A 144179-nucleotide genomic window follows, 5' to 3' on the forward strand; every position below is an offset into this window, starting at 1 on the left:
TTTTTCTCCAAAGTAGTGTCAGATCTGAGATAAGTCTGCCCTCTAGTGGTTGCTTACTCATGGAAAGCTAAAAGCCATAATAATGGTGCCAATGAATTTCCCATCAGGCTAGTGGAGAGGTCAAAGGTTGAGATTATTTTCTCAGTTGTTCTGGGGAATTGTACATCAGATTCAAAAGAGTAATTCATTGTTTTACATGATTATTAGAAATGTGCCAGAGGGAGAGATCATGGATTTTAAAAGTTTGCCTGGAAGGAAGGAAGGAAGGAAGGAAGGAAGGAAGGAAGGAAGGAAGGAAGGAAGGAAGGGAATTTTTTATAAGATTCTGTTTGGCTCTATATTAAATTTAAAATTTTAAGTGAGATTTGGTTTTTAAGTAAATAATTATTTTGACCTTTATGGTAATCCTTTTTTATTTTTTAGAGTTTCAACTTTAGCTCTATTCCACTACCCCTAAATATGTTTTTATTTTTTGGTGATGGGGGTTTTGTTTGTTTGTTTTAATGCTCACCCGAGGATATTTTTCCATTGATTTTTTTTTTTATAGAGAGTGGAAGGGAGGGCAGGAGTGGGAGAAAGAGAAACATTGATGTGAGAGAGACACATCAATTGATTGCCTCCTGCATGCACCCCAACCGGGCTGGGGAGCGAACCCAAAACCCAGGTACGTGCCCTTGACCAAACTTGCAACCCATGGGTCTTCAGGTCGACACTCTAATCATTGAGCAATACCAGCCAGGACTCAAATATGTGTGTGTGTGTTTAAACTGTCATTTTTTGATCAGAGAAATCTAGCATTTCCCCTTTTTAAACCAAAAGCATTTTTCTTCCAAAAAGATAAACAGCTCCAAAGAAGTAAACTGCTGTAGCTATTTTTGGCAATAAAACAATTTTAAACTTGAGTGCAAAACTATTAATCCCTTGGGTTCTGAAAACTTACAATTAAATCATTTGGTTCATGTAAATATATACAATTTGCCAAAGACATAACATCGATATTTCAGAGGTTTTTAGGACGTTTCATGGTTTATATTTTAAAACACTGCACAAAGTAGTGATATGCATCCATTTGTGTAATTTTTAGGAGAAATGGGTAATGCAAATGAATTGTGGAATTTTGATGATGTGAAACAGTCACAAAACAATCTGATTTCTGTATTGGAATCAAAGAAATAAGTCTTCCTATTTCCTTCAGCACCGTTTGTCCTGATGCTACCCAGAGGCATGAGCTCGCAGGTCTCCGTGGCGTTTGCACTGCTCGAATAGGCGAGGCTTCGGAGTTGAGCAAGAACAGCCAGGGTAATGATAATGACGGGCGGTCACCGGGCTCGCAAAGGCTGACAGGACCCACTTGCTCCCACTGGAAAATGAAATTGCCTCTTTACGTGAAAAACACGTAAGGGCAAGGGGAGCGTGAGGAAAACCTGCTGTTCAAGCCTTTCCCTCATAGAAATAGGTAGTGGTTCAGAAGTGAGGATTTGTGGTTAGGTTTCAGGTCAGTTCTTGAAGCAAACTGTTTTCCAAGCTGCGCCACCCAGAAGTGTGATTCTTTCACCACGTGAGAACAGTCTCTTGTTCACAGACTGTTATGTTATTTTCATTTTTCAGTTGTCAGGGTTTTGGGGGGGTTTTTTTCTCCTTTTTTCTTTTATTTGTTTATCTCATGTCTCATCTTCTGGACATAAGTAATAAAATAAGTTTGAGCAAATATTTATTAAGTGCCTACTGCATGCTAGGTTATTCAGGTGCCACTTGCAAGGTTTTATAATAGGATCGAGACAACTTCCTCCTAGTCATGTCTCTTAAACCATGAATCAGCATTTAAAAAATACCCTGAGAAATTGGCAGCCATGCTTAACCAGAGAAGGCTGCTTTATTAAGACTATTGGGCTTATAGGTTTGCAGTTTCTATGAGCCACATGCCATGTAAAACAACAGAGAGCTTGTGACAGGCAATGAAATGTTAACGTAATTGGATAAAGCCAATGCTTATACTCATGTGTGAACATGATTTCCTTCCAAATAAGTCCTAGGTAGGATCTCAAATCCTGTCTAAAGCAGTGGTTCTGAAACTTTACTGTAGTAGAACCCATAACCCGAGAGTTCCAAAGGCAGGTTCCTGAGCCCCACCCAGAGAGAGCCGGATGCTTCTGTCTCTTCTGTCCTCTGGTCTTCCTGACCCAGGGGCCGTGGATCTGAAAAGCGTCTCAGCGTTGGGTGGTCCTCAGGGTTCCCTCTGTGAAACCTTGTCCTTGCCTGTCGGAGCTGGATGGGCACTGAGTCCTCCAGCCGTTCAGTGGTTTCCAAATATCATTGATCTTCACAGTCAACTAGGGAGCATTTAAAAAATAAATGCCTGTTCTCCATCACTTGCAGGGCCCCTGCTTACAGTGGGCTGCTGGTCCGGGTGAGGCCAAGGAATTTGAATTTGTAAAAGCTCCTCTGGTGGCTGAAGATCAGCAGGTTAGGGAACCACTGCTCTGCTCTCACCCGCTTCTCTTCCTAGCGAGGAAAGTGGAGCTTGGAAAGGTAGTAATATTAGGGGGAGCATAAGCTTCCCTTTAGCCCACTTAAATCTCCTTCAGCGTGAAAGAGGTGTCCACTGGGAACCATTTCTGCCATTATTTGGATGTTGTTATTAACATACTTGAGATATTCTTCTGGCTATTTTTTTGTCTTGCCATCAACCAGCTAGTAGGAGGGTGGACAGACTTTAAATCTGTCCGCTGTGGCTCAGTTGGTTGGGTGTTGTCTAGTGCACCAAAAGGTTGCAGGTTCAGTTCCTGCTTGGGATTTCAGCTCAATCCCCAGTGGGGACATGCAGGAGGCAGCCAATGCATGTTTCACTCTCACATCAATGTTTCTCCCTCTCTTTCCCTCTCCCTTACTCTCTCTCTAAAAAAACAATTTAAAATATTTTTTTAAAGAAACAACACTCTACAAAGAGTATAATTTCTGCTCAAAAAACAAATAAACAAACAAAACAACAACAACAAAAAACTGTTACTCCAAATGGTCCAAACAGGAGAGGACCTGAGGTTACCTTGGTGCTGGAGGTGTCTGTGGCACTTTGCAAACACTATTCCTTTTCTGCATAAGTCCTGCCAGGAGCTCGGGCCTCACAGCCCTCAGTGAGCTCTGGGCTGGGTTTTGCCACCACTGTGATCACTAGGTGGGCGTAGGCTGGGGATCATGCTGGCGTCAAGGCCGACTCCAGTGGAAACAGTGATGTCTTTTTTATGTTGCTTTTTTTTTTCAGCATCAAAGTAAAGGTTTCAGTGCCCTGCAAGCTGTCAGTGCTTCTTACTTATAAGATGGCGTTTCCCAGGCCCTGAGCACATGGCGTGCATCTGCCCGCATCTAGGCACTGACGGTGGCGAAGTCTGAACAAGACAGATACAGCGCAGCCTTCCTGCAGCTTAGCTTCTAGTCCAGTGAGAGAGGAAAAGTAGAACAGCTTTTGTTGTGGAGGAGGGCAGCTTCCACATGGCAACTCCAGGCGCCTCTTTCTTTGGAAAGTGTTGTGCGATGTCCCATTATCCTGGCAGATGTGATGCTGCCGGGCAGGGCAGCAGAGAAGGCAGCGGCCTTAGTCTCTGGTGTCTGTGAGTGTAAATTCTGGTGGAGGAGGGAGACAATAGACCTAAGTACACGCATAAATGAACTAGATCAGCGATTTTCAAACTTTTTCATCTCAGGACTTATGGCTCACATAAACTAATTACTAATTAAATGAAAATTCTGTGGCACACCAAAAATATGATTTTTGCCGATCTGACAAAAAATAGTTATTATTTTGATTCATTCACATCTAATGGCTATTGTTGTGTTGGCTATTGTCTTATTTTTTCACAATCTAAGGCAGCGGTTCTCAACCTGTGGGTCGAGACCCCTTTGGGGGTCGAACGACTCTTTCACAGGGGTCGCCTAAGACCATCGGAAAACACATGTATAATTACATATTGTTTTTGTGATTAATCACTATGCTTTAATTATGTTCAATTTGTAACAATGAAAATACACCCTGCATATCAGATATTTACATTACAATTCATAACAGTAGCAAAATAACAGTTATGAAGTAGCAACAAAAATAATTTTATGGTTGGGGGTCACCACAACATGAGGAACTGTATTAAAGGGTCGCAGCATTAGGAAGGTTGAGAACCACTGGGTTAGAGTATTATCCTGATATGCCAAGGTTGCGGGTTCAATCCCCAGTTAGGGCACATAAAAGAATCAAAAAATGAATGCATACATAAGTGGAACAACAAATCAAAGTCTCTCTCTTCCTGTCTCTCTAAAATCAATCAATAATTTTTTAAAAAAATTGCTGTCCTAGCCGGTTTGGCTCATTGGATAGAGCTTCGGCCTGTGGACTGAAGGGTCCCAGGTTCGATTCCTGTCAAGGGCACATGCCTGGGTTGCAGGCTTGAGCCCCAGTTGGGGGTGTGCAGGAAGCAGCTGATCAATGGTTCTCTCTCATCATTGAGGTTTCTATCTCTCTCTCCCTCTCCCTTCCTCTCTGAAATCAAAAACATTTTTAAAAATTGCTGAACTAGATAAATACAGATAGTGACAACAGCTAGGCCAACATAAAAACAGTGTAATGCCTTAGAAATGCTTATGGCCTCATGGATGGACATCGGAGAACAGAATCCAAGATTTTTTCCAGCCAGTGGTGAATGTTAGGCAATAGTCCCAGGTGGGAACTCAGAGGTCATCTGGTCTCTTAGTTCTCAACCTTGTCTGCACAATAGACTGTCTAGAGAACTTTTTAAAAATATGCAAGACCAGGCTGTGCTCCTAGAGGCTCTGATTTTATTGGTCTGAGATAGGGCTCAAGTATTGGTAATTTTTAAAAGCTCCCCAGGTGATTCTGGTTGAAACCCCCTAAAGTCCAACACTCACTTTACACATGAGTCATAGTCCCTGGTGCATTGGATGGTGGAAACCCCCTCATGTAGGGTGGGAAAGGTATGGGTTCTCCTCCAAAATCTGCTATCCAGTCATTGTCAGGTTACCTCAATTGTTCAATTTCCCCACTTGTCAAATTAGAAGGTTGGGTATGATAGCCATCAAACACTTTCCCAGTTCCTTTATTCTATGAAAATGTTTCTGTTAGAAGAGAAAAAGGCTCTGGTCTCTTGTTCAAGACTTGGAAGGCCTCTGGTTTCCTTCTGCCCTGTCGCAGCCCCCAGTTGCTATAAGTGCTTCAGTCAACTAATCAGTTCCTTTTGGAGGTGAAAATGTAACGTAAAAAGAGATTATTTCTTTTTGCCAACTATTTAAATAAATTAAAGAACAAGCAAGCTCTCATTAATATTAATAACCAATATGCCCAGACTTAGTTCTTGTAAATTACAGTCATACCTTATTTATCAAATTCTAGCCCAAAGCCTTTTTTCCCATTTTTGATGGTTGACTGAAAACCCAGGCGGTTGGGGGTAGGGAGGTTGTTTAAAAATGGAGAACCTGGAATAGTCTTAACAATGGCACACCACAGTAATTTTATCCCTTATGGAATATTCCAGGCCAGAAACCTAGAGAAATTGAGGCTTTCCTAATACATATTGTTTGGCGTTTACTAGCAAGCAGAAACAGTGTCTCCTGTGTTGCCATCTTATAAAAAGAAAATAACAACACTAAGCTCTATCATGAAAAATATCATTGTGCTTCCTCCGTTGAGACCCGTATCTCTAAGAACTTGGGTTTCATTGAAACATTTACTCAGAAAGATAACAGTTCATTATACACCAGCATGGCGTGATGTAAGCACCTTAGCGTTATTTCCTTTTTGTGCAGAATCTCCCAGTGGGTTTTGATAATTCAGCAGTCCCAGAAGTGATAAAGTAGTTTGAAAAGTAAATCTGATGGGAGCTGGTCAAAGAAATTAGAGCCTTGTCTTTTTCAGTGGAGATTTCTAAAGAGGAGCCCATTTTGCACATACGTATTTAAGAAACTGTACACACGTTGTCCGCACATCCACATGTTTACCTCAGACGTAAAATTGTGAACAACCATCTTCCTCTAACTTAAGTTGCATCCATAATAGCAAGCACCTTCTGAAAATGATACTGTTTAACAAAATAATCGGTTTGGCAGAAATCTATTTCAAGAGCAATGTTTTCATCACAAGCGAAAAGGTCTAGAACAGAAGTGTTCTATTTCCACCCATGCAGAGAAACAAAGTTGTTTAAGAGTGAAGATGTCTCAAAAGTTCTGGCAGGCTTTCTAAGCCCCCTGCTGCTGTTTCATTCCGAATCCCTTTCAAAGCTGGCGTGGAAGTTTCTATGTGATTTCAATGGCTGCTTTGGGGAAATATTGACTAAACTACTCCTTCTGACTGTTAAGTTGGCTTAAGCATTTTTAGAATGTTTTCATTTGCTAGAAATATGTTTTGCGCTCAGGCTTCTCTCGTCGAAGAAGGTTGGTTACCAGCCATCTGATGACGCCTCGGGGTGTTTACAGAAAACGTGGGTGCTGTCGTTATATTTGAGCACAGCCCGCCCCCAACGAAGATAGTGTGGTAATCGGCAGGAATGTGAAAACATGTATTTAAGGATTGATGCTCGTAAAAGAGGTACCGTAAAGAAACATCGTTGTTCAGATGTAAGAAATGACTGACAGCTCTCCTTGTAGGCATGCTAGTAACAATAAAATCTAGAAGTTCAACATCAAAGCGATCACAGCTTACTCCACCAGTGACTTGCACATCAAAGAGGGAGCGCAAGACAAAGGAAGTGCACGGAGGTATATTTCTGCCTCATAGCCAGATGCTCAGGGGGAGCTCCCAGAGCTCCTTTCATGAATGCAAAGTGATTTTTGCAGATCAGCGTCTTCATTTCATAAATGACCACGAATATAAAAGCGGGCAAACGAGTGCTGTAATTGCTCCCCATCACTTTAAGTTTGGTTAGGAGAGAGTCATCGCAGGAGAGACGGGTCTCTCTGGTTTCCTTGAGTAGCGAATTCCGTACCAGTGTGGGCAGCTCTAACTTCACCTAATGTAATACAGGGAATTATCCACAAAATAAGAGAGTACATCTTGGATACATTTCAAGTTCAAGTTGGTTGTTTTGAATTATGCTTGAGAATATAATACTGGTTCTAAGTTTGTGGGCTTACTCTTCTCTCTCTCTCTCATGCTTGCTTGTTTTTTAATTCTTTAACCTTGTGGGTGGATTTTTGCTGATTCAGGTGTACATTACTTAACAGGTGTGTGTGATAATAAAATTTAGACCTGTTAAACTGGCTCTTAATTAATCACCAGATCTGTGCCTCAGTTCTCAAAATCAAATGGCCTGTACTCCAAAATGCCAAAAGTAGAACAGGAAGAAAAGTCAAACAGGATTTGACTTTTTCCTCCCTTCTCTTGATATTAAATTGGAAATAAAATTAACCATGCAAGTATTATGAGTGGTTTGAAATGATGTGCTTTTTTGTTTTGCTTGCCTTTGAAATTTGAAGTTCTTTTATAGTTCATCTTCAGTAATTTACTCATTTTTAAATGCTATTGAAAAATAGTAGTGCTCTGTGTAGTCATTAATAAATACAAAGCAGCTTTCTCAAGGCTCTAGGGAGACCTCATAAACACAACTGTGTTACTAATTGATGCTATACTGAGCTGACAAAAGTAGTGCATCGGTAAACAGAAGTTAGAAAGCAAGAAGTTAAAGAACTATAGGGGATTATGTAGACATCAAGGGTTGGAAATTATAATAAGGCCTCTTTAGGGGAGCATTAATTTGCATGTGGCTGAATTAGGACACCCAATTATTTCTGAGGACACTACTAAGAACTTTCAAAATACCCCCGAAGTGAAAGGTTTGGGGAGGATTGGGATTTAGATGGGTAGACGGGGAACTAAGCATGTAGTATTTCCTATAACGTATGATAGTTTTCCCAATAGCTTGTTAGAGTAGCTTTCTTTGTTAGGGAGAAAAATGCTGATGAAGTCAAGAGTACTGCAATTTCTTTGTTCTGTACACACAATTTATGTTGCATTGCCACAATGGAATTTTTTTTTTTTTTAAGCCGGGAGGGCAGGAGGGTGGAGACAGAACTAAACCTTGTAAATCTTCTTTACGTGAACTCCACAAGGACTTGAGCATGGAGCAGATTAGAGAGTGGATTTATACTGTCACTGCCCTCTGCAGCAGTGGTCCTCAGCCTTGATCCGGGCACCCCTGGGGGTTCCCCAAGGCCCCTTCAGGGGTTCCAAAAGATAAAAATGATTTGCATAACAACACTAAGATATTATTTGCCTTTTTTTTTTTTACTGTGCTGACCATTTGCATTAATAGTGCCAAAAGCATTGGTGGGTGAAATTCCTTCACCTCCGGAATCAAGGCAGTGACACCAACTTGTACTGGTAGTGGTTTGTGTTCCTTATTACTGTGGACTTGCTGTTCACAAAACATCGCCAGGTTCATTGGAGAATGTCCTTGATGAAGCAGTAAAAATTATTAAGTTGATTAAATTTTGACCCTTGAGTACAAGTCTTTTTAATATTCTTTATGACAAAATGGGAAGTACTCATAAGGCACAGAAAGCACTTCAGCTCCGCACCAGAGTAGGATCTCTGTCTCCAGGGAACAGTGCTTGGACCATTGTATGAGCGAAGAGCTGAACTAGCTGCTTTTTGAATGGAGTGCCATTTTACTTACTAGAACGGCTGACTGCGGTTATTCAGACTTAGGTATATCTGTCATACATTTTCTCAAAAATGAACCAAGTGAGCCTGTCATTTCAAGAAAAATAGTTGGCAGTATTTATTGCCAATAAATTCCGGCTTGCAGGCAAATATTGGAATTTTGAAGCACTTGTATCCAACTCCATGAACTTGACAGCTTCCCAGCACTTAAAGACTTTTCTGATGATGTTTGTGGTGATATTAATAAATGTGGTTACTTGATATAATCACATTCGTTAACAACATATGTGACCATCTGGGAGAGCTACATAACTCAGTGAACTAATGGCTTCCAAGTGACCAGTGCATGCTATTATAAAAATACAAGTAGCCCTGCCCTGGCTGGTTTGGCTCACTGGATAGAGTGTCGGCCTGGGGACTGAAGGGTCCCAGGTTCGATTCCAGTCAAGGGCATGTACCTTGGTTGCGGGCACATCCCCAGTAGGGGGTGTGCAGGAGGCAGCTGATCTATGCTTCTCTCTCATCGATGTTTCTAACTCTCTATCCCTCTCCCTTCCTCTCTGTAAAAAAAATCAATAAAATATATTCTAAAAAAATACAAGTAGCCCAGCTGGCATGGCTCAGTGGTTGGGCATTGACCTATGAACCTGAAGGTCACAGTTCGATTCCCAGTCATGCCCAGGTTGCAGGCTTGTTCCCTAGTGTGGTGCGTGCAGGAGGCAGCCAATCAGTGATTCTCTCTCATTATTGATGTGTCTATATCTCTCTCCCTCTCCCTTCCTCTCTGAAATAAATAAAAAATACATTAAAAATATGGGCAAAAGATTCATTCAAGATACAGAATATACCAACATGCTTAAATATTAGAGTACAAAAAGTTACTGATTCAGTTTCAGATTTTATATCCCAGCTAACCTTTAAGAATCTTGTTTAACTTGTTAAATTTTGGTGAAGTATCAAAAAAGAATATCCAGAACTATCTGAAAAGACTATTGAAATGTTCCTCTCTTTCCAGCTACATCTCTGTGTGAGGCCAGATTTTCTTTATAACCTTCAACCAAAAAACCCTCACAGCGATTGAATGCAGAAGCATATGTGAGAATTCACCTCTTGTTCAAGAGATTTGTAAAAATGTAAAATAATGCCATTGTCTTTATTTTTATCAAAAATATACTTATTTTTCATAAAAGTAATTTATGTTAATATGTAATGAGTTATTGCTATTATTTTAAAATTAATTCTATATAAATATTTTTAAATGTTCCCAGTTATATTTCACAGTAATTATTGATATAGAACCCATATAAATAAAAGTTCCTTGGGGCTTATAATAGCATAAAAGGATCTGGACATCAAAACATTTGAGAATCATTGCTCTACAATTTACTCTATGAGACATGGAAGATTTTGTGACAGAGCACAAGGTAGCAATAGAAGGGGCTTTCAGTTTAGACAAATTTATCAAGTAAGCCATGAATTATATACTAAACAGATCGCTTTCAAACATGAATTCAAGACCAAATTTTCTAATCCCCATTTTCTTTATGAGGTCTTCACTGTTAACGGCCCTGGGAGACAGAACCATTGCTGATTTTATGTTTTCAGAGTTTTTGTTGCTTTTCTTTTCTTTTCTTTTTTAATGCACAGAGATTTAGCATAAAATGGTGGTTTACAGAGGCTTTACGATGTAACTTGAATCATCTGTAACCTACATTAGCAAAAATAGTGGTTCTTGTGACTAAGAGAGGAGTCGGTGCCCCTGAAGTCGGATCAGTGTCAGAGTATCCGGACAGCCCCCTCCAGGGTGGTGTTACTAGTCAGTTAAAGGTGCCGGCTGAAACATACTCACTGTGTAAACAGAGGTTGTGTAGTGGCCCACAGCTAGCCTGGCCCTGAGAGAAAGCACCTCATTTCCTCTTGGATCTGCCCAAAATCAGGAGAGCGAGGGGGAGTGAGATGGCCTAGTTTCAGAACAACTCAGGATGACAATGTGGGGAAGGAATGGGAGTGGAGAGGAAGGAAACAGAGATAGATAGCATCCTCTCTCCTCAGAAAGGCTGTTGGGAAGGTGAAGTGCTAACCTTTGTGTAAAGGGTTAGAGAAATAACTATGTGCCTATTCATGGTCAAAAACAAAACAAAACTTCCTTCAAATTTCCAGGATAATGATCCCCTGTGAAGTCAAGTGGATCTTTTCAGGCACTGTGTTTTATTAACTTTCTAGCATGTTTCTGCTAACTGTACTTAAAATAATACATTTTATGCATGAAGTTTTGCATTATTCTGTAGTTTGGACCCAGGTATAGAAAACTATTAAAAAACTGAAAGGCTTTTTTTTTCCTTGATCTGAGATTGTTCACTCTGAAAATTCATCAAGCTTACAGTTATTACTTGGGCCTGTTCCTGAGTGTATGTTGCACTTCAATATAAAGCTTACTATTCTACTTTTTTGGTAAACAATGCACTCCCGGTACTGAAAGTATTCTCTAGACTCACGGCTTTGGAATTTTTCACTGTCGTTTAACACACATTTTGTTTATTCTCAATGTCTTTTATTGCCACTTCGAAAACATAAAATTGAATCTACGACCTTGCAGAAGGGAGCCTAAAGGCTTTGTATACTCCACGTGTGTGTATAGAACGGTAACTGTATCATGGAGGCCTGATCACAGCCTCATGCTTTCCTTTTCCTGTTTGTTTGTTTCTTTCACGTTGGCTTTGGAATGACCTGTAAGGAAGGTAGGGGGAGAAAATGGATCAGAGGCTGTGGCGATATTATACTCGGAATAGGAAGTTCTAAGACTTCATGCTCTCTGTGCACTTTTTAGCTCTCTCTACAGGTTCTGGCCCTGGGTACGGATGGCCTCAGGCAAACAGGCTGTGATTTCAAAGTCCATCATCTCCTTCCGCAGTGTTCTCAGAGTTCCTGGGTTAGCAGCCGAGGGCAGAGTTGCCCCCCTACCACGTAAAGATGGAGCAGCACATCTGCCCAGACCGCTTCCTCTTCCTTCTCCCCTAACTGAGGGTTTCATCTGGTGTCCCGTTTCTTCTCGTTCTTCCAGGTGACCTGAGAGAAATGAATAGGAAGGAGACTGAGAAATTTGACATAGGTGTAAGAGCATGTATGGGTTTGGAAATTTTTCCAACTATAAGGTTTAAGTCCAGAAATGCTACGTTCTAGCTGAAGGATCTTGGGCAAGTCATATAACCTCTCTCATCCTCGTTTTTTTCCAACTGTAAAATGAAAGTCATAATAATATTGAGGGGGTTTGGAAAGTAGGATGTAACACAGAGAAGGCACTTCCTACGATGTCTCGCCTGTCACAGGTATTTAGCACATAGTAGTCACTGAGTAGGTGTGATTAATCTCATCATCATCGTGTTCCCATGGGGAGTGGTACACATCAGGTACATGAGTTGGAAGTCAGGGTAATGACTTCATCCAGTCTTATCTCAGCTGGTGCACATTGGCGATTTTACAGGAGCACTGGCCGGTGCCCAAAGACATGACTTGTGTGATCTGAACAGATGGGGGCTGATGGAAGGGGCACTTTTTGATATTTCTCATCACATGATGTAAGAGGCTTCTAATTCTGCAAGATCCAAGCCCTGCCACTGTCAGTAGTGATACATGTTGGAAGCCTGTCATTTCTAAAGTGTTTCCTCTGTGCCAAGCACTGTGAAATGGACTCCCACGTTTATTAACACGCCTGGGAGCCTTTCATCCCCGTTTTTACAGAGGAGGAAGCTGAGTCTCAGGGTGGCAGCACAACCTGTCGGGATCTCGGAGCCAGCACGCAGCTGCCATGGCAGGCCAGGCCTTTCTGCCTCCAAGGCTGTTTCTAACCTCCTTGCTATGCTGACCCAGTCGGGGTTGGGGCTCTTTCAGAACACTGTGGTGGAGTGGAGGGAGGCAAAAGAAAAACAGGTATTTATTGAGCATTCACTGTGTGCCAGGCACTGTACAAAGTGCTAGAACCACAGAGGTGCCTTCAAGTAGCTCACAGGCCAGTGAGGGAGGACCCGAGGTGGGACTGAAAGCACGACACAATGTAAGTGCCGGACAAGCAAAGTACAAAATATGAGGGGAGCACACAGGAGGAGCCCTGGTCGGACTGAAGGGTTAGGAACTGCTTTCTGGGGGAGGTGAAGGCCTGGCTGAGCTCTGAAGCGAAGAAAGGCATTCCCAACAAAGGGTAGAGCTTGTGACAGTTCTCAAAGCCTAGACAGCGAGTGAGGGGACTTTGGGGATGGCATGAAGTTCAGTGTGGCCTGTAGGGACCACAGGAGATGAGGCAGCTGGAGGAGGCCCATGGGGTTTAGACCATGAAAGGCCCTGGCTGCCATTGGAAGGGGTTGTTCTTTCATCAGAAGGTGATAGGGAGCCACTGAGGATGTTGCCAAACATTTTTAAGTTTGTGACTTGTGGAATCATTAGGAGCAATCACTTGGAGGGGGCGGGGGCAACTTTTTGGATATAGCAAAAGACCCTTCTATGGTATGATTTGGGTTTCTGTGCAGACACTGCAGCTCGGGTGCAGTTGAGAGAGATCTGAAAGGCATCCACCGCAAGACTCCTTCAATGGGTTTTTGTACTTTGCTTGTTATAAATTGATTCCGGGACTTCATTAGTATGTCACTGAGATGAAGGGGGCAGTGGTGTTTTGGCTTGCGCTGCCAGGAGGAGGGAAAACAAGATTCCGTGGTGCTGCAGTTCAATCACGCTGCTTACAGAAGCGGGGCCATGAAAGGGTGGAGGAGTGCGTCTTTGATACTGGCAACCCTGTGGCCCTGTTGGTGCTACAAGCGAATGCTTAAATTAAAGGTTGGAGCCTGCTTTCAAGTATTGACTATCGAGCAGAAAGCTCAGCCCACACTCATGCACTTACTCAAGCTTGTTAAAATAAAAATGCACTCTCGGCTAAGCTCATGTCACAGCCAGTGTAATTATTACATTGGCGAGGGTTGTTTGAATTGGAGTTGCTGTAGCACACGTTTATTTTAAGATATGCTTGGTAATTTATGTATGTTAGTCGAGACTCATGCCCAAACCGTGAAGAAGGAAGGATTCCTGCCAGCTGCCTCTCAGGTCGTTTCTCCTTCATGTAGTCAAAACAGACCCTTGGCACTGGGCAGACTTATCCAGAATAGAGTTGATTTGACTTCTTTACCAAAGGATCAGCTGCTTAACTCACTGAGCCCTCACTGGCTAGCGAGGATAACCATGGCATTGATTGTTTTTTTTTAATTGAATTTATTGGGGTGACATTGATTAATAAAACCATACAGATTTCAAGTGTACAACTCTAAAACACAGCAATTTTCAACCTTTCTCATCTTATGGCACACTCAAACTAATTACTGAAATTCTGCAGCACACCAATATATATATATTTTTTGCCAATCCACCAAAAAAATGATATAATTTTTATTGATTTACCAAAAAAAAAATAGTAATTACCTGCCCTTTTTGCTCCAAAGTGACTTTTTAAAAAAAAATCAAGTGCCTATACTTGTATGTAAGGATTTTGGGTACCAAGAATTAACCCATCAGACACAACCTTATTATGTGATGTGACCAATAAGATGCAACTCTATTTTATGACCTATACATTTATGGTTCAAAACAGGGCATTCACACTGGATAGCTATTGTCGTATTGGCTGTTGTCATATTTTTATTTGACAACCTAAGGGAAAAGAGGTCAGTGTTCCTTGACTAAATAGTCAGCTATTGCATGTTTTAAAAATTCTTCCGGCACACGGATTGAAATTGCTGGTAACGCACCATCTGCATACTGCATCCTGCGCTCACCACCCAAAGCCAAGTCTTTTTCCGCCACCATTTACACAGTGGATTGTTTTGAGAATTCAGTGAGATAATATTTTTAAGGTGCCTGGCCCATCAGCAAGAGCTTCATTATGTATTTTGATTATTGATATCTATAGATAGATTTAAAATGGTGGGGAGGGGTATGACTTAAATGCCACTCTTTTTGTCTGGCTACCAATGATAAAGGCAGGACAGTCCAGCTCTCTGTAATAGCTGCAAGCTTATTAAACATTTTGGGTTGTACTCCCCGCACTTCTTGTGGTAGAATATGCCCAAATTACTCAAGTTTTGGGAAAAGCTGCGAAAGACTACGCAACCATGAGATATCATATTCATTTTTGTGATTGGTTTCTTACGGGATTCTTCCTGCTCCTGGACATACACATTTCTAAGTCATCCCCCTTCTTGCCCTGGATTGGCCATGAGAAATGCGGACGGCCTCTTTGCAACAAATGCATCCACTTTATACCCAATAGCTGCGCTTCTTTCTACATTTAAAGCTACTCAACTTTAGGATCCTGAAATTCGAATCACGGGTATTGAGGAACAGAGGAGAGTACACCTAGTGTCTTTTCTGCAGACCTGTGGAAGCTCATGGAGGGCACATAGAGGTTGGACCTCCCTCCCCGCCTCTCCGAGTGCTAGAATTTCTGACGGCTGTGGATTCTCTGGTATGTTTAAGTCGGGATATGGTTCTATTTATATCAGTTACCCTCACACCCTATACTTTTGCAAGGATTGTTACTTTTTAACAAGGTAACAGAAAAACGGTGAGGACCGTTTATGTGTTGGCACAGTGTTCTGATGAGTGAGTTTCGATAACTTCCCCAGTTGGGAGCAGAATGTTGATCATGGGAGGTGACATCGCTAAAAACAGCAGCCCCTTAGCTCCTCAGGCACAAGCAACTTCAGAAGCCACCTACTCCAATCCGTTTCCTTTACAGATCTGGTGGTTGGGAGAATAAATCCCAGGGCCAGGATAAGTTGTGGCTGGTTAAGGACCAGGATCCGTTCCCCTGCTCCCCTGCCACAGTGTTCCCCCTGCTTTATCTAAGAGTGAGGCGAGGAGTATACATGTAGTGTTAGCAGATTAAGAAGTGCTGCCAGTGATGTGTTAGGCCCGTTTAGCTCTTTAGTAACTAGGCCAGACATTTTTATCAAAAGATCCACTTATATAATTATTTGTATTTACATAGAAAAGGGGGGAAATTCCAGCTAAGAGTAAGCACAGAGACCCAAATGCACCTGACGCTGGTCCTGTCATAGATTCAATTAGGGGGTCACGTTACAGTATTCTTTAAGCGCACAGGAAAACGCAGGAAACCGCTTCAAATGTGCCGTCACGATGAATTCAGTTCAGACTCTGAGAGCAGCCGACAGAGCAGGGTCCCTTCGTGCTGAGTATTGTGAAAATCTATCCCTGTTGTTTGCTGGGGTCTCCCTGCAAGAGGCACATCGGAGTTCCTCTCCTTCCTCCTGCCCCTCCTCCTCCCTCCTGAAAAGAGGAGCGAGGGTCCTTTTATATGCCATTCAACCCTGGGCACGAGGCAGGATGGAGACAGAGCGGGAATACGTGATTAACATGGTAATGTACTTCATCGCATGCGTAAGATCTTAAGAGGGTCCTGAGAGTTATCTGGCCCAGGCCACTCCCGTTTCTCCAGAGGAAAGGGAAACTCAGAAAGGTTAAGTGGCTGGCCCAGCGTCGCACACTTCACAGCAAAGCCAATTTCGGAACCCTGGTCTCTTGACTCTCGCTCCAGTGCTCCAGCTACTGTAACGTGACCCCCTAATTGAATCTATGACAGGACCAGCGTCAGGGGTACAAGATGAGGCTCATGGAAATTTCTCTAAATAGCTGTTGAAGAATCGTCATTAAAGCTTTCCATGCCTTTTAGCATCTCCAAAGGGCGACAACTTGTTAATACGGTATCGTATAAAAAGCTTGTTATCGTCATGTCCAAAAAGGAAAGAACTTTTCCTCTATGTTTAGTTCGTCGGCAAATATTTACGACGTGCTTGTGCTGTATTCGTGTGACCTGTGGTCCATGATCAGGTATCCTCTCTCTTTCCTCTGAGTCTACCAAGCAGGGGATCCTTGGATCTGTCCCCTTCCCTCCCTGCTGCCTGAGGATGTCATGCTCACATCGTCTTACTTTTCTCTGGTTTTCCTATCCTTTTAATCTGGTCTTTAAATGTCAGTCTCTGTTCTCTTCTCTGTGGTTGGATTTTTTTTTTTTTTTTTTTGCCAGTGTGGGTTTCTCCTGTTTATCTTGCTCTCCTTTCGCTGACGTATTTGCATCTCTTTAGCTGCAGTTAATATCTGCTAAATCAAACCATAGTGGTCTGAATGGCTTCCATTGATTGGTGAATAAAAGGATGCTTCAGCTGCCCAGCCCTGCTCTCTGCCCGTTCTTTGTCACCAGTAGGTTTAACTTACTCAAAACCCTCCTTGTCCTTGTCCCTCTTTTACCCCTGTATTGTTCATCCTCCCCCTGTCCAAGCCGGCTCACCCTTTTGAGCTGCCCTTACTGTAAACAGGATCTCTGTTTTGGTGGGTGACTGCTATTTCATTTACTCATTAGTTAGTGAATAAGGAGACCAATTGTCGTTTCTCTTTGCTGTTGTCCTGTTTTCACTCTTAACCATCCACCCCTGTCCCCAAAGTGTCCTGAGGACCAGACTCACTGTTGACATAGGCTAAACCAGCGGTTGCCAACCTTTCGGACTTCACAGACCACCAGTGGTCCGCAGACCACCGGTTGGCAACCGCTAGGCTAAACCATTGAGCATCTACTGTGTATTTGCTGAGCATCCTTCAGAAGACTTGGATTTTGTAAAAAGGAAGGAAGGAAGGAAGGGAGGGAGGGAGGGAGGGAGGGAGGGAGGGAAAATGAAGCCTTTGGTTTCTTTTGAGAAGGGTTGCAAAAAGCCACTTTCATTGATTAATTTAATTCGACCAATTTCCTATATATGATATCTCTCACCACAGAGAAATAGATTCTATATGCCAGAAGGAAAAGGTGTGAAAAGACACTAACCACAAAAAATATAACTTTGTAAGTCATATCATCAGCCTATCTATTTTACACTCCAGGAAATGCCATAATCTTGATAGCTTTTTCTTAGCTCAAAACCAATCCAACCTGAAATCCATCTGAAAAAAATATCAAAACTCTGCAGTCAACTTTTACCTACTTCTTGGCTTTGTCATTCAACAACTGCCCACTCCTCCCCCACAAAAAAAAGAAGCTTTTCATTTTACTTATTCTAGGAAAACATACAAAATCTCATGCTGACAGTTTGCTACTAGAACAGTCATGCTTAGATTCTAGGTAAATGTGTATTACAGGAAAAGTGAAAGAGGCTCTCAGATGCGTGAACTTAGATGGCAGACGCCTTAGAGTTGGAGGCCGGGAAGCCCTGGAAGGTGGTCGGATGTGTTCGAGACCTTGGCTGGCCTGCTTCCAACCTCCCAGGTGTTAGCAAGTCCTGCCATCCCTGGCGACACCCAGACTGGACCTCGCACTGCCTTGTTGTGCAGAAGAGGCTTCTTCTGTCCTCAGAGGCATCCTGACACCGCACTTGGCCAGGGTCTGTGAATGGGCAGGTTGGAATCTTGAGTGTAAATCAGGCAAGTCCCTGCTTCTTTCCCTCAATTACATCAGTCAGAGAGCGCGTGGAGACAAAAGCCTTGACTGCTGTTCCATCGATGGGGGTATTCGGAGGTTCTCGCAAACCAGAGAGGCCTTTGGCATTTATTTTGGCATCCCACTGAGGCCGCCTGGCTATTCCACCTCCTGTGGTTGGGGCAGCCGTTGCCTCTGGCAGGATGGAGAGGTGCATAGGGCAGAAGTGAGAGCGGGAGGCATGAGGCATCATCCTGTCCATTTCCCAGCAGAACACCACTCTCCCACCCAGAGCTTATTTTCCTGCAAACCCTCATCCCCATAGAACTGTGGTTCTCAACTGGAGGCGAATTTGACCCCCAGAAGACATTTGTCAATGTCCAAGACTTTTTAGATCAGTGGTTCTCAACCTTCCTAATGCCGCGACCCTTTAATACAGTTCCTCATGTTGTGGTGACCCCCAATTTCATTGCTACAAATTGAACATAATTAAAGCATAGTGATTAATCACAAAAACAATAGGTAATTATATATGTGTTTTCCGATGGTCTTAGGCGACCCCTGTGAAAGGGTCGTTTGACCCCCAAAGGGGTCGCCACCCACAGGTTGAGAACCGCTGTTTTAGATGATCACAGCTGGGAGTGCTACTAGCACACAGTAGGGAGAGTTCAGGGATGCTGCTAAACATTCTACAGTGGCCACGACAGCTCCCTTGCCACCACTACCCCCTCCCACACACACATAATAAAAATTTATCCAGACCAAACGTCAATAGTGTTGAGGTTGAGAAATCTTGCCATAGGGAATGTTCTTTACCTCATGTTCATCCTGGGCTTCTCACAGACGATACCTGCATTTTCAACTCAAATACATTTTACTTGAGAGTACTTATCTTCACTCTTAAATAAAGGAATAAATGGGAAATTTATTGACATGAGTACAAAAAAAGGGGGAGAGTAATGCATTAGCAAAAGAGGCCACAGATAATCAATATGAATTAACTCATTTAAGTGAATTCATGCTATCTGCGATGGTAGAAAGATTCTTGCTGGTGAGAAAAGACCTGTCTTTAAAACAGAAGGCAGAAACCCAAATACATAGTGTCCCTAGGCAGATCAGAGGAGTGTGGCAGATAGAAGAGGCACCTGGACCACACATGCCATATGGAGGGAGCCACCTCTCTTGGTTCTGTTGCCAACTGTTGCCATTTAGAATAACTGGTCTACCATTGCCAAGTCTTTTGATTTTTCAAGAGAATCTGGAAATCTGAACTTTATTATGAAATTCCCTGGTTATTAATTGTGAGAAACAAATTTAAATGCTCATCAGCTTTGTGTGGTTGAACATTGGAGAGATGAGACAAAAATTTTTAGTATATGGATCTGAATAATTAAGTTAATAAAAACTGTATTTAAAGCTTTAAGTTAATAAAACCTTTAGAAAATAAGTTCAAACTCCTTAGAGTATTCAAGACCCTTACCAACCTAGCTTCCTACTTTACAACAATTTGCTCCTCTCCACTCCTTCCTTTGAGACACAATGAGTCCGTCTTAGAACACACAATGCATGCTCATGCTGGGACATCTGCCTTGCTTTCCCTCATTCTCATCTCAACTTTTGCCACCTGTTGAACTGTGATATTCATTCTTCATGGCCCATCTTAACTTTGCTGTCTATTGATCTATTGAACTGTGATATTTTATCTCCATGATCTTCCTGAATGCCCTCAAGAAATCTGGACTGTTATATTACATTATTTTGATCTTTACAACTTACCACATATTTATGTAGTCATCCATCTCTCCTATCTCAGGTAATATATACAACTGGGAGGCTAGGAATCCAGCCTTATTCATTGTTCTTTCCTCCATGTAAACTTGGCTTTTGATAAATTTAAATCACCTGTTCCTTAACCACCCACTAGTGTGCACTGTGGTTAATGTGACACTTTCTGCATGTTATACTCAAATTTTTCCTCTTCCCTTTCTACGACCAAATTTTTTTTAAAAAATAAAAACATTAAAGTAATGGAATTATGATTTTTTGCATCATTTAAGACCTTTTAAGAGAAAAAGTAAAACTTGAGAGATGAGTGATACTTATTAAACATTTGAAATAGCATTAAAAAATATTTTTACACAGTTAAATATTTGCGTCTATACTTAGATGTATAAATGACTACTCTTTGAACTTGAAGTGGAATTTGAACTGTGCTCTCCATAATTATAATAATCATACATTTATTTATATACAGTTGGGCTATATAGACATTAACCAATTAATTCTTGATCACATGGCCTAATAAGAAGACTTTCCTTGGTAACCTATTTTTAGAGTGTCCATGTGAGTGTGTGTTAATTATAGACCTCTCTTATTAACTTTGCATCATGTTACCCAAGTGCTTATTGAACAATTTACCAACATCAAGGGGGTAGGTGGTCAAGATACTTGTATTAGAATTAACTTCTGTTTTTTAAGCCAGGAGATGAGTGACATTTATAAACCCTTTCAAATACCTGGCCTGAGTCCAAGGACAATTCATTTTCTTTAAGTGTTTGAATGGTTGTTCAAAGGGGGGTGTTGACTTTCTCAGCAACAATAATAACACAAGCTGACATTCAGTGAATCTTCTTTACATGCCAGGCACTTGGCTAAACAGTCAAAGTGCATGGTCACATTTAACTTTTAGCAACTCTGTAAGTAGAACTGTTGTTATCTCCCTTTTACAGGTGAGGGGAACCAAGAATCAGGGAGGTTAAAGTGACTTCAAGATCACACAGCAGTGGCAATCATGATTGAGCCCCTCAACCATGTCTCCACAGCTGTGCGGTATACCACTTGTAAGCATGTGTATTTCTCAGATGTTCGATTCATTGTTTGGACATTAATTCACAGGCTAAAGGAAAGTGTGTGGTGACACGCATGCTCAGGTTAGGAGGCCCACATGTGAGAGGACAAAGTGAGAGTTGGATCCAGGCCCAAGGCATACTATGAGAATGCTTCATCCAATACTGAGTGCCATGTTTCTGTTCAGGTCACACGTAGGCCGTTGTTACCTGTGTGTGTACTTGTATTGGCACAAATTTTCCAGTGACCACTAAGAATGAACCGCAGTGAACTAGAGCCTGTATCCTCTGATAAACAATGTCCATGATGTAGCCACACAGGAAAAGCCATGTTTTGAACCTCATTCTCATCTCATCCCATAGTTCAATGAGGGAGTCGGTTTCTGAGTAGTCTCTTTTGGGTGTACAATAAGAGCTGTCATTTACTGAGAGTCCCCTATCCCCTGTACTATCTCATTTTGTTTTAGAATACCATGAGGTGAGGTTATTGGTAATATCTCTGTGCTACCCATGAAGAAACTGAGGTTCAAGGAAATTTTTTCTAAGATCTACATAAGTGGCAGACAGGAATCCTAAGTGGTTTTGACCACTGCAGTAGTTGATAATATATACATATGGGTTAAAATATCCTAAGTTTCCCTAATCAATCTCACAAGATAGACTTCATGTTGAAGTCAAGTGAGATATCTTCCAGTTAAGAGCCTGTTTAATATCCTCTTTCCATCAATATAAATGCACACTTCAGCCAAAACCAAAAAGTGGAATCCCACGTGGAAAACTGCAGGTGTATCTAGTTAGACAAAGAAGCATACTAGTAAAAGGCTAGGCAGTTGTCTGGCACTCCTAATATTTGCATAATCAGGATCTTGGACATGGTAGATGCTAAGCAAATATTTGTGGTTTGCTTTAGTAACAGGCATTTTTGTCTGAATACTTGAATATTCACCTCATTTTGGTTTTGCTTTGGTAGACTGACTCTGCTCACTTTGGGAGCATTTCAACTTCTACAGATATCGTTTTGGGTTGACATTTATTTTCCTCCTGTTTTGTCTGACCCTTTTATAAGTGCATTGGCCCTAGCCAGGTAGCTGAGTTGATTAAAGTATCATCTCGATATGCCAAGGTTGTGGTTCAATCCCCAGTCAGGGCACATATAAGATCAACCAATGAATGCATAAATAAGTGGAACAACAAAGCCATGTCTGTTTCTCTCCCTCTCTCTCTCTCTCTCTCTCTCTCTCTCTCTCTCTCTTCCCCCCCCCCTTCTTCCTCCTTTCCTTCCTCCGTCCCTTTGTGTGTGTGTACGTGTGTCTCCCTCCCTCTCTCTCTCTCAAATCAATAAAATTTTTAATTGCATTGGTATTTTACAATTTGGAATCTATTACATTATGGAAGGGCATCCAAAACCTTGGGAACAATCTTGTGTTTAAAACATCTTCTTCAAGTTTTCCTGGATCTACAACACTGGGTAAAATTCTTGCATTCATTTCAAAGCAAAGAGTTTAACTTTTTCTTATCATAACAACTATAATTATGTCTCAATTATTTATAATTAGTGTGTATTTTCTAATACTAAAAAACAACATAAAACTCACCATGTATAGAAAGACAGTTTAAAACATCATGTGTGTGCTCATGTGTGTATGTGTGTGTATACAGAGGTGTACTTTGCTAAAGCCTTGATTATCTTCTGGAGTAAAGGCTGTGAATACTTTTTTTCCTTTATACTTTTCTATATTGTTTAAATTTTGTTCAGTAAGCCTGTGTAACTTTTAAATAGAAAACAATTTTTAGCCTAAAATTACAGCTAAATATTAGCAGCTGCTGCTAAGGGCAGATTGACAGATTGCCCAAGCAGCCACATTAGAGGGAGGATCACCACTTGAATATAGTTGTTAAGCATAAACATAACAAAAATGGAATGGCAGCTCAGTTCTGTGTTAATAAACTGTCAAGGGTGTGACAGGGGCAAGCTGACCCTGGTTATATCACATGAATTTGACTATTTCAGAAAGCACTCTTGAAAACAAAAATAAACAAAACAAAAAGAAGCAATTAAAAAAGAAAAAAAAATAGAAAGCCACCCTTGTTACTCCCTGTTTTTTTCAAATCATTTTTTATTTTTCAATTACAACTGATATACAATATTATATTAGTTTCAAGTAACACCCCAGTGATTAGACATTACATAACTTACTAAATGATCATCCCAATAAATCTTGTACCCGTATGACACCATACATTGTTATTTGAATATTATTGACTATATTCCTATGCTGTACTTTACATTCCTGTGACTATTCTGTAACTACTAATTTGTATTTTTCAATCCTTTCACCTTTTTCACCCATCTCCCAAACTCCCCTCCCATTTGGCAATCATCAAAATGTTCTCTGTGTTTATAAGTATGTTTCTGATCTGCTTGTTTGTTCATTTGGTTTTTTAGATTCAATTGTTGATAGATATGTATTTACTGCCATTTTATTGTTTACATTTTTATCTTTTTTTCTTCTTCTTAAGGAAAACCCTTTAACATTGCATGTAATGCTAGTTTGGTGGTAATTAACTCCTTCAGCTTTTTCTTGTCTGGGAAGCTCTTTATATGTCCTTCAATTCTAAATGATAGCTTTGCTGGGTAGAGTAAACTTGGTTGTAGGTCCTTGTTTTTCATCATTTTGAATATTTCTTGCCACTCCCTTCTGGCCTGCAAAGTTTCTGTTGAGAAATCAGCTGACAATCTTATGGGAGCTCCCTTGTAGGTGACTAACTGCTTTTCTCTTGCTGCTTTTAAGATTCTCTCTTTGTCTTTAACCTTTGGCATTTTAATTATGATGAGTCTTGGTATGGGTCCCTTTGGGTTCATCTTGTTTGGGATTCTGCATTTTCTAGACTTATATGTCTATTTCCTTCACCAGGTTAGGTAAGTTTTGTGTCATTATTTTTTCAAATAAGTTTGCAAGTTCTTGCTCTCTTCTCTTTCTGGCACACCCAGGATGTAAATGTTGGTACACTTGAAGTTATCCCAGAAATAACTATCCTCATTTTTAAAATTATTTGTTCTATTTTTTTTTTGTTCTGATTGGGTATTTTTTGCTTCCTTACATTCCAAATTACTGACTTGATTCTCGACTTCATTTTCTCTACTGTTGATTCCCTGTAAATTATTCTTCATTTCAGTCAGTGTATCTTTCGTTTCTGACTGCTTCTTTTTTATGGTTTCCATGTCCTTTTTTATGCTGTAGAAGTGCTCACTAAGTTCCTTGAGCATCTTTATAATTATTGTTTTGAACTCTGTATCTGTTAGAGTGCTTGCCTCTAATTCATTTATTTCTTGTTCTTTCACTTTGAAATTGTTTCTTTGTCTCCTCATTTTGGCTGCTCCCCTATGTTTGTTTCTGTGTACTAGGTAAAGCTGCTATGTCTCCTGGGTTTGATAGAGTGGCATAATATAATAGGTGTCCTATAGGGACAATGGCTCAGCCTCCCCATTCACCTGAATTGGGCACTCCAGGTATGTTCTCCTCCCACCCCCATCATGTGGACAGTGTACACCTTCCTATTGTAGTTGAGCCTTGATTGCTATTGACAAGCCAATAGGAGGGATTTATCCCCAGGCTGATTGGTTGTGAGGACTGGCTGTGACCACCATGGAAGACCAGCTGTGCAGGGGCCCATCCCACAAAGTAGGACTTAATTTCAGTGGGCTCTGGTGCCAGCTGAGTTCACCCCTTGAGTATGTCACTTATGGAGATTGTTAGGTGGTACTTGGACATGGTCTGAAACTGTCCACTGGGTGTGCTGGCTCTTGAGCCTCCCAGGAGGTGAAGGACAAGGTCAGCCACCACCTATGTTCTGCCCAGGGATATCAGCATGAGCTACAAAGCTATCTGCAGATGGCTGATACTTTTGCTGGGCTTTGAAGCACCCAGGAGAGGCCAAACTACAAACGATGGCTAACTGCTGCTAATGCCAGGTCTGTGGCCACTTAGTGAGAGGTACAGGGCATGCTAAGACCAGATGCTGCTTTTTTAAAGAGATTTTAGGAAAATCTGAAGCATGAGCCACTGGAAACAGCTGGGTAGGATGGGGTCTCAGGAAATCACCAGGGTGGGATGAACAGTGTGAGCCTGGTTGATAGAGACTCAAATATGGTGCCCACCTGCTGGTTCTGTAGGGGAGGTCTCAGAAAAGGAACAGTGACCTCTTCCAGCACTTTTGTCTTGGAGAAAGCTGCCCCTCCAGCTCTCGTGTTGATGCCAGACAATTCAGTTCCTCCCCATATATCGCTGGTATCTTTGTGGCTGCTGCCCCAGCACTGGATCTCAGAGGGAGTGAGTCCAAGTAAGTTGGTGCATGGGCCCTTCAAGAGGAACTGCCTGGGACTCCAGAAGCCCTCCATCTAACTCAGCCACAATCCCTACTGGATTTTACAACCAGAATTTAAGGGGAATTATCTCTCTGGCACTGGAACCCTGGACTGGTGGGCCTGGTGTGGGGCTGAGACTCCTCACTCCTCAGGGGACCTCCGCAGCCAAGATATCCCTCCTGACTTTTATCTGCCACATGTGGGTGTGGGAACAGACTGTTCCATGTCTCCAGCCCTCCTGCCAATCTTCATGTGGCTTCTTCTTTATATCCTTAGTTGTAGGACTTCTGTTCAGCTAGATTTCAGGTGGTTCTTGATGGTTGTGCTGTAGTTTAGTTGTAATCTTGATGTCCTCAGTGTTTTTCAAAGTGACATACATTTTAACATATAACCAGACTACATTCTGTGGCTGGATGATAATTTTCAACCTAAACTGCCTGAAGAAGTCAGTCAAATTCTCTAGAGTGATTGAAATTTAATGCAGCCTCATAGGGAACAGAATAAATACTTGTTCTGATAAATCTTTTTGCTTTGCCCAATATAGAATACAAATGGTTAGTTGACATGGTCCAAAAATGAACTAAAACTACAAATTCAAATTATTCACAAACTGCTTGTTATAACTCAAGTAGCTTCCTTCAGAAAAAGCAACTATAGTAATTTTTGACTATGTATAATAAAGAAAACAAAAAGTAGCCAGAATTTAGAAAGGATACATATTTGGCTTGGAATATTTGGGGGGGGGGAGGAGCATAAAATTTGTTTAAGTCATATTAAATCAATTTGCCATTCCTTACAACATATGTACGTGATGACATTGAGAAAAGATCAAGAAACTTTCTCCAACTGAACACGCTTTGGACAATTACCAAAGACCATAATGCAAATAACAGAAAGGTGATTGTCTTACTCTCTGGATGATTAGTCACCATTTGCACCTTCCTAATCCAGCACTACTTTACCTAGGATGAATCTATCTGCTTGTAACCTCTTCTATCAGGGAATATCTGAGAACTTGGGAAGTAAGCAGATAGGCCTTTGGCTGCCAAAACAGAGTCCCAAAGTTCAAGCTTGTGCCCTTGACTCAGAGGAAATCCCTGTAGACCCAATGTATCCTACTTAAAATGGTTTTTACACAGGTCCTCTGACAAATTTGGTTATCTGGTTAGGTTCCAAGCACATGGCTAATTCTAAGATGAAATATTAGTTATAAATAAGAGGCCCTCATTAGATCGGGCATATGACTACAGATGGAACTCATAAAAGGGAACAAAACTATTTAAAAAATCAACATAATGGACATTTAGTTTGGGGGCAAAATGTCATCTAAATCTTAGAAGGCCCTCAGAGTATTACAGCATATATAATAATCTTGTGCTTTTGGGGTAAATTTCTGATAAATTTTGAAATATTTTATAATAACACTTCATCATCAGGAAAGTCAATTACGTTCAAAATGCTCTCAGAGAAAAAATAAATGTCATGATTTTAGAAATATTTCATAAAACATACTTACAATACTACCTCCTTTGTTTTGATGTGCTTGCTTGGATAAAACTTGAGCTATTTGAAAATTCAGCTATCCCAAATTACTTACTAAGGCTCTAATCGGCTCAGATTCCTGCTCTTTGCTCTGGTGATACTCTAAAAACATAATGCTCACAAAGGTTTCTGAAGTTAGGAGAATTTACTTCATCGAATTTGTTGAGAGAACTATCTAGAAAATAACTTATATTTGTTTCCAATTTGCAGGATGTTTCTTTTGTAGCCCTAGGCAATGGTGCTCCTGATGAACCTCAGGCCTGACAGACTAGAGGAGGGAGGACAGAATTTCCTGTTTATCCTCCCATCCCAGAATTTGTAACAGTTGACTCTGGAAATTTAAACTCAAGCAAGGCTGAGCTTATATCTCATTACATAACAGTACAAAGTAACTTAGCCAAAACACACTGTTCACTACCCTGGCCCCTCCGGTCACGTAATCATGACCTCTGTGGTTCCTGCTCCTTCCAAGTGAAGGCCAAACCATATGTCATCTTACACATCCTCTTCTAGGCCAGAAAGCCCCTGCTCTCTAGTTCCGAGGTAACTGTAACAGTTGAGGTCTTAAGAAAGTGAGTTAATTTTACAGAGCATTAATGCAGATTCTTCCAAAGCAACTTGAAGTTCAACCTTCACAGAATCTGAGTACTAGGCAAAAAGAATACAGGTAGTAGAAAATTGTTGCTGCCAGCAAGAGTAGGAGAACTTTCTTTAGAGTAATAGAGAATAACACATATCCAGTGACAGTGGGATAAATCAGAGAGTAAGAGTTCGCTATTTAAAGAATATTTATTGGGTACATATTGCAGTTCAAGCATTTGGAGAGATTCAAACATTTGGGGAGATTCAAACATTTGGGGATGATGCAGAAATATATGCTCCAATAAATCTCTCCCTTGTCATTTATCATTGAATTGGGGAGAACAAACAAATGTTCCTGGAGGGAAAGGGGGTAGGCAATATATTAACAAAAGGAAGATAAGGAAGTTCAAACTGGATACATGAATGGTGAAGGGCAGCATCTATTGTCATTTGCAAGGTTTCTTCATTTTAGAAGGCTCTGAGGAGGAAGTGGGGTTTGACTTAAAGATGGGGTATCCAGTGGAACCTGAAATGATGAGAAAGGGGAAGCCATGAACTTTCAGCTTAGAGGACCCCATTTGTGCCCAGTGGATTCATGGGATGCTGACTTTGGCTGCTGACACACATTCATGTTCGCCTATCACACCTTCCCAGAAGTGTGGGGAGCAGTCAATGGCAACATCGTCACCTGCAGAGCAAGCAGACCTGAGAAGATAGCCTGGACACTCAAAGCAGGAAAAACATTCCCCTAAAATATTTAGATGAGTAATATAAAACTTATTTTCAGACAACGGCCTTCTCTACTTTTTCATGATCTGCTCATAAAAGAGAGGGGGCATGGGAGGAGAGAAACGATTTAAATTCAGAAGTTGTCGCTTAGGCCAGATTTTCCTCCTCCCTGTTTCTATTTATGGAACTATCCACAGCACCTTCAGTTTTGAGAGTAGATTTCATTTGGGGGTGGATAGGGAGCAGCAAGCCCCTCATCCACAATTGAGTGGGTCTATATGGAAAGAGAGCTTGACATCAAGATGAGAGAGACTCACACACATAGGGTGCATCCTGTTTTTTTCCTAAGCACAGACTTGAAATGCCAGGCACCCCCAAAGCTTTCATTACAGATACATGAACTCCCTCTGCTGTCTGTTCTTCATTAGGAAGTAGAGGGCCACGGTTTCAAGTAGAAGAGATTCGTGTAACAGAAAGAAGTAGCAGAAAATAGGTCAACAAAGTTGTGACTTCCACAGATGGCTGTTTCGAGATGTGTAAGCTGTGGTTCCACAATCACAGATTCACTTATGAGTATCAGGAGTAAAGGCCGGAAGTGGAAAGATATTTTCTGGGCAGGTGGGAGTGGGGAAGAGGGAGAAGTCGCTTATCATTCTTCTTTCAAATAACTACCACTTAAAGCATCTGTTAAAAGTTTCCTTAAAGTCATTGTGCTCAAAATATGACAGTATTTCTTAGAAAGGAAGTAGAAAAAAATTTCAAGCAATATGAGTGTCCTCCCTACCATCACTGTCCTTCTCTTTCCACCTGTGACTATAATTTCTTTTTCCCTTATTGACCCCATTTCTGCTTCACTATCGCAACATGGTGCAATCACTTCGTGTTTCAAACAGTAACCTAACACCAAACAGAATTTTAACATAGCCACGGAGTCTTTTGAACAAGGCTGTGTTGGCAATTATGACACAGGGTAGACGTTGGCAAGCGCTTTCGGAATAATTACAGGGTTCCTCCAGTAGTACAGTATAAATAATTGCTGGTTTAAAAGCATTATTGTGAGCAGCCATTTATACTCAAATTTATATTTGCTCCTTGAAACCAATATACGTCAAGAGTGCCTCGCTCCCGCCCCCACATCCCCACATTGAGATCTCAGGGGCTTTGGAACCTTTTGATGCTATTACACTTTTCACTTAGCAAAGCAACTGCAAGGCACGTCTGGCTATATAGTCAATAAGGGTAAGAGTAATGCATTTAATAAATGGGCATGAAGGAAGTAATGAAACTATTCCAGCTCTGGCCACCCGGTGTGCTCCCAGGGTACTGGTGTCCAGAAAGGCCATCTTGGTACAGAGAGAAGCTGAGAACTGCAGTGGTATCACTTTTGCCTGGCAAGTAGGGCATGCCGAAGAAGCTTATCACCTCCGCTTTGGCTTGTGATGGTGTGGCTGTGGGGCACAGAGGACCGAGACACAGGAAACGCGTGGAGATAATGCAGCTCTAAAATAGCCACAGAGACTTATTGAAACATAGATTTTCCTCTCTGTGGAGATTTTCATGTTAGCCTATGGCACATTAAAAATGGACAGGTGTGTCCGAAAAACAGGGTGGGAGGGGCGAAGAAAGACTAGTGATGGGGGCAGCTGATTGGGAAGGGCTCCCCTCTCCCGTGAATGCTGAATAGAGGCCCTTCTTTTCCAAGCAGGTGACTGTGACCGTGTGTGTCATCTCCTTGTCTTTCTGTCGATCCTGGTGGCTTCTCTTACCCGGTATGAGAACTCCCCCGGGGATTTTCACATCCTGAATGTTTCTCACCAAAGTAGCTAGTGTTCTAGGATAATGTGTTTTTTTGTTTCAACTGCTGTTCCTGGTTTCTGCTCTCGAAACCCCTCTTAAGCCATATTTTCCATGATTGTTCAGTGCTGGCTTTGGTATTTAAATAAGCCTTTCAATGGGTCATTAGCTCTGTAATTAATTCCAGCTATTTTTAAATGGTGCCTTGGTTATTAAAGAGCTGCCATATTCTCAACAGCCTTGTCTTTCTTGGAGCATCCCTAAGCATTAGCTGATTTTTTTTTTTTAGTGCCAAAAATATTGTAATCTTTTTTCTCCTTTCAAAAATATTCCTCATTGATCGGAAGAGTCAAACTTTTGAATGAGGGCAGGAAATGTTTAACTATTACACTTCCGTATGATAGTCTTGGGCTTTTATTCTTCTTTCAGATAATCTCAACAAATAACCATCAAGGATGTCCTGTAGGCCAAGTGCCCTGCCCTATATGTATTTACTTACATTTTCAAAATCAATATTGGCAAATCAACATGAGCTCCAGAGCTAGAATTAGAGCCCAGACCACTTGACTCAGCCCATTCTTTCCATTTCTTTGTGCTTTTTTATATAATATTAACTTAGCTGTCAGGCTCTGTGACACTAGCAGAGGCTTACCAATTCTACTATTAGAACCAGCAAGCCTGGCCCCACACCCTTGGCAGATGTCAAAATCAATTTCAGCACAGTGCATCTCAACCAGCATCCCACACATCCACTAGCAACCCATCTGAATTAGGAAATGAGCTGACACCCACTTGCTACCTTGACCTTATAAATAATCCCAGGATAAAGCAGTAATTTCTGGTTCAGAAAAGCAGATGGAGATTAACTTTGATTGTTGAGTATTATCTGAGATCAAGTCAAAATACCAATAGCTCATATAATAATAGCAATAGCGGCTACCATTGTGTGCCAGGCACTGAGCTAGTTGCTTAGATGTACTCTTGCATTTGAGCCTCATAACACCCTGTGGAATAGTTACTCTTATCTCCATGGTACAGATTAGAAAATCATAGACTGAAGAGGTTAAATAACTTGCCCATGATCTCTGAGCTAATAAGTGGCCTACTTAACATTTAGGCTCCCATCTGTCTATCTCTAAAGCTACTCCTGACATCTAACAGCACACACAGGGCGCCCATGTGAGGACTACTTTTGGGCTAGCCCTTGATGTCAGAAGAGTAGTTACCATTTTTCTCTCCATGAGCGTGTCCCTTCCCCCTCCCCCAGCTCCCATGGCCATTTTTTCCTAATCCTGTGAATTTCTTTGGCATCTTTGGGTTGTAGGTTCTCATAAAAGTAGTTCAAAAAAGAATGCTTGCCCCCACTGATTTTATTATTTGTTTGTTTCATTTTATGATAAATTAGGAGTCCTTTAAGTTATTTTGGTTCTTGCCGCAGAGTTTCCATACTAGAAGAAAAACTTGTTTAGGGCTGTCTAGGATAGCTTTAACAACCCTTTCATTCCCTCTAGGGCAGTGGTTCTCAACCTTCCTAATGCCGTAACCCTTTAATACAGTTCCTCATGTTGTGGTGACCCCCAACCATAAAATTATTTTCGTTGCTACTTCATAACTGTAATTTTGCTACTGTTATGAATCGTAATGTAAATATCTGATATGCAGGATGTATTTAGGCGACCCCTGTGAAAGGGTCATTCGACCCCCAAAGGGGTCGAGACCCACAGGTTGAGAACCGCTGCTCTAGGGTGATAGGGATTAACTAGTACATGCTAGAAGCAGGTGATAGGATCCTCTAACCCACTTCTTTGGAGCACCTGCTGTATGTCAGTCACTGATCTAGGCACTGGGGATAGAGATTGAGAAAGACAGGCCCCTGCTCCATAGATGTTCCATTCTAAACATGTGGAGAGGGCTGATAGTTACGTAGCATTCCAGCAAGTTAAGCTTCTGTAGCTCTAGATATGTCTGAAGTGCACGTGGCTAGGACTGAGACTGGGGGAAATGTCAAGTGAACACAGGTTCATTCTAGGGTAATCTTCCTCCGTGGCTCTCCCATCATTTTTCTGATCTGCTGGGACCTCTCTTCGCCCTTAGTTGCCCAGCATTTTGTCTGTGATGCCAAAGTGTACTGCCTCTCCTAATGTGAACCATGAACTATACCACTTCCTGTCCTCAAGATCAGCCCGCCCCCCCTGCAGCTGCCAAGGCGTCAGCCAGCCACCCTAATAAACTAATCTCTGCCCACTCCTCTCAAGTGAGTGATTTCTGTTGACCCTGGTTCTACTGTTCCATCTGTGAAATGGGAGAGTTGGTATGTTGGGAAGATGGCAGGAGAATGAGCGGATGTGGATGGTGGCCGCTCCTGGGTTTCACCCCAGCTAGGGAATCTCAAAACAATCACTTTACCTCCCAGAGCCTCAGTTACTTTAAAAAAAAAAAAAGGAGGGGTCTGATTGGGTCATCTCAGAGGTCCTTAAGGGTCAGAAATCTGTGATTTGAAAGGGTCATTTAGCTCTTTAGAGCATCCTAAACCAAACAAAAGCTATGATTGTCTAAAGCTAAGGAGCTTCGGAGGAAGAAGTCCAGCAAGGCTCATTGCAAGGCAATAGATCTTTCAACTTCCCTTCCTGGGGAGAACTAGTGTGGGCAATGGACTCGCATTGCGATTGCTTATGAAATGAAAAAATGACTCTTCCTACGCCCAAATTGTGTTTAATATCTTAAGCCTTCAAAATAGCAGGTTTTAACTGTCAGCCACATCTGCTGACAAGGATGTGGGTAACTCAGCAGAGACCAGAATGAGCCAAAGCATCCAAATCATTTTCTTGTGTAAGTGACCAGCTTCTACTTCTTGTTATCTGTCATTTTACTCCACATTGAGGTCAGAGTGGTAAAGCCATTATGCAGTATACATTTCCTTTTGCTTAAAAGACATGAGATGATCAAGACAACAGGCTAGGGCACTGAATCACTCTCACCAGCCATTTCCAAATGCTGAAAGTAAATATGCATAGATCTCTTCTGCCTGGGTATATTAATGTGTTGCATATTCCCTGCAGAGCTCTAGTTATTGCTTAAGTTATTTCACTTATGGAATCATGTGAAATCTCCTTGCAGAAATCTAAAAGATGAAAAGGGACTGCTTACTGCATAGCTGTCTTGTCTGCCTCTAAAGGTGTTGCCTGAGTGTGACAAAGAGCAAGTGGTCCACACAATGAATCTTTTGCACAATCTAAATTAGCAGAAAGAGCAGCAAAGCCAGCATAGTTCTGCAAAACGCTTCTTTTGTTTTCTCTAAGTGTGGTCATGATTTCACACAAACGAAAACTTATTTTTATAAGCCTGTATTTGGTGTAATTTGAGGTGTGAATTCAGCCATTCATTGCTTGAAGTTTTATTATTTCAGAATTAAGGTAGCATTATTTAGACTTCTTCATCTCCTTTGAGTCACATTTTCATTTTTTTCCGACTGCCCTTGAAGAAAACAAACAACATTAAGAAAGATTAATTTTTTCCCAATGAAAGCTTATTGTATGGTGACAATAGTTTTCATCTCTTTAATGTATAAGGGGACGGATTGATCATTGATAACATTTCTGTTGATATTTTCCAGATATCATTCTGTAGCAAAGTTTCTTAATGCATTTTTGTTGAATACTGTAGGGGGAAATCATTGATACCTAGATTATAAGTTTTATGACTTTAAGCATTATTTTTTTGAATGAATATATTTGGGGTTGGGTGTGAACAACTTAAAACATTAAAATTCCCATCAAGATTTCAAGTCTTAGGTGTTCCTCTCCTATATTTTTTCTGGGTCAAAAGCAGCTCAAATATAAGCAAGTATGTCCTTTGGCCATTTAGTTTCAAAAATCACTTATATTTTGTTTTATGAAATGAGCTGCATTGTCTTTGTGATTTAATTGATGGCTGTGGAAAAAATAGACACTTATGAAGAAACCCTGGAGTCTTACATGTGGCTACTTCACAAACAAATAATAAAATAGAATTTTATTTTTTTGTTTTTTTATATTAAAAATAAGGTAGGAGAGAATGGAAAATGACATTGCATTTTCAGTTTATAATTTGAAAGCATAGAACATAAGTGAAATAAAAAGATCACCATAAGTGTATCACCAGATGTCCCACCCTCCCCAACTCAGGCAATCTCTTTGTGAGAACTCAACTTGGAGATTTAAAAATCATTGCAATAAAAATGTAATATTAAAAATGCCATACTACCACTACAGCAAGTATGACAAATATGTGACATCCTGGGAAATTACAAAATATTTTCTTATCCAAAATTTGGTATTTCCCTGGTTGAGTGGCTCAGTTGGTTGGAGCATCCTCCTGTATATCAAAAGGTTGCATGCAGGTTCAATTCCCAATCAGGGCACTTACCTAGGTTGCAGGTTTGGTCCCCGGTCAGGGCACATATGGGGGGCAACAAATTGATGTTTCTCTCTCTTTAAAAAAATCAATAAAAACATATCCTTGAGTGAGATTTTAAAAAAATATATGTTATCTTTCTCTTAGAGTGTTTGAAACCAAAGAGTAGAGCAAATACTGTTTTATATTTAGCCTATTCCCGAATGCCTTGTTTGTTTCTTAAATTAATTCATGGACCATGAATGGGGGGAGGAAAATAACAGGAACAACAAAGTACCCTGGTGATATGATAGCAAATACCACTTCCTAATGCTTACTCCCTACCTCAGAAAATAGCTTTATTTTCTTCTCTCTTGTGCACCAGTTGATTGCAGAGTGAGAAAATACAGGGCAACTCTGTTGTTTAATGTTGTACCATTAACTCCACCCACACAGCGCGCTTCATTCTACAACCCTCATAACTTTGGGATGAAGCATGGTGTTTTGTTGCTTGTTTACAACATAATCAGGCAACAGACACAGTACGTAAAAGGTGTTACACAGCATCACACATATCAAGAATACCAGAAATTTGTCTACTTTGTCAATAAGACTATGCTAAACTGTACATATCAAGAAGTTCAAGGGAAGTAATATAAAGCTACTCCGATAGTTGTATACTTTTATCCACCACATTATTTTGAACCAACATTTTGTACCTTTAAATGTAGTATTTATACTTGTCTTCCGAAGTTTGAGGATTTCATCCTTCACTCTCAATATTTCTCAGAAAGGAACACATCTTCCCGTCAAAATTATTGGATGACTTTGGCAACCTTGGGCCACCTATGAACTGAAAAGTGTTCTATGTGTTGGAGTACCCAGAATGGATCGCCCAAAGGTTCTCTTTTGGGAAAGTACCAGCCCAGTGCCCGAAATGCCGGAGAGTGGAAAGTCCTGGTCTTGGCAGGGAAATGACGGTAGTGTTCTTGGAGACAGTGTTTTCGCATGGCTGACATTAATGACAGCCCGATGCTCTGCACTCACTGAATGTTTTCATTCCAGAAGAGCATCAAAACCACTGAGTCCTTTCAAGTCATCTTCTTTTACTGCAAAACCAGAAACCATGCCGACAACGACTTTCGGTAATAACCTGTGTCCCAGCTGCAGGCTGTATTAAACGCCTTGTCATATAATTTTCTAATTTGTGTGTAGGTAGTTGTAGCAAACAACTTCGTTTATTTCAGAGCATGACATCAGAAAGCATACTTGAGTGCAGCAGCGATGGCAATGGAATCAGAATTTCCACGAAGCCCACTCTAATTGAACGGTATGGTGAGGAGAAATAAAATATGAGGCTCCGAGTTTCCTCCCAAAGTCATATACATTATTAGGTAATGAAGCTGATTTTATTTTAACAAAAGTACTGGGAGGTATGCTCCCACATGAACATTGCCCCTTCAAGGCACTCCACTGGGGAGGCTAATAAATACTTGTGCCAAAAATGCTCACGGTCACTGCCAAAAACCCATATGCAATTCCTCTTCTGGATCTACTTTAAGCTCCTTTAGCAGTGTTTTAATATTTTCCATCGTGGCCATTGTTCTCCTGGAAAACTGAATTCGATTTTTGAAAACAACCAATAGCTAATAGTAAGAGAAGAAATCAGCCCAGGCCATTTTCCTTAAAAAAAAAAAAAGACTATAAAGTGACAAACTTGTCTTTCTCATCTCATTGGTACGGAGAACAGTTGCCAAAGAAGTGGTTCAAAGTAGTTTGTGGCAATGACATCACTACTTTGAAGGTCAAGCCTCATTTTGGGGTAAAGACTGATGCCAGTGATTTTATTGGAAGAAAATATTGGCCGCTAATTTTCTTCTTCCAGAAAATTAACGTGATAGATGACAGCAATAACAAAAACAAAGGACATTCGTCCTAGCCAGTTTGGTTCAGTGGATAGAGCATCGGCTGGCCCACAGACTGAAGGGTCTCGGGTCCAATTCTGATCAAGGGCACGTACCTGGGTTGCGGGTTCAATCCTCAGCCCTGGTCCAGACGCGTGTGGGAGGCAACCAGTCGATGTGTCTGTCTCACATCGATGTTTCTCTCTCTGTTTCTCCACCTCCCTTCCACTGTCTCTAAAAATCAATGGAAAAAAATATCCTGAGGTGATGATTAACAAAAACAAAAAAACAAAAAAAAGAAGGACATTCAAAGGCAACACAGGAGCACCTCCACCCAAGCAGTAGGCGTCCATTGTCTATACCCCACTCCTGATCATACAGGCTTCTGGTTGGATCAGAATTACTACTCCCTGACTAACAAAATTGTATAGCACACAGTGAGTGAGGGAAGCTGAATGGAGGGAGAACCAAAGGGAGACTCCTGCCCAAAAGGACCCCAGAATGGTGACTTCCGTTGTCATAATCTCTGGTAATCACAGGAGAATTCTGACTTCAGCCACCAGTTCAGAAGTCACTCAGAGGCAGCAGAGTTTGGTCCTGGGGCAGCTCGGTGCTTGAACAGCAGTCAGCACAGACTTCGCTGTTTCTGGGCTGGGCAGACCTCACTCAGCCATGGGGGTCAAGACAAGGGCACACTGGGAATTCAATGGAAATGGTAGTTGTGACACAGAAGCTTTCCCCATGAAATGTCATGTGGAACTATCAATATTTCATCCCATTTCACAGTTCGGTGGTTTGGAGATACAAAAATGAGCTTTCTTCAAGTTTCACTTTTTAAGGTTTGGGAGATGTTACTGAAGAATGTAGGAACTGCTGCTTATTTTCTGGTCCCCGTGCCTTTCTCCCAGGGCTTGTCTGGGCTTTGCTGTAGGCGGGGAAGAGCAGCACCGGAGTGAAATGCGTGGCAGCCTTCCTGGAGAAACCTCGGAGATCTTAGATCTGCTCCTCGGGACCTCACACCCCTTGGCCCACTGGCCATTTATACCCATTGCTGAAGTCTTTGTAACTCACTTCCCCCAGTTCAGCAATTACTCTCTCAATACACACACCAGACATTAATTCAAATAACAGTTAATACAAATTTAAATTCCTAGAATATTAAAATACATCATTAGGCTCTAACCGGTTTGGCTCAGTGGATAGAGCATAGGCCTGCAGACTCAAGGGTCCCAGGTTCGATTCCAGTCAAGGGCATGTACCTTGGTTTCGGGCACATCCCCAGTAGGGGGTGTGCAGGAGGCAGCTGATCGATGTTTCTCTCTCATTGATGCTTCTAATTCTCTATCCCTCTCCCTTCTTCTCTGTAAAAAAATCAATAAAATATATTTAAAAAAATAAAATAAAATACATCATTAGTTTAAGATATTCATTATAGTTGGCTCTTAGGGTTTTCAATTTTCTCCTACATCATCCTTTTTGCTCCCCATTTTTTTGGTTATAGTTGAATAAAATGCGGGGCCTGGCGAAGTCCACAGGGATGAGGAGTAGGAAACTGTGGTATCAGGTGGGACTGAGGTCTCCTCGGCCCCATGCCTCCCTCACAGGTTAGACTGAAGGCAGCCTGAGTGCCACTTTCAAAGGCTGGTTTTCTCCATGTTAATCTCTTCCTTAAAGCCTCATTCAGGAAGGTCCCTGGAATGACACAATATAAAAATCACACGGATCTTTTAAAACCATTGCTATCACTATACCTAAGATCTCCCGGCTTCATTGATGATGTTGTGTTTACAAAGCGACTTGAACTTTGATATAGGTTCTCAAAGACTATTTGTAAAATTATGTCCAAAGAAAACATACTTTGAACTTTATTGGGAATGTCCAAAAATCAAGAAAGAAAGGAAAGGAGGAAAGAAAGGAAAAGAGTAGATTCACTCTAAAATGGACTGTGCTATCTAATTGGCAAATGAAATGTCCTGCTTGCGTACCATTCACTTCAACAGACCCAGAAAAGGAGAAAGACTTGCAGTGTCATAGATGGATGAATTCACCCTCAAGAAACATTTTGAAATATTTCTTTGGTAAGAGTTACCTGACTTGCTATTGACAATGGTAAATTTCATGGTCAGGTTATCAGTTCATCTTGCCTAACTGACAATTCAAAAAGCTGATTCCAAGAACAAGAAATTGGCTTCAATAGAAAGACTATTTGTTTATGTTAGAGGGTGGGGATGGGTGAGGACCAGTCAAGCTTATTCTTGTGACATATTTTAAAGGATATTTTAAATGAATAATTCCTGTCAGGTGTTAGCTATCTTTCTGATTATTGGTGGATGTGTTTGAGGTGTGACTAATTTCTTTTTAAACAAACATGCCAAGATTATGCACCCCTCCTCCCCCTGCAAAAAAAAAAAAAAAATCCTGTCCCATTCAGAATTTCAGTTTGGAAGTCTGCACACTTCTTCAAATGATTTTTTCTGAGCCTTTAAAAAATTTTCTTTTAGCTCCATTTCTTGGAATTGCTTTCAGTGACTGCTTTGGGTCCCTTTGAATAGCAGTGAAGGCAAAATAAGGGCAGTTCACGGTGAGTAGTTGGGTTGATTTCCTGGAGCATTGGCCTCACTCCAGCCTCCCCTCGGGACACTGGCTTCCCGACATCTCACAAGGATGGCGCTTGTCTGCTGAGTACGCTTCGGTGTTACCGCCAGACCCTGCTTCAGAAGTTACTTCTCTGTGCCTGATGTCCTTGGGATGGCCTTGGACTTGGTCCTTGACATATAATGCCTTAGACAGTGTAGCTGCGGACCATGTAGCTTGAGGTCCTAAAATGCTTTACTGATGGAGAATGTTTTCTTTTGAGAAATAAACAAATAATGAGAGAAAGAGAGATGGAAAGGGAGAGGGAGGGAGAGAAAGAGAAAGAAACAGCTTATATCTGTCCTAGCACTTTCCATTGACATTGTTTACCTTGAAGGTAAAAAAGTACTTTCTTCTCCATCAATACCATATTAGCATTGTGTTGCCCTGTCTCTTCTATACTGGCAGGGTATGGTATTAAAAAGAATTCTCTTTGATTGACAGTAGTAAACATTGTGGTGTGTTTGTTTGTTTGTTTGTTTTGTGTGTTTTTGTAAGAAGACAAAAAAAGGAGGGAGCAGGTGTATTGGAACAGAGTGCTCTACTCCAGTGAGTACTCTGCCTGACCTTTCACTCTGGACATGATGAGAACACTTCAGGGTGCTCCCCTTTCTAAACCAAAATGTGAGAAAATAGACAAATTGGTTGCCAGGTGAGCTTCTCTTCCACTTTTTTCCACCACTTCTCCCTGAGTAGATGGCACCTGGTGGATTTTGCTGTAAAAAGATGTGTCTACTGTTGGGGAGATGACAATTTGACTCACACTTACTCATCAAATGGCAGTGTGAGATAGCAGGCCCAGGTCTGCAGCACTTACCCGAGAGCAGATGAGGGAGCTGAGCCCTGAAGGAAGGTGGTCACAAAGTGTGACAGGTGTTTTGTAAAAGTTGCTCATTACACAGGTAGAAGCCTCCTAACCTTAGTCCAGTCTTTTCCCCACTTCACCACACAGCTCTTAGAGGTCTCTCTCTCTCACTTCCTCCACTTACCACCTCTCCAAGAGGCCAGGCTGTGGGCTTTCCCACAAAGTGGGCAGCTGACATAGTGTGCACTGTTTCTTCCAGTCATGCTTTGTACCTGCTGTCACTTCTGTTAGGCCTCTGCATTAGAAATAAAGCTGCTAAACTCCAAGTCTTCAACTAAAAGAAACATCATGACCTATCCCTCTTCATTCTTCTAATAATTCCCTCAACTCCAGTTGCAACTCTTACCAAATACCACCATCCTTAAAAGATAAGTGTTGGTTGCTTTGGCCAGTGTGGCTCAGTTGATTGAGTGTTGTGCCATGCACTGAAAGAAAGATTGCTAGTTCAATTCCCAGTCAGGGCACATGCCCAGGTTGTGGGCTCATTCAGAAGGCAGCAATCTATATTTCACTCTCACATGGTTGTTTCTCTCTCTCTCTCTTTCTCTCTCTCTCTCCCTCCCTCCCACCCTCCCTCTCCCTCTCCCTCTCCCTTCCTCTACCTCTAAAAATCAATTTTTAAACATTAAAAAAAAGATAAGTGATGGTGATGATAGCTAACATTATTGAGCACTTACTATGAGCTAGGCATTGATTCAACAGGCACTGTATTTGGGTACCATATAATAATGAGGTAATGAGGTAGGGATCTTTTTCAAGGTGAGGAAGATCAGGCACAGGTTAAGAAATCTCCTCAAGTTCTCATGACTAGCACGTGATAGGCAGGGATTCAACCCCAGGCTCTAGAGCTTACAAACTCAATCTTGACACTTTACCTTCAAGATTGTACTCAACTCCTTTCAAAAAAGTTTTCTCTTCCATCCCTAATTCATACACAGTGAAGCTAATGCAACAAGATGAGGGGTGCTGGCAGGCTCTATGTAAATTCTGCATCCCTGATGCTAGCCATGCAGGTTCTCAGCAAGTGGTGGTGGGACTGGCAGCTGGATGGAGCTGGGTGTGAGTGTGTGGAATGTGTGATGTGTGTGTGTGTGTGGATGATGATGATGATTTAAGATGGTAGCAGCCATTGGCATTAAAAGGGACCTGCTATTCTGAGCTCCTGCTGGGACAGTAAGATGTGCCTATAGCCACTGCCGCTGCTAGCCATCAGACCGTGTTTCCTTCTGATGTGAAACGTGCCACTGTCACTTGTGAAACGCACTTCAAAACCTCGTTTTACTGAAATATCAAAATGTGTGAATGGTGCACTTTTACTGCAAATTAGGAAGATGCACTTATTCCAATGATAATGTCACACTCACTCACTCACGAGGCAGACACATTGCCGAATGCCGGAAGGCTGATAGCAGGACTTTCAGGATGGGTCGTGAAATGTTTGCAGGCAAGGGAAGCTCCTTGGACTCCAGGAGTAGAAACTGAAAAATGGGATGATGTTGCAAACCTTATTTTGCTATCTTCACATGGCTATGGCATTCTTACCTCACCTCCAGGGCATGACTTACATAAAAATAGGTAGCGTCAAGATAAACACCCAAGATATACATTTCCTTTTGTTTGGGGGCGGGGGGCGGGGGGATGACATTTCTTAGGTGTTGTAGTCTGTGAATTGATGCTTAGATGTCAGACCTTCTTAAAATAAATCTGTCAATCTCTTACCTTGGTCCAGAGCATTCCTTCTCCTCATATCTCACAGCTGCTTAATGTCCCCAAGGCGCTGCTGCCTTTTTCTATCTTTCCCTTCCCTCTGAAGACACAGCCTCCTGCTCTGCTTTCTCCCCTTTGGCATGGGCCATAGCAATACATGTGCATCAGATTTCAGCAAGCATTGTTATCTGTTTTCTGATTGATCGTATATATTTTAATTAAGAATGGAAATGTTTCTCTAATAAGCAAGTTTAAAGAGCATGTGTTTAGAGAGAGTGTCAGAGCACACTCTTCAGGCCATTTGTCTGGTTATTCCTCGGCCTGGCTGCACTGCCTGTCTTAGAAAAGCATTATGAAAGAGAATTTTCAAAAAATCAACAACATTGAACTGCATTCCTGAGGTGCATCTTTGATGTATTTATTTGAAAGCTTAGAACTCGCCATGTCTATTGTTTTTACGTCATTGGCTACGTCCTGGAAATTGTAGGTTGAGAACCTAGAAGAACTTTTCTTCCAGGGGGAGTTGATCACTGATCTTTCAAGATCCTACAGCCTTAAAATGATTAATATGGCAACACCTACCTGGTACACTTCTCTTTCTGTCAAGTCTAAGTAATTTGCTTGTGATTTTTAATAAGACCAGACCCTTCCCTGGTCTCTTGCCCAAAGTTCTGTTCTCCCAGTTAATTGTAGGGAGAATTTGTGAAGTGGGAGAAAGCATAAAGTGGGGATCTGGGCTGTGGGGTTATCCTCTTAACCATCCTCACCCACTAAAATGGCCTAAGAAGGTTTTGGTTTCACCAGTCTATGGCTGTGACTATGGATCTGTTGTCATTTTAGTCTTCTATGGCTTAATACAGAGAAGTGTGAATGTATTTTCAAGATTTAAAGTTATAATTATTTCCAATCTTTTGCCGTGAATTCAAACTTAATTTGGTTGGGGAATATTTCTTAAGTGATCTATTCAATGAACAGTAACTGATCTTCAAAAAAAACATCCAAGTAAGTGGAAAGAAGCAATGGGTTCCTTTACCTTGTAAGCTTTGGTGACTTAACCTAGATTCCTGTTATTTTGACCCACTTCTGCATCTCTGCATCCAGCTGACTTTTGTGATGGCACTGTAAGTGGTCATAGAAATTGTGCAATTGGAATTAGCAATCAGTGGCTGACTTTTGAGGTAGAAGACTTTGGCTCTTTAAGGAGTATTCTGAGGCAAACAGAATGTTTTGAATGATTTATTCAGTGAACTGTAATGTTGTATGCTAAGCTGTATGCTGTATGCCATACTCATAGAAGTCATAGAACTGATATAGATTTTAATAAATGTCCTATTTGTTATAAGACTCATTTCTGTGTCAATACATTTCCTGTCTTTGGACTTGTAATTGAAGCACCAGGTTTGTTTATTTTTATATTATATGTACCCATTTAAAAAAAGCAAAAGCATCTAAATAGAAGTACCAAGATTGTACAATGGGTATAGCTTGAGGTATGCATAGGCAGATGCAAAGATAAGAGAGCTATAACATGGAGTGGTTATCTTCTTGGGCTTGGATATGAGAACTTAGGGGGAATTGTGTAAAGGAAGGTTATTTCATAAAATGCAGTAAAAGTAATTCTGATGTTTTTGGCTACGCAGAAATGAGATAAGATCTCCAGATTTGGTTTGGTTTTAAAGATGTTCTTTTCTGTTGTTGTGAAAAACAGACTCTGAATGATGAAAGCAAAGAGCTGACTGACCCCGTTGCTCTCAACTGTGAGCAAAGGAAGACTTAACCTAAATGTGGCAAAATTGTTCTTGTTAAGGGGAAAAAGGTATTGGTATCTAGAGTGAGGTTGATTGCTAGATAAGATTAGAGGCAGTTCTGTGACTTTTTTTGTCTAGTACGATCCAGAATTATATAAGGGACACACACCCATAGTTGGAAAAGAAGTTACTGGGAATTTCCCTTCAGCAGAGTCTAACCACTTAGTACTATAAAATGGATTCTCTTTCCTGCTGATATGAAATGACAGTTAACCCACACTGAGAGGTTCAAGAGGAAGATTTTTATTAGATGCTTCTGATCTCAAGGTCCTAGAAGATTTTCCAGAATTATATATGGAAAAAAAATATGCAGTTAATTCTAAAATCTTAGAGGGACCTTATTCCAACTGGGAGTAATTTGGCCAAATGGCCAGATACCTCTGTCTTGGTCCCTGATTTCTCAAAACCCCACAAATTCTCAGCAACAAATATGTTTCATTGTTTACAAAGGCAATAGAGAGGTTAAATTTAAAAAGCAAAAAAGAAGAAACTACTCGTATTGCTGATCTTAATGGCATCACCTTCTATTGGATGATAATTTATTCAGGATTTGACGCACTGGATAAGCGAAGTGAAGTATTGAGAAGCTGCTTCTCTTGATATTCAATTAATTTATTCAAGGCTTTAGTTGGTTACTACCTAGTTACCCAAACAGGTAAAGAGTCAATTGACTCAAATTTAGGTATTTTTGTGTATAACTGTGTAGTAGGAGAATTCTAGAGAGAAATGATTCTAAAAATCAAAGTTATCCATTGTTCCTCTATATAAAAAGTCTTCTTTCTCTCTGATTTGACAGAATTTCCCTGTCTAGGGACAAAGAACTCATTTGGTTTTGGCTTTTAGCAGAGATACATATGCATCAGGGAATGTGAGTCAGTTTCTCTGGAAAGCTTAATCTAGTAGGGATAGAAGCATATTACAAAGGATTAATATTCTGTTCCCATTGTCAGAACTAGCTGCATATTCTCAGAAAGCCACATGAGAAGATGTGCCTGTTGTCCTTATGCTTCAGAGATTTCCTGCAAACACAGCTCCGCTTTCTTTGAATTTCGATGGGGCATTCTGGCCCTGTGTTTTAACTCTTATGCACCTTTACCTGTATAAAGACTGAAGGGAATAGTCGAAGTTCCAAAACTCCAATTTTGTCTTTTATTTTAGATCTATTTTATTTGCAAATGCTTGACCTCTCAGTTGTTTAAGGCATGCTTATGTGTCTGTATCAATGATTTTTTAAAAGCTGTTGCGTTTTCAGCAGAAACCACAGTCAAGTTAAAGCCTTTAAGAAGTGGTTTTAAACAGTAGGTAAGGGATAGGACTTGGGAGGGGGCCAAGTAAGGCACGGGATTTTTTTCTTTAATGTTTACAGTTTGGCAGGGCCCTTTGAGTCAGATATCAACTTAATACTAAGGCTCAAGATGTCAGGGGATGACACATATGTTTATTGTATTTATACATGGGGATCTTGCCATTTCCACGACGCTCCTGCGAAACCATACCAGCCCGGGTGAGAGTTTAGTTGAGTGACTTTGCTGGTGACAGCTGGTATAGAGAGGTGACTTCTCCTTCGATGTGCTCTTTTTCTCTCAAGTAGAGACTAAAATACTAACATCTGGATGCATTGGTCTCTCAGGAAGGCATTTTAGGAACCAACAATTAAAAAAAAAAAAACTAAGTCTAGCTAGCAGATGAAAATTACAGTTCCGTATATTCAGTATTCTCTTTGTGGCAGAGCCTGTTGTGGGTAGTGAGGGCGCGGCGTCCTGGTCCTTGCCAAGAATGATATGCCAAGCTTCCTGAAGCTTCCCTCCCATTTATGTAGGTCTTTTCATCTTCAAAGAGCTTTGCGAGCATTCATTTACCACCACCTGCCTGGGAGGTAAGAATTATTCCCATTTTATAGATGGAGGAAGTGGAGATGTAAGTGACTTGCTTGAGGCCATCCAAGGAGTGGAGGGTCTGATGGAGCCTTGGAAGGATTGCCGACTCCACTTCTTAGCTGGATAGACCTCCATTTCTTACTCTCATATCCTTTCCCCTTGAGTTCCCCAGGGAGATAATAACATAAATTTAAAGGCACCAAATAATCTTTAAAAGGAAAGAAGCACCAAGTCTTTCTGCTTCGTGGCTGACTGCCTTTACAATTATGTAGATACTGGGAAATCTAGACATAAGTCATTGAATCCTCCTGAGGTTCATTTTCCACATCTGTAGAATGGGCATAAGGATACCCACCCGCTATTCAGGGTTGTTGTGAGCACCAAAATCTAAGCAAGCTAATGAGGACAAAAACTTACAGAACCCTGCAAATATCAGGCATTATTGTTGCTGCCAGAAATGACCACGAGTCTATACCAAAGGGGTAAGGCTTTTCCAATTAGGGGGCTAATTGCTTAGGTGATGTTTAGTGAGGATCAAGTGCTGTCATGAAAGAATCCAAAATCAGTGGAAGAAAAGACTCGACTAAGGAAACATATGAATATCATATTTAGTATATATTTAGTGGACAAAATGGCAGAATAAGTTGATTATCCGTTTGCATAGTATGCGATTGAAACTCAGCCCTTCCCTCCCCGAAGGACCATGGAACAAGCCTGGGCTGGGTCATGGGAGACATTCATGCTGCACTCCAAGCCAGGGTCCAGGATGACAAAATGAGCCAAGCCGTTCGAAGCCACCATGAGATGTAATGAGAGCTCTCTGCAAACCCATGTATGGGGTGGCCAGGGCTTTCAGGGGCAGCAGCAGCAAGAGTACCCACCGCCACCACACACAGCACCTTTGCACACTACAGAGGAGGGCACCACCTCTAGAAGGATGGTTTGAAAAAGGCTCCCATCTGGGCAGACAAATTAGGAAAAGGCTCCCTTAGCCAGGCTGTTCCAGCCTCTGTGGCAGGACTCACAACCAGATGAATGTCAGCCCCTACGTGTGCCCCCTGGCCTGGGCTCCACTGGGCAGGGCACAATGTCCTTGGAGCTAGGAGGTGGCTAGACCAGAGGGGCCACAAGACTCTAGAAGCCAGGAATTCCCAGCATTGCTTCAGGGAAGCAGGCAAAGGCTACGCCACTCCACCATCCGGCCTTGACATGCACGCCGGGCTGTCGTCGGGCCATGCAGAGCCTTTAATACCCAGCAGTTTTGAACTGGGGATAAAATAAAGTGACTAATCCATGAAGGACTCAAGCCATTTTACCGAAAATAAAATCAAATGCCTTGGGGTTTTTCTTTTTAATCTTTATTGGTTTTCCTGCTTACAAAAGCAATACATGCTGGTTGTAAAAAATTCAAACATCAGAAGTATGTAACATAGCAAGTAAAAAGTCCTCAATATTTTCCCTCCAGAAAAGCAGAAAACAAACAAACAAACAAAAAACACTGTCAACAAATTGACGTAAAAGATATTTTTTAAAGCAGTAGCTCTTGACCATTTTTGCAAGACACACGAAATTACTTGCCATTCTTATGTGACATATTCTCATGGGTGTATCCAGGGTTTAGCCATTTCCTGGCAAGCCAGCAGGAACCCCACCCTGTGCAGTCTAATGCAAGAAAATATGTGATTGTGCAAGTGAGCTAGATGAAAGGTATTATTGGGGTAACCTGGGTCCATATAAGTTTACTTTTATATGAAGTAAATGTTTAGTCTTTTTGCCATTATTAATAGCAAATTCTATAGGACATATCCACACCTGATCGCCACCTAGCACTGTGTGCAGCAGACAGTTAAGTGCCAGTGCTGCAAAGGATTGCTGTGGTGGCTGGTATGAACTGCCTGTCATATTATTTGGAGGCTAAGCAGCTTTTCTCTATCCCCACTTTGGAAAGAGCTTACGGACTGCAGAAAATAATTTCATTTCGCTATAAGGCAGGATTTCTTATCAACAATAACAATAATAATAATGACTGTGTGTTGAGTGCCAACAATTTCTAAGAACTGCGTGATGTGCATATATATAGAATATATATACTATATATATATGCATATATAATAATCGTTTATGTGCTGTGTCATTTATATATCATATCATTGAATCTCCACAAATGAAACTGAGGTTCAGAGAGGTTAAGTAACTTTCCCAGCCTTAAAAATTGTTAAAACTTGGTATCAGTCACCTTAAGTTCAAAAACTACTTGGAATTTTGTAAAATGGAGAAGAATGACTTAGAAGGTTGATGATTACTTCCAGTTTTAAACTAGTCAGGTAACTCCCAGAAAGACATCTTGATATCAGTTCGAAATAGTATGTAAGTTTAACCAAATTACTTAGAACATGTCTTTTGATCCTTGGTAATGGTTGCATGCCAAGCGCAGTAATCTCCTGATGTTTGTTACTGGAGAGATTGGATCTTGGCAGTGCAGAATGGTGAGAAGGGGGAACCCTACATTTTTTTTAAATAAAATACTTTCTAAAAATATATTTTTATTGATTTCAGAGGAGAAGGGAGAGGGAGAGAAAGAGAAAAATACCAAAGATGAGAGAGAATCATTGATTGGGCTGGGGATCGAACCTGCAACCCAGGCTTGTGCCCTGACTGGAAATCAAACCATGACCTCTTGGTTCATAAGTCAAAGCTCAACCACACTGAACTGCACTGGCCGGGTGGGAGCCCTAAATTTTTAGTTAGACAGAAGGACAAAATGTGCCCAAATTTCAGTCTTAGCTCTTCCTAGCATTCTGACTTTGGACAAGTTATTTAGCCTCTCTGAATTTGTCTTCTCACTTAAAAAATGTAGATGGTCATGATGATGATAATGATACCACCAACCTCATAGGATTGTTGAAGTAAATGCAACAATGCCTTGCATTATAAACACAAATACATGTTCACTATTTATCGAGAGTGAAGTGATGGGTATAACTCATACTATTGTATTTTTTTTTAATTCTTTGGGAAAACAGACATTTTTCTCAAGACCAAGATATATCCCACAATAGGTCCTGAGAAATAAATGAGGTGTTAAGAATGCCAGTACCCGTGTTCTTGTCCCTTTTATAATTAAAAGTAAAAAAGCAGACTGTGTGGAAGTACATCCAAGGCTCAATGACAGCCCAGCCCAAGGACCACTTGGCTAATTAGCACACGTGCATTGTCGGATTTCCTGACGCCCCGCTGCCGCTTGTTGTCAGGTCCTTGAAACTGCAGAAATTTGCCTCTGCAGGTGTGGAGCGCCTGCTTGAATTACTCAGGGCGCATGAGAGAGCAAATTATTTAGGCAATAGAGCTGAAAATATAGGCAAATGAGAATTTTTCATAGCAAGATTGTTCATTGTTAAGCCAATTCATGATTATCTGTGTGCTTCTTGCTTCAGATATTCCCCTACACAATAAACCTCTTTGCTGAGATGAATATGTATGTGGGCTAATTTAATCAATATACTTGTGACAGGAGTGGTGTCTGACAGAACTCATCCTTTGAAATGCTGGCTGAGTTAATGCGTGCAGTATATCTATGGGCCAAGACTCATAATTTGTGTTAAAAGAAGATTATTTTGAAAAGACACAAGACTGCCTGTTGGAAAATGGAAAAGCCTGAGGGATGGACAGCAAAGGGCAAGGGGTTTTTTGCCTTTTCCCTCTTATTGGACTGAAAACTAAAATTTATGAAACTGAACTGCCTTCCTTTTGAAAAATGTGCAAGTCAATGACTACATTTTTTTTTTTTATTCTCAGTGTTACTGTTGAATTCTGTAAATTGACTAAAAGGCGGAGGGGGCGGCTTTTGTGCATTGTTAGATTAAATGGGAGGCTGAGTGCCCTGCTCCAATCTGCAAATGTTTGCTTTCTGGAAATATCAACATGTGTGATCAGATCACATTCAGCGAGTTTACTCTTCGGAGCAGGTGTATTTCAGTCATTTCTTAAAGAGCACTTGTAACTGAAATTGTCTTCTGAGATAAGATTGCTCCCCAGGAGGTAGGCTAGTGGAATAGTTTGGTTGGACCAGCCAGAACCCCTGAACCTTGCTTTGGAGAACCTTCCCATTACCGTAATTACCACGAGCTTCCTAGTGAAGCCTGTTCTAACAAATTCTGATTCTTTGGCCCACATTGCCCACTGGAAATAAGCACAAACAAAGTGGCTGACAGATGGCCTCCTGCTTGAAAATACAAGTCATCTACAGTGAGTATAGATGACTCACTGGCCTCCATAAATCTTGTGAAATATATCTTAGCTTGAATGTCCTCCAGATCTGGAAGACCCTAGGCCAGTGATGGCGAACCTATGACACGTGTGTCACCTATGTCACCTCATTTTTTTGGTTGATTTATCTTTGCTAAATGGCATTTAAATATATAAAATAAATATCAAAAATATAAGTCTTTGTTTTACTATGGTTGCAAATATCAAAAAATTTCTATATGTGACATGGCACCAGAGTTAAGTTGGGGTTTTTCAAAATGCTGACACGCCGAGCTCAAAAGGGCCTAGGGCAGTGGTTCTCAACCTTGGCTGCACATTAGAATCACCTGGGAATCTTTTTAAAATCCTGATTTCTGGGCCCCAGGCCCAGGCACTGAAACAAGACTGAAGACCAAGAGTTTGAGAGCCTGACTCAAGCTAACAAGGACCCACCCTCCCCCTAGCTAGACCATGAGCCATTCCAATGGTGAGAGTGCTGGGCCAGAGTGGCACTCCTATCCCGAGCAGACCCCTCTGTATCACTGGCAGGATCACAGCAGCCATTAGCAGGCATTTTGATCATTGGCTTAAAGGTCATCATTTCACTTCTGATGAGTAATCCACTAAGAATCCAGGCCCACTCAACAGAAATATGCCATTTTCCATTTGATCCAGGCACAGTTTTACTCAGTGTTCCCAATAGGGCCTGCCCAGGGCCTTCATCCTATATAATAAAGAGGTAATATGCAAATGGTTGTTACGCCGTGACGTGTAATGACGGATCATCAGGAGGGCAGGGCAGCGAGCTACAAGTAGGGAGAGCTATGAGCAGCGGTGGGGCAAGCGGCGGCGAGCACCTCGCACACGGGCCACTAGTAGCTTATAAAGGACTAACTAGATGTGTTGATCTCTCCATTGTTAAGATGGAATCAGGATAACGCTTGAAAAGCCTGTTTAGCACTAGTGCTGCTTTAATTGCATCAGATAATTTTGATGCTGACTTGAACCCACAGGGCCTAACCAGGTTTGCCTATGTCTAATTTCTGTGAGTATAGATTGAGGTGAGACATTCACAGAAGCAGCTTGGTGCCAGTCTTCTTTATTCCACGTATAAATTTTGTTTAATAGATGATCCAAGTATTTTGTGTTGCCTAATTATTCGATTCCTTAGGGGTCAGGGTCGGGGAGGCAGGTTCTCATTATAGACGAGTTAATTCAGATGGGAAAACCCAAGCAATAACTCTCACCTGATATCACCTTTCAGCTACCCCTTGGCTTTTGTGAGTCCCTGAAAAACGTTGGCCGTTAGCTACCTCGTCTCCAGTTGCAGACAATCTGTAGCACAAAACTTTGCCTCGACTGTATTAGAATATTGGAGGGACCACAAATGTGAAACATTATTAGGTTTCAGATTTCATAGAGAATTTTCCTAGGTGCTAAGGATAAGGAGGCAGACTTGGAGGTGATCATTTTTGTTAAATGAAACCTTATAACGTATTAAGTTGTATAACTCACAAATAGACATATTTGACAGTGTACAAAGACAGCGTTATTGGGTTTTAGAAAGCTTCAGGATTATGGAAAATATATTGGACATGATATTTTGAACCATCTCTAACTCTGGACAATAAAACTCAGTATCTCAACACTAAAAGCGACTCATAGGAAAAGGACTCTCTGATTAGCTTGCACTCCCTGGTCAGTACTTGTACTAGTTCCCTTGAAAGGAAGTTAGCAGGCACACGTGCTTTATAATGAGGTTAAATCCAAGAATTTCATGTGTGCTGTCATTGTTGAATACAACATCACATGAAATTCAAAGTAAGTGTTGTGGAAATTATCCCAGGATATGGGATTACATTGGGAGAAAAAGTGGGCTGTGTGTAAATATGTTACTTATATCGCGTAACTTACATCATTGCTTTGTGTAAGGCATGGGGCCAGATAGGAGCTATATGAAAATGAAATACTCTTGGGCACTTGGCCTTTGTGTTTGTGTGTGTGACTTGTAGATAATCTGATATGATATCCAGTCATGAAAACCATGGAAAATAAACCTACCTTAATGGAACATTCCAGGTAGACTGGTGAACACTGCCATCCTGTATAAACACCTCAGTGTGGGTCTCTTTTTTTTCATATACAAATTTTATTTCATAATTGATCCAAGTACTTTGTCTTGCCTAATTATTTTATCCATAGGTTATTTTTTAATCCTTAATTATGCTATGTCCAGCTCTGCTCAAGATATAATGTGTTTGCTTAGAAATGTATGTTGTCATATTTGAGAACTTTGGTGTTTTATATATATATATATATATATATGTTTTAAAGCATGAGGCATCTTTAAGTAATCAGTTGGATAGAAACACAAGAGTGCTGTACCAGGAAATCAATTTCCAAAGTAAAGAACTTAGAGGCTACTTATTCTATTTGTCAGGACTCACCATTATTAAAACCAGATAGGATATTATCTTTATGGTTGAAAGGTTTTGATCGTACACAAATGGACTCATTTTTAACACATGGCAACTGTGTTAATTAAAAAAGGATGAGTAAGGAATTCTTAACTTGCCATCATAAGTAACATGAATATTTGGAATTGAATCATTTTCCTAAGTAGTCTTGACTTTTTGGAGCATATTTTTCTCGACCAGTCGAGCTACAGTGCTCAGCCAAGACAGATTTATGACCTTTTAAAAATAATGATGGAAAATGAGATCGGAGGAAACATTCTAGTATCTGCTTTGCTCTGAGGCCTAAACTGCGAACTCTCGGGTTCTGGAAGGCTTTGAAATGCTGATTCCAGCCTTCTTGTGGGTCCTTAAACACCTTCTCAAATGACCCATTTTAATAACCCGAAAGCTATTATATAACGAGCAGCCATAATTTAGTCCAGGGCTCTAGGGGGACCCTCACAGTTCAGCAATGAATAGTTAATGCAGTATAATGTTTAGCAGGTTATTAGTTTTCACTATACAAATGCTGATCTGGGAACGCTTTTATAAGGTGTTTAAAAGAAAATGTAATTAACTGGTTGCGTGCTTCTATTGCAGCTCAAATTGAAATTATTCCATGCAAGATCTGTGGAGACAAATCATCAGGAATCCATTATGGTGTCATTACATGTGAAGGCTGCAAGGTAAGCCTTTTTAATTGTTGTTGTTGTGTCTATTAATGTTAGACTGTATCTTTGAAATTCTTGGTTTTTATTTCTACTGTGTCTAACAATTCAACTCCTGGGAATTTTGAGTGATGAGAAATGACAGGACAGAATATTTTGGTGTTAAATTACATGTAAAAAAAGTTACATGTTTTTTATGGCTTCCATCAAGTTAAGAGGAGGCTAGAGAAAGGTATTTGAGCATTGCTTTCTTGTCACTTCCAATCCCAGAATTGATTGATCTGATGAATAATCGCTTTGGTTATCTTTTTAAAAAAGAGATAACATTAGACTTCTATAATGTCCCTGTTATTAGCTTTATAAGAAGACATTTGCAATAAATTCAATCAAAATATGATTGAAAGTCTTATTGTTGGCACACAGATGTTGACACAGCTGGCCAAATTATGGCAAGGCTGTTGGAAAGAACTGAGTTCTGGCCCTGTTGCCACCACTTGTCCATATAGTTTTGTGCATGTTTTAATATTTTAGTGACTCAGTTTCTTCATCTATAAAGTGGGCATAACACCTATTCTTCCTGTCTTTTAAAACTATTCTAAGAACAGAATGAAAAACTGTAAATAAAAGTCCTTATAAACTGAAAAGCGCAATTTAAATCTAAACATTATCATTCTTATTGCTGTTGTTAATATTTTAATTTTGACTGATGCTGATTTCAGGGTAATATGTACAGAACGTGCACAATATGGCAATGGGAAATAGAGATGGTTATCCTAATCTTCCAAGACCCCCAAACCCAGATTGCCTCTGTTATTCAAATTTCAATTTATTGAGATCTAAATCCTCCTGCTTATATTGGAAGAGCCTTGAGACAGCTTACAGGATAAAACAGTGCAAAATAAACAGAAGAGCAGCTATTTAAACATGCTGAAGGCTCTGAGACCTTCGATTGCCACTGAACCAAGCCTGATTTAGCCCTAAGGCATTTTGAAGCTGAGGCAAAAAATAAAATCCACGAATTTGGTTAGCTCTCCTTTAGAGAAATTAGAAAAATACAGTGTCATAAAATTCAAAATCACCTGCAGACACAAATAACTACTGAAAGACAGCAGGAAAATTTGCCTTGTAATTTCCTTAAGTCTTTGTTTTACTGTTAATCATCGTAACATTTGCCACTTTGTACGCATACAAATGCTTCATATTGAGCCCATCTTGATGAAGCTTGAGATTTCTGCACACCGCCGAACACAATAATCTTTTTAAAAATTGCCAGCCTTTTAAGAATAGGGGTCCTGCTACTTAAAGGGGAGTTTGAATTATTCATCTCTGTGGTAACACTCAAAGCCTCAGGGTTCTGGATTATCAACAAAAAAAGTTATGCCCTTTTACTCCCTCCATCTTCCCTCCCTCAAAATGAATTAATGAGTTGAAATAAAACAAAATGAAACCGACTGCCTGGCCTCTGCCATCTCAGAGAGGGATCTGCCTGTGACAGTAGCCGCCTGATTGACTTTCAGAGTTAATCTGGCTGACATGGCTGGGCAGGTGTAACAACTCACCCTCATCCACTCTGTGCTCACACCTTCCCGGCTAAAGATGACATGGCCTTTCTGGATGAAGGATATGGAGACAGTAGTCCTCCCACACCTGGAGTTCCACCCAATGGCGACTTTTGTGTACTGCCTGCCACATGGGTGTTTTCTTAAGTGGACAGGTTCCTAGGTATTAACCACTCTGAGTATCTTCATTCTGCCCAGGAACCTGATCCCCCCCCCCCCCCGAGTCTGTCAGTAATACCACATGTGGTTTTATGTAGCAAACTGAAGTGAGTGTCTAAGAATGGAGTCTGGGGGTGGGGGCTACTTCCTGTGAATGGAGTCTGGGGGTGGGGGCTACTTCCTATGATTCTGTAAAAGTGAATTGACTCTCTGAGGACCACTGTGTTTACATAGGCATCGACACTGTGTGTTTTCTTTTTACCCCAATGTTTATGACAGAAATAAAAGCAATAGAAAAACAACAGGCAGCTATTATGTCACGGTTGTCACTTTTCTAGATGACCCTTTCAGATCTTGTCCATACCAATATACGGACTCAATGCCAAAGTGGTTTTTGGTTATCTGTGTTCTTCTGTTCAAAGTCACAGAAACAAACAATTAGAACTTAACTTTATTAACAGATTGGGCCTGTGCCCAGCCTGGGACCCATACAATTGTACGTGTTTATATCAGATGCACATACTGTTTACTCTGCAGAATAGTTTCTCTCTGCTATAACTAATGTTTTTATTTCTAGTTGTGGTGAAGTCAGGAGCCTCTGCTTTTGCCATTGAGGTTAATGATTTACCATGTTCTAACCAGGTGGAGGTGGTTACTTTATGACAAATTGTAAATAATTTATCTCTGTGCTAGTGTCATTAGACATAAGGAAAAATTATAATTAGATATATAAATATATAAATAGATATTAGGTATCTAGATATCTAATGAGAGGGGAAAAATGACTCAGTCATTTTCAGAGCTAATCATTTAAATGCAATTTAATGTATTTTAAATTGCATTTAAAATTGAAACCACAAGAAACCAGAGAACCTGGTTAATTGCTGAAATGATTTATCATATATTGGCCCAGGTAAGCATTGCCCACGAACAGCGAAAACAGTGGACGTTTTGGTAGCTCTTTCCCTAGTTCCCGGTTATTCCCTGCTCACTCTCTCCTGGTCCCTGGCCTACCTGCAGAGAGACAGTTTTGAGTCATGCTTGTGCTCTGACTCAGGAACCAGACTGCCTAGGTTTGAATCTCAGCTCTGCTTTTTCCCAGTTTGAGCAGCTACCCAACCTCTCTGTGCCTGTTTCCCCATCTGTGAAATGAGGATAGCAATTATAGTTAACTTCATAGAGTTATCACGTGCATTTTGGTAAAGCACTTCAAAAAGTGCCCAGCACATAACAAGCACTCAGTAGGGGCTGGCTGTTGTTATCATTCCTGGCCACACTCCTTATGCCTGCATAATGCTGTTCTGGATAGTCAGATGCTCTTTCAGGTTATCTATGGGTCCAGTCCCGATTTTTATGACCATTTGTGATTTGTTATGTAGACTCTGCCAATAAAAACAGCAAACATATGAGCACCCATCTTGGGACCAGGCGCTTTATAAGTGTTGTAAGGGATCCAGAGACACAGAAGGCCTAATCCTTCCATCAAGCAGTTTACAGTCTAGTTCAGTGATGGCGAACCTTTTGAGCTCGGCGTGTCAGCATTTTGAAAAACCCTAACTTAACTCTGGTGCCGTGTCACATATAGAAATTTTTTGATATTTGCAACCATAGTAAAACAAAGACTTATATTTTTGATATTTATTTCATATATTTAAATGGCATTTAACAAAGAAAAATCAACCAAAAAAATGAGTTCGCATGTCACCTCTGACACGCGTGTCATAGGTTCGCCATCACTGGTCTAGTTGTTAGAGAGGAGGCCAGCATAGGAAAAGCTAAATAGCAAAGCAAGAACTAAATACCAGAGTAAGACCACAGTCTGTAATATAACTCGAGGAGACATATCCATGAGGCAGCAAGAGCCTACCGATGGAGATGTCTTGGTTGTATTTTAGGGACAATATATAACCCAGTTTGACTAGAGTGAGGGGTCACTTTCTGTGTGTAGTGTAAGCTAAGGATGGGCAGGTACACCATTCCAAAAATTTTAAGGGCTCCATTATGCTAAGGTTTTTATTTTAAAAGTATTTTAGTTGTTCTTTTGAAATAATGAGGAAACGGTGTGCTAGCCCCGCTCAAGCCCTGCATGTTTCATTTCAGAAGAATGTAGAATCCAGGCCTGCAAACTTAGTTCTGTCGGTAAAGACATTTCTGAGCTCTTGGAACAGAATTTAGTCCCGGCCCTGGGTGAACACTAGGAGGGGTGTAAGGTAAGTTGGGGTAGACCTGCCAGGGAGCTGGGGCCAGACCATGGAACATGCAGGCAGAGGAAAAGGCCAGAAAGAAAATGAGAGGCTGTCGATGTGAGGGTTAAAGTTCACAAAGTGAATAAAAATGCAGAAGTGTTTATAGAAAAATGACCATTAGTTGAGGTTTTCTTTTGAAAAATTGTCCTATTTATCATTCAACTTCAGTTCCTAGCTTCATTACATACAGTGGCTGCTCGGATGATGATGATAAAATATTTATTTCAAGATAAAAAAACAAAAACAAAAACAACACAATTTTTTAATCTGTTTTCTTACAGACTTTTTGGCTCTACAGTTTCTATTTTTTAAGGTATATTTTTGTTGATTTCAGAGAGGAAGGGAAGGGGAAAGAGAGACATAGAAATAACAATGATCAGAGAGAATCATCAATCAGCTGCTTCCTGCACATCTCATACTGGGGATCAAGCCCGCAACCTGGGCATGTGCCCTGACCAGGAATTGAACCATGACCTCCTGGTTCAAGCACTGAGCCACACCAGCCAGGCTCTACAGTTTCCACTGGAACATTTCAGATGCTAATGTACAATTGAGTATTGGAATTAGTGAATTGATTTCTGATTACATTTAAGACCCTTTGCTCTTGATAAGTCTTAGACTAGCATTTGTTTATCATAATACATTTAAGATGTCATGCTAAAACTCCTCTTTTACCCAGTAACAGGAGAATTCGGAATACTTTCTTAGCATTAACAAATATATGACTTGAAATTAACAATAGAAAGATATCTAGATTGTATAATTATACATTATTTATTCCTGAAAGAGCTAAAGCAATTTCTGGAGCTTTTTATGTATTAGGTTAAAAACCAATGTCCATAAATGTTCCTTTTAGGCCCCAATTGTTTTTAACAGGATTCTAATATTTTTATTTCAGTTGTGAAATGTCACTAGTCTTCAGCCAGTTTTGTCCACTTTCCAGCATTGATGCATTCATGTTCAAACATTTTATTGTACTGTTTTATAACAGCTGGGCTGCACTATTAGAGCTAGCCATTTAAAATGAAAATTGGACTTGGCTATTATTGCATACTGTGACATCAGAGTTTCAGTTCTGCTATATACAGGTGATAATAAAAAAATTTTGGCCCTGACTGGTTTGGCTCAGTGGATAGAGCATCGGCCTGCGGACTCCAGCGTCCCAGGTTCGATTCCAGTCAAGGGCATGTACCTTGATTGTGGGCACATACCCAGTGGGAGTGTGCAGGAGGCAGCTGATCGATGTTTCTAACTCTCTATCCCTCTCCCTTCCTCTCTGTAAAAATCAATAAAATACATTTAAAAAATTTTTTGCTTAGCTCAATCTTCCAGTCCTATGATGAAATGCACAAGTGGTAGGATGTGTTAAAACCCCGAATTACATAAAAATGATTTGGATTTTTTTTCTTTGTTTAGGTCTTAATCATGTATCAGTAGTTGAGTCCTTTCCTCAACTTATAAAAAACGCTGGATTTGTGGCCTTGTTATAGGTAGGGCTCTAACTTAGTGTCTGGCTCAGACTACAGCCCCTCATGCCTGCTTATGAATCACTGTTGTTGAATGTGTTCGCTTGGACTGGATCTGAGTATAGAAGATCACCATATGGCAAAGCAGACATCTACACTTACCAAATATGACACATGAGGTCAGCTTTAATCAGAGATCATTTGTACATACAATTCTACAAGGAGGCTAGTCATTATTGAATGAGAAATAGTTCAAGAGATCTGTGTTTCTGTGATTTATTGCTGTCAGATGTATGAGTGTAGGACTCACACATGATTGGAGGAAATAACCACAATCTCCCTGTCCCTTCCCCGTGATTGGAGGAATTGAACACACCCTCCTGGCCTGCCTTGTGATTGAAGGAATTGAACACGCCCTCCTGTCCCTGCCCCAGTGATTAGAGGAAATGAACACTCCCTCACTGGCCCTACCCTGTGATTGGAGGGAACTACCACAATGAAAGTGTTTTGCTAATGAAGTTGCCTGTTCTTTTCTAAAGAACAAATTTCCTTCTTTATTTACTTTCTTGGAGACTGTTATTCCTGCCCGCCCCCCCCCCTTTTAATTTTTTTCCTTTCTTCTGTTTCTCTTCCTAATTTTAATCAATGCATGTCCTCTCTTTACCCCTCAATAAAGTTGACAAGAATAGTCTTTTTTCCTTTATCCAGATAATTAGCTTTCTGCCCTGTTTATCCAAAGATATTTCTTCTTTCTCATCCCCACACTTCTGAACATTCTCAACAGAAAGTTTCCAAGATAAATAAAATCTTAACATAGTGCATGCCTTTACATACAGGCTTCTCCATTCTTCTCAGCCTCAGAAATCCATGAGAGGGAAACATACACCCACTTCAACATTCCCCAAATTCTGGATTTTTACTTGTATTGGAAAATACAATAATTCAGGCAGGCATGCAAGCATTCATAATAAATCATAAAGTTATGAATAAATCTTGGTTGTCAAAAGCAAATGTGTAGCCGCTCCAAAGCGTCTGCCATTAGAATTCAGCAAGGCAGCTGTCAGCTGTTTTCTTGTAATTAAACAGCCAATGAGCAGCTAATTAAGACATATGTGTATACAGAGTGGAAGTGGGTATGTTAATGAACTGTAGGAATCAATTCATTAAGTGAAAATTGTCAAAAGACCAAACATCAGATCAGCATTTCAGCCTGTGCCTCACTGAGAAGGAGCCCCAGGCAGGAGGGGAGCCCTCTAGGGCAAGACCCCGGAGGACCTCCTTAACCACACTCCCCATTCTGTGTCCAGCCAACCCACAGTATGGGGCAAAACTATTAGTCACCGCAATAGGAAATGCCATGTATGTTTCAAAGCTTTTTATTAAGTAGATCTTGCAAATAAAAGTGTTTTACTAGCTATATATATATATGTAATCAATAACCTGTTGAACTTCATACATCTTCCTCACCTTGTGTCTGAGCCATTATATGAACTTTAATTACAGAACTGAAAAGCATTTTTTGTTGGTTTGTTTTGTTTTGTTGTTTATCTGTTTTTGTTAGGTCTGGCCTACATGTTTGCCTCAAGGCTTTTTTTGCCTCGAGGTGGTGTAGTAAGAAGTGTATAGCCTTTGGAATAAAATGCCCAGGGTTCAGGAATTCAAATCCTGGCTCCTCCCCTTAGCAGCTGTGTGATTTTGGACACATGTCTTAACCTCTCTGCACTTTAATTTTCTTAATTGTAAAACAGGTATAAAAATACTTACTTTGCAGAGTTGTTGTGACTTGCAAATTAACAGTGTTTGCCAAGAATCCCACATGGTGCCTGATACGTAATAGGTGCTCAGCATCTGATTGTCACTGCTGTTTTTATTCCTACCATCATTTTTTTCCTCTAGATGTGTATTCAGCAAGTATTTGTTGATTTCTCTAAGTCCCAGGTTAGCTGTTGGAAACAAACAAACAACAAGGCAGTCAGTGAGGGTGGCAGATTAGGAATACAGTGAATTAAGGGATATGAGGGGGATACCTACAGCGCTATAAGGATACATATGGGAGGGGCTCTTCCAACAGCCTTGGGAGAGGCAAGGTCAGAGAAAGTGAATCCAGAGAGAAAAGAGCTTTCCAGGAAGTATGCACTCGTGTGTGCGTGTGGGTGTGCGTGTGGGTGTGCGTGTGCGTGTGCGTGTGCGTGTGTGTGTGTGTGTGTGTGTGTGTGTTGGGGTTGAGGGGGGGTTGTCCTTTGAGGAACTGTGAACACAGTAGTTTAGGCTTGGCCAAAGTGTGGTTTTTGAGAAGAGGATTGACTATAGGAGATAGTTGCCTGGACAGGTGGTCATAGCCTGGTCATCAGTAGGGAGCCATGGAGGGCTAATAAGCAGGGAAGTGACTTGATCAGGTTCACAGTTTTTAGAAAGAGATCTTAAGTGACTGTGCAAAAATGAATTGGAAGGCGTGAACAGAGAGACCAGTTGGGAGGCTGTATAATAACCAATTAAGGGGAAAATAGGTAAGGAAACTTGAGAAAATTGCAATAACGACAGATAGAAATAGATAAATTTGAGAAATATGAAGGTGGCAAGAAATAGCCTAATTTGGTGACTGTGTGGACGTGAGTGTGGAGGAAGCAGGGATGAAATGATGACTATTTTCTGCCATGAGTAACTGGGGTGAAGGTGGTGCCCTTCACTGAACAAGCAAGAAAACACGGGAAGAGACAAGGCTGGGAAAGGGGGAGTGGATCGGGATATATTCTGTCCTGGAAGGAAGATAAAACTATTCACCTAGAGATTCTGGAAAGGGAGGAGGCTGGAGCTATGAAAGCCAGCCCACCACTTTGGGTAAATTCCTATCCAGAGTAGGGAGGACCATTCAGACAGCCTGATGGGAAGCTGGGGACCAGCAAGGGCTGGGCTCAATCCAGTCATGAGCTGGTCAGTTTTTAACAGCCAGCTCTCTGTAAAACAGTGTCTGTATGTCTGTACATAACTGTAGTATATTTCACAGATATAATTTCACATGATTTACAAAGAGTAAAATCTACACTACTCTTTATTTATGAACTTCATACAAATGATTCCCACTGAATGGTCTCACTTATTTTTGCTGAACTCTTACATCCACACCGGTAGTTGCAGTTGGCGAAAGACTGGAGTGCCAACACGAATGTTGGTTGATTTATTTTATTTACGTTAATGAATAAGAGGAAAGTGAAACAAGGATGACATTTTGGAACTTCATTCATTCATCCGTGATGACGTGAGCAACTTCTTCACTGAATCAGATAATAGCTTTTAAGTACTTGAAACTTGTTTCCTCAATTTTTGTGCACTATTTAAAATGTGATGGCTGCAGATATGACAGACTTTTACATTTAACCCACACTGTTATCATATTATTTGTCATGTTTCAAAACTAGCTAGTAAGCAAAACAATACATCAAGCCAGATTTGAGCATTTGCCAATTGCTGTGGTATAAATATTACCACCATGAGGTCAATGTTAAGCCTCCCAACATGTAATCTCACTGACTACAGAGCAGGGAAGCGATGCACAGTAACACACCATTATGTAGTATTGCCACCATTCAAATAGCATTGATGTAAATAGCCTCCAGAACATGGATAATAGCAAAATAATAATTTTTAAAAAGTTGATTTATAATAATGATTATGTTTAACAACCGGCTCATAAAATTTTAACATTATGCTCTTGCAACCTGGTATGAGCCTTTTCCCACACACCCTTGCCTCTGCCCTGGTCCTGGAGAGCTCCACTGTAGTGGGATTGCTGAATAGTGCCATATCGTTAAAAAAAAATAGAATTCTCCAGAGAATGAAATAAAGGGCCAAAATCGGAAATAAAACTCAATGAGAAGCACTTAGAAAGCTAGGTGAAATGAATGAGGAATCACTGGAGAGTTCTCCTTGACACAGTGGAAATGGAGACAAAAAGTTGGTGTGCAGGGAGGCTGTGCGTGAGCAAATCAAGGCTGTGTGACATTAATTTTATTAGCCCAACACATGGAGACACACTGACGTGAGTGGGCACTGCACTAAGATTTAGGACACTAGAGTCTGATCCCAGTACTGACTATTACCTGTTGTGGGACAACCTTGAACAAGTCACTTACCATTCTGGGCCTCATTTTTGTTACCTGCAAAATCAGAAAACTAGAGTAGATCTGTGTTCTGCAAAAAGTAATACAGCAGATCTTCTAGGAAGCTTGTTAAAATATTTACCATTCAAAATTGACATTTCTGGGTCATAAGGCAGTTCCATTTTTAATTTTTGAGGAAACTCCATACTGCTTTCCACAGTGGCTGCACCAGTCTGCATTTCCACCAACAGTGCAGAGTTCCCTTTTCTCCACATCCTTGCCAGCATTTTTTTTTGTAGACTTATCGATGACAGCCATTCTGACAGGCGTGAGATGATATCTCAGTGTGGTCTTACTTTGCATTTTTCTGATGATTAGTGATATTGAGCATTTTTGCATGTCTCTTGGCCATCTGGATGTCTTCTTTGGAGAAGTGTCTATTCAAGTCCTTTGTACATTTTTAATTGGATTGCTTGGGGGGTTATTTGGTGTTAAGTTTTATAAGTTCTTTATAAATTTTGGATATTAACCCCTTATCAGATGTATCATTAGCAAATATATTCTCCCATTTAGTGGGCTATCTTTTCATCTTGTTTATGGTTACCTTTGCTGTACAAAATCTTTCTAGTTTGATGTAGTCCAATTTTTTTATATTTTTATTTATTGATTTGAGAGAGAGAAACATCGATTTGTTGTTCCACTTATTTATGCATTCATTGGTTGATTCTTTTATGTGCCTGACCAGAGGATTGAACTTGCAGCCTTGGCATATCAGGACAACGCTCTAACCAACTGAGCTACCCAGCCAGGCCATTTGTTTATTTTTTTTTTCATATGATTTCACTTATATGTTTCATCTAATGTACAGAATAAACTAACAAACAAAATAGAAACAGACTTATAAATACAGAAAACAGACTGACAGCTGTCAGCAGAGAGTGGGGTGAGGGGCTGGGTGAAAACAGTGAAGGGATGAAGCAAAAAGAAAAGGATACTTAATAGGCAGATAATAGTATGGTGATTACCAGAGGGATAGGGGTTGGGGAGGTAGGAGAGGGCAAAGAGGGGGTAAATAGTGATGGAGGGAGACTTGACTTGGGATGGTGAACACACAATACATTATATAGATGATGTACCTCTGAAACCTATATAATTTTATTAACTAGTGTCACCCCAGTACATTCAATTTTAAAAGTTTTAAATTGACATTTCTGCTCTTTTGACCTACAAAAATGACAATTTCATATTGTTTAAAGTAATATGTATGCCTGGACTACATCTCCAAAAGTTCTGGTTCAGTAGAGCTATAGAGTATTTGTTTAGAAGCTCCATGGTGATTCCATGGCTTTTTGAGAACTACTAAACTGACCATTTCTCAACTCCCTCTAAAAGCCTGTTTTCTAATTTACTCTTTGCAATAAATGCATGTTAGTTTGCTGCCACTAGGTGGGAGTAGTGTGCCACCGTCACACCAAGGAGCTGTGTTACCTTGAAATTCATCATGGTGGCTCTCTGCTCAAGCTCAATATGTTTATAATGGAACATCTCCATGTATTTTGACATCTGTAAAGAATGAACTTTTAAGAAAAGGCTAATGAAATAATTCATAGCTCATCTTTTAGAAATAAAACTCCAAAATCATGTGCTTAATATCTTTCCCAACTAACTCACAGCTTCAGCACTTTTTCTGCTCTTTCTACATACTTCCTCCATTCCACCCAAAACTCCATGCACTGGCTTGTATTGTCCCTGTTCTCTGTGTGGCCTCAAACTCCCCAAACCCTAGAACTAATGTCTCAGCTCACTCATTTCTCAGTGAAACCCTCTCCAGAATTGCCCCCCCAGTCAGTCAAGATCCTGCTTCTACATTTATGAGCATACATCTACGTTTAGGTAGAAAGATACCTACCATCTTTCCACCCTTCTCACTCTTCTAATCTTTCTCCCTCTTACATGTTCATTAGCTTTACATATTTTATTAGTTTAACTTCTTAAATCCTTAAACCTCTGAGAAACCCCAAAGAATGCTGAAAAGAAGAGTTGAAGGTGGGGGAAAAAGAAGGAAGACCAAGTCCTCATTCTGTCTGACATGCAAAGTTGGGTGTTTATCTGTGTCACAGAGGTTAACCTTTTTCTTCTCTCCCTTCAGGGCTCATACTTTATAATCCCACTTGACCCTTCCTATCTAGTATTTTATAGCTCTCCTGTGACCATGACTGTTGACTTAGTCCAAAAGAAAGATCTCTTCTCTAGTTCTTAGTTCTGCTACTCTAGGCACTTGCTCAACTGGCTTAGTGAACAAAAATGGTGCTGTGAAGAGCAGGGTGTCTATTTGCTCACTTGCTGTCCCTAGCCCCTCCTCCTCCTCCTCCTCTTCCTCCTTCTCCTCCTCCTCCTCCTCCTCCTCCTCCTTCTTCATCATGCCCTCTCAGAGTTGCCTTATAGCAGAGCAAACTGGTGGTTATATATGGCTTCTGTGCTAACATTCTGGAACTTTATTAGTGGTGGTCGATGTTAACTTGAGTTTAATACATGAAAACGAAAAAGTAGCATCCGTTTTGTTAATGACTCAGTCATTATTCAAGAGCTGTATCTAATTCTAGGTTTCAGGTTTTTGAAGAAAGCAGAGAAATTGTATATGATCCTGAGAAGAAATACTAAAGGTAGAAAAGACCCTAGAAAGAAAGGTGGCAGATGCTATGATTTGGTGTACAGACTAAATATTGATTGTTAGCTTGGCAACCCACAACTAATGCTTCCATTTGAAGAAAACAAAGAGATCACTTAGACATTCTCCATATTTAGTGATCATAGAATAAAATGGATCATAGGATAAAATGGAACATTGTCAAGCAAGCAAAATTCAGCCTCAACTAAAGGAAAAGCAAATAATTCCTGACCCTAGACATTTGCAGTGATAGATTCAGACACAGAGGGTCTGCATGGTGGTACAATCTCCAAAAAAAAATACCTTTTAGCTTTGACAGAGATTGCATCTCAGACTAAACTGAATACCTAGACAGCTGGCCTCTTGGTATCTCTTTCTAAGGATTATCTGCTTCTGTTACCATTTATATTTTCTTGAATTCTCACCATTAAGCCCCAAAGAAAGCTTTCCTTCTTCTCACTTCCTCTTCACAGAGGAAATAAAAAACAACCCACAGCTTTAGATATTTTGAGAAAAGAGAAATTGCTTCACAGAAGAGGCCAGACTTGATATAAGGAAGGTTTAAAGTACAACAGAGAGACAAGCCTTGCCCACGTTGAGGTTAGTGAGCAGCTTGGCAGAGAGGAGATGAGCTGTCAGCACCCTGCTCCCTCCCTCTCATCCCAAGTTGGCTTCCAAAAGGAAGGAATTGAGTTCATATCACCATATCCATTGACTTAAGCCACATAGTCCCCCAGCCATCACAAAAGGAAGCAGGTGTACTAGACTATTTTTCCCGAGTGCCTCACATACCTTCCACCTGCACATTATAGAAAAATCAGAAAGCACAGATAAGCAGAAAGAAAATGAAAATCACCTGTGGCCTCACCACCCGGTGCCAAATCTTTTCATTTGGGGGCATAATTTCCCAGTTTCTTCTATGTTAAATATATGGATTCTTTTTTTAAAAATTGGATTATATTGTCTTTAATCTTTAGCTGTTCTTTTAAATTTAGCAGTATATTTTGATACCTTTTTGTGTCGATAATTATATTTCTGAAATTCCATTTTTAATGGTTGCTGAATGTGTGGATATCCAATATGATTCTTCCAATTCATTAATGTTGGACATTTAGCATCCTTGTAAATTTTTTATATTACAGATAGTGCTGTGATGGACATCCTTGCAGATAAATATTTGTACTGTTCTTAACATCCTTTTAGAATATACTCCCTAGCCCTAACTGGTTTGGTTCAGTGGATACAGCATTGGCCTGCGGACTAAGGGTCCCAGGTTCGATTCTGGTCAAGGGCATGTACCTTGATTGCAGGAGGCAGCTGATCGATTTTTCTAACTCTCTATCCCTCTCCCTTCCTCTCTGTAAAAAAAATCAATAAAATACATATTTTTTAAAAAAAGAATATACTCCCTAAAAAAGCAATTATTGGTTCAAGAGAGAGGTCATTTTTAAGGATTTTGATACAACTGCTAAGTTGCCGTCCAGAAAAATCTTTAGGTGAGAGAGTATATCCTTTCCAACCTGCCCGCCACTCTGCCAGTTCTTCAGGATTTATTTCTCCCCTCCAGTGGCACTCACCCCACTGGTGTCCCCTTGGTTGGCATCATCTATCTTAACCCTTAAAGATCTGAGGATGATAATACTCTTGTACACTTCATGGCTCTGCTTCATAGAATTGACTCTGGTTCCTGCTCTTTCTTCAGAGCACTTCAAACCCACTGAGAGATAACTCAACAATAAAAAGATAACCCCAAACCACCCATATCATTGGATATTAAGAACTGTGCTTCTAAATAACATATGGATTAAAGAACTCTATTTAAAATTAAGGCATGTTTTCAATGGAATGATAATGAAAATACTACAGGGCAAAACTTGTGGGTTGCTACTAAAACATAACTAAAAGGAAACCTTGCAGCTTTTAAGAATAAATACTGAAAATTAATGAGCTATTAAGGATCCAACTCAAGAAGTTAGCAAAAATTCGTGAGTGAATGAATGAAATCCTTGAAGTCAGCAGTTCCCTACGCGTTTTTGTATACCCTCTCATCTCCAACACAGTGCTTAACAAATAAGTGGAACTTGATGAACATCAGATTGGATTTGTTAAATCGTAAAGGTTATGTGGTATTTTCAAATTGTCAGTGTTGAGTATTCCCAATCTGATTGATCTGCCAAAATAATTTGTCCAAGCATCTTTAACTTCTTGGGCCAGTAGATTCTGACTTGGGGAATGCAAGACACCTAAAGCGTGGTGAATTTCAGTGGGTTAGTAGAGATTACCAACCTGCAGGAGGATTGCAGCTTCCCTGGGTTACAGTAAGGATGCATTTTTCCCTGTCTCTGGACATCCAGAGAAGTGTTTTGTGTTTACTCTACTAAAACATATATAGGAGATAAAGGTTAAATAAAAGTGTCTTTGTGCTGTTACATCAACACATTGCTTTGGCCATCAGAAGCCAGGAACAGTGCCTGGCAACCGTCTGCTGGAGTTCAAGAAAGTTTTGCCTGTGTAAGGGATGGAGGATTGGACTCCGGGGATCAATTTTACTCAAGGAAAAAGAAGTGACTTTAATTTCATTAATGGCCTCCTGGATGATTCCGCTACAAGTTTAATTCTCATTAAATATTAATGCCGCTCAGTTCTTAGTATACTGCCTTTAGTATCAGACAGCTCAAACTGACACTAACCTGTTTTATATTTTATAACCGAATCACAGGGCTTTTTCAGGAGAAGTCAGCAAAGCAATGCCACCTACTCCTGTCCTCGTCAGAAGAACTGTTTGATTGATCGAACCAGTAGAAACCGCTGCCAACACTGTCGATTACAGAAATGCCTTGCTGTAGGGATGTCTCGAGATGGTGAGCACTCAGCTTGAATTGTAGGGTGGTGACATGGGGTTATGAAAGTGCCTTCCAAAACCCGGACCCAGATCTGCCAAAATATGCCCTCCCACTCCTGGCGGTTTTGTGGGTTTCACGGCAGTTATTTCCTCTCCCATAATCCATCCAGTCAGCTGGCTGGCTGATGGCATGGTGCTTGGAAAGTGTGGTCAGAACACCTTCGGATTTTTTTATGCTGAAGATATTACAGGTGGATGAATTGATCAAAGGTTATTGTCATCTGAGGGCCTTAATAAATATACCTCCTACAGGCATTTTCCCCAGAAGGAAACACAGAGGTGAGAGCTAATTGTTACATGCTTTACACTAGTGAATTTATTGGGTTGAATTGGCTTTTATGCTAACTGCATATTTTGAATCACATGCCAAAGTCAAATATTTGTACATGCAGAATGTGTGAAAATAGTGCAAAATGTGGCTCGATGACAAATGTTCTTTTCATTAAAAGAAGCTATTTTAAGAAATAGAGACCATCTACCACTCAGTTGCAGAACATTTCAAGATCTTCCTGGAAAACTATCTTAAGTGCACTGAATAATCAACACCAGATTTCAAGGCAGTTATTCTTATATAAGGAAACTGGGCAGAAAGTACAGCGGGTACATTTTTCAGGACTTTTCCGAGTATACTGGCTGGCTCTCTTAAGAGATCCCTTTGAAGGAAACATCTCTTCCAGCCTGTGGAAAAGTACTTCAGGATGCTGGGCAGGCCTTCTGAAAGCCTGTCTTCCCATAATCAGATGTTCTTGGGGTCTGTGGACCTGCCCAGGCACAAGTGGTGATAACCTCCCATAGAGGGGCACAGGGTGGCCTCTTAGAATATATAAAAACAAAAACAAAGTTGTTGCCATCAGAATATGCAAGTCCCAGAACTTACACCGTATTCTCAGAAACTCCTGTGGTATGCAGCTCTGCAGATTTCATCCTCAAAGTTGGGCTCATCTTTTAGGAACTTGTAAGTTAAAATCACAAGCTGTGTGTGCATTTTCTCAATAGCTGATCTTTTCATTTCACCTACAGGATGGTGTGATTACTGTTGTTAATATCCAAGCAGACGTTAAAACACCATTCAGAGTACACAGAACAAGTTTCACCTATGGTATCAATCCCCTTGGGTGTTCTAGAACACAGATTCTGCCACACAGAAATACTAGTAAAATGCCTTCAGTATGCCTCCCGGAGGTTTTATAGAAGTGAGAGTGCACGTTGTTGTGGGCTTAGAGTGAATTTGAGTGAGAGCTTATGCAAATTTAGGTCTGACATTCAGAGCCCACATCAGCCTACATGCTATCTAACCAGCCCCACCCAAGTTCGTTCCTTCAGTCCTAGAACCCAGAAATTGACCAGTATCAAGCTCACTCGTTCCCTCTCTGCAAAAGGACAGTGAGTGTTCTCCTTGGTGGAAAAAGAATCCAACAGATGGTGGCCCTGGTTCCCAACTTCATATCCATTTATCCTGCCTCTTTCCCACAGACTCACCGAATTATGATGATGGTTAAGTAGTTGAATTCACCCACCCCATCAGGTATCAATTTAACCACAATTAGGACATTTTAATCCCTCTAGCAGAGGCTTAATCCACATAGGCAGGGTTGAGCTGAAAAATAAATGGGTTAGTGGGAGAGCTCAGACCAGGAAATCGTAGGGTGTTTCCCTCAGATATATCGGTGTTTCAGGAGAAATCATTTGGGATTCCAAATGAACTGGAGAGTTATTTCAATCATTGCTCCACTTTAAATACGGAACCTCCCAAGTAGAAGTGTCGAGAACACAAATTTGTCTGACGGGGAGGGATCTTACACAGGGTTTGCCCTTTCCAGAATTCTGATACTCCTTTTACTTGAGGCAAAATAAGAACAGTAGAAAGTGTCATTTAAATGTGGGTCCAAGCATTTTACAAGGGCCACCATGACCCAGTGTAGGGGAGGGGCTTCTTCGGTAGACTCAGAGATGTGATTCAGGGAATCGCAAAGGCCTCCTCCAGTCTGTTTAGGTCTCTCAGTGAAGCTGCAGGTTCAGCTGTTTGATCGGGAAGGAACTCATTTGAGTGTTCAGAATAGTGGAATGAATGAAAATGGAGGTATGACTGCTTGTGCCTCGATGTACCTCTGAGTCTGTACATTAATCTGAACACCGTGAAGAGAGAGAGGTGGTCCAGCCCAGCCACATGAGTGGGGAGTGAACAAATCCACTCAGTCACATACCAGTGGCTCCCACTGAGCATAGGGTCTTATGACAGCAGGAAACCATGAGTGGTCATTGCCCCAGGTCTCTCCTACCTACTCGTCCTTCGTTCCTCTGGGATGTGTCTTTGCTGTTGTGGGTGTGGGGTGGGACTGTTGGATCATATCCTTATTTTGCGGTTATGTGGGTTTTGATTGAGATTGTCTGAGACTTCAAAGGAACCCCTAAAGCGTGCCGGAGATGAGAGTGAAGAAAAGCACATTGTATATGGTGTGGTTTGGCTTGTGTCTTCCAGCTGTAAAATTTGGCCGAATGTCGAAGAAGCAGAGAGACAGCTTATACGCAGAAGTGCAGAAACACCGGATGCAGCAGCAGCAGCGAGACCACCAGCAGCAGCCCGGAGAGGCCGAGCCGCTGACTCCAACCTACAACATCTCGGCCAACGGGCTGACGGAACTACACGACGACCTCAGCAACTACATCGACGGGCACACCCCTGAGGGGAGCAAGGCAGACTCTGCCGTCAGCAGCTTCTACCTGGACATACAGCCTTCCCCAGACCAGTCAGGTCTTGATATCAATGGAATCAAACCAGAACCAATATGTGACTACACACCAGCATCAGGCTTCTTTCCCTACTGTTCCTTCACCAATGGAGAGACTTCTCCAACTGTGTCCATGGCAGAACTAGGTAATGGCTTCCATGTTTCTATTGAGATGTGCTATTTATGCCCTATGAAGTAAATAGGATGTGCCTGGCTTTCCTCTAATGAGTTATGATGTTATTAAAATGATGGAGCTAGAAGGGAAATAGACCTTTACCCTTTGGACCACTTCATAATCCCACCTGCCCCCTTGCTTTTGACTGTCCACTGTTTCATTGTATATGCAAGGGAAACCTTGACCTCTCAGCTTCAGAGATGGGTCAACATGAACTTAAAGCAGTCTTAAAATGCCACAGAAAACTGGTAAGTTCAGGGAAGGGCCCCATTAACTTCATTAGTTATTTACTTATTTATATTCCAGGTATTGCTTTATACCTGAAGTCATAAAAATGGCAGTCCACAAACTGCATCTGGCCCATAATATATTCTTGGATTAGTACAGAGTTTTAAATTTTTGAATCAGTTGCCAAAATTTAAAAACTGGTCCACATAAAAATTCAGATAGCCAGCTTCTTATGGGAGGGAACAAATAATCGAGGTATAAGGTACCAGCAACAATCAAGTGGCATCAGTTAGGGGCTAACACCTTGAGATGGGCTCACCCCACTTCCCCCATCTGTGTGATTGCCCATGCCTGCAAGTGTTGCAATCCTGGTGTATGCTATAAATATTAAAGGGAAATGGGCTTCTTTATTTGCCAGAATGTTTTGATGATGGATATTGGTGACAAAACTGATGTTTTTCATAGAAGACTCACCATACAAAAAAACAAAAACAAAAACACACACAACAAGAAAGAAACACACAACAACAACAAAAGAAAGAAAGAAAAATATCCTGTCAATTTCTTACTCCTGTGACATTTTTGCTTCTTGGGTGATGTGACCTAGAAATGTTAATAACACAGACAATGAAAAACTTTCCATTTCAAGGAGGCTGTGTTAGCATCCTCTGATATATTTAATTGATTTTTAAGGACAGCACTGTTGTCAGAGGAACTTTGATAAGAACCTTTACGGTTTTAGAATTTGATCTGTCCCTCCCCATGACTCCTCACACAAGGTTATAATCCTTTGGGATATTTCAATTAGTTGCTGTGGCGATGGCTCAGTTAATACGAGGAGAGAATAAAGACTTCAGATGGAAAGGCACGGGCGGGTGCTGACTTGAGCACCGAAATCCTCAGTTCACAGGAAAAGCGGTTGTGCTCTTTAGATGGTTTCTCCACCTCTGTACCCCATAAAACATTTCTAAGTGAAATTTATATTTCCAGTAAAATATCTCTCCAAATAGAACAAATTGAATGTTCTTTACGGTTTTTGCACAAGCGCTTCTTTATGGGTCTAAATTTAAATCCTCAAGAGCAGGGCCATTTTAAGCCTGGTCTGTAACCACTGAGCAGCGTTAAAGGTGGATCGCAGCTCTTTTGATTAACAGAGAAACCTCTGAACTAGAAGCCAAGCTGAGCAGAGGTAGGTTTGATTTTATTTTTCTTGAACTAGAACAAAAACCTTACATTTTTGTCATGAAATCTTGGTTGGCTGAGCCTTAAGCAGAACGGTAATGAAAGTAAAATTTTCAGAAATGAATAAGGATTTGATTGAAAGCTGACATGATATCATGAAAAATGACCTGGCTCACTTTACCTTGGGTCTGCTTCCACCTTCCCATAAATACTAGTGAGTCTATCCAGTTTGCTTATCAAATGTTCAACCGTGAAATAAATCCACAGGACTTAGCAGAAGTGTTTCCCGTGAAGGTGGCACTTAGGCTAAATGTGTACTTGTTAGTACCTGAGTGGGGCCAGAAATGCTAAGCAGATTCCCCCACCTTCCTCTTCCCCCACAAACCAGTTTCCTCTTCCACTCGTGTCATCTCCCAGTGTAGTCTGGGAGCTCAATGCCCTCATACATTCTCCAGGTTCTCCTAAATGAGGGAGTTTTTACATGTGTTGTGGCATTTTCCAGGATGAATAAACTTGTCACTAAGTCCAACACCCAAAACTTGAACAAGAATTTATCTGAAAAGGATATTTTCTATCCCACTTACTTGTACAAAATAGTTTGAAGAGTTAAGAGTAGCCTAGAAGTGACCAAAGACTTTGCTGTTCCTTCTTCACAGCTGTATTTCCTTTTGGGCTTAAGTCCTGCTAGCTCGTTAACGAAGACTCTTGACTCCATTTTAGGCTAAATTTTGTCATCAGATTTTAAACAAATGAAAACATTATTCAATTGGAAAATAAATTATAAATTAACATATTGGAAGCCCAATTCTTTCAATAATAGTATCCACAATCCATTACTTTTAATGGGAATATGTCTGCATTCATGGCCAGGAAGTGCTGCCCTTGATGTATAATTAGTACCTGAATTACATACTCTGGATAAGCCATCTAGGTTCATTAAAAAAAAACTAACTGCAATTGTACTGTAATAAAAAAACTAAAGCCCATGCAAGAGAGACAGTGACACGCTGGGCAAAGCGTGAGACAAGAAGTCAGTTTATATGGGTTGTGGTCCTGGCTTTGCGAAAGGTTCTACAAACCAGTATAAATCATGTAAACTCTGCAAGCTATAGTCTCTCTACCTATTGAGTATAAAGACTCTGGAGCCAAACTGTGTGTGTTTAAAATTGGCCACTTGCCACCTGTGACACCTCTATAAAATGGAGATAATACTAATACCTTCCTCCTAGGGTTGTTACAAAGATTAAATAATAAAAAAGAAAAGAAAAAATATATATATATATATATTCTGAATATATATTATAAGGGTGGCACATAGTAAATGCTACATAAGTGTTAATTATCATCACTATTAATATTGTTATTATCTGTAAACTAAAGAGAGTTTGGACCAGATGATGTCTAACGTTCCTTCCCACTGAGAAAATCTGTGACTAACTCAGAAGTCAGGATTTTCCATCTGAAGTATCTAGACCTTGGCCGTATTGATGAAGCTATCCTGATTGAGGAAGTGAGCTGATTTACAGCGTGAGTTATCCTCTGAACTCAGACCAGAAACCAGGTCTCCTAACTCCTAGTTCCAAGTGTTTCACTATTCCAGGCTGTTTTGCTGAGAGACCACACTAACTTGTTGACTTTTATTCAGTCTGACATGTTCTCCTTCGCTGAAGTGGAGATTTAAAAACAGCAAAGTGTCTAAGATCTTACACTTGCCAAATCCACTCGTGAATCGGGAGTCAAAGGCAGTTGGTGAGCAGTTGGCAAGAAAGCAGCCACTGCCCTCTACTGGTTAGTCACGTACATTGTATCATTCACTTCCACTACGGAAAGCTGGACCCAAACAGGTAGGGGTGAGTGGGAACGATTTTTAGGATGAAGTGAAATAACAACATGCTGACCATATTAACTGGGGAAAAAGCATGATCTGGAAGAGAACACTATGATCTTCTTCGCTCCCTTTTCCTCACAGGATCCCCGTTTCTCTGTGAACTATTCATCATTTTTTTCATATCTGCAAAGCTTGGTTTACATTCTGGAATCTGTCTTCTATAGTGACGCTCTTTCTATAGGCTATAGTTCACAGACTTATTTACACACTGCTTGTTTCTGACTTCCCATTATTTTTGTCTTTATTCTCCTCTTCACAAATGTCATTAATTCTAAGACAGATGATTTACTGGCTTCTCCCTCTTGCTCTCAGCTTCTCTGTGTCTTTCCTTTAAATTCTTTTCTTTTGTTCGTGTTCTATTTTTATGATATTGATTTGTATTGTTTTGTTGCTGTGTGTTGTGAATAGGGCCATTAAGATTTATTGTTCCAGTGTCTCTAAAGCAAGCATGTTGAACTCAAAGGCTAACTCGGGCCAAATAAACAAGGTTTAAGTTTATGTGGGCCGCAAAAAAACAAAAGCTTCAATTTTCACAGAAACATAGGTTTATTTTGATAGAGTCATGCTGAATACAAAGGGCTGAAATAAATGAGTAATCGTTAACATAAAATAATAAAACATTTTTAAACTAATATTTTTTCTTGAACATTAACTTACCAGACACTGAATAACTGCACAAATTAATAAGCGTAATGCAAATAAACCTATTTTTCTTGTTCTCCGAAAGCGAAATATTTCCAGTTGCACACACCAAACAAGTCAGTCCAAGACTAATGACAAGGCAATCAGCCCCAAAATATTCGCTGCTAGTATTAGTGGAGAGAAATGGTGTGCCTGTACACAAGGCACATAAGGGAAATGAATGCAACCCGATTATAGTAGTCATTAGCAAATGTTGTAGTTCATTATTAATAATTATGTATAACAGGATATTGTAAAAATCAAATTACGAAATTTTTATTAAAATGTTTCTTACATACCGTTATATTGGCTAGGCCGCAAAAATATTTGTTGTGGGCCGCTTGCAGCCCTCCGGCCATGAGTGTGACATGCTTGCTCTAATTTCAGGCTTCCTGGAGGTGAGCTTGCTCTATTTTCATGCAAACAAATCTGATTCTGTTTTGACAAAAAGCAGCAACAAATTCCCAGATAAATAAATAGTCTTACTACTGTTACCCAGTTTACATTGAACACCATTCTTTCAAATGGCGTTCCTATTTAATATTCAAGGCCCTCAGAGGGGGAATCCTTTTTGGTATGGTTTCATATTCACAGAATCTTATCAATTCTTCTTTTAAAACTTTTCACTATCCTTCCCTTCCATAACAATGATTGCCAGCCTGCTTCCAGCTCTTAGTCCCTCACCTCTAGTTCCAGCAGCCTTCTATGTGGTCCTGCTGCCCCCATCTTCTCCATCCTCCAATCCAATCACGGAACTGCTGGTTGTTTCCCCAGGTGCAGTGTTCAGTACTTCCGCTCCTGGAGAATCCTGTGGACTCCTTTTGTTTTATCAAGTCCAGACTCAATCCTAACACTCAAGATCCTTCAGGATTTGGACTCTTACCTTCTCATATTTCTATTTTGATTCGATCACTTTATCACATCTTCCTGTCCTATAAATGCTATGTTGGTTCCTTTATCGGCCCTCCCTCGAATGTAGAACTGGCCTACCCCTCACACCACTGGCCTCCACCTACCAAATCCGACCCATCCTTCTGGCTCCAATTCAAATGCCCCTCTTCTGCTGCCGAGAAGCACCCACTAATTTCCCTAAGGCAAACATTCACCTCTCCCTTCCCTGACAGCATCTATTATCATTTTTTCTTTCTCTTCTGATATGATTCAACTTTACACTTTTTTAAAAATATTTTTTTACTAGAGGCCCAGTGCACGAATTCATGCACAGTTGGGGTCTGGCTCAACCGCACCAATCCAGCAGGCTTGCCAGGGGGAGGGGGTGTGGGAAATTGGCCTGCTGGCCCCACCCCCTAGTCAAACTCCTGGTCGAGCAGATAATTTGCATATTAGCCTTTTATTATATAGGATTGATGTCAGAGAGAGGAAGGGAGAGAGAAACATCAATGATGAGAATTATTGATTGGCTGCCTCCTGCATGCCCCCAACAACCTAGGCATGTGCTCTGACTGGGAATCGAATCATGACCTCCTGGTTCATGGGTCAATGCTCAACCACTGAGCCACACAGGCTGGGCTCAACTTTATCCTTTATTGTCTCATGCCTTGAATTGTCCTTTCAGCATGTCCATACCTGCTCACCACATAATAAATTCCTAGAGAAGCTTTTTGGCATCTATTTCTTATAATATCTTCCAAGTCCCTATATTCTAGTATAATAAGAACTAATGTTAGCTAGCACTCACTTTGTAACTCTCCCTAAATGCTCAACTCATTTAATTCTCACAGAAGCCCTATGGAATAGATACTACCTTCCTTGTTTTACAGTTAAGAAACCAAAACACAGAGAGGTTAAATAACTTACCCAAGATCACACAGCTAGTAAGTAGCAGGGCTGAGGTTCAAACTCAGTCATTTTGGTTCCAGAGTCTATTCTTAACCACTGAACTATGTATAGCAAACATAGTAGGCCCTCAGTAATGCTTGTTCTGCTATCTGCAGGAAAACACTAAAGAAATGCATTGCTGTTGTCATAAAAGAGTACCACTTACTAATTTTTCAAGAGTAAAACTTAGGTCAGTGTATATGGCAGGTGTGTCCTTATAAAAATGCCAAGAAGAGGCTGTGCCCATCATTTCCCACGCCTATCTAGATCAATATTTGTTCATTCCAAGACATTGGTGGAAAGGCATGGAAGAAGGTCAAGGTCAGGAGTGTCTTTGAAGTCACCAAGATTTATTGCTAACTGTTGGCTTTGCCTGTCTTTCATGCTCATGTTCCAAAAAACAGAATAGTTCCAAATTGCTTATTTAAGTGCATAAAGATCATAAAACTGGATCCGCATGATGCTTTCTACTTGTTACTTTTTAAAGCATATATTAAGCAGGGAAAAACACCGATTACCCAAAGAGCTTGGCTTTTCATGTCGTGATCTCCTGTTTTCCGCTTAGAACACCTTGCACAGAATATATCTAAATCCCATCTGGAAACTTGCCAATACTTGAGAGAAGAGCTCCAGCAGATAACGTGGCAGACCTTTCTGCAGGAGGAGATTGAGAACTATCAGAACAAGGTATACTCTGGAGAATTTACCAAGGGTGGAGGGAAAGTGGGAGGGGTTTTCCTGCAGGGGGTTTGCTCAAGACTACCAAAGGCCAAAGAATGAATGCCTTACATCAGATATCAGATTTCTGTGTAAAACTCTTGCTTCCAGAGCTGATTATGTACTTGAGGCATTGTCTTCTTACTGAGATGCCAGCATGCAAAATTTCAGCAGTAGCAAACAAATTCAGCAGTAGCAAACAAACTGTACACACATCTCCTATCATTTGTCAACAGGGCACTAAATTAAGCAGTTTCCAGAAATCTAAATGAATTGGGATTTGTCCCACTATCATAATGGAATGTTGATTCAAGATCAGGAAGTTCATGCAAAATACGTAATCTTAGCCTCATGGTCAGGAAGTTCATGCAAAATACGTAATCTTAGCCTCATGGTCCGAGAGGCTCAGAAGAAGGAGTTTAGAGAGTATGTGCACAGAAAGGTTTGGAATCCAAGATTGTCACTCCAGTCTGAACCTCTCAGTGTGAGGCTGACAAGTGTTGCTACTTGACTTTTTTCTATAAAACAATGTGATCAACAAGCCACCAAAATGGGAGGGCAGGGCTAGAGAAGGGGAACTTTTAATTATTTATTCTCCCTTTGGGTGAAGAAAATGTGGTGTTTTCCCCTGATATAGAAATTCAGACTTAGGAAGGACCCTAGAGAGTATTTAGGCTAATGCTGCCCTTCATTTTACATAGGAGGACACTAATTTCCATTGGCATGTGGTTGGAGAGTGCAAACACCAGGACTAGACCATGACTCTAGCTCAGCCGTGGGCAAACTACGGCCCGCGGGCCGGATTCGGCCCGTTTGAAATGAATAAAACTAAAAAAAAAAAAGACCGTACCCTTTTATGTAATGATGTTTACTTTGAATTTATATTAGTTCACACAAACACTCCATCCATGCTTTTGTTCCAGCCCTCCGGTCCAGTTTAAGAACCCATTGTGGCCCTCGAGTCAAAAAGTTTGCCCACCCCTGCTCTAGCTCCTAATTCAGTGTTTCTTCCACCCTATCCTATTGGTGGAAACAGTCTTACACTAAGGTTGGGGGAACAACCAAACACCACCGCTGATTCAGGTTACCCTGTCACTGAACTGGAGAGTGGGTATATAAAAAGAATTAAACAGGACAGATTGGGAATAGCAACACACCCTTTGTCTTTGCTATAGCGGGTAATACCAGCAGCCAAAGGGAAGTACAGAGGGAAGCAGGAAAGCAGTAAGAAGCAGCACAGTGTCTGGAATGGGATTCAGAGTCAGAGATGCTAGGAGTTGAATCCCAGCTCTGACACCTATTCACTGTGAAATCTCCCTGAGCATCTGTGCCCATTTATGGAAAATGGGGAGATGCTCTTATGAAAATGAAATAAGACAAGGGTGTCATAAAGCACCTAGCTCATAAGAGGTACACAATACATGTGATTGACTCTCCCTATAGTCCCCTTCCCCCAGTAAAATGGTGTTAAATTCCCCAAGGCAAAATAATTGCTTAAAAGAAGACCCTGCTTTGCTATTCTCCGCAGCTCAGGGTGAAAGCAGTGACCTGTATTTTCATCTGCTACATAGATGCTCATAATATCTTCCCTGGTCCCTTTGCCACTAAGGAGGTAAGAGAGGAATTGAAGATGAGAAGGGACTTGGAAGCAATCATTGTATCAAATAACTGGCCAACTGTTTACTTTTTAAACCTCTAGCCTGTTTGAATCCATTTCCAAAGAAGGATTTTACAAAAGAGGAATAGTTAAATCCATTGAGCCAAGGATGTGGGTAACCATGTATGCTAACCTGTCTCCCTCTTTAACAGCAGCGGGAGGTGATGTGGCAGTTGTGTGCCATCAAAATCACAGAAGCTATACAGTACGTGGTGGAGTTTGCCAAACGCATCGATGGATTTATGGAACTGTGTCAAAACGATCAAATTGTGCTTCTCAAAGCAGGTATGTGCTTTGCAAGTGAATTTTGAGATCTCTTCCTAACCTGCTTTCACCTGCCTATTAAAGAAATGCTTGGTAAGGAAGGTGTCGGGAACAGTTTTTCTCCGATGATAATAGCTTAGGTTTCTCTTAGCAGAGACTGAATTCTTCTTAAAGGTTTTGGAGCTATTTGCCGGGAACCTTCCCTCCATAGTCTTCTCCTCTGAGTGAAAAGATTAATTTGAAGGACACCTGCATTCCCTAATTTTACCATTGCCTGTGTTTTGTTTTACACTTCAGGTCCTCAGAGCTTCCAATAAGTTGTTAGGAAAAAGACTGGAACCTCAGAGAGAGCCCTGGGGTGTTTTTGTTTGTTTTTTGGTTTGTTGGTTTTTTTTTTGGTTTTTTTTGCTTGTTTGTTTTTTAAGTTTTTAATTGATTTTAGAGAAGGGGAAGAGAGAGAAAGAGGGAGGGAGGGAGGGAGGGAGGGAGGGAGGGAGGGAGAGAGAGAGAGAGAGAAAGAGAGAGAGAGAGAGAGAGAGAGGTTTTGTTGTTCCACTTATTTATGCATTTATTGGTTGGTTCTTGTATGTGCCCTGACCGGGATCGAACCCGCAACCTTGGCAGATGGGAACAATGCTCTAACCAACTGAACGACCTGGCCAGGGCTTTTTATTTGTTTTAATAAATATGAATAAATGTTTGATTATCAACTCTGAAACTTCTTACTGCAAGACAGAAGAGTGGCAAAGAAGTAATTTGTAAATCACTCCTCTCTTCAGTGAAGCAGACCTTGGCTTCAGCACAGGTGTTTAATTACACTAGTGAACTTTGCCCTTTTAGACAGAGAGGCAATGTGACTGAGCACCCACTGGCTACACAACCCCCAGGGCGCTCACTCAGAAACGGGTCTCTACATCAGTGCCTTTGAAATCAACTCGCCGAGGTGGAATAACCCACGCCCTCCTGCCTTTGCGTAGGTTCTCTAGAGGTGGTGTTCATCAGAATGTGCCGTGCCTTTGACTCTCAGAACAACACCGTGTACTTTGATGGGAAATATGCTAGCCCTGATGTCTTCAAATCCTTAGGTAAGGAAGGCTCTGGCTGTTTGTCTTTAAATCAGAGTTACAGGAACAGGTGGGAGCTGGGTGAAACCTCTTTTTGAACAATATGGAAACTGGTTATTTGGAAACAATAATTAAAGAATTTTATACCTATTTTACTTTATAGCTAGACACTATAGAAAATTCACATGCCTCAGATGCTCTTTGCCTGTATTACCTGTGAAGATCTAATATTTCATTTTATCTAGTTGGCAACTGAAGACATTTATATTACATATCCATTCAGTGTCCTTCCAAATTTTAAGATCCAGATAAGCAGGGGGGCATATTATTTAGATAAATTAGAGGATGTGATCTGATACATAAAATCAAGCAAAGAGCTCAAAGTGTGCCCTCAGGTAATTATTAATGAGAATTAAATGTAGATCTCAGAGAAATAAAGTATTACTAAGTGAAACTGACATACACCATATAAATAATTTATATTGGATTTTTATAATTTAAATAAAGTGGTTTATAGTTATTAAGATTGGGAAAGTATCCAAGATAGCTTATGTGAATTCTAAAACACCAAAATGACAGAAGGGGTGGATAGCCTGTTTCCATTTAAAATACAGGGTGGGAAAAGTAGGTTTACAGTTGTGAGTAGGTGAAACAGTTTATTCTTATAATATTATTAATTATTGTATTATTTTCCATACAATAATGTGTGTGTGTGTGTGTGTGTGTGTAAATATAATATGCAAATCTGAAAAAATAGACACCAAACTTAACCAGTCTTTGGGGAATGGATCATTTTTTATAGGACTTTCACATTCTATATTTTCAATTCTGTACCAGTTACAATGATTTCACCACTATAATATGTCATTTGTTGGAATTTAGAGGAAATAGAGACAAACATCAAAATGAGAGGTTTTCACATTTCAGTAAGATTGTAGCTGTTAAACTCTGTTGGTTAAGAGTGTGAGCTCTGAAGTCAAGCACCCTGACTTAGAATCTCAGGATGTTACTTCCTATCTGTATAACCTTAGGTACATCACTTTCCTCTCCAACTTTGTTTTTTCACCTCTAAAATGGGGATAATAAAAATAATACGTCCTGAATAGGGCTGTTGTGAAATAGTAGGAAATGCAAAGAAATTTCTTAGAGCAGTACCTAACATAGGAATCACTCAGCACAAGAAGTTTAATCTCATTATTTTGAATGATGATATGATGATGATGATGATGATGATGATAGGGATGGTGGTAGTGATGATGATGTTGGCTAAATAGATGTTTCCTCTAAGATTTCAAATTTCAAACTCTTAAACTGTAGAAATGTTATCACTATCCCTCTTCACATTCTTCCATATTTTTGTCCTAGGATAATCCTAAACTCTCTTTATTTTAATATCGGCAGGTTGTGAAGACTTTATTAGCTTTGTATTTGAATTTGGAAAGAGTTTATGTTCTATGCACCTGACGGAAGATGAAATTGCATTATTTTCTGCATTTGTACTGATGTCAGCAGGTAACAGAACCAAATAAAAATAAAGTGGTTTAAAAATTGTCCAGGTAGAGACTTTTTACAAGGTCCATAACTTTTAGAATATTCGGGAGGCTGCCAAGAGAGGCTGCCTCACTTATTAAGCCTATTTTTAATTTTTTCAAATAACAACCTCCCTCACACACACACATACATCTGCCTTTTAAGAAGACTCATGCCATTCTGATAAACTCCTAATAAATGAGAATTGAGTAAAACCCAGTCCACAATTAACCTCCTGACACCAAGAGAAATGGTATGGTGGAGTCGGGTTGTCCTTCTTAGTACCAGTCTCCAAGATGACATCCAACTTTTTCCTGAAATCCACTTGGATGTCCTCTACAAGTTTATGTGCATTTAATCCATGTTTTCACCAGCACTGCCTCTTGGAGATCATCAGTGTACTGTCTTCTACTTGGAATTCTTACACATAAAGAATTCATCCTAAATTACCAACTTTTAAGTCATCTGGAATTCTATTGGCAGTTTTAGTTGTCTTACATTATAAAGTTATCTCCATAATTTCTAGAAAGGCTGTCAGAATTGCTATGAATATTTCATTCAGAAATGTTATTCTTAGAAAGGCTTGAAGGGCCATAGAGATTTCATTGTACCTGTATGTACATGACCTTAGATTTAAATTGCTATCCTTTTTGGAAGGGGAGCACCCTCCCTTCCCTTAAGTACCAGTAAGAATGGAAATGTTGAATACCCTTTATACCTGTCATAGATCAGTTTTCCGCTCCCTTAGGAATATATTTTGAAAGAATAGTGAGACTGGCCTGCTAGTCTCTAACTCTGCTTTGTGGTATGATACGCTGGCTCTAAGAGTCAGGAGGAATTGGGTATCTGGCACCATGTTGGAGGAGCACTAAGGGCTCTCATTTCTCATGTTCAGATCGCTCATGGCTGCAGGAAAAGGTAAAAATTGAAAAACTGCAACAGAAAATTCAGCTAGCTCTTCAACACGTCCTACAGAAGAATCACCGAGAAGACGGAATACTAACAAAGGTGAGAACCAACGGTTTCCAGTTGGCATAGCTTGAATTACCCCTTGCCACATACCAGGCGCCCTTGTAGGTCATCTGACCAGCCCCCAAAAGTATCAGTAAGCAACAGGCCACTGAAAGGAATAAATATCTCCATTTCAAAAAAGTTCTGTTGGGCCAACCTTCTGGTTAAATTCTATTTATCATCATTGCTTCTAAAGTGCCCTACAGTAATAGGGAAATAATGTAGTAGAATTTTTTAACAATTAATACATTCTGGAAATCCTCTTCCTAGTCCATCAAAGTTGAACACAAAGCAGAGTTAATGTTCTGCATTGATAGAAATTAGAGAATTTTTGAATGTTGGAAGAGAAAATTATGAAGCACTACAACAATTAACCAGGATAACCTTATATTCTGATATTAGTTCAATTTCCATTAAATTCATCAGTCATCAACAATAAATGACTTTTTTATTTTCTTCATCAATTTACCATTACTACCTTGTATTCAAAGCATAAGGTTTCATTTTTGCTAATTATTATATTTTGCAATAAAAGCATAATTAGGATGTCAAATTAAAATCTGCTAACATTCTTCAGTGCTAGAGCCAGGAGTATGTATTTGGTCTTAGAAAAATCAGCCCCTTCTTAGATTTTTTTATGTGTTTTATTGTTCCAGAGGATGATTTGAAAGTGTTTCTTTTTCCTGTTTGTTTATTTTTTTTCTATGTTCTCCTGATAACTAGGTTAGGTCAGGGAGCGGAAATTGGGGGTTAATTGTTGCTTTGTTTTTGATACTCTTTCTCGAGAAGAAACTCATTGTCATTAGAGTTTAATGTATGCCTGGTATTCTATGATATAGCTATATCCTCATTTATTTTTACCAATCCTCTATTACTAGACATTTAAGTTGCTTTAAGTGTGTTTCACCATTATAAAAAGTGTTGTAAAGATCGTCCAGATTCCCTGAATTTTGTTTCTCACGTCTGTTCTCCCCTGACAACATGTCCTTTCTTCCACCTTACAGTTAATATGCAAGGTGTCTACATTAAGAGCCTTATGTGGACGACATACAGAAAAGCTAATGGCATTTAAAGCAATATATCCAGACATTGTGCGACTTCATTTTCCTCCATTATACAAGGAGTTGTTCACTTCAGAATTTGAGCCAGCAATGCAAATTGATGGGTAAATGTATCACCTAAGCGCTTCTAGAATGTCTGAAGTACAAACATGAAAAACAAACAAAAAATATTAACCGAGACACTTTATATGGCCCTGCACAGACCTGGAGCGCCAACACACTGCACATCTTTTGGTGATCGGGGTCAGGCAAAGGAGGGGAAACAATGAAAACAAATAAAAGTTGAACTTGTTTTTCTCATGCATATGATTTCCATTATGCCTACAGATATGGACCCTTTTTCTGTCTCGACTTCTTGATCATTGACCTCTGTTTACAACAGAAGGAGGGTACTAAAGTTGGAAGATTTCCTTTTCTTGTAGCTCACTGCCCACAGACTTTCTGCAGAGTCACCAATCTGTTAGTAACAAGAGAGTCCAGCAATAATCGGTGACCGGTGTGCATAGCGGAGGTTGCAGCATTACTTTGCACAACTTGCTCTTTGTCTCATGAAGGAAGTTTTTATTTTTTTTTTCACCGATTATTGCCAGTCGGCAGGATGGCACGTAAAGGGTCCATAGCACTAGCAACAATAGCATTATAATATATTACAGGGTAAATGGGCATGAAGACTATATATAGCTAAAAGAGATATTGTTTATATATTGTTTTAATTAATATAAAATGTAGTTACTGGTGTAGCTTTTCCTGTTGAATTGATAAGGCACTTTCATTTTGCACCTTTTTCTTTAAATTAAATGCTAGCGTGTTCACTGTCGTGTCGCATGTGCACCAGAAACACAAGTTTTACTGAGAAGGCTTGGAAGGTACGTCGGGAGGTATTTATGCTGCTGTTTACAAAATTACTTTCAAAAGACTGGCTGGTCATATCTAGAAATCACGATGTTGGATTATTATTTTTTTACGTGTGAATTTGGAATTAGAAACTGAACTCTCCCTAAATGACACCTTGCATTTGGGTAAGTTTAAGGATAGATGTGTTTATGCTTCATACAAAGTTGAATGGTTGATTGGTGCTGTGGGACTTATACCATCATGAATATTATTTTTTAAAAAGCTTTTTTAAATGCCACCTAAAGGAGGCAGGGGAGGGGAGGCTCGTTTTATACAATTCAGTAGTTATATAGACTCAGCCTCAACTTGGAATTCGTATGCTTTGAGAACAAATCCAGTAACCAGAATAGTTTATTGGAATCTAGCTTTGATTATAAGAAGGACCCAAAGATTTATATGTGGAGCAAACGCACACTCCTCACATGAGGACATAAAGCATTTACTCTGTGAAAGTTTGTGTTCTTGGTGTAATCTAGGAACTGTAAGGGTTGATCTCAGAGTGAACTATTTCTAGACTAGCTGCCTCTAGATGCTATAATTCTAGAACGTTGCTCTCCATATTTCATAGACAATGAATGAGAGGGTGAGGGAGGCATACCATGTTGAATTAGTTTCTGTTATTTAAATATTAAATATTTTAAGCCTTTAAAGTGAAGTCAGTGCTAACTGCAAACATGTACTTTTGTATTTATCGTCGCTAGAAAACTGTGGACTATAATTTATTTCATTAAATATTTAGAAGATTGTTTGGTTTTGGTGTTCAGGTGAGATAGAGTGAGGGTTGTGTTTTTTTTTAATTTCATGAATTTTTAAAAATAATTCCCAGTGGGGGAAGGGAGAGGGAACTGTCTGACACACAAGTGAGCATATTTTAAAAATAAGTGACCTTTGGGATGGTAGGCATTGAGATGCTGATTAAGGTCCCACTCAGGGTAGGAGTCAAACTTCTGGTCTGACATCAAAGGCCACGTTTGTTCAGTAAAGGGGACATCCTCCCGTCGTGCAAAGGCGGGAGTTTCCGAGAAGCCCTTTCTAGTGGAGAAAGTGTCTCCTGGACCTCCAGGGCCCTCCTGACTCTCCCGTGGGGACTGTGGCTCCTGGTGCCCTCCACTCTGCTCAGACCTCCGCTGACTTCCCGACTTGCTTCCTGAGGGACTTGGAAAAGGAGAAGGAATTATTCACACAGAAGTGTGTATGAAGCCTAAATGACATCTAACTTTTTCCCCCCAAAAAATATAGTAAGGTTTTAACCATAAATAGAAGACAAGAGTATTATTTACTTAAATTTCTTACAAGCATATAAAACTTTATGAGTGTTTATATAGAGAGGTTAACTATAAGCATATAGTATTTATATTTGGGCAGGAGGGGTTAAAGCAAATTTTTAATTTAAATAAGCATAGTTCCTTTAAAGAGCAATAGTATTTATACTCTGAAAAAAGTACCAAGCTTAGTTCAGTTATTTATTTGTCCGTGTTTCTCCTATTGTTTCTCCTTTGGGGAGAAATGGTGTATTTTTATTTTGGTTTGGTTTCGTTTCCTTTGTTTTCTGTCGTTCTGATTCACTAAATTTGGGGATGGTTTTATTAAAATATATTAACTTCTTTTTAACCAAAGCTTTCTGAATATGACCAGCCTCAGGTGCTAGCGCATTAAAGAGCAACTAAACCTAATTCCAGTGTCCATTTATGAAATGAAAAGAGTTCATTGAACTTCTCTAGGGGTGAGAGAGAACATAATGTTGAACTTAAAAGAAATTCTTTTTTCCAGAAAGGATTTTGCATGTACATAATGCAAAAAAAAAAAAAAGATGCTCTAATCACAGTAATAGTCACACCATGGTGACAGTGCTCTCAGAGTAAACCGAGATACATTGACATGATGCTGCTACTAGATCTTTGAGAAAGAAAAGCAAGTGTGGACTTTAAGAGCAAATTACCTCTATAGGGTAGGAACAAGATAGCAGAGGCATGCTCGGTGGCAGGAGGGAACAACTGACTATTATTTGGATCAAAGTTGGGATCTGAAGTGAAACAATAAATCCAGCTGACAAAATATGACGTATAGAAAAGGATGTGAAAAACTTTGCATTTGCATTTTCTTCCTTATTATAGAAACATCTGTGTGATCATACAAAATATTTGGTGATACAGAAAATTATTTGTAATAGTTCTTATAAAGCTCCCTAAACTTAAATAGTCCTTTGATTATTGGAATCACGTCATTGTCATCCCAGCTGCTATAAGGCCTTTTATACAATGTTTTACATCAGCTAAATGAGGCTTTTGTACAAAGTCCCAATATCATCGGTTACAATGGTGTCCAAATGGTTGCATTCCATTGTGAAGAAACTGGCCTTGGTCACAATGAAATCAAAAGTGCAGATGAAAGTGCTTTTTTGGGACAGTTTGCAAATTGTGTTAAAGCTATGGATTTTTTTTTAAGTGTTCAGCATCCTAATTTACGTTAAAGCTATGGATTTTTTTTTAAGTCTTCAGCATCCTAATTCACCCTTCCTAACTTAAGGAAAACATGACTTAAGACACTGCTTCTAAGTTTGGTTGTTCTTTATAGTGTGGATACCCAGATGTCTGTGAGCGTATAGGGGTGGGCTGAGGGTCAAGTGAGGAGGGAGTGAGTGTGTGTGTGTGTGTGTGTGTGTGTGTGTGTGTGTGTGGTTTTTGTGTATGACCTGCGTGTGTCAGACCGCTTCTAGGCTACTATGTGTCAATGGAAAAGAAAATGTATTCAAAATACTTAAATCAAAAAACTAGAAGATGGGAATAAAAAGATTTATTCTATACAAAGCCTTGTCTGGACCACTTTAGAGAGACTTCTATTTTTTTAACCCTTCTATAAATATTTGATGGCACTTGAAATATTCCTGCAATAAAATGTGATTTGTGTAAAGAAAAAAAAGATTTTGTAATGTGAAACAAAGAAAGAAAGTAATGTAATTTTCTAAAAAAAAATACAAACAAACAAACTTTGTATTATTTTCTTGATGGAATTTGTCTATCTGTCTTTGGAAAACTTTTTATTTCATTGAATGTGCCATAGTAGAAATACGTGTTTTTAGTTTTAGACTAAGGAATAGCTGTTTGTGTTCCGACATTCCAAAATGCAAAACAACCTAGTAGAATCTTTAATGAAAAGGTTTAAGTAGGATGTAAGCTTCTCTCATCGTTGCTTTTTTGCACATGTTCTTCATTCCTCTCTAGTGCAATATGTACATAGAGCACTCGCGGGTGTACCTTGATCCCTCAGGGAAAAATACATATTTGTACAGTTGTTATTATTGTTGTTTCTTTTTGTTTTTGGCTAAGGAATGTCGACTGAATCACTTGTTATTGTTGAGGGGCAGCCAGATAATAATCCTAAAGCCACTGTTTCAAACATTGATTGTTTAAATCATGTGTCCTTCCAGTGCTATTAAGATACTAATAATAAAAAGTTATTTTCTGACAGTTCTTTGTGCTGATTGGTGAAAAAAAAAAGGGTAAATAAGCACCTTATGATTGACTTACTGTGAATGACAATCCATCTTGATATCAACAATAGAAAGCCCTATCATTTTGGAGTTGGGTTAAGAGTCAGAAACAATGTGCTCAGGGATCTTCTAAAACTCTTAAAACAGGGTGGCCAGTACTACTGGGACAAATTGTGTTTTTTATTATTAATAATAATGATAATGCTATCCCTCCAAGGCACAGTGAACTGTGTAGAACCAACTGCATGTGTGTAAATGTCACAATCATCTCATTTTGTTGAGTTCAAAACGTGTGTTCTTCAGTCTTGTGTACTTAAAAACACTGAATAACTTCCAGAACTGTGGAAAGTTATGCCAGTATGTTCAAAAGATAAATGAACAGGTCATCCACCAACAGAGAGCATCATTCAAAGTACAATCTTGCATACTCCATTTACCATTTCTCAAATAGTTAAAATATTTATGATAAAAATATTTATAGCCTTCAACAATATATTAAAAACTACTTCAAATTCCACATAATATGGATACAAGTGTTTAAACCAAATGAGATAAGGGCTCTGCCTATCAGTGGAGTGAGAGAGGTAAAAGGTAAAATACGTTTTTTCTAATAGCAGCAAACAACTACTAATTTCACTGGGTTCATCTCTAGAAGCAAACCAAAAAACTCCCTTTATGTAACACGTCTCCTACTTCCACATTTGTAGTTTTTTTTCTTTTTAAAAAAAAAATATATATATATATATTATTGGTTTTTTACAGAGAGGAAGGGCGAGGGATAAAGAGATAGAAACATCGATGAGAGAGAAACATCGATCAGCGCCTCCTGCACACTCCCCACTGGGGATGTGCCCGCAACCAAGGTACATGCCCTTGGCCGGAATCGAACCTGGGACCCTTGAGTCCATAGGCCGACTCTCTACCCACTGAGCCACACCAATTAGGGCCACATTTGTAGTTTTTAATCTGTCAAAGTAATACAAGAGATAATGTTTAAAGATAAAACCCACCTGGTAACAATAGCATGAGCCAGATTTTAGAGTCACGTTTTACATTTTTGAAATACAATTTTGTTCTCATATTTCAATATATTGCTTTCCATAAAGGCAGCGAACCTCAGTGTAATTGTTGCCTTTGATTTTTCCATTTCACACTTGGAATACACATTCAGATGTTTTTTTAAGATCACACAAGAGTATAATTTGGGAAAACTTTTCATGTTTTTTTGCACATATTCTTTATGTCATTTAGATGTAAAGGAAGCTTTTACCTTATTTTTGAAAATAAATACCTTGGAAATGGGAAGAAATCTCTCTCTCTCTCTCTCATATAGGTATACATATATTCATACATATATATGTATACATATATACATATACACACACATTATTGACAACTTTACATATTATACCATTTGATTGCCACTTCTTATAAAGGAATGACACAGCAGAACCCCATAAAAACAACTTTATACAATAGATGAGATTATGTGCCCAGAAAGGCAACTGAAACATTAAATCTTGATCTATTGCTAATAGTCCACCATACTATCCCTAAACACTAGTATTAGTGAAGAGTTCCGCCAGCTTTCATTAAAGAGACCTTCCTATATGATTGTTTATCCTGAAGAGATGAGGAGGCTAGCAAGCAATGGCTTTACAAAGCAATGGGTTTCACTTCTGGATCTGTTTGCTTATTTGCTAGTGCAAATGAGATCCGTTTTGTCGGACTCTCAGAACAGTTTTAAAAATAACCTAAAAGCCTGGTTTCATACCAAGGAAATATCATAGAAAGGGGTGGGGGAGGGACTTCATGTTTAAACAAACCCTCAGAACTTCAAGCAATAAATACATTCAGTCATTTATTTATTTATAAATGAGTGACAGCATAGTGAATCCTAAGAGAAATGTTTTTTCAGCAGTGAAACATAAAATGGAGTCTTGTGTTAAGAAAGTGCATATGAATATTTTAAGTGGATGCCTAGAGAAATCCGTGTGTGCTGTTTACATTTAGTATGTTTACCACACTAGCAGTATCACACTTCTTTTCTTATTTTTCTCCTAAGAACTAATGAAAGATAGCTCGCTCTCAGCTTTGACATGCTGCACATGCAATTATGTTGTTCTCTAAGAGCAACTAAAATTTCTCCAGTGTTCATGTGTGATTCCTTTCTCATTCATTATCACTTCAATGTGGATGAATACTATTTCTAGGAACTTGGTCATCGGTGAACAGATTACATATGTAAATGCAAATCATGCTTGAGCATATAGTGAATATGATTTCACACACACATGAAAAAATTCATATGTACTGTACACGCTTTCCTGAATCAAAAATTCTCTTCTATCCACAATGGTTTGAAATCTCACATAAAACAGTGGTAAATTTTTATACATTAGGACATTAGCTGGCTGCTTCTTTAAATGTCCCTGTATTGTCTGCCTGCTCCTTTTGTGGAGATGTGTTTTTGTATTGGATGTTTGGGCCAATGGGAGGCTTCAAGCTACAACATATTTTCCCAGTTTAAATATATTTAACATATGACAAACCCCAGACAAGGCTTTTAATATGTATAAAGAACTGCAGTGTTAGGTGGTTTATTTGCAAACCGTTTTCAATGTTGTCCATTTTTATGGCACCTTTAACAATATTCTTGTTTCCAAAGTACAAAAACTAGGTTAAATATCTAGCCATAACTGAATGTCAAGCAATAAAACAAATGACCTTTGTGCATAGACTTAAAAAAATACAAATGTTAGACATCTGCATGTAAATGCAATCTCTTGTTTACTGCTTTCCTCAACTCGAGCAATTGATTCCTTATTTACTGTTAACTTAAGAACTTGTAATGGCCTGTAAACATTTTCTCTCTTACTCTTCTTTCAAATTTACCTTCATCCCTGCTTTTGAGTCATAATATTTAATGTTGTTCTGCACATCTCTATACAGTTAACTTTTTGGCTTTCATTCTGTATAGATAAGAAAATGTTATATTATAAACAGCCTACTCAGTGCAAATATTTATCTGTTTATCAAATCCACAATATGCTGTATAATACTGGTTTTACTATATAATCTATTTTAGACATAGCTGTTTAGAACTAGAGTGTGCTATTTTTGTGTTTTTCTGATGTGTGGTGCTAGATAAGTTACTTTTGTGAACAAAAAAAACACACACCCTTTTATTCCTAGACAATACCACCTTTGGGTCTTGTTAATTTCACTGAGTATAACTATATATTTGTATATATATACATATATATATATATCTACCTATGCCCAACTGGCAGCTGTATCAGAGTGCTGGATTTGGGACATGCTTTTCTCTTTAAATACGTACTATCATTATATAAATTATTCTAGAGTGTATTTAATTAGGATAAAATTACTTCCTTAGTATGGATATTTGACATCAATAGGGTGAATTTGTTTATAAATATGGATATATGAAAACTTATTAGCATTGACTTTATGTTTGCTACTTGGCTTTATACAATATCTCCTAAGCTGAAAAATAATTTGCCAGGCCTTCAAGATCCTAAAGAAACACTCTAGTTTAATGGAGTAATCCTTTTTTTTCTTCTTACTAAGGAATTATATTATTGACACCTGACAGGGTTGTGTACTTAGTTCCTATTATAGATAATAGGTATTTATATAAAATATCCTTGGTGGCTTGATGGCGGAATACTACCTGAACCATGAGAAGTCTGAAGACATCCACTGTCATGGCAGAACATGGCCCAATAGAGCAAATTCTATTTTAATTCTGACCTCGACCAGTTCTATGAACTGAGTAAAGGACCTTCATGTTAAAAGTCATTTAATAATGAGTTTAAACTCTTTCCCCTATTCTCCCAAGACCTATTGGCATTGTTAAAAATCAAAGTATATCAAATATCTAACTAAGGATGTAGTTAACCTTATTAAATATTGATTAGAATTGTTCTGTAATATTACTGAATTTGTAAGATCTTTAGCAAAGATTTTTGAGCAATTTATAAATATAGAGCAAATGTTTCTGTTTACTGCACTTTTTGTAATTGAAGGTGATAAATTCTCAAGCCATGGTTATTGGCTTCCATGCACTGCATATTTACCCACAATTTAGACATTTTCCATTTTTATGGAAGAGTTGCTGTTAACTTAATTACAAATGCAATCATGTGGTTAATGAAAGCTAATGCTAATAGTTAACCTTTTAAAGTGAATTGGCTACAGATTAAGGAGAAATCTCTTTTACTACAAGTGATGTCATTCCTTACTACTTCACATAGAAAGAGATGGAAACTTTTTTTTTAAAGCACCATTCAATAGCCTAAGCTTCCTGGAGATAGAGATTGTATTTCTTTGTGTCTGCACAATGGCCAGCACATGCCAGCATTTGATAATTATTAAATAACAATGAGTGTGCCCCAATCCAAATTCTTTTTCTGGGTTGTTAAAGTAAATTTATAAAGTATACCAAGCCTATGGTTAACACTTTCTTCTACAACCAAGTATTAGACCCACATTTAAAAAGACCACATGAAATGCTGATTCTCATTGTGTGTAGGTCTTGAGGATTAAGCACACAAATTTCACAAAACTCGTGAGTAACAAACTCAGCCTTCTGTAAATATACATGCAAGTTTGGAAACAGTAATACTGTACCTATAAATATATCTGTCTGTTTTGTGTACAGTATGTAAAAATTCCTTTTCTGCCACACTAAAAATGCAAGCCATTTATGGGTATCCTAAAAATAGTATTGTACTAAAACTTTGCTAATGATCTTTATTAGAAGATCATCCAACTTTCCACATACATTGGGTTTTCTTTTCAATTCACTCTTACAGTAGTCTGCTTATTTCCAGCTGTTTGTTATTTTATTGTGTCCTGAATTTAAAAAGATATTTTGATTCATTTTGTAAATACAAGCTGTAAAAAAAGAGATTTAATGTTGTCTTTTAAATACTCCAATTTTCATTCTAATATGAATGTTGTTATATTGTACTTAGAAACTGTACCTTTAATATTACATTACCTTTATTAAAAGTGCATTGAACACATCAATTTTAGATGTGCTTTATGTACTATTATCCTATAATAAAACTTCAGCTTCTAATGGAACACTTGCCTTGTTTTTCTTCTGTTTTGCTTATTGAGTTGCATTATACATAGTTTTCTAGCTTACAACTTGTCTCCAGAGAACAGTCTAGTCGACCTTACTACTCAAAGTGTGTGGACAGACCAGTAACCCTGGCATCACCTGTGACCTTGACCTTATTAGAAATGCAGAGTCCCACGCACCACCCCAGAACTACCAGATCAGAATCTGCGTTTTTACAAGATCCCCAGGTGATTGCTTTGCATACTAAAGCTTGAGATGCACTAATCTATAGTATAGTATTTTAAAAAAAACCACAATTCATTTCCATTTTGCAGAGAGAAAACATGTACAAGGATCAAACTACCTTTTTGATCAGCGAAGACAAAGAAAGAAGTTTTCACTTGTGAGCTAATGTCTATTGACTGATAGAGGCTTCTGAGGCTGCTTCCTGTCTCAGAGGAGAAGGGTCATGACTGACGAGTGACATCTGCTCTGAGAGTAGGAGGGGAGAACTCCTGGATGCATACAGGACTTTGTCATCTTTGCTTTAGAAATCTTTAAAATGTAACATCAGAAATGCTGCCAAAGATTTTAATGATGCCAAGACTAAAAATATCTCTTTACTGGGGCTAGCATTGCCTCCTCCAGCCCCATCCTTCCTCTTGAGTAGATGATATAGGAGTGAGCCAATACATTTAATATCAGCTAAGTATCACACTCTTATAACAATGCAAAAACCTCACTATACGTTATTTTTAAAGTAACATCAAGGACATTTAAATTATAAAATATTCTGAAATCAGAATAAAGGCAACTAAGTCGGCATTTTCTCACACACACACACACACACACACACACACTACAATACCTAAGTGTCTCTTGCACTCAGTAAAATAAATATTTGACTTGATCCCCAAAATTGTCTCATGTAATAAACAGTCCCAAATCCTGCCTTTATTTCCAACTGCCTCAGAGAAGGGGGAGAATGACATAATGCGTGTGAACTATTTGTGGACTGTCAAATTCCATATAATTATAAATATTCACCACCTTCCAGCATCTTGGAAAATTGAGAGTAAATGGAAATAGTGAAGTTGAATATATGAAATCTGTCACCTCTAGGCCTTTGGCCAAACTCATGCCTAAGCTCCTTCTGATAAAAAATGATTTACACTTACCTCTCCACCGTGGATTAGCTTGCTCCACTTCCAAAAGGGTACTTCAATAGGAGCATAAGAGGGACACCTGATAGTTTGTTTATACTGATCTCATGAGAGAATTAGATAAAACAAATCAGGTTATTATTAAACTCTTGGAGATAAAGCCAAAGAAGTAATCATAGACTAGTCAGTAAGACCTGACCACACATGGCTTAGTGCTACTGTTACTACTAAGCTTTGTTTCATGGGGCAAGATCAGCCCCTTAAAATTAGACTTCTATTAGTACTTATAATGTGCATTTGGAGCAAATGGACTGGCGTGAAGCAGGCCTGCTTGTCATGCCAGGTCTGTGAAAAGATAGAGCCATCCTCGTCTGCCGGGAAGGCTAACCGCTGATGTGCTCAGATGCAAATGGTCTTGCACATTTCTCTGTCTTAGTTTCATCCACAAGAAGAAATACACATCTAGTAACAATTATGATAACCTTACTTAGCTAGATGCTTGAAGTCGTAAGCATTCTTTTTGAAATTTTTGATCCTATGAAACGTTTACAAACTCAAACTAAGTACCTACTGTTTATAAATTCTTTCAAACTGAAATTGACTTCTCATTCAACTTCTGGTGTTGTTTCCCTGTTTAGCAGATATGGACAACTAAATCTTTCTTATGCTTAAAATTCCAAAGAATAAAAGAGTACAGTCACTTTGGAAAACAGTTTGGCAGTATCTTAAAAAGTTAAACATAAATTTATATATAATTCCACTCCTAGGCATCTAACCTAGAGAAATGAAAACACAAAGTTCATAAAGACATGTATACAAATGTTCACAGCAACATTACTCATAATAGCTAAAAAGTACAAACCACCTAATGTCTATCAACTGTCAAATGGGTAAACAAAATGAGGCATAGCCACAAATGGGCTACAATTCAGCTACATGATTACTAATACTGCTACAACATGGATGATCCTCAAAAATATTCAGCTAAGAAAAGAATCCAGATGCAAAAGACTACATGTGATTTGATTTATATGAAATGTCCAGAAAAAGGCAAATCTATAGAGATAGAAAGGAGATTAGTGTTTGCCTGGGGTTGAGGGTGGGAAGAATAATTAATTGTAAATGGGCACAAATGATTTTCCAGGTCAATGTAATGGAAATGTTCCAAACTTGGTAATGTTGAGCATTGCAAAACTCCCTACACTTACTAAAAATCACTGAATAACACAACTAAAATGAGTGAATTTTACGGTAGGTAGATTACACTTCAATAAAGCTCTCTCTCTCTCTCTCTCTCTCTCTCTCTCTCACACACACACACACACACACACACACACACACACACACACAGGTTTTCTTATTACCAGGGAATGAAGTCCAAAAGCACAAATTCTCTAGCATGGCATGAAGACCCTCTCTAGCCCCTCTCCTCCAATGATCTTCATTCCCCCCCCAAACACACACACACACACACACACACACACACACACACACACGGCAGTAGCTTTTCCCCTTCCTCAGAACATGCTGTTTCACACTTCTGTTATTTTTCACACCTGAAAATGCACAGTCCCTTCTCTACTCAGGACACTCCCAATGTAAATCAGACTTCTCTGAAATGGTCTCTAAAGTGTCTCAGTCTAAAAGAGTTTCTTCCTCATTGTCTTCCCATAGAATCTTCTATAATGTCTGTGTACATCACTTCTTATTTGTATTATAACCATATGTTTTCAATCCACCTTCACTGCATTGTGGGTTGGCGGCGGGGGGGAGCAGAAAAAGTATATACTAATAGCTACTATTTGTTTAACATTTACTCTTTACATATTATTTTTGGCATATTTACTCATTTACATATTACTTCTAATCCTCACTACAATCATGTAGGTGAGCTAATACTGTCTCCTCTCATTGGGCTCAAAGAAGAGACACAACATGTTTAGGATCACACTGCCAATAAATAGGAAACAGATCAAATCCATATATGCTGAACTCCAAAAATCAATGTTCTTTTCACTAAACTGCTTCTGGTTTACAATACAGAGCATAAAGAGATGCTTATATTTAATATATCGTAATGGCAAAAGTTATGAGATCTGGTTTTTAGTATCGGCTTTATCCCTGATCATGCAATGTTGGAAAAGTCACTTGACAATCTGAGCCTCAGTTTCCTTATCAGGAAAACAAGAGAGTTGGACTAGATAATCTCCAACGTTCCTTCTGGCTCTAAAAAAATCTGATTCTGTGTGGTATCTTGCAACCCCTGGAACTCAAGATAAACCAAACCAGAGCAGACTGTCTGATGATAATCTAGAACCTCAACACAGGCCATGTCTGGTGATGTTACCACAGCACACTACTGTGAGCTGGTGCATCCCAGCAGCATGAGTGCTTAGAGTTCTGGAGCAGTCCTTGAGCAGTTGCTGAAGACTAGGACAGGACTCCCAACTCTCTCTGCCTGTATGCTTTATGAGATAGTACCCAACACATTAACTCCAAATTGCCGGGATGTCCATCTCTATCCTAGCACAGGCCACCCATATCACACCTAATAATAACTGCGACCTACATAGTGCCAGGGCATCATTGCACCGGTTGATCTCCAAGTATTCACAAGCACTGTCTCCTAACCAGCCTCTGCCTTACAACTCATTCAATAATAATTGCCAGATAAACTTTCTTGAAATGTATATCTGATTGAATCATTCTTCTGCTTATAAGCTCCCCTCTCCTCCCAGCATTCTATTTCTTACACAATAAAGTAAAAATTTGGCGTATAAAATCTTCTGTAGTCCAATCTCAACCTATCTTCCCAAACCCTTGTCTACTAGTATTCATAAACCATGCATTCCAGGCAAAATAAACTACCTCGGGGTTGTTACATTCAAGGGATATTTTTAATGTAGGTATAATTTTTATGTTAACATACTTTAAACATCATAAAACATTCTAAGATTTAGAGCATGGTTTCTTGATAGCACACAAACTGGACTCTGTTCATGCAATACGGTTATGTAACTCCCTGTGCTGGTCTCTGTCTAGAATGCCCTTTCCCATCATCTTCCTACTTCAACATCTTCAAATGAGCTGACATGTTTAGTTCCCAATGTGGTAACTGACATATAAGTACTCGCACATGTTTTTAGCTATTCGAAGCAGCCTTCTGTCCCTCTCACTAGTAACTTTTCTCCCTCTCTGTACTCACATCATCTTTTCTATATACCTTTCTTATGTTGCTTATCCCTTCCTATTTTGTTTTATAATTATATAATGTAAATATCTTAGATTCTCAACCATCCAAAGCCCTTGGAAAAACTGGTACAGTGGGGCCTTGACTTACGACTGTCCCGACTAATGAGTTTTTTGAGATACGAGCCATCTCTCGGCCGATTTTTTGCTTTGAGTTGCGAGCTAAAATTCGGGTTACGAGCCAGCTTCAGATACCCCACCGCTAGTTGGCGCAGGAACGCCACAACATCAGCCCAGCATCACCTGTCTCACTCGTTCACTTTTGATTTGACATACGAGTAATTTGAGTTACGAGCTCCATCACGGAACGAATTAAACTCGTAAGTCAAGGCCCCACCGTATTTGGTCTTAGTCCTAGATGTACCCAGCACCAAGCACAAATTATCAGTGCTCAATAAATATTTCCTTAATGCATTAAAAAAAAAAAACTAGGTGGAAACTGACATCTAAACTGGGATGGGCATGGAGTGGAGGAGCTACTACTATGTGCCAGGTACTGTGGCTGAGCACAGTTAATCTCTTATTCTACTTAATCCTTTCAAAAACCCTACTGCGCATCTCCATCTTACTGAGGTCAGGGTTAGGGAAGTGAAGACAGTGGGCTAAGATCACCAGATGAGTCCGCTGGGACCTCCCCAGTGCTGTACTGGCCGCTGGCCCTCCTCCTAACTTGTCACCCTCCGGGAGGTGGAGGACCTCTTAGGACCACGTGCAACCCGCAGCCCCTCCCACCTGGCCAGCCCCGCCCCGCAGTTGCCAGCTGATCGACTCCCAGCGCTCGGCCCCGCCCTCTGCGTCGCGTGACGTCACCACGCTGGGCCGAGGTGGCGCGGCCAGGTTCTTTAAATAAGGGCTTCCCAGGGCGCGCGGCAGTGTGTGGAGTGGGGACGCGGCCGGGCCGGGGCCGGAGCGGCCGCGACCGCGAGGTGGGCGGAGAGGCTGCTGCCCGGGAGACGCGGGGCGGAGGGCGCTGCCCGGGAGACGCGCGCTCGAGGGGCGGGCGGAGGGAACATGGCGGCCCCCGCGGCCGGGTCGGGCCGGGGCGCACGGCTCCGGCTCTGGCGTGGCACAGGCCCGGCTCAGGCTCCCCCTGGCCCGCCCTCCTGAAACCTTGTTTCTCGTCGAAGTCCTTTAGTCCCCTTTCCCGCAGCCATTCCTTTTGCCCGCACTGGCTCTCTCTCCCTGCCTCGCGCTGGGTCGAGGAGTGAGAGGTGGGTTCCGTGGGAGCCGGTGAGGCCTGCCCGGTGCCCAGGGGCCGCCTCCTCCGTTTGTAAGTTTCTCGTCCACACCCGCTCGGTCCGCCCAGGGCCCCGGGAGAGGCACCGAGCGCGCAGTGGCCCAGCCCGACGTGGTCCTGGTGATTCCCCAAAGGGACCTGTGACATGTCACCTGAGGTGCCTGGACCTCAGTCTCCTCAGCAATGAGGTTCTCTTGGAAAGATTGTTGGTCTCCAGGCCTTTTTGTTGTGGTTTTTGTCCTGCATTGCTTGCCGAGATGACCCATAGCAGGGCATGATGGGGAAACCCGAAACCAGATTTCTTTTGGCAACTGGGGGCCGAGGGACCGCTGAGACCTACGGCTCCCCGCCATGCAGTGATGCGCGCTGTAGGCCATGAGAACGCCGTTCTGTTTGGGCTCCGAGAGTGCCGTTCCTGGGACAGGTTAAATGGAGAAGGACTGCAGCGTCGTTGCTGTTCTACCCCAAGAACCTGGCGAGCATTGGTCTGTCCGCTGCATTCTGTTTCCGGTGTCCTGTCGGTTTTAGGACAGGTGTTAGGAGCAGGGTTAACAGCACCTGGTCTCCCCAGTCACCTGCTTTCAGTGCTGACCTTTTTGTTTTTCCTCAGGGGATTCTGGAGAAATCCTGCCTCTGCTGGAGCCTGCGCGACCAGGCAGCGGCACCGTGAGCTGGAGTGACGCAGAAGTCCAGGAACATGAGCTCCGTAACGGCCCTGAGTGAACCGAGGCTGAATTGGTGAGTTGCCTCTGTTTGTAATCACCTAAAGAGAATGAACGTGGGGCTAGGTTAGATTAGGAAAGGCGGGGGTTTTGACCTGCAGAGCTTTGGAGGAAACAGAAAGAAAATAGAAGTTCAGTGGCTCAGAATCTATCCCATCCTCATCTGCACATACTGAGCACGTTTGCGGTATAGCTGACTGCACTTCCTCTCCGAAAGAGACGGTTCAGCACTCAGATCGCTACCAAGTATAATTCCATCAGGTGCTTATTGACGCTCTGTTAGTGAAGGAGAGATGCTGGAATTTTCTTGTGTCCAAGGACCTTGCCCACTGCTGTACAAGTAGGAAAAAGACCCCCCCTTTAAGAATAGACAAGCTTCTTTTTGTTATGTTGGAATCTGTATCAAGTGCTCATGTAAATGCATAGACTGTTTTAGAAGTGTATGAGAACTTCACAAATAGAGGACTCAGTTAAGTAACATAAGTGGCTCTGATCTAACTAATAATACTCGTGTGGCTTTAGGTTACTTTAGCGCACGTTTACTGAGCAGCTACAGTTTGCTAGCCAAGGAGAATATGAAAGTTACTAGACACTATAAAGATAACTAAAATAGTACCTGATTTAAAGAAGATGCATTCAGTACGTGTTCAATAAGTATTTATTTAATGCAAACAATGTTCCCTTCCCCCAAAGAGCTCACAGTCGATCCCTGAGCCCCATGACTTTGTTTTTGTATGATATGCAAAAGCCTTAAAATGTAATGAGATGGCAAATATACAGTACCATAATAAGTCATGAGAACCACATTGGTGCATAGCAAATAAGACATTCTCATTTTACCATTTATACTTACTCCAATTGTAGTTTTTTGGATAAATGCCTTTAAAAACAGTAAGAAATGAGTATGGTGCAAATATGCTAGAATTTTTCATTTTGGGAATGGGCCAGCCAGAAGTTGCCATTCAATTAGAGGTATACACCAAGCATGTCAAACTCGCAGCCCGTGGCCCACAACAAATATTTTTGTGGCCCAGCCAATATAACATATGTAAGAAACATTTAATAAAAATTTCATAACTTAATTTTTACAATATCCTATTATACATAATCTATACTAATATACATAATCTATACTAATAAAAGGGTAATGTGCTAATTAGACCTGACATCTTCCGGACATCCATCCGGACAAAGCCACTGTGGTGGAGGCCGAGGCAGAGACGTTAAGGGGCAATCAGGCCGGCAGGCAGAGGCAGTTAGGGGTGATCAGGCAGGCAGGCAGAGAGGTTAGGAGCCAGCGGTCCTGGATTGTAAGAGGGATGTCCGATGCCTGGGATCGGGCCTAAACAGGCAGTCGGACATCCCCTGAGGGGTCCCAGATTGGAGAGGGTTCAGGTCGGGCTGAGGGACCACCCCTCCCCCCCTCCCCGCACGAATTTCATGCACCAGGCCTTTAGTTATTAATAATGAACTACAACATTCGCTAAGGACTGATTACTATAATTGTATTGCATTAATTTCCCTTACGCACCTTACGTGCAGGTGCACCATTTCTCCCCACTAATACTAGCAGCAAATATCTTAGCAGCCCATTGACACGTCATTAGTCTTGGACTGACTTGTTTGCTGTGCGCAACAGGAAATATTTCACTTTCAGAGAACAAGAAAAATAGGTTTATTTGCGTTATGCTTATTTGTGCAGTTATTCAGTGTCTGGTAAGTTAATGTTCAAGAAAAAATATTAATTTTTTTATTAAAATGTCCTATTATTTTATGTTAACAATTACTCATTTATTTCAGCTCTTTGTATTCATCATGTCTCTATCGAAATAAACCTACGTTTCTATGAAAATTGAAGCTTTTGTTTTTTTGTGGCCCACATAAACTTAAACCTTGTTTATTTGGCCCGTGTTAGCCTTTGAGTTTGACATGCTTGGTATACACGTTTATGCTCCTTGCCATAAAGTGTATGTTCAGAAGCAGCATGGATGCTCTTATACTATACCATTGACATTGTGAAACCCAATGTGATTTAGAGCCTTTGCACAGTATTGAAGCCCTTGAACTATCCTTGACCACAGAATCCTACTAATCTTGTCCTCCCAAGTTAATGGTTCTCAGTGTTTTTAGTTTTTTAATTCCTTCATTCAACCAGCATTTATTGGATGTTACTATATGGAAAGCATTGACTATAAAATACTAGTCTCTAAATTATTTATGTTATGAAAAATCACATATGACCTTAGAAGTGGTTTTAGTACAAACACACCATTTATCACATTTGCCAGGTTAATGAAAATGGGAGGATATGCTGTCTTTTTAGTGTCTTGTGGCCTCACATAATAGTGCATGAAACAAAAATAAAGAGAAGCATTTTCTGTCAGTAACCAAACAAAATGTTATGCCCAGAGCCAGAGGTGAGACCTGCCTCTGACAGACCTTTTATTGTACTTATAATCTGTTCTATTTTTAACTCTCTAGTTGTCGCTGACATATATTTAATTGGATACTAAAGGAAAAGCAAGGCCTGTTGTTGGAACTGGAGAATTTCAGAATAGGCCTAGGGTAAAAGCTATCTAAGAAAGAAAACATTTGAACTCATACATCTGGTACATGAAATTAAAACTATGAAGAGATGACTGTCTAGGAAAGGGGGTGTAGAGGGCATGTAGTTATAAATTGCAATTGTACCATTATGCTGCTTACTCTAGCTTGAGATTTTGAATTGTCAAATACAATTACTTTGCTTCACAGGGATGTCGCCTCAAAAAATGGCCTTAAGACATTTTTCTCTCGAGAAAATTATAAAGATCATTCCATGGCTCCAAGTTTGAAAGAACTATGTAATTTATCTAACAGGTAATATGTTTATTTATTTGGTTAACTATTTCCATATTTGGTTGTTATTTTTCTGATAGTTGAAGTTTTATATCTGTCTGTATTCACTACTAAAAATTCAAATTGCAGAAATGTAAAAATTAGAAAACAGAAGAACCCAGTGACCACTCTTTAGTATATATCTTTCAGCCCTTTCCCCGCCCATGAACAGATAGATATGTATTAAAACAAAAATAGGGTCACATTATAAATACTATGTAATACCATAAATACTATATTTTATAGTTTGTTTTTTCATTTAAAATAATATTTCCTGGATCTTTCTATGCCCCTGCATATGTAGCTCAATCTTCTTGATGGTTGTATATTATATATTATAAAAGTGTACTTTTTAATTCATTTAGCTAGTTTTATATTGCAAAATGTTGTGTTCCTCTTTTTTTGAAGTTATAAACAATACATTGATGAACTTTTTGTAATTATTTCTGAGATAAATTCATATAAATTTCATTGTTTGGCCAGAGGGTATATACATTTTATATTTTAATAGATACTGCCAAAATGCCAGAGATTTTTTTTCACTCTCTGGTATGAAATGCCCATTAAGTGATAATTTTCCCTTCTCACTGCTTACCTGCCTCTAACAGTTCTTTCTTTTGTGATCAGTTGTTTCTACTGTTTGTGGATGGATCCTGAAACCAAATAATCAGGTTTACTAGAAAGGAGTAAATATGCCAAAAAGGAATTAGGAAGCTCCCCATGTATTTTCATCCTTTGACCATGCCTTTTGCGGTGGAGGAAGTATTATTTCCAGCCTCTTCATCCAATAGGAACCCCATCTTTCCCTGCCTTCTCAGTACCCTTTCTGTCAGTTAGCATCCCCTCTTACTTCTATGCCTTTGTTCTCTCTTGTCAGTGCAGGCCTGCCTCATTATACTGAACCTCACAGGTGTGTGTTATTACAAATTGAAGGCAAGACCAATACCTGCAAAAAAGTTACAATTCACTTTATTTCAAAACTTACTTTATTGCAGGAGTCTGGAATGCAACCCACAATAATTTGCAAGGTATTCCTGTATTTCAAAGTGCTCAAGTTTTTCTGTCTCTAATCCCTGGACTCCAGATTCCCTTCTAGTTACTTTTTTATTTCTTTGCTCATTTATACTTAGACTCCTTTAAAGACTTGTATATACTTGCAATATACAAGGAGGAAATAGGGGACAAAAATACTGTATAACACAATGCAGAAAACAACAGACAAGGCAATAGTAAGTCCTTCCCTATCAATAATTACTTTAAATGAATTAAACTCTCCAATCAAAAGACATATTGGGAGAATGGGTTTTAAGAACAGTATAAAAAAAACTCCTTTCCTTCAGTCCAGTGAAAGCAAGCTCGCTGGACTTGTTTTCAATGAGCATCACACTCTAATCTGGATTTTACTGTCTTTAGTCTAAGATTGTTCCTCTCAAGATCTAGGAGCTATTGACTACAGAGATATCTCACTCTTAGGTTTCTGGTGACTGTGGTATTTCTCAGTCTCTTTTGCCATCTTCATTGTCAGGCTTACCATGCTGGCTCATCAGATTGTGGAGCTTTTAAAAAAACTGATTTTGCACTCTCAACCCAACCTTTTGAATTTGAACCTTTGAGGATGTGTCTGTGGAATCAGTTAATTAACACCGTTGATACTCATTTAGGTCATCTCCGTAGCAAACAGTGAGCATCCTTTTTATACATGTGCTGGTATAAGAACTAGGAAAAATTTCTGTAAGATGTGGGTATGCATGTGTTTTTTATTTTGATACATAATTGCCAGATTGCCATTAAAAGCATTAAAGAAACAAGTACTTTTTCATTCCATCAAATTAATACATAGGTTCACGTTAAAAGCAAGCAAAAATTATATTAAAGAGACAGTTGGAAAAAAAAAAGACAGTTGAAAAGAAAATGTTTTTAAAAAGGCAATTTCAGAAGCAGTATTCTTCTTTCCAAACTACATAATTATGTGTTTGCTAATATCAGCTATAGACAGGTAAGACCATAGATCCCTTATGAATGTGCACCTATAGCTGTTTTTTTAAAGCTATTTCTGTTATTCAACTGTACCGTTTCTTAGGGATAACTATTTTTTTTAAATTTATCTTTATTGGTGAAAGTATTACAGATGTCCCCTTTTCCCCCCCACCCCCCTGCCCCTTCCTCTCCACTCTTAAAACTTATTAATGAAATAAAGAATTGTCTTCTTTTATTTGAATAAAAGAATACCTACCAATTCTAGTATTCTGGAATTCAGCAAATATATATCTTTATCTTAAAAACATAAACATTTCAAGAACTTTTATCTCAGCCTTTCTTTTTTTTATCAGACTAAAAATTTGTAATATTAATCTTCCTTAATCTGCCACTGCTTCTTCATTATTTTAATGGTTCTTACTTCTGTTTAGCATATCCCAGGTGTAGATTATAGTCTGGATTATGTAAGGGAGAGGACATTTTTGCTGGCAGTTGGGCTCACTTAACTCCTAAAATTTATTTTTCCTATAGTATGCGTGTCTTTCTTTAGATTTCTATATAGCATAAAATAATTTATTATTATGACTTACCTTTTAGTATAGAAAAAATAAAGACAAAGGCATTGATTCCATTTATTTCTAGTCTTTTTGGCTAACCTTGAGTTTTATTAAGTTTTACAGTAGGGAATGGATTTTCAGACTATTAATTTACAACTGTTTTCTTGATGGAAAACTAGGAAGAATATAACATTTTTGTTAGCTTTAATTTTGTATTTCTCTTGTGTTTTCTAACATTTGGAAAAATATTAATAACTCTAACTGCACTACATTTAACAATGTGAAGTTTTCATTCAACCCTTCATTGAAAGGTAAACATTTGCCTTTTTTCCAAATTAAAGTGTCCGGTTGTAGATATTTATAACTGAGTTTCCAACAAGGGGGAAAGTAGTTGTAAATAGAAAAATAATTATCAAATTTCAACATGTTTAATATAGAAAAGTTAATCAAATTCAAGAGGTACAGATAGACTTCAGATGGAGATTACAAGCACCATTTCCAAATGCTACTTAAAGAAGCTGCCCAATCCAGTAGATTTAAAATTAAGAAACTTGAAGTTTTGAATTCTGCCTTTTTTCCATAGAAACTTTAAGTAAAAAAGGAGAATGGGTAGTAGACAAAATGAAGTGTGAAAACTTCAAACCATCAACTGAAATAAAATATAATGCTGTAAATGTGGTTAGAGAAACCCTGTCAGATGCTTTTGGCTTGCACCCTGATGAAGATTTTGACAGCACTGCACACGGAAATGATCTTGATGTGCTGCCATTTCATTCTTTGCTGAATGTAGCCAATTTAAACTGCTAGAATTTCTTGACATTCCTACTCTGGCATATCTGAGTCAGCATCTTGTTGCTGCAGCAGCTTAATTAAATTTGCCAGTTTGTGCCACAAGGACAGACATGTTCCCATATTCAGAGAGACAGCTGTGAAGCAGTATTGTTAAGAGTTGCGGACACAATACTGTTAGGTTTGAATAGCTCTCAAGACATTTTCTAGTGAGAAATCAATTTGCTGTGATACATTTCTCCCAAGATCAGCAGTTAATATTCATTTTGTTAACCAAAAATGTGCTTATTTTTTACAGTTATTGGAGAAACTTTAGTCACTAAGTATGTCTTTTTTACTTATATTATTTTCAGAGTCAATCTAATCATCCTTATTTTAATTTGTATAATTCTTTCCCACCCATTAATAACCTCTCTTGATTAGCTTTCCATCTATTGTTTATCTCTGAAAGAGTGGTCTTAAATATTTCTGCTTTATTTTGGGACCCTAAAGTCATTTTCTAAAAATTCTGGAATTTTTACCATATATATTTTTTAGTATTATAAAGTTGGTTTAAAACAAGTCAGTGTTAGTTTTAGGTGTAGCTTAACTCACCCTTTGTCCAGATACAGATCTAGTTTGGTAATTCTCAACCTTAATCAGACTAAAAACCTCCCATTTTTCATAACAAATATTTAAAAGAAATAAAACACCTTCTTTGCTAGCCTGAATTGAAATTCATAGGTAATAATAGCCACAGACATAATATTTAGAAATAATGTCCTAGATATATAAATGTGAAATAAAAGAAAAATATATTCTAATATGTATTTTAATATGTGAATGCCTCATTTCTACTGCACTAAAAGATATAATGAAGTAGTCAGATGCACCAGCTAAAATGAATAAGGTTGAATTTAACACGTTAAGCGCCATGTAGTCACCAGTGACTGACACTATACTTTCCGTCCGGATCTCGTCAGTCTTCAGCCACCAGCATTATCGGTGAAATCAGATATTGCGGGCTAAATTGAAAGGAAGGCGAAATAGGCTTGGCTCCTAACGTTTTAAAAGAAGATAAACTATACCATAAAACAGTGATTTTCAATTGGTGTGTTACAAGAATTTTAAAACATTCAATGCCTGGGACACTGACCTTTTTTCCCTTAGGTTGTCAGATAAAAAACATGACAACAGCCAACACAACAAGAGCTGCCTGGTGTGAATAAATCAAAGTAATACCTTTTTTTTGGTTCAGATCAGCAAACCAACATTTTTTTTGGTGTTCCACAGAATTTTAGTACTTAGTTTGTATGCCATGAGATGAAAATAGGTTGAAAATCATTGCCATAAAGGAATCATAAGAAATTCAAACAATAAAATGTATTGTTAAGTAATAACAGATCAGATTTATTTGTGTATGATAACAGAAAGCCTGAAGAAACCTTTGAAAGTTGTGCAGGACAGCACCATGTTATAGGTAGGTAGTATTCCTCACTTTTAAATGCCTTTAATTCTTTCCCTCTTTTTTTACAACCCAGATGCACCCACCGGCTTCCAAAATGCCCTCAGAGAATTAATACTGTCACAATTGAGAACCTCTGCTCTGGATATTTCTTGTCCCTCCCCTTTCTCCCTCTTAATCTATGATCTGGATGTCTTTAGGATTCTTTTTAGTCACTTATTCAGTGTGTTCAGTTTGGAAACCTGAGAGCTCCATAGTCACATTGTATTGATGTACATATTTGCCTTTCATTTTTCCCCATTCAGTTGTCTGATCTACTTGATTGTAACATCCTAGCAAGTAGAGATTGTATCATGTTCGATGTTGGTTGCATCTCCACTACCTAACATAGGACTGGCACATGGTAGTCACTCAATAAGTTTTAATTAATGGAGGAATGAAAACTGAATCAACAGACATCCATCTTTTTCATTACTTTTCTTTCCTCTTGGATTAACATTAATTTGGAACTAATTCATAGGGAATAGTTACTGTCTTGGAAATTAGAGTTGTTGAGGCTGTGTGAGTGTACTTTAAAACTTGTTAAGAATAAAGATTACAACAACCAAATATCAGGGGAAACGCTTCCAAAGTGAATAATTTGTCTAAGAATTATGCCTCTTCCTCTCCATCAGATAATTGAAGGTAAGCTTATAATGCGATCCTATCCTACAGAATACTTAATTTACACCAAATAGCTAAACATCAAAGTGCAGGTGGCAAAGTTAGATAATAATTCAGAATTTACTGTGTTAATCACGCTATATTCTTCTTGGTGGTTAAGAATCATGAGGTTTCATGATAGAAATCTTCATGTGAAAAGCACATATTTGTAAATTGTTTTTGTTTTTTTCCAGACGTATAGGAGAGAATTTGAATGCCTCAGCAAGTTCTGTAGAAAATGAGCCGGCGGTTAGTTCAGCAACTCAAGCAAAGGAAAATGTTAAAACCACAGTTGGAATGGTTCTTCTTCCAAAACCAAGAGTTCCTTATCCTCGTTTCTCTCGTTTCTCACAGAGAGAGCAGAGGAGTTACGTTGACTTGTTGGTTAAATATGCAAAAATTTCTGCTAATTCCAAAGCTGTTGGAATAAATAAAAATGACTACTTGCAGTACTTGGTATGTATTCTATTAATTATTAGATACTTTTAATTCTTTAAGACAAAATAATTAGAGCAATGATTGAGAAGTGATTGTTTTTAACCAAACTTCTTATTCCACAACATGTCTACTTTTTTAAAAATTAGGATATGAAAAACCACGTAAATGAAGAAGTTACTGAATTCCTAAAGTTTTTACAGAATTCTGCAAAGAAATGTGCACAGGATTATAATATGCTTTCTGATGATGCACGTCTCTTCACAGAGGTAAAAAAATTACTTAAACTGCCAAGTAATAGTCAATAGCAGCATTTTTAATTGTGTGATGATCCTGTCAAATGCATATGGAAATAACAGTATTATCGATTTAGAGACCAAATCGTAGGTAGGGTTTTTATAGTCATATTTAAATAATAGAAATGCTGTGCTTACACCTCAAAATCATGTACTATAGTATATTCTTTTTTCTTTTACTGAGGCAACTACCATACTGTATTTGAGAGTTATGTTTTACTCACATGGATGGTTTGATCAGATGCACTGATTTCCCTTGTGAGAGAATGGGTGTTCAAGGAGTTAATTTAGTCATTAAAAATCTGAATGGTCCTTTAAAGCTTAGTCACATAAATTTGCATTTATTGTCTTCATGATAGCTAATCACCAAATAATAAATTTCAACTGTGAGTTCATTTTTTTATAAAAATCATCCATGCAAATTTACTAGCAAAGCTTGTGTCTTGCACCCTACCATCATTCAGTGAGCCTAGGAAAATTTAGAGTAACCTACTTAAATAGTTACTTTTAGTATATACAGTTGACCTTTGAACAACACAAAGGGTGGGGTTGCTGACACCCTACATTGTTGAAAATTTGTGTATAACTTTTAACTCCCCCAAAACTTAACTACTAATAGCCTCTGTTGACTAGCAGCCTTACCAATAACATAATTGGTTAATACGTATTTTGTATGTTACATGTATCATACTGTATTCTTACAATAAGGTAAACTAGAGAAAAGATAATGTCATTAAATAAATTATAAGTAAGAGAAAATACATTTACAGTATTTATTGAAAAAAAATCTGCATATAAGTGAACCTATGCAGTGCAACACCATGTTGTTTAAGGGTCAACTGTATTAACCCTTTGAGTGCCAACCAATATCCTAGGAACTATGCTAAAATTGCCAAGGCATTTTTGCTGATTTTACAGCAGTTTAGGAAAAAAATTATGAATCGCAAGTAAATGAAGTTACATATTCAAAAACTTAAGGAAACCTTTACTACATTTGTTTTCATCTTTGACATATATTGTTTGCTGATTGTATTATAAAATACTAGTAGAAAAAAAAATTTGAACAAAACATACAATGTTAAAATAGAGGGACACCCTTCTCCAATATCTTCCACACAATCGTCATCTTCACAGCAAAAATTGACATATTTAGCAATATCATCATCACTAATAAAAGCAGACTTAGAACTGGACGCCATTTCGAAGCTTTAGGGCTACAAAATCTGAGTAAACTTCATAAAATCGTAGTACCTGTAAAAAATTAGGCAGATAAATGCCAGTGGTCAATTTTAGAACTAAAAACATTCAGCATCATAAGTAATCTGCACTTAGGTGCCATCTGTCAATAAAGAGTGAACTACTAGCATCTAATAGTGACACTGCAGGAGGAGCGCAATAGCGCTCCCAGCACTTTTGGCGAAAGACAGGAGGAGTGCGATCGCACTCCCCGGCACTCTAGGGGTTAATATCCCTTCATTTCACTGGTTTAAACCATCTTATCTCAGAAAGAGACAGTCTACAAAGATCACACTCCCACCCCCCAGCCTGCTTCATCTTCAACATACCTTCCTCCCAGTTGTTCCACATCAGCCGACTGGCCTCTGTGTCTCTTGAATAGTCCTTGAGGCCTTTTTGGCTGTTATCTTTCTGGCAAGCTGTTCCCCAGCTATCTGCGTGGATTAGTTCCTTGATTACTTTAAGTCTCTCTGTTCAGATGCCAACTATCAATGAGGATGTTCCTAATTACCCTCCAAAAAATAGCATCACCCTTACTATTTCCTTTCCAGGTTTTATTTTTGTTTTTTGTCTTTTTCACAATGAATGTCTTAGTTCATTTCAAGTTATGTTTTGGGCAAGATGTGAGGTTTGGATCAAAATTCATTTTTCTTTCATATGGGTAACTAGTTCCAGTTTAGTGATTTTCAACTGAGAGTGATTTTGCCTCCCAGCAGATGTCTGGAGACATTTTTGGTTGTCACAGTGAGAAAGGAGTACTTCTGGCATCTAGTGGGCAGAGCCAGGGATGTTTTTAAGTATCCTACAATGTGCAGGACAGCACAAAGAATTACCTGGTCTAAAATTTCAATAGTGCCAATGTTGAGAAGCTCTGTCTAAAACCATTGGCTGAAATGACTGTTTCTCCCCTCATTGAATTGCCATATCACCGTGGAAGCGTGGGCCATAATTCTATTCCATTAGTCTATATATCTGACTTTATGCCAATACCTCCTAGTCTTGTAGTAAGTTTTGAAATCATGTGGTGGAAGTCCGATAGCTTTGTTCTCTTTTTTAATTGTTTTGGCTCTTTTGAGTTCTTTGCATTTCCATGTAAATTTTGGTCACAGCTTGTCAATTTCTCAAAAAATCTAGGTAGGATTTTAATTGGGATTGCTTTGATTCTGTAGAACTTGTATTTTACAGATACCTTCTAAAATAGTGTTCAACTAGATTGCCTTTTTTCTTTTTAAATAAAATGATCATCTTTTTTAATTAGAAAATTTATTCATTTACATTTATTATGATAATTGCCATATGGACTCTTTATAATTTCTACTTGTCTTACTTTTTCTAATCTTCTTTCTTTTGCTTCTTTTAAGGGGATTGACTCCCTCCACCCTGCCTTTTCCCCTCTCGGTTGATTTGGTACTTATACATTGTTTTGGTTTTTTGTTCTCTTAGTGGTTGGTTACTCTTGAATTTTTACAATGAATTTTCCCACTTGTTGAATTACCTTGTTACCATTGATGTGTGGGTCAGTTTCTTAACTTGATTCTCTCCTATTAATCAGTATACCTCCAAAGACCATAGAGCATTTTGACTCGTATCACATCCTCCTGACTGATAATGTTTTAATGCTGTCTTTCTTAAAAACCTAACTATATTACTATTTTACACAATGTTTTTTTTTTATCTAAAAATATTTACTTTTTTGTCTTTTTATTCTCTAATCTACAATCTGAGCTCCTCTTCATTATTCCTGAAATACTGTATGTTCTACTTGTTTCTTTGAGGAAGGTCTCTTGATGATAATCCTTATTTTAATCTGGAAGTATTTTTATTTTGCTCTTATTCAATTCCAAACATAATTGTAAGTTCACAGTTTGCTTTTTTGCTTATATACTAATATATAAAAAGCCAGGGGCTGTCATGAGCTAAACGACCGGATGGACGACTGAACAACATGGCTAACGGGGGAACTGGGGTCCCTCAGGCTCTGATGAATCCATGGCAGCAGTGACTGGGGAGTGGGCGGAAGGCAGACCTCTTGGTCTCTCCCCCGGCCGGCAGGCTCCCATTGATCAGGGGATGTCTAACAGGGGAACTGGGGCCCCTCAGGCTCTGATGAATCTGTGGCAGCAGCGACTGGTAAGCAGGTGGGCAGAAGACAGACAGCTTGGTCCTTCCTCCCGGCCCTCAGACTCCAATCAATTGGTGGCGGAGGCGGGGTGGAACTGGGGACTGGCTCCCTTAATAGTCCTGCAGGTTCAATCTCCAGAGGACAGGCCAGGCACCAACGGACCAGCGCCGCCAGCATGATCCCAACAGAGCTGCCGGCCTCCTGGAACTCGGCCTTGGGCACTGCGGCCACTTACCTTCCATAGACACTCCACAAGGAAGAAAGGATACTGCCAGCAGCGCCAGGGGCGACCAGCAGTGACTGCTTTCCCGTGCTTCCTCTAGGTCACTCGAGCTGGGCCCCCGCCCACCACACTCCAGATGAAGTGTGAGCACTGCACACAGAAGGAATATAGTAAAAAACAAAAACGGATGACCAAGAGAATGCTGAAGTCAACGTCTGGAGTCCGGCTCAGGAGAATGGAGAGAAGGGAGAAATCCATAAGTTGGCCGATGCCAAGATATTTCTGAGTGACTGCCTGGCGTGTGACAGTTGTGTGACCGCAGAGGAAGGAGTCCAAATTTCTCAACAGAACACCAAGGACTTCTTCTGTGTTCTGAACCTTAATAAGAAATGTGATACCTCACAGCACAAGGTGCTGGTAGTGTCTGTGTGTCCTCAATCTCTGCCTTATTTTGCTGCTAAATCCAGCCTCAGTGTCACTGATACATCCAGAAGGCACAGCGGCTTCCTCAAAAGCCTTGGGGTGCACTGTCTTTGACATGAAGATAGTTGCGGACTTCAGCATCCTGGAGAATCAGAAGGAATCTGTGCGTCGATACTGCCAGCACTGCGAGGAAGAGCCCCGGCTACCCTTGCTGACCTCCGCCTGCCCCGGCTGGGACCGATATGCAGAGCGCGTGCTGGGTCACCCCATCACCCCCCACCTCTGCATGGCCAAGTCTCCCCAGCAGATCATGGGCTCTCTGGTGAAGGATTACTTTGCCAGACAGCAGAACCTGTCCCCAGACAAGATTTCCCACGTCATTGTGGCCCTGTGTTATGACAAGAAACTTGGAGGCCCTTTGAGAAAATGTTCCCACAGCTTTGCATGGTTCCCAGGGTGCTGACTGCGTGTTAACTTCAGGTGAAATTGTCTAGATATGGGGCAAAGTGACCTCGCCTTGAATGACGCCGCCGTGGACCCTCTGGAGACATGAAGGAGGAGGAGGTGAGGCTCCACGAGGGGGCCAGCTCCGACGGGTACCTGGCGCACATCTTCAGGCACGTGGCCATGGAGCTATTCAACGAGGATGTGGGGGTGCTCACCTACCGCACCCTGAGGAACAAAGACTTCCAGGAGGTCACCCTTGAAAGGGACGGAGAGGTTCTGCTACGCTTTGAGGCTGCTTACGGCTTTTGGAACATCCAGAACGTGGTCCTGAAGCTGTAGAGGGGCAAGTTCCCCTGCCACTTCGTGGTGGTCCTGGCCTGCGCCGGGGATGCCTGCGCGGCAGGGGCCAGGCCCAGGCGAGGACGGGCGTGCAGACAGGGCACTGCTGCGGCAGATGGAAGACGTCTACGCTGCCATCCCAGTGTGGCCCCCCAGAGACCAGCGCCCATGTGCAGGAGCTGTACCAGGAGTGGCTTGGGAGAGCGGGGGAGGCGACTCCCCCCGGGCCCAGGCGGCCCTGCACAGTGCCTAGCAGGGCCCTGGGCAGCCTGCCAGGACATCAAGTGGTAAAGGTCCAGCAGACGCCCGGCCGGCAGGCCACCTGAGGAGGGGTGTCAGACGCGTGAAGGAAAGGGTTAGCATCTCTGTCATCGCTTTGGTTTTCAGAATTCCCTGCTCCCCATCTGTCATCTCCCTCCCTCTGAGGGGCGTTGTCGTCGTCACATTGGTGCAACTGGAATATTGTATCTCAAGAGGATTGCCCCAATGTACGTATCCTTTTATCCAACGATGAAAAAATCCCAAAGAACAAGAATGGAGACAGACTACTGTCCTTTAGGCTTAAAAAATCCCCGGAAGTGTCCTGCGAAGAGCTGAAACTTGGTTTTGTCCACGCACCTCAGAGAGATTGGATGAGGAAATGGCCCGGCTTGGCCCTGGCTTTACCCACTTACGTTACTCTTGAAGGTGTCTTTGCGACAATGTGAATGAACTGCCACCTTTTGGAATAGGGGTTCATACGAAAGTCTGCATTCCCAACTTTTCTTGAAACAGATCTATGTTCTGCAGCTGTGGCCACCGTCCTGAGATCAGGTCCTGTTGACCAGGTCCTGTTGCTGGGAATCAGGGGGCACTGGGGTGGAGGCCTTGTTTGTTATGGTTCGATTCCTGGTCAGGGCACATGACTGGGTTGCAGGCTTAATCCCCAGTGTGGGGCATGTAGGAAGCAGCCCTGATCAATGATTCTCATCACTTATGTTTCTATCTCTCTCCCTTTCCCTTCCTCTCTGAAATCAATAAAAATATATTAAAAAATAATAACATTCAGTGGATGAATGATGGGAAACAACCTGAGTCTCTTAACCTTCTTTATTCACTCACTCTTAGCTGTTTTTCAAAGACAAATTATTAGTTAAAAAACCCTTGTAGTTAAATAATGTTTCTTTAGTTGCTTAATGCCTACCAGTTGTGAAATACCTTTAATAATATATAACGTATGGAGTATAGGAATAAAACTCTCTTAGATTTTCCTTTGACTCTTTCTCTTACCATAATTATTGAATTTAGGGTAACTCAGTTAAAAGCACTGTGGCATGTAGCATTTTTACCATGAAAAACGTGCTAATAAACATCTAGCCAGAATAGTCTCTATATCGCATAGTGATTATATATTGTTTTCCTTTGCATGTTCAAATTCTTGCAAATACTGCCATATGACAGGAACGTTAGGGAGAAGGGGGGTGGGGGAGTTAACTAACTAGTGAAAGTTAATATTATAAATGAAGAACAAAATCTTATGCTGATCCGAGTTTGCAGTTAACTAAGGTTTTTAAAAAACAGAACTTTTCTATGTTAACCTGCATCAGCCTTAGTTGCAAATAATATTCTGAATTAAATATTAAGGCCAGTATTGAAAAGTATGAATTGGAGGGAGGGGAATTTGAAAGATAGCTAGGAGCGAAGATTAAGAGGGGAAGAAGGAAATATGAAACTATAGATGAAAAGATATACTATAGCAAAGTTATTGATTTGTAGCTTTACATATTTTATGAATGTCTAAAGGGAAAGGAGATACACATATAGTATAAAGACATGCTTATTGCTAAGAGCTTTTGTGATGTAAAGTATATTCTAAGTCTCAGATTTGATTAATTGACAAGAAGAAAAAAATACTTAGGAAATAATACCTTTGTATTTTTAAAATTATAAACCCCCACTGCCACCCAAAACTGCTGTTCTCCTTTGAGTTATCTGCATGTTATTACAAGTGGCATATAGTAGTATTCTGCTTGGGTAAAGCTGTGAGTTTTATTTCCTTCCTGATTACATTTCCTGGTAAGTTATTAATATTTTGGAAACAGTTTAGAGAGAAAAAACATACTCCATATTTGATTTAGTTACAACATTTCTCATTTATTTTTTAGATTGCAGATTAGAATGACATATAAGGCAACTACTTCATTAATTCCTGTGCTTGGGAATCTTTTAAGGATATTAAACTTACTTATTTCTAATTATTCATAAAACAACTTCTATTGCAGTAAAGTGTGTTGAAATTTTCATGTGCCTTTATTTCCTTGACAATTTTTTAAATAGTATAGAAAATATATCTTCTCTATTTCATTTTAAATTTTAATACAATTGCTCATTTTAATATTATCAAATATCAGCATTTTAAGAAATTAGGTTTAAAAGAATTGTTATAAAAAAAATGAGATTACATTAAACAAGGAATATACAATATGCTTGGATTGTTAGAAATTTGAGTAATGAAATGAGGCTATATTGCCAGTGAACAATTATATAATCATATGTAACTAACTTATTTTTGTTGGATTATTAGAGAAGTACAATACAAATGAATTTATTTTGGTTTTTATTTTCTAGCAAATTTTAAAAGCTTGCATTGACCAAGTGAAAAAGTATCCAGAATTCTATACTCTTCATGAAGTCACCAGTTTAATGGGATTCTTCCCATTCAGAACAGAGATGGGATTAAAGTTAGAAAAAACTCTTCTTGCACTGGTAAGGCTTGCCATATGAAAGTATATACTTATTTTTGTTTGAAACATAATCTGTATTTCACATAGACAACATTTGTGTTTAAATTTTGAATAATAATGAGATACAGCTTTATGGATATCAATACTTGATGTTTTTAAAAATGTCACTACCCACTTTATTTATTGATTTTCTTTTCTTAGAGTTCCCATCTTACTGAATATAAACAGGAAGCCTCCCCGCCCCCCTTTTTTTAAGGGATTTTACACACAATTATACTGAAAGTAAGTGTGTGTGAAGAGGATATTTTAGATTTTCTCCTATACCCTGTGATGGTATGTTCCTCATCAAATGAGAGGTTAAAGTGGCAGGAAAGATTCCATGGTACCCTTCTCTTGGACCCTTTTTAAAAAATATATATATGGTGGGTGTCAAGCAAAAACATTATAGTCTTGCCCTGGCTAGTATACTCATTGATTAGAGCATCAATGACCTGTGACTGAAGGGTCCCAAGTTCAATTCCGGTAAAGGTCAACCAATCAGTGTGTCTCTCTCACATGGGTGTTTCTCTGTCTCTCCCCCCTCCCTTCCACTTTGAATAAAAATCAATGGAAAAATAACCTCAGGTGAGGATTAACAACAACAACAACAAAACGTCTTGACTTAAGGCTCTAAATTTGACATTTGCATTTAATAGAATGAAGAATTTTTACTTTAAAGTTTCCTATGATGAAAAGATACTTGGGGGAAAAATACATCAAGATTTTTGTAATAAGCAATGATTTCATTCTTATTTAGGGTAGTGTGAAATATGTGAAAACAGTATTTCCCTCAATGCCCGCAAAATTGCAGCTCTCAAAAGATAACCTATCTACCAATGAAATACCAGAACAAACAGCTGCAGCTATGCATTATGTAAGTATGAAAGTGGTTTGGGATGGGATCTCTATAAGTAATCTTCTGTACCTCATAAAGTACAAATAATCTGATTCTTTTAAAGTTTCCTTCAATTTCCTTTTTGTTATTTTAGTAAAGAAATTTCCAGTAAGTATAATGAAGTAACAGGGTATATTTTGTTTTTCAGGACATTAGTAAAGATCCAAATGCAGAGAAGCTTGTTTCAAGATATCACCCACAGATAGTTCTAACTAGTCAATCATTATTTGCCTTATTAAATAATCATGGACCGGACTACAAGGAACAGTGGGAAATTCCAGTGTGTATTCAACTAATACCTGTTGCAGGTTTGTGATTTGCCATGTCAAGTAATGCTCTTAACAGAGGAGTTGGAATGGTTCTATTTCAGCTGTCTAAACACAGGTAGTTATTTGTCAAATACAAATATCTAAGTTTTGATTTAAGGAGGATATAAGTTTAATACTTATACTCAATAGAACTTTTTAAATAGAGCTACCACAGAATTGACACTCATCTAAATATATATAAGAGCCTAAGTGACCTTTATGACAGAATGACCGGTCGACCAGTCCCTATGACTCAACTCAGGAGCTGCCCCCCTGGTGGTCAGTGCACTCCAACAGCCAACCTGGCCCCTCCCCCTGACCGGCCCCCCTTTGGCCCCTGGTGCTAAACCATTTGTAGAGACCTGCTTCTGGGTCGGGGTTTCGTACGTAGCATAGCAGCTCCCTCACTGCAATCTATTGAAATTCAGCCCTTGACACAGGGATTTGTCTTGCTCCCATTCTCTCACTTCCCTGGGGGCCACCCACCTGCCACGGTGAGGGAAGGAGGAGAGGGGGAGGCAGCATCCGACATTTGTTCCTTCTGCACCTGGCCCAGCGGCTGTCTCCTCCTCTCTCTACCCCATTGGAGCCTTTGGGCCCCAGGCTGGTATGAGGAACTGGGGGTGGGTGGTGGCGGACGTGGCCCCTTTCCAGGGGGGCCAAGGGCTGGCTCCCTTCTTGGGGCCAGTGGCCACCCTCCCGCAGTCCATTACCCATTCGGCCAACCTCCCACGTTCCCTCCTCCCCCGCCCCCCCCCCCCCGCCCCCGCCACCATGCATGAATTCATGCACCTCGCCTCTAGTCTATATACACTGAGTGGCCAGATTATTATGACTGGCCAGATTATTATGACCACCCCATCAGTACTTCGTTGGGCCACCTTTTGCTTTCAATACTGTGGCGATTCTTCTTAGCATTGACTCCACGAGATGTTGATAGGTGATGCGAGGAATCTGATACCATGCACTGTCAAGTTCTGTGAGATTTGATGGTTGTGGAACCAGCTGCCTGATGGCTCTTTTAACTTCGTCCTACAAATGCTCAATTGGATTGAAATCTGGTGATTGTGGGGGCCACCTAAGCAAGGTAAAGTCTCCCTCATGTTCTTGAAACCACTCCTGCACAATATGAGCACCGTGGCATGGCACATTGCCTTGTTGGAAGAAGCCATCTCCATTGGGATATGCCATCAACATGATAGGATGAACTTGATCAGCAACGATACTTAGGTATGTTGTGCTATTCAGGACGTTTATAATTATCTGGCCCTCTAGCAACTTCAGAGCGAAATTATTGCTAATTTGCCTACAAACGTCAGGTGGTCATAATAATCTGGCGACTCAGTGTATATAAAAGCCTAAGCGACTGTTACAGCCAGTTGACCAAACAACCAGTCACTATGACGGGCAGATGCTCAACACAGGAGCTCTCCCCTGGTGGTCAGTGCACTCCCACAGCCAACCTCCCACGGGTGGCCAACCTCCCGTGGTCCCTCCCCCTGGACTGGGCAAGATGGCCCTGATCGCTGGCCAGGCTGAGGGACCCCACCCGTGCATGGATTCATGCACCGGGCCTCTAGTAGATAAGTTATATCTATAGAACCTGTACTCATGTTGAGGGGTGAGAGGTATTAGAGAAATAATTATAGTTTAGGGTGACTAAAAACACATGAAATGGTCAGGTTCTTCTATCTTTTAATGAAATGAAAGGAATGCAATACTTCATTAGACACGCTCAAATGGGTGAGTACTTGTCTGTTATTGGAATTCAGAATTAAAATAGGTCTATACTTATGAGCATAGGATAATCTGTCTATTGACAGTAAAATTATATTTGCATATAAATTCCTCTGTACAAAAGATTATTCCCCTTCAGTTTTGGTTCATATTTAGTAGCTTTTTCTTATATTCCAGAATTAATAATATTATATGTGACAACATAATTATAGTAAATGAAGGACTGTGTCTAATGAAACAAAACTGCAAATGTAATATATTCTCTGGTAAAAATTTCATTACATGTCGAAACCATAATCCTATAAGATCTGAGTATTAATGACAGGAAAAGTATAATAATAAAATAAATCCTTTTAAAAATTATTAGAAAAAATATATATTTTTCTTGCCAGTTAGATTCTCTGGTCCTTAGATCTCTAAGGGATTTTAAAGATGTTCTGGTTCAGGGGTGCCAGATATTTGGGCTTGTGCTACCACTTTCTTACCCATGCCTCTTTGTTTAGTGATCCTTCTAGCATACATTCTGGGTTTTTTCCCTAAATATCACTACTAGAAACTAATAACTCCCTTCTCTTTCTGTTTTAAGGTTCAAAACCAGTTAAAGTAATTTATGTTAATTCACCACTTCCCCAAAAGAAAATGACAATGAGAGAGAGAAATCAAATCTTCCATGAAGTTCCATTAAAATTTATGATGTCCAAAAATACATCTTTTCCAGTCTCTGCAGTATTTATGGACAAACCAGAAGATTGTGTGCCTGAAATGGATGTATGTAATGTTTTTTTTTCCTTAAGGGAATGTATTTGTTTATTCTGTTGAAGCTTAAAGTTTTATTACAAGTCTCTAAATCTGGTAGTTAAAAATCTAGGCTGTAGATTGAAACTTAAAATTGAACCCCAAGTCAAGGTAGCCTTTGGGCAACTAATTTAATTTCCCTCAGCCTCTGGTTTTTCTCCTTTTTTTTAAAAAAAAAGAAAGGCAATACCTATTTCACAAGATTGTTGTAAGCATTAGGTTTGCTATTACAATGTAAAATGCTGAGCATAGTCATTAGTATGCATGTACTAAAAACTCAGTTAATAATGGTGATAATTATGGTGGTAGTTTTAATTGTTCTCATTTATATTTAAAATTTTTTAAGTATGAAAAGGAACAGATGAATTGGATTGGTACAGAAAGTATTTGGCCAGATTGTTAATCCTTTTCAATATACTTAGTAGCTGTGTGACCTTAAGGAAGTTACATAATCTCTCTGTGTCTAGTTTGCTCATCTGTAAAATGGATATCATGATATTACCTAACTCATAGAATTATTTGGAATTAAATGAGTTAATATGTATAAAGCATTTAGAACAGTGCATTTAGAACAGTAAAGCATTTGCATTCCAGAAACAATAGCATTTGTTATTTTGTGTATTTTAAAATATCCATGATTATTAAAGTAAGACATTCTGTTTATACTAGACTTTCTTCATTTGTTCCACAAATATTTATTGAGTAGATACTTTTCTATGCACTGAGGATACAGCAGTGAATAAAAATAGTCTTTTTTCTCTTAGAGCTTATATCAGAGCTTAACAAAATAATAGCAAAAAAGCAGATAGTGGTAAATGCTATTCAGAAAAATAGATTTGGTTAAGGGAAAGAGATAGAAATGGGACTATTTTAGACTCATAGTCAAGGAGGCTTTCCCAGAACAGGAAATATGAACAGAGACTTGAATAAAGTGAGAGAACAAACACAATTAGGAAGTAAAATAGAAAAATAGTTTTCTTATTACTAGGAGTTCATACTATTTAAAGGATATTGGCTTTTTGGCTTTTATATGTTTTGGCTTTTTATGTTTTTCTCTGTTTGCCATTTATCTTTTAATATTTTTATAATATAAATGTCATACAGCATTTCCAACTTTTCTTAAGTTATTTATTTATTTTTGCATTTTAAAATCTACCTAAAACTTATATTAGTGTGAAGTGAATGTCAGGAAGTAACAAGTATTATGAAGAAACATGAAATAGGTTAAAAGGGATGAAAACTGACAGAGTAACTCTTTTTGTTAACAGACCAGGTTATTTGGATCTTTCTCATTACTGCTGATAACTACACTTGATCTTAGCCAAAAAGCCAAGAAGCTGGAAAAAATATTAAAATCCTTTCTTAAAATCATCAAAGAGCTAACAAGATAGTAAGGGCTGAGATATCAGAAGACCAGAATCCAGGGAGGTGAGGCTGTCACTTAGGGTTATTTTTGCCCTGGATGGTATTGACCAGCTCTGAAGACGCAACAGAAAATGAACTGTGGTTTTGGCAGCATCAGAGGACTAGGGAGACAAAAGTCACAGTTCAGTTTTTCATCAAAGGCTTAGACCCTGCAGGGCTATACCCCAAAAGTAAGGGTGAACCAGAAATAAATCAGCTTTCTCAGAGGTTGTAGCCTGAGTTTTCAGGCCTTGAACTTGGATTCAGATGGTTTTGGATTACTGGACTTTGCAAAAGCAAATGAAAATAATTCTTAGAGGAACATAATATAATTTTGAGCCTCAAATAGTTTCTGTGAATAGCGTTTAAAAATATAGATAGCTAGAAACAGGAGGAGAAACAATGACCAAACAAACAGATTCACATAAATGGGTCTTAGAATTATCCATCATAAACTGTTAGTCAATTCTGTTTAATTATACAACATTCAAAGAAAGTAATGCTTGAAAGAAACTGGAAACTTTTAAAAGCTCTAACAGCCCAGCTGGTGTAGCTCAGTGGTTGAGCAGTGACCTATGAACCAGAAGGTCATGGTTTGATTCCCAGTTAGAGCACATGCCAGAATTTCAGGCTCACTCCCCAGGAAAGGGAGTGCAGGAGGCAGCCAATCAATGATTATCTCATCCATGTTTCTATGTCTCTCTCTCCTTTCCTCTCTGAAGTCAATAAAATATATATATACACACATACACACACACACACTCACTCACTCTAGAGCAGTGGTTCTCAACCTTCTGGCCCCTTAAATACAGTTCCTCATGTTGTGACCCAACCATAAAATTATTTTCGTTGCTACTTCATAACTGTAATGTTGCTACTGTTATGAATCGTAATGTAAATATCTGATATGCAGGATAGTCTTAGGCGACCCCTGTGAAAGGGTCATTCGACCGCCAAAGAGGTCGCGTCCCACAGGTTGAGAAACGCTGCTCTAGAGGCTCAATGCACAAAATTGTGCATGGGGGTGGGGATGTCCCTCAGCCCAGCCTGCACCCTCTCCAATCTGGGATCCCTCTCACAATCCAGGACCACTGGCTCCTAACGGCTCACCTGCCTGCCTGATCGCCACTAATCCCTCTGCCTATCTTCCTAATCACCCCTAACCCCTCTGCCTGCCTGTCTGATTGCCCCTACCTTGCTCCCCTGCCGGCCTGATCAACCCTAACCACCTGTGCCTTGGCCCCCGGCCTAAGCCACAGTCTGGCCTCCCTCTGCAGAAGGCGACCTGGCGGATCAGGGTAAGGCGCTGCCCCCATTACCCCACTGCTTGCCTGGCCCTCGCAGCAGCCACTGCGGCTTTGTCTAGAACAGTGGTTCTCAAACTTGGCTGCACATTAGAATCACCTGGGAATCTTTTTAAAATCCTGATTTCTGGGCCTCATCCTCCGGAAATTCTGTGTCTTTGTTACTAATGTTGTGGCCCCACCCCATAACACAATAACAGAATTTCCAGAGGATGAGGCCCAGAAATCAGGATTTTAAAAAGATTCCCAGGTCATTCTAATGTGCAGTGAAGGTTGAGAACCACTGGTCTAGAAGGACGTCCGGATGGTCATCTGGAAGACGTCTGCTCTAATTAGCATATTACCCTTTTATTAGTATAGATATATGCATATATATATATAAAGCTATAACAGATTTGAAAAAGAACTAAATAAAAATTTTAAATTTTAAAACTGAAAAATACAGTAATTACAGTTAAGAATTCTGTAAATGGGTTATAAGCACATTAGATAAAGCTGAAAAGAGAATCAATAAACTGGAAGATGAGTCTGAGAAGACTATCCATATTGTAACGTAGACAACAAAAAGATAAAAAAATATATAGAGAATAAGGCAAGAGATAGAGAAGATACACTAGTAATGAGAATGTTTAATGTGTGTAGTTGCACCCAGAAGGATTGTGTAAAAGAGACATTGGGACCAAATCAATACTTGGAGACAAAGAAAAAACTCTTAAAAGACCTCAGAAACAAAAGGCACATTACCTATATAGCACTGAGAGTTAAACTGCCAAATAACTTCTCAATAGCAACAGTGGAGCCAGAAGACATTGAAATAATATTGTGCTAAAAGACTATAACCCATTTACTAAAATTCTCTAACCAAATTAAAGAGATTTTTCATTAAATATTGAGTTTGCTACCAGCAGACCCCCTCTAATGGATGTTCTTTAGGCACAAGGAAAATAATCCAGATGGAAGGAGGAATGAAGAATGACAAAAGTGAAAATAATATGTATAGACTCTAATTTGTAGGTGATTGCAGGGGCACTCAAGAAGTTAAGAGATTTCTGAGATGGCGGGAGCCCTAAGAACTCTAGATACTTACCAAAGTCCCTTCCAAGGCAAAAGCCTTTGTTCAGGAAAAATTACTGGTGGTAGAGTCCATATTGAGCAGAACAAGGGCATTAAAGATAAATAAATTTTCAGATAACTAATTGTAGGTGAAGGAAATAGAGGAACCAGATCTCAGAATGTGCTCAAGATTCACACACATACACACGAACCTACATATATGCATACTTTGTGGTAACAATGAAGCATGAGCTTAGAGCCATGAAGCTAAGAAAACTGTCCTGGCATACAGGATTGTTCTTCCATAGCAGCAAGAGAAACCATCACATTTAAACATGAAGAACAGAAGAAGCTTGTTGATGGAAGCTCTTACAAAGGTATTAGAGGGGGGGAAACATATTGTTATAACATTTCTACAGTGAAGATGTACCCACAAAATCTGAACACTGTATTCATCCTAAAAAGCTCACTTCTAGAAATGTAGCTTAGAAGTACTAGGAAAAGAACAAAATGTATGTGCAAGCTATTCATTGCAGTACTGTTTGCAGTAGCAAAGGATTAGAAACAATGCACACATGTACAGGTATTAATTAAATAAATGGTACATTTTCAATAGCATACTAAGCAGCTATTAAAAAGAATGAAAGAAGCTTTAGATATGCTGCTATAGTGACATCCAGGATATATTGTTGAGTGAAACAGGCAAGGAAGAGAACATTTTTTTGTAATAGGCTACTTTTTATTTAAGTAAAAAGGATATATAAAATCCATGATTGGCCAAACATAGATTTACAGTTGTGAGTACATGAAATCAGAGTAAAGAAAATCCACACCATGAAGAATAAACTTAAACTAGTGAAAATGGTTAATTGGAGGAGGGATGGAACAAAGCAGAGGAGGTAGGATTATCAACTAGATTTCTCTGAATGTTCTTTGTTTTATACTTTTAACTGAGCCAAATGTTTTACATGTCTCTAAAACAAATTTTAAAATGTTATAAAAGCCAATCAAAGCTGAAGTGAAACAAATGAACCCACTGTATACCAAGTTAGTGCTTTAACCAGTCAGAGAAGAATTATTTTAAGTGATAGAAACTTAGTAAATTGATTGTTACAGCCCTAAAGATTCATATCCTAAATTCAGAAAGAACTGCCAAAAAATCTTAAACTGCATTTAGTAGTCATATTGTTATGAATGATATTGCTGTTTTTATTTTGAACACATCAGGTAATACAATAAAACAAATAAGTCGTAATTATATTAAGAATCAAGTATTCCTAATATATGCCAAGCAATGAAGTTAAGTAAAGCTGATCCTCATCAGTGACTGCTAAAATCATTAGAAGATCAGTGAGTAATTTTATAATAGATAGATTAAGTTGATGAACCAACAAATCAATTGTAATACCACAAGAAGAAAGATAACCAGACATCGTTAGCTTCCTGATTGAAACAAATTTACAGTACCATAAATAAATATTCAGGTTAAAAAATTATACCTGAATCTGATCAAGCTATTAGATCATTTTAATAGGAAATTCTAAAGCTATATGAATGTGTTAAATGATAGCAGAGGGATGCAGAAATTAAAATCTAAAATGGAAATTTTGTCCATGGCTAGGTAGGTTATTTTGTTAGAGCTTAGTTCCAACACACCAACGTTGTGGGTTCAATTCCTGGTCAGGGCACATACAAGAATCAACCAATGAATGCACAAATAAGTGGAACAAGTCAGCATTGCTCTATCAAATCAATTTTAAAAATGGAAATTTTTACAAGCTAACTAATCTGGTTTCTTCTATAAGTATCTGGCAGGTGTGGGAGTTGGCAGAGTATGGGAGAAGCATTTGACAAAGAAAATTGAGAGATGTGTCAACCAAATGCAATGTAGAGATTTTGGTTGGATACTGATTTCAATAAACAATTGTAAAAAGATGTCACACTGGGAAATTTTAACACTTGATTAAATATTTTATGACATTAAGGAAGAATCCTTTTATAGCTACATGCTAAAGTATTTACAGATAAATAAGATTTTTAATTTTATCTAAATTCTGTTGGGGTGAGAATTGTTTTTCAATTCATTAATTTTTTATTTAAATTTTTTATTTGATTATATTATGATTATATTATGTATTGAATATTCTGATTTTTAATGTCTAGTGTTCTAGTTTTTGTTGCTTTTTAAGTATTTTGTAATTATCATTAGTTAATATCTGGAGTGTTTTTTCATTTCCAAGTGCTTGGATTTATTTGTTTATATTTTTCGTAATGATTTTATTTCCCTCTAAACAGAGAGTAAGACCTTAGCAAATTGTGCTTTGTGCTACATTGATGTTTTCTTTGTATATTAACTTATAGTCCATCTTTGGAAATGCCCCTTGGAATCTTGGGAGGGAAAAGGTATATCTTTGTAGTCTATACGTATGTTTTCAGTCATTCATCTACATTTGTTTCAATACTTTAATATTATTCATACTTTCTATTTTTACATACTTAGAGACATACAATTATGTTTCTGTCAAATTTTTCTTTTATTTTTAAGTTTTGACTACATATTTTGATAGTTTAGGCATGTCACAATTCATGACCAGACCATTATCTGTTTGTCATCGATTTCCTCTTTTTTTTTTAACATAGAATTTCCTTTTCTGTTTAATGCTTTACATTGAATTCTGTGTTGTCTAACACTTAATATTACTATTCCTTCTCTCTTTATTTCTTGATATTATGCCCTGTGGTTTTGTTTTTCACCTCTTTGTGAAAGAATGCTTTATATAAATAACAGTTTATTTATTTTTACTAAATCTAGTAGTATTTTTTATTTTATTAGGATCTACCTTTACTGAGAAGCTATTTACTATGTGCCAGGGACTATGTCAAGTAACTTTCTATATACAATTTCTCATTTAATCCTTAGAACAAATCCAAGAAGATGACCCTCTTACCACTATTTTAGTGATGAAGAAATTAAGGCCCAGGTTGATTTACTCACTATCTGATTGCTGTCAGACTCTTTCTCAAAACCTAGGCTGTAAGGCTAATGGGTTTACATAGCCCAGCCTGTAACCAAATTTCCATGGTATTTCTTTAACATGCTATGCCAGATTAAGGAGAGATCTGCTGCTGCTTGGGGAAGAGGACCATTTATTCCTGAATAAATTAAATCTGTAATTCTTCCATTACCAAAATAGTACATGAAAAACTGCAGCTTCATGTCCCAGAATACAAAAAAATCATGTCCTGTCCATTTCTCCTCCTGTTACTGAGATTCGTTTTCCCTGAGTAGATGTAGAAAGAAAGTCACTGATTGATGCACCCGACTCAGAGGCTGGCGACCCTTCACCAGCTGCATTAGAGAGCAGCTTCCTCACAGTGTTAAAGAGGCTTTTCTCCTGTCAGCTAAGTCCAGGTGTCTGTCTCTGCAAGAGTGTGTGGAATGGGTGTGAATGAAAATCTGCTTCCTTCCTATTTGGCTCTATGTCTTCTTTGTGGTCCTGTCTACTGTTTGATTAGTGAAAATTCCTCTTGGGATGTGATAGTTCACAAATGCAGGTATTCCCCATTTCCTGTGTTGATAACAGCTTCACAGATTTGTGTTTCATCAACATTTCATTGGGAATGTAAGGTTAAATAAATTAGTTGATAGTCGTTTATTGTCATTCTTAAGCAAGAACCCTTCAGAGCCATTAGACTTTCTGCTTTTAAAGAGCATGAACTATGTATGTGAGGAGTAGGGGCATTAAGAGATAGATGAGGTGTGGCCTGGAACTTTTGCTAATAGTTTACCAATATATTTTCTTAAGATGTCTCATGAAGTTAATGACTGCCGAAAAATTGAAACCCTTGAAAATTTGGATCTGGATTTTGATGATGATGTCACAGAACTTGAAACTTTTGGAGTAACCACCACCAAACCATCAAAGTCCCCAAGTCCAGCAAGCAATTCCACAGTACCCAAAATGCCAGTTGCTCCCAGAGCCCCCAGTGCAGCATCTACACCTGTGGCACCAGCTGCACCAGTAGACATTTCTGCTCATGCTAGAAGTTTATCTCAGATTCTAATGGAACAGTTGCAAAAGGAGAAACAGCTGGTGACTGGTATGGACGGTGGCCCTGAAGAGTGTAAAAATAAAGGTGATCAGGGAGTTGTACCATGTGCTGAGAAGGTATCAGATAATTGTGACATGCCTCTGGTGCAAGATGGTGACTTGCAAACATCTGATGCATTACAGTTAGGAAGTTCTGTGGAAATGGAAACCTCTAATACAAATGACATGGCTACTGATACAGTGTGTGCTGATGAAAGACTAAATATTCCAGAGAGTACTGACAATTCAAAGGAAGAGACTGTTACATCAGAAGCAGAGAAAACTGAGGATGTAATTCTTTGCCATAGTGATACAGATGAAGAATGTTTAATCATTGATACAGAGGGTCAAAAGAATAGTACCGGAAAGATAGCTGATGTGGGTTCTAACTTAAATCCTAAACCAGCCAGCCCAAATTCTTCCTCAGGACAGGCTTCTGTAGGAAACCAGACTAATACTACTTGCAGTCCTGAAGAATCCTGTGTTTTAAAAAAACCTATCAAACGAGTATATAAAAAATTTGACCCAGTTGGGGAAATTTTAAAAATGCAAGATGAACTCTTAAAGCCAGTTTCCAGAAAAATACCTGAATTGCCTTTAATGAATACAGAAAATTCTAAACAACCTCCTGTTTCCGAGCAACCCTCTGCTCCTTCAGATGCCACTACTTGGCCAAAAACTGCATGGACCTCTGCATTTCAGAAGCCAAAAGGACGTAAGTAAATATTTACAAAAAACTTTATATTTATACTCTTTGCCTGTACCTTGTCCTTCAGTTCTTCTCCTTCATTCACCTCACTTTCTCTATGTATTAACCTGTTTAAAATCTTTATATAGTCATTGATATTTCACTTCATTTTTAATCTACTTATCAGTATTTTAACTTCCAAACCTTTTTTCTAAATATGTACCCAAAGATGTATAGATTTTGTACCCTATGTTTATCCAACATGTGCAGTGGCTACTAAGCTATAGGCAATGTAGTTTGCCAAACTGAAGGGAAACTGCATAAAAATCATAAACATTTATTAATCCAAAATGTATTTCTTCTTGGTATTGGACTGTAATTTTATACTTTTATATTTTGTGAAGTAGATATAAAGCTGCACTTCAGCTCTGCCTAGATTAGGAATAACATTTTTCTAAACTCTTCTCACTTCATATGTTGTCTCACTAATTTATACTTTGCCTAGGGATAAAGTAGTAGTTAAAAGAAAGAAAACTGTAAAGCTTCGATTTCAGGTTTTGCTGCAGTTCCAATAAACATAAACAGAAGTGATAATAGCTTGAAGATGTACTCAGAGGAAATATAAAGTTAAACTTGATAGAAATTTAAAAATAAATCATTGAATTGTTTTATCTTGGATTATGATGAATAACCGACTAATGTCTTTTAAAATAAAAATGAGAAATATAATTATTTTTAAAGGATTGCCATATGAACTTCAGGACTATGTTGAAGATACATCAGAATATGTAGTTCCTCAGGAAGGAAATTTTGTTTACAAGTTATTTAGCCTGCAAGACCTGCTGTTACTTGTACGATGCAGTGTCCAGAGGATAGAGACCAGACCACGTTATAAAAAACGGAAGAAAATCAGAAGAGTAAGTTGTTACTTGTGGAGTTGGGATGTAGTAGCCCACATACTAGTAAATAATCTTCAAATATCTAACATGGCATTGTTGTGAAGTTTAATTTTAAGTTGCTGATCACTCTTATAGTAGTATTTCCAGGTTGAATTTTTAGTAAAATACTGAAAACATTTTTAATAAGGGAAAGTACTTAATTAAATATAATTAGTCATGAATGCTGATAACATTCTTGCATGAAATGCATAAACTTTGTGAATAATGGCCCCATCATAGATTTGACTGAGACTGGCACATATGTTCCTGCTTTCTCTGTGAATTTGGATTTCCATTATGAAATATTAGAGGCCCAGTGCTCGAAATTCATGTACGGGTAGGGTCCCTAGACCTGGCTGGCAATCAGGGCCAATCGGGGCCTTCTGGTTGCCAGCCAGGGCCTCCCTTCCCCAGTTACCAGCGCCTTCCTTCGTTCCACGCCGCCCCCTGCTGGTCAGCGCACATCATAGTGAGCGATCAAATTCCCAGTCTCTCAGTGGAACTCCTGTGGGGACAATTTGCATATTAGGCTTTTATATATATAATAGATATATAGATGATAGATAGATAGATAGATAGATAGATAGATTGATTGATTACCTCTCTCTCTCTCTCACTTTGTCCAAATTGTGAAAGGTGGGCTTTCACACACATTTGAAAAGTCTTGCCAGGATTGTTAGAAGACCAATTGTCTTCCTTTTTTTCCCCCTCTTGTTTCTTTGGGGTTTGATATCAATATTTTCCTCAGTTAAAAAACTTTTTGGTACAATTTGAGTAATTGGCTCTTTCAACTGCTTTCTGTATTTGATATTTGAAATTATCTTCCAGATTAGTTTGATTTGTGTGTGTGATCACAGAAATCTGGTAAATAAAGAGGAGCTTCTCTATTATAATTGATTAAGAAATAATGAAGTCTCTAATTTTTTTACGATAATTTTTCCTTTGTGTACATTTGCCATAGTATACTTCTTAAAAGTTTTAATGTCTGCCTCATGCTGCCTAACCTACCACACAATAACAATCTTCAAAGATCACTGTATAATGTCAGTGTGCTTTGGAGCTAGCGTTTAAGTTGAATTAAGAATTGTCATGTTCCAGCATTGATCCTTATAGATCAGTCATAATAAGGAATAACTGAAAAAAAGAAAATTAAAGTGTCAACCTTGTTAAGCTAATAGCAGCAGTGTTAGGGCCTATCATGAAAACACTCTGAAGCTAACTGCGGGATTTGGATGTATACTTTGTCCACCAGAATCCAGTGGACTGGGTGGATCCTTTCCTTGATGATACTTTATCCTTTGTTAAATTTAAGAAAGGTCGTGAACAAGTTATTAAATTCCTAATTCTCATAATTGGGTTTTCATCACTATATCAGACTTGAAATTTTAGAAAGCAAATGATTTTTAATTAAATGCACGAGGCACTTTTGTATGTTTTTTTAGTAAGAGAAAATCAAGGAATGGCAAAAGACTATACATTGAACACTGATATTCTCTGTATTAAAAATTTTTTACTTTATTTACTAATTTTCCTGTTTTATCTGTATTTTACTGTGATCAACTTAATGGCCACAGCATGAACATCTTAAATATATGTAGTGTCAGTGCTATGGATTATATTTTCGAGGTTTTATATCTTTCATTCTTACTTAGTGTCTTTGATTTATTTGGGAGATAATCTCTTTTCTTTCACATTCTACCTTATGAACCCATACATACCATTTTGTAGTGATCTGCCAGCTTACAGCACTCAAACATTGATGGCCAGTGTCTCTTAAGTAAGAATAGCCTAGGGATGTTTTGGATATAGATTTAATTTCTGAAGACATTGTCATTCATTTGACTTAAGTGAAATTTGTAAATGTGAGAACAAAACTTTATAGGAGAGACTTCACCCTTCATAAAAATATATCCAAAATAGTCCCGCCCCAAAGAATATCTGAATAGCCTTATATTTCTGATTGTGTCAAACCCAGAATAAAATTTTAAAATTTTCAGTGAATAGTTATATGGTACCAGTCATTGTATGTAATAGTTTAGTACATATCGTTTAAATCCCTTAGCAAAATGTGTTCCCCTTGGAATCATGTTTTATACCATAGAAACTCAATAAATGGGTACTGAATAAATGAGAAAACTTGAGGGGTGAAGAAGGAGGGAGGTGTTGATAAGAAAAGTAATTTAGGGAAGTTGAGGCACTAGTTTGAGAAATTTTAAAGTGGTACTGTTTAAACTATAACTAGGTTAGAATCTTCCTCATTAATATTTCCTATTTAAAAATCAACTTGTTTAGGTAAAGCTTTAAAATATGTTATAGAAGTTTCTTCAACCTCTGATGTCCAAAAACCTCATCTCTCTTTTATTTTCCTTTGGGTCTTCCATGTTCTGTTATAATAGTTGAGATTTTAATTTCCAATATCATTTGTTCTTTCTCGTCAAAATGCTGCTTAATAAGAACTGCGCATTAGAGAACTTAAAACAGGAGCCAGTCTTAAATGATGGAATGAAATAAAGAGAGCTAATTTGGACCACAAGATGAAGCAAGAACTTACTGAGTTATACCCATAGTTGTGAAATCCACGCCAAGTAACTTTGAATGATTTGATATTATCTGTCTCAGTTAACCAAATTTCCTAAGAGATATATTCTAAAATAATTCAAAAATTTAGATCCAATTATTTTGTAATTTATATTGGTATTCTAGGGTGAAGAAAAAAGATACTGGAGGTGCTTGAATAGAATGAACCCAGTGGGATCAGTGTCAGGAAATAGCTTTGAAGTATCTATTTAGGAATGTATGTGAAAGTTTAAAAGGATTATGTGAAAAATTGGAAGACAGAGAACCAAGAAAAGCTTTCACTTAGGGAAAATAGGAGCTACTTATCAAGGGAAAAAGGAAATACTAGATTTAATTTTTATAGTTAGAAAACTTTGATTGCACTTAAACTTTCACTTTCATTTTGGAATACTAAGATAAAATATTCAGACTTTCTTTCCTGTGGCTTCCTGGAGATGGCAGTAGAATACATATAGAATTTAAAACCAGAATCAGATATGGCAGTTATTAACAAAGAAAATCCTCTGAAGTATCAAAGTACTTTCTTTTCAGAAACAGTAATATTTTCTTATTTTAAAAAAATCTTAACTCTGTTATCTAGTCATGATTCAGAAAGGGGTCTTCTTCACCCAGTTGTTCTTTTCCTAACCCTGCTGTAAACTGGCTATGTGTCCTTGAGCAAATGCCTTAGCCCTTTGGGCCTTCTTTTTTTTTAATCCTCACCTGAGGATATGTTTGTTGATTTGAGATACAGAGAGAAACATCGATGTGAGAGAAAAACATTGATCGATTGCTTCCCGCACATGCCCTGACCAGGGATGACACTCACAACCTAGGTGTGTGCCCTGACTGGGAATCGAACCTACAACATTTTGGTATATAAGTAGGTGCTCCAATCAGCTGAGCTACCTGGATCTTCATTTCTTTATCTCTAGCTACTATTTGCAGCTATAACTAATTTTAAATGCAGATTGCCAATTGCTGAAGAATTATCCTGTATAATAAAAGCCTAATATGCAAATTGACCGAACGGCAGAACGACTCGTCGGTGGCGGGGTGGAGCTGGCAAGCGGGCGGCGCCAGGCCAGCCAAGGTGGGTGCCAGCGGGCAGAGGGAGGGGATGGCGATCAGGGGGCAGTAGTGACCAGCGGCAGCAGAGGAGCAATCGGGGGACTGGGCCAGCCACTTGCTGGCCAGCACAGTCCCCTGATCGGCCCACTGGTTGCCTCCCGTAGAGGTAGGCCAGACTGTGGCTTAGGCCTAAGTCATCAGTCAAACATCCCCTGAAGGTTCCTGGACTGTGAGAAGGCACAGGCCAGGCTGAGGGACCCACCCCCAGTGCACAAATTTTTGTGCACTGGGCCTCTGGTTCTATATAATAAAAGCGTAGTGTGCAAATTGTCCCCTTGACCGGAGTTCTTCTGCGAGTTCGACCAGGGGGGCAGGGCTGGCCGGGGGAAGGGAGGGAGTCCCTGGCCAGTGCAGTGGCAGGTGGCCAGGGGAAGGGAGTGAGGCCCCAGCCGGCCTGCGGCAGCGGCAGACAGCCGGGGGAAGGGAGAGAGTACCCGGCTGGCATCTGGCAGCCGCTAGGGACCCTACCAGTGCACGAATTTCGTACACTGAGCTTCTATTTATACAATAAAATGCTTTTAGCAATAAAATTAAATCAAGGGGACTTATTACTCATGTTTGGTCCCTGGAATAACAGCTTGTTAAAAATGCAAAACCTTAGTCTACACCTCAGATTCTACAATTTAATAAGATCACCAGGTTATTACTATACACATTGAAATTTAAGAAACACTATTTAGAGTTTTATAACAATCATGTTATCATATAATCATATAAACCAAACCTCCAAACTTGATGTTACAGAAATTTTACTGGATTTGAATTGTTCTTACCACCACTGTTGTGCAAAGCTCATTAGATTGGCCACTTTGTGAAAATCAGGAATTCTGAAACATTTATGAAATATTTTCAAGTATATAAATAGTGACAGCTTAGTATAATTTTGAAGTACTATGTAGCAATATCACTCAGTAAGTTCCATAAATCATGTGTCTCTCCTTCTGCAGCTGGAAATGAAGACGCTGCTATTAACAGTAGAATTTTCTTTGACAGAAGTGAGATAACATGAGCACAGTGAACATGACTAACATGATATTTCACAAGCATGTATTTCCTTGCATATCCTCCTTTAGACCAGTAATGGGTACAGTCATTTACCTAATCTATTTAGTGTCCTGACCAATAAACTCTAAATCTATAACTTTCCATGTGGTTAGTATCTAGAATAAAACTTTTATATTAATGAAGCTAATGACATTCACAGATGTTAATGTAGGTATTAATGCTCAGACATTCATAGAATGAAAACAAGCTGCTCAGACTACTTGAGCCTTAGATAATGTGACTAATGCTTTAAAGGGGCAAAAATTAGTACCTCTTTTAAATCCTCTTGAAAATTACTAGGATATTTCACAGTCATTGCTTCCAGAACCTGGTTTTTAACCTTTGGGCAATTGTGTATCATAGGCTTTGTTTCAAGGTTTCTGCTGTCAGTCACATTCTCTGGCGGAAGTAAATGCAGATTGCCAGTTGCTAAAGAATTATTATACAATAAAATGCTTTTAGCAATAAAATTAAATCAAGGGGCACATGTGGGGAGGAATACTGACTGGGATGGGGCTATCTGGGGGAGGGGGTGGTTAGGCTCTCTTATTCATCCACCTCTCACCCACAAGGGTTCTGTCTTTCTGTCTGAACCCACTGTATTTAAAAGGATCAAATAACATTACTTGAAAGCATTTTGAAAGTGGCAAAACTGTATAGGCAAATGTATTTGCTGTTAATAGTAAGTTAATGGAACTTTTTGAAAGAGTATAACCTTACATTTCAGCAAGTCCCAGTATATGTTCTTCCAAAAGTGGAGTATCAAGCTTGTTATGGAGCTGAAGCTCTGACTGAAAGCGAACTGTGTCGCCTATGGACTGAAAGTTTATTGCATTCCAACAGCTCCTTTTATGTTGGTAAGTTTATAAGAGTCTTTGTTCTCCTTTTTTATTCTCTTATAAGTACATACTTTTTTATTCAATTATACATGTCTATTCTATACTTTTTGTTTTCAGTTTGCTGATTGTGTTAACATTCCTATTAAAACACCATTCCCTACTCCAGAGTTACATGGCAGTGTGGGACTGATCTCAAATGTCTTAATTTCCCTCTTATCCCATATCTATTTAGTTGTACATGAATCTCAACCAAATCATTTTATTTTTAAAATACTTTATTCAATAGTGTAAAAAACTAAAAATATAGAGGTGTTTTCTAATGAGCTTCTTTAAAAGTACTTTTTAATTGGTTTAAGCATATGTTTTGAAATGTTTTTAAAATTATAATGACATTGTTTTTGAAATCTCAAATTTTTTTTAATGTATTTTTATTGATGAGAGGAAGGGAGAGGGAGAGAGAGATAGAAACATCAATGATGAGAGAGAATCATTGATTGGCTCCCTCCTGCACATCCCACACTGGGGATTGAGCCCACAACCTGGGTATGTACCCTGGCCAGGAATTGAACTATGACCTCCAGGTTCATAGGTCGATGCTCAACCACTGAGCCACGCCGGCCAGGCTAAAATCTCTAACACTGATGAAATAGTTTTTCTTTAAGTTTATTTTTGTTTTGCATCTTTTGGGGGCAGGTAGTTAGGCAGGGATTTAATTTGTGTTGGCTGGGTTCATGTATAGTTAACATACTTCACATGAAGAATTATTGATATTGTTCCCTGCCAGTGGAATGCCTAATCCCACACATCTCAATCCATCCCAGCCAACTCTAGTTGCCCCTCTATTAAGTCATTTTCTTCCTGTGATCTCTCAATACATTGTCTTTTTTTTTTTTTTTTACTGTTCTCATGACTTGTTGCTTTCTACTTTATTGTTTTGTAAATCTATCTTTTCATTAAACAATAAGCAGTTTAAGAATCTGGTGAAACTTTGGTTTTGAATTACATTTCTCTGTTGATTAGTGATGTTAACCAACTTTCCATATGTCTTTTGGTCACCTGTACGTCTTCCTCAGAGAAATATCTATTCAGGGCTTTTGCCCACATTTTATTTATTTATTTACTTTATTTATGTATTTATGTATTTATTTTATTTCATCACCATTTATTTCCTTTATGCCCTCTTTCACCTCTACTCATCTCCCTCCCCAATCACCACACTGGTATCCATGTCCATGAGTTCTCTTTTTTTCTTTTGCTCAGTCCCTCTACCCACCTCCCAACAGCACTTCCCTTCCCTCACCCCTCGCCCCTAATGCTCTCTAACTATAAGTCTGTCTCTATTTTTCTTGGTAGTTCAGTTTGTGCATTAAATTCCACATATGAGTGAAATTATATGATAGTTGTCTTTCTCTGACTAGCTTATTTCACTTAGCATAATGTTCTCCAGGTACATCTATACTGTCACAAAGGGTAAAATTTTCTTTCTTTTTACTTTTGTCCACTTCTTAAATTGGGTTTTTTGTTTTTCTGGTGTTAAGTTGTCTGAGTTCTTTATAAATTATGGATATTAACCCCTTATCAGTTGTATCATTGGCAAATATGTTCTCCCATTCAGTAGGTTGTCTTTTTGCATTTTTTTGTTGTTGTTGTTGGTTTTGTTATTTTTTTCAATATATTTTTATTGATTTCAGAGAGGAAGGGAGAGGGAGAGAGAGAGATAGAAGCATCAATGTTGAGAGAGAATCATCAACTGGCTGCTTCCTGCATGCTCCCCACTGGGGATTGAGCCCACAACCTGGGCATGTGCCCTGACCAGGAATTGAACCGTGACCTCCTGGTTCATAGGTCGACACTCAATCACTGAGCCACACTGGCCAGGCTGTAACATGGATTTTATATTGGTGTGATTATCTAACATTTAACTCAGGTCTTTTATACCACTCTTCCTTGGTACATTTCAGGGTTTCAGTGTTTTATCTCCACCTGTTTTGCAGAAATTATGAATTACTTTATAAAATAGAAGTGTAATCTTGAAAATTAGCCTTTTTTTTGGAATTATAGATTTATGCCATGTTCAGAAGAAAGTAGAACTTTGAATATACTGTTTTGATTTTATTTTTAACCATAAGAAATCTTATGTGTGCTTTAATTAAAAATAAGCCGGATTTTTTTCAGCTTTACTGAGGTATAATTGACAAAATGGTAAGTAATTTAAGTATAATTTACAAAATAGTAAGATATTTAAACTGTACATCTTGATGATTTGATATACCTATACATTGTGAAAGGATTTCTCCCATATAGTTAATTAACACATCTCCTCACATATTTATATTTATAATTTTTAATGAGAACATTTAAGTTCTATTTTGTCAAATTTTAATTATAAAGTAGTGTTATCGACCATAATCACCATTTATGCATTAGATCCTTAGACCTTATTTATCTTATAGCTGAATGTTGTACCCTTTTACCAACCTCTTGCTATTTCCCTGTTTCCCCATCCCTGGGAAACACTCACTTTTCTACTCTCTATTTCTAAAAGTTTGACTTATTTCTTTTTTCTTTCTTTTTTTTTTTTTAGATTTTCTGTACAAGTGATAACCATGCAGTATTTATCTTTGTCTAACTCATTTCATTTAGCTTAATGCCCTCAGGATCTCAGGATCTATCTTTGTTGTCATAAACAGCAGAATTTCCTTCTTCCTCCTGTATATATATCACATCTTTATCCATTCTTCTGTTGATGGATACTTAGGTTGTTTCCATATGTTGGCTATTGTGAATAATTAAGATGACTTTTTATAATCTTAATTTTTATCTTAAGAACCAAGAATGTCTTAGGGATGTGTAGAGAGTGTCCAAAACAAATTTTATTCTTTTACTTTGATAATAAATACAATATTTCTCTAAAAATTGAATCTCCATAAAAATTCAACTTTTATAGCAATTAGAAGCACCAATATTTTAAGTTGTTATTCTTAAACTAGGGGCCCAGTGCATGAATTTGTGCACCATGAAAGGAACTGTGGGCCGCGAGGCTGCGGTGGGGAGCGGGGGTTTCTTGGCCCATCCGCCGTGCCCCCTCTTGTCCCCTCCCGCCATGGCCCCCAGTCCCCTCTCTGCCGGCAGCCAGTGTGGCTGGTGGTGCTGGCCCTGCTTGCATCCACTGATGGTGCTGAGCAATTGGGACCAGCGCCAGCAGCGGGTGCAAGCGGTAGCTGCTGCCCCGATTGCCCCTCAGGAGCAGGAGGAGGTGGAGAAACCCTCAGAGGTAATCGGGGGCGGGCAGCCATGGCTCGCACCTGCTGACAGCACCGAGTGATCGGGACCAGCGTCGGGCGCTAGCAGCAGGTGCAAGCAGCGGCTCCAGCGCCAGCTGCGGGTGCAAGTGGGGCTGGCGCTGGCAGCGGGTGTGAGAGGTGGCTGCCAGCTCTGATCACCCCTTAGGAACAGGGGGAAGTGGAGCAGCCCTGAGGGGTGATCAGGGCCGGCAGCGGGTGTGAGTAGTGGCTCTGGTGCCGGCAGCAGGTGCGAGCGCCAGGCGGGGGACCATGGCACGCAAGAGCAAAGAATTTTCAGTAACCACCAGAGGCTCACCCTGATGACAACCCCCACTCACCTGCTCCACCATCCTGCCGCGGCCAATGCCCTCCATGTTCTGTGCACACCCCCTGGTGGTCAGTGCACGTCATAGCAACCAATTGTTCTGTTCTGCTGTTTGGTCTATTTGAATATTAGGGTTTTATATATATATAAATTGTGGACTTAGAAATTATTTCTCTCTTTATTTTTGGTGTTGACACATGTAATCTTTTCTACATTCAGCACATTTTTAAAACAACTCTTTTGGAATGTAAAGATTCTTTACAGTTATTACAGTTTTATAAAAACACTAGAGGCCCAAAGCACAAAATTCGTGCAAGAGTAGGCTTTCCTTCCCCCGGCTGCTGGCACTGGCTTCCCTCTGGCACCCAGGACCTGGTCTTCGCTCGCAGGTCTGGCTTCATCTGGAAGGTCGTCCAGAAGGACATCTGGTCTAATTAGCATATTATGCTTTTATTATTATAGATCTTTAAAGAGACTGGATAACTTGGTTTTTAGTTTTTTAAATGCTACAATTGTTTTTAAGTTTTATATTTTATTTTAGGTCATATCGATGCTTTTACTTCAAAGCTTTTCTTGCTAGAAGAAATTACCTCAGAAGAATTAAAAGAAAAAATTTCAGCACTCAAGTAAGAAAGTTTACTTGTGGTAGTGATTTTTAAACTTGTTAATCACAAATTTTTCTTTATTTCTAAATACTGGTCAAGTTTAAATCCTTCCATTTTCAAAACTTTTAAGCCTTTTATACATTGAGGCTTCTCCTGACCCAATTTGTGATCTATCCATATTAATCTCAATCTCCAAATTAAATATAATGCCAGTGGCACCAGTCTTTCTACGTAAGACAGCGGAGGCTGGAGCAAAGAGTAGCCCATCATCTTGGAGGTGCACAGAACCATACATTGCACCCCTTTTCAGGGATGGGAAAGAAAAGGACAGTCACAGACTCTTAGCTCTCAGGATTGTATATACTCATTTAGACGTACTAATTTCTAAAAGTTTACCCCTCTACCAAGCATTTCTGTGCATCAGAGTGAAATGAATTTACTCAGAACAATAAATGCAAAGGAAATAACTTATGAGCATTATGTAATTTGCACCTCCCAAATTTCTAGGAAGGACTGGTGGTAGTATTATCTCCATTTTATATGTGAGGAAACTGGGACTCTGGCTTGCCCCGGAGCACACAGCTAAGCTAGTGACAGCCTTGGTAGATAATATATTTGATTTACCACTTAGGATGAGAAATTGTCCTGATTTACACTAGTTGCATAGTTCCAGCCTTGAGGCTTGACAGTTTTTCAAACTTTATTTCTCTGCTTGAACTTATAAATGTCCACTTCAATTATAAGAATTGCTTCTTTCCAGGGGTAACCTATGTAAAGCTTTTTCATGCATCACATTTACGTACATTTACATATGTAAAGTTTTTGTGTACATTATTCAGCACCTGTCCCACATCACCCAGTGAAAACCATTTTTAAATAAATAAGAAAGGCAATGAGTTTAGGTTTTGAAAAGATATAAAGAAATACCTTATATTTCATTTGTCTTTATCTTGTCCCCTGTCAGTGGCTTCTCTGGCATCACTCAATTTCTCTAAATTTAAAGAAACTCTCAATTTCTTTGGAAGCTAATTTAGGACCATCTCTAAAAGGCAAGCTCTTATACAGATTGGTTCTGCTAAAGACATCTGAACATTTTTAAAAGTTTATAATTTGAACATAAAGTAGTGATCTCCTTACAACTGCTCTAACAAAAGCCAGTCCTTGGTGATTTTGAAGAAAACACAGGAAATGGCAAAAAAAATAAGTAAATATTATACTTTAATCAAATTAGAAATAAATTTTGGTATTCTGTGTTTTAGCTGTTTTCTGAGGGCATTTCTCTTCCTAAAGATCTATAATTAAGAGTAAGGGTTTTTTTTGTTGTTTAATTATACATGAATTTCTTCCATTTTCTAGGATTTCAAGTTTATTCAATATCCTCCAACACATTCTAAAGAAATTAAGTAGGTAAGTATTTTTTGGACAGTTTCATTGATATGTCTGATTTTCTTGGATGAAAATTCAAGAATACTAACTTTGAATATGTGCTGTTAGGAATAAATATAATATAACCCAGAAGATTTATTTTTTTTGTGTCAAAGTTGAAGTTGTGAAAATATAACTAAAAAGATAATATTTACATTTTTCTATAAGGCTTATTTTATTGGTTTCCTATTGCCACTGTAACAGATTACCACAAACTTAGAACAACACAGTGTATTCTCTTACAGTTCTGCAGGTCAGAAACCTGAAATCATCTTCCATTGGACTAAACTCATGTCAGCAGGGCTGGTTCCTTCTGGAGGCTCTGAGAGGACAATCATTTCCTTGCCTTACTTTTTAGCTTTTAGTGGCTGCCTGTATCCCTTGCCTTTGATTCCTATCTCCATCTTCAAAGCAAATCACTCAAATTTCTGCTTTCCTTGTCACATTTGCAAAGCCATTAAACGTAACATTAACAGTTCTGGAGATTAGAATGTGGACATCCTGGGTGACCATTATTCAGCCTACCATAGCTATATTGTTCACATTTTCAGGGTAAGGAAGCAACATAGGCTAGTGATCAAAAGTCATTAGCTCCATGGAAAATATTAGAATATGGATTCTCCACCCAATCATTTATCAAACTAAATAAGTGAACTTGTTAATGAACTTTTGTGTCTTTCTGTTATGCCCTTACCAAAAGATAAACTAAAAAACAATTCAAGAGTCTGATAAAAAATCTCAAAGTTCTAACTCTCCTATTTATGAAATAATGGTGTTGAGTTCAGTAATTTTCTAGGTACTTTTCAGTTCTCAGATTCTGTGATTCTGTAGCAGGATTTTTATTTTATATATTCTGTTATTTGTATAAAACACAATGCTTATACATGAAATTTTTTAAAATTTATTTCTTTATTGTTGAGAGTATTACAGTTGTCCCCCATTTTCTCCCTCTTTGCTCCTCTCCACCCAGCCCCCCGCCCCACCCCAAGCTTTCACCACACTATTGTCTGTGTCCATGGGCTATGCATATATGTATATATGTTCTTTGGTTAATCTCTCTCATCCCTCCCACCCGCCTCCCTACTGAGATATAATTTGAGTCAGTCTATCCCATATATCCATGCCTTTTGACCCATTGTGTTTGTCAGTTTATTTTGTTCATTTGATTCCACATATAAGTGAGATCATGTGATATTTGTCTTTCTCTGATTGGCTTATTTGCTTAGCATTATACTCCCCAGGTCTATGCTGTCACACAGGGTAAGAGTTCCTTCTTTTTTACAGCTGCATAGTACCATAAACTCTTGATTTGGTGGACTTCAGATTTAACAGACAAAATTTCCAGTCCATATGTTATGTGAAAATTAACACTCTAATGATATTAAAATGCTTTTAATAAGATTTGCTTATAATTAAATTAAAAGGTTTTTTGTTATTGTTACCAATTCACTGTGATTTTTAATAAATTTTTGCATATAGGCCATATATTGGGAAAAACACTGGATTAATTTCACCAATGTAAATACATATTACATATTGACAGCTATCGTCTGCAAGAACAATGTTCGGCAAATGATTAGCATGTGATCAATTAGCACGGCAGGTAATTGATTCTGTTGTGGCATTGCGTGACTTTCTGAAGCAATTGAATGGCTGCCAGCAGATGTTCCCATGTGCACTATGCCATGCCCTAGCTGTATGCATTTGTTTTGTCACTAGAGGTGACTGGTGAATGCACACATTTACTAGACCTATTCAATATAAATTTAAAATTACAGTAATACATATAGAAAACTTTTCAGTGAAACTAAACTTTTCATACATATTTGATTTTAATTACACAAACATGTCTACACTAGAGGCCCGGTACACAAAATTCGTGCACAGGAGGGAGGGGTCCCCTCAGCCCAGCCTGCACCCTCTCCAATCCGGGACCCCTCGGGGGACATCCCTCTCACAATCCTGGACCGCTGGCTCCTAATCGCTCACCTGCCTGCCTGCCTGGTTGCCCCTAACTACCCACCCCTGCCGGCCTGGTCACCCCCAACTGTCCCCTCCACTGGCCTAGTCGCCCCTCACTGCCCTCCCCCCCCCCCCGCCAGCCAAATTGCCCCCAACTGCCCCCTACCCACCAGCCTGGTCGCCCTACACAGCCTGCTGTTCAGTCGTTTGGTAGTCCTCACTAATCCCCCAGCAGGACTGAGGGGACTGGGCACCGCCATCTTGTGGTTGTGGGTGCTGCCATCTTTGAGGGCGTGGCAGTCAGCATATCCCCTCCTTATTGGCTGTGGGCGCCACCATGTTTGCGATGGCATGAGGGTCAATTAGCATATTCCCTCTTAACTAGATAGGATAAGTAAAAACAGGTAAACTAATTTGTCAAATTTTTAACATGTGTATTTGGAAAACTTTATTATATAATAGACTTCAGCTTTAACAGACACCCCCTCGCCTGAATTAGTTCCTTGTAGCAAGGTTTAACTACATTCCATGGTGTAAATGTACCACAGATGAGTAGATAACTCATCAACTGATGGGCACTTGGGATCTTAGTTATTGTAAATAACGCTGCCCTAAACATAGGGGTGCGTATTTTCTTTCTGATTGGTATATCGGGAGTCTTAGGATAAATTTCCAGAAGTCGGATCACTGGATCAAAGGGCAGTTCCATTTTTAATTTTTTGAGGAAACTCCACACTGTTTTCCACAGTGTCTGCATTCCCACCGGCAGTGTACTAGGGTTCTTTTTTCTCCACATCCTCGCCAGCTCTGTTATTTGTTGATTTATTGATGGTAGCATTCTGACAGGTGTCTGGTGATATCTCATTATAGTTTTTATTTTCATCTCTCTAATTATTAGTGACCTTGAGAATTTTTTCATATGCCTCTTGGCCATCTGTTTGTCCTCTTTGGAGAAGTGTCTATTCACTTTGCTCATTTTTAAATTGAATTGTTAGCCTTTCTGGTGTTGAGTTGTATGAGTTCTTTATATATTTTGGAAAATAACCCCTTATCAGATATGTCATTCGCAAATATGTTCTCCCATATAGTGGGTTCCATTTTCATTTTGTTGGATGGTTTCTTTTGTTGTACAGAGCTTTTAGTTTGATGTTGTCCCATTTGTTTATTTTTTCCTTTGTTTCTCTTGCCCTAGGAGATGTATTTGCAAAAATACTGCTACATGAGATGTCTGAGGTTTTACTGCCTATGTTTTCTTCTAGGATTTTTATGGCTTCATGGTTTACATTTAAGCCTTTTATCTATTTTGAGTTTATTCTTGTGTATAGCGTAAGTTGGTAGTCTAGTTTCTTTTTGTTTTTTATTGGGTTTTTTTTTTTGCATGTACCTGACCAATTTTCTCAACACCATTTATTGAAAAGACTATCTTTACTCTATTGTATGCTCTTGCCTCCTTTGTCAAATATTAGTTGACCATAATGGTGTGTGTTGATTTCTGGGGTCTCTGCTTTATTCCATTGTTCTATATGCATGTTCTTGTGTCAGTACCAGGCTGTTTTGATTACAATGGCTTTGTTTGTATAGTTTGATATCTGGTATTATGATCCCTCCAACTTTGTTCTTCTTTCTCAAGATTGCTGAGGCCATTCGAGGTTTTTTTGATTCCATATAAATTTTTGAAATATT

The 144179-nt window shown here is 39.3% G+C and overlaps 2 protein-coding genes and 1 pseudogene across 9 annotated transcripts in view; all 3 read left to right on the forward strand.

Annotated features, from left to right (window-relative positions):
• Positions 1–20892: 20892 nt before the first annotated feature.
• Positions 20893–87994, forward strand: RORA (RAR related orphan receptor A). 4 transcript variants are annotated; one of them, XM_023761254.1, is made up of 10 exons: positions 20893–20956; positions 52443–52528; positions 67425–67566; positions 70087–70482; positions 76895–77016; positions 78856–78988; positions 79945–80052; positions 81433–81543; positions 82457–82569; positions 83577–87994. In XM_023761254.1, exons 1-10 carry the CDS (start codon positions 20908–20910, stop codon positions 83739–83741), a joined length of 1425 nt encoding a protein of 474 aa, XP_023617022.1. In that variant the 5' UTR covers positions 20893–20907; the 3' UTR covers positions 83742–87994. The 4 variants fall into 4 exon arrangements, with proteins under 4 accessions (XP_023617022.1, XP_023617019.1, XP_014318762.1 ...); XM_023761251.1 differs by lacking the exon at positions 20893–20956 and adding an exon at positions 34764–35491 and having other exon boundaries at positions 78859–78988; XM_014463276.2 differs by lacking the exon at positions 20893–20956 and adding an exon at positions 34836–35491.
• A 10334-nt stretch (positions 87995–98328) lies between these two features.
• Positions 98329–144179, forward strand: part of ICE2 (interactor of little elongation complex ELL subunit 2) — a 55279-nt gene continuing 9428 nt past the window's right edge. Inside the window, exons 1-14 of one of the 5 annotated variants that reach the window (XM_006097511.3) lie at positions 98329–98450; positions 99372–99499; positions 102238–102342; positions 108024–108285; positions 108414–108533; positions 115958–116095; positions 116870–116986; positions 117156–117315; positions 119639–119820; positions 127415–128414; positions 129129–129304; positions 134784–134913; positions 139046–139130; positions 140466–140516. In XM_006097511.3, the coding sequence (XP_006097573.1) occupies positions 99459–99499; positions 102238–102342; positions 108024–108285; positions 108414–108533; positions 115958–116095; positions 116870–116986; positions 117156–117315; positions 119639–119820; positions 127415–128414; positions 129129–129304; positions 134784–134913; positions 139046–139130; positions 140466–140516 (2567 nt within the window). In that variant the 5' untranslated portion in view covers positions 98329–98450; positions 99372–99458. Of the gene's footprint in view, positions 98451–99369; positions 99500–102237; positions 102343–108023; positions 108286–108413; positions 108534–115957; positions 116096–116869; positions 116987–117155; positions 117316–119638; positions 119821–127414; positions 128415–129128; positions 129305–134783; positions 134914–139045; positions 139131–140465; positions 140517–144179 lie in introns of those variants that run through there. The other 4 variants (XM_023761257.1, XM_023761258.1, XM_023761256.1 and 1 more) reach the window with 4 other exon arrangements.
• LOC106698618 lies at positions 111170–114482 on the forward strand (annotated as a pseudogene).

This window comes from Myotis lucifugus, unplaced genomic scaffold (genome assembly GCF_000147115.1).
Source record: "Myotis lucifugus unplaced genomic scaffold, Myoluc2.0 scaffold_204, whole genome shotgun sequence".
In the NCBI taxonomy this organism is placed as follows: domain Eukaryota; kingdom Metazoa; phylum Chordata; class Mammalia; order Chiroptera; family Vespertilionidae; genus Myotis; species Myotis lucifugus.

Bases quoted from the DNA above. Each gene is read 5' to 3' on its own strand.
- RORA (XM_014463276.2), top strand. From the start codon at position 35,233: ATGGATCGCCCAAAGGTTCTCTTTTGGGAAAGTACCAGCCCAGTGCCC. The intron at 78,989-79,944 runs GTATGTGCTTTG...GCCTTTGCGTAG, and splicing joins AATTGTGCTTCTCAAAGCAG to GTTCTCTAGAGGTGGTGTTC. The intron at 82,570-83,576 runs GTGAGAACCAAC...TCCACCTTACAG, and splicing joins AAGACGGAATACTAACAAAG to TTAATATGCAAGGTGTCTAC.